Here is a 144,179-nt window from a genome sequence, read left to right as displayed (position 1 = left end):
GCAGGCGTAGGCAAAATTCAGGCGCTTCACTGCTGTGCTCTTATCTGTAAATGTCAGCCCAACCTGCTGGCTCTTCCGCTTCCTTGTCTGAAAGAGCGCTTGTTTTCTGGTTTTTGTTTTGTTCTGTCCTCTTCTTTTTTTTTTTTTTTTAAATCTGTGCAAAGTTACGGGTTATTTGAAAAAGAATGCATCTCTGGATTTGTTAGTTGGACAATTAACCAAACTAAGAAGTCCATAAATGGAAAGCATTGAATTTCATGTTTGAATAGAAGTGAGAAAGGCATGCTTAAAAAAGGAAACATGTATTTCATAAACGCTGAGAAATCCTCTGGTAGATTTAAATGTTCGCGCTCTGCTCACTGCAGTAACAAAGGAAAGGAAGGCACAATGGGGACTTAGCGCCCTTCTTGAGACTGCAGCACATGAGATGGCTGAAGGCTAAGAATCCATCCGGAATGCTGAACTTTAATCAGCGGCTCAGAAGTGTCTAGGAAGAATCGCTATGGTAATACAAACTTGATACGATGATATGTACGCTGGTAAACCTGTTTGAAGTGGTGAGCTGTGTGAATAAGTAACTGTGGTAGCGCTACAGGTAAGCTGCATGGGGCAGAGCTTCCGTCGGAGTACTGAGGAGGATTTGGATTCAAGTAGAGGGACTTTGTGTTGGAGGGAGGGATTTCTTGCTTAGGGGTTGTGTTTTTTGTTTTTATTTCTTCTTTTTGGGAAGATGATATTAGCAGTGATGATGGATATTTAATTAAAAAAAAAAAAAAGTGGATCAAATGCTTTGGTTAGACTGTCTCCCACATTATAGGTGGTAACTTCTGTAGCAGTAAGTGTAGTCCTGGTGCCTAACAGAAAGGTCTAAATCCCACTAGAGTTTAAGCTTTGTAAACAGCTAACTTTTAGGTATTTTTTAGAGGAACTTCCACGTCAGGAAGAACCACTTTAAAGGTATTGCTTTGTTTTCAGTGGCATATGCTGGCGAAAATCTCAACATTGTTTTCCCTGTGAGTTAAAGACAAATCACGCTTCATATACCTATGTATAAAAGCTACTTTAGCGGCATGTTCCCAAAGTAAGAGGAAGTACAGTGAAGTGTGAGCTATGCCATTTTACTCGTGTCACATCAGGAGAAAACTTCCTCAAACTAAAGGATGCTGACTTCAGAGTTGTTTATGCTTAATATGGGCTGTTATGTGCATATCGCAATTCTGTATGGAAAGGTACGGAAGTTGTAAAATGCAAGGCTGTGCTAAAAGCTGAGGGCCTCCGCTAAGTGGCTTGATCTAGATTGTGAACTGAGTGAGGTTTAGATGTTTCGATAATGCTCATGAAGACCTACTGAAAGCAGTTAAACAGTGTTAACCCTACGCTTGTTCCTGTCTTCGAATCACAAGTATCAGTCAGTGATTAACATGGCGTATGGCTTATTGATACTGCTCTGCGCTCTGTGTGCTTTTGTTGTGATGGCCCCGAGTGCTCCAGTGTGCTGCATGTGGTTAACTGTGAGGCTGGGATTCATATAGCAAAACTGGCCCCATCCTCATGAATCAATGGGACTCTCCTGGCATAAAAATCAGTAAACTTTCAGAACTGCTGACTAACAGGATGAGAAGTGGGTTTTGGGAAAATAGGAAAAACAAAAGGGCAAAATCACTAACGGCTGCAAAGAAAGTGATAAACCAGATGTGACATATGCACTTGTTTCAGAGTGAACTCCATTTAATTAAACAGGCCTTAGATAGTCTGATTGCACTTCACAATTAGTTTTGTGTGTTTATATATATATATGCACACACATTAGATTTATATATAAATCTCATATAAATTATTTTTTAAAAAAGACATCATATCTGATAGAACTGTTTCTTAAATGCCTCTGCTGGCAAATATCCACTTCTGTCCTACTATTGCTGCAAAGCACTTTTTCCATTCTTGTATATTACTTCAGCATTTCACAGACAGTGGGAACTATCTCTTGCTTCTAAGCAAGTTTTGATGTAAGTTTGATCCAGGCAAAAATGGTACCACTTATTCCTCAGTAGTCACCAAATGCCTAGTAGAGCATAAATTCGGTGGTAACCAAACATCCTTCTCATTTGTTTTGTTTAGTGCGTCACCAGCAAGATTTCCTGCTTGTCAAAGACTGACTGAGAGTTCACATAAAGCCAGCTTACCTTTTTACCTCCTTTTTATCTCCAGTACAGGTTCTTTTGTAGGAGGGGGCAGGAGCTTGGTTAAGAACCTGTATTGCTGATGTTGCCTTCCCTTCCAAAATTCTGCTGTCCTTCTCTGAGCTTGCATCCTTTTAGAACTTTGTCCAGCAGGTAAAGTGGCCTCTCAAGTGCTTGCTTTCAGGCTAATTGCAGAGCCTTTAACCATTTCCTTTTTGCTGGAAGCGGCAAGATAAAATGTTATCTTACAGTGCAGTCGGCTGTTAAAATAAAGCATCCATTAAATAAAAGTTTTTATATTCTATATGAAAAATGCTGTCTTTGCTTTTTCAAAATGACTATTAAAAACTTTTTGAGGTAGTGTGCATTTCTAAACATTTGTGCTTTCTTATAAGTGACGGTAGCTGTCAGCATACTAAATTGATATGGCCTGCCTAATAGAAGTTATTACTCAGGCCACTTAAATGAAGCCATTGTGTATGTAAAGTGACTGTACTTCTAGGTGTTCTCTACCACTTGTTTTCCAAAAATAATATAAATGTTTTCATTTTTAGACTTATACTGTTAATGGTACGGGATTTATTTTAAGGGAAAAAATTATTCATTCAAAATTGTGCTTCCAAAACAATTCCTCTTTAATTAAAAAAGTATATTATTTGTTTTCATTTGCTAAAATTAAATAGTTGATCAAGACAGAGCGCTTTCCATGTAGTAAATATGCATGTAGCAGGTTCACCTGCTTCAAACTGAAGTGTAAAAGGTTTTAGGTTGAAAGAGTTTTTCAAACTCCATCAAAATTATGTATTTCTAAAATTACAAAATGTTTGCAAAAATGTTTCTATGTATGGACTGGTCGGTGTAAAAGGATTTATTTTTTTTCCTCACTGATATCTTGCTTTAATGGACACCCTAGTCAGCTAATGCTCTAAGATGCTGTAGTCAGGAATCTTGGAACTGTGCATTTCATAGTAGAGTCATTTTTAAAAGGCTGTTGCTAACTTTATTTATTTAAAGGAGTGATGAACAATACCATGACTGAAATGCATGTAAAGTGAAGTTTACGCTTAGTTGATGGCATTTCCTGTATAGATTTTACTGTTTGCTTTATTTTTCCATTTTAAATCTGAGACAAGAATACTCAAAATGAATATGATTGAATAATGCTCAGTATTTTGTTAGCTGCGAGAAACAAACGGGACAACTTTGTTTTCTGTATTTCTGTACAGAAAATTTGTATTCTGTTTTTCTGTACATAAAGCGAGGTGCTTGTACTCGCCATGTTGGACCGAGCTACCAGATGCATCTCTGCAAACCTGCATTTCCTTCCTGGCTGCTCTGCTCGCTGCCGGGTGACATTAGGCAGACGCCTTTGCCTTTATTCATTTTGCTTTATTCATCTTTCAGTTTCCTCATCTCTAGAACAGAGGTAACGATGCTTGCTTTTTAAGAGATAAAGAGTACTGGGTATTTATTATTAGCTGTGGTCAAGTGCCTAAGGACACTTTTAAAAAGGTACAAGTAACCTAATTAATTTGTTTTGAACAGCCATTGTAATTAGGCTGGATATTCAGCCGTAAGACTACCTTCAGCTACTGTTCAGCTAGGACGGATTAGCCTCAAATAATTTTTGAATTACTCTTCTTTCTTCTGAACAAGAAATGTCACATTCAGTTGAAATTACCTTAAACCATTCTATTGCAGTTTAGACATGAACATGTTGTGCAGCTGCTTGGACTTCTCAGGTCCCTACAAACGCTTCCAGAACTGGTGAATTTAGGGAATGACTTCAGTTTTTTTCCATTTGTGGATATATATTACTCTTTAAACAGTACTCTGTTCAAAATTTGTACTAGTAAAATATACATCCTGTCCTCAATAGAACATAAACAGTCCTTAAAATACCTTTCGGTAGGTGCATGGGTAGAGCTTTTGGTTTTGTTTTGGTTCGTGGGTTTTTTTCCCCCATCTTCTGAATTCTATCAGTCTGCCTGCTAACATAAGTCCACATCATATATAAGTCCTTGTATACATTTAGCTTAATTTTCTTCATAGGAGCAGAGGTCTTTCTAGGGCCCCGATCTGTTATTTTAACTCAAAATAAATCATTAGTGACAGGTAGTAGAAAAGTATATTTAGCTACTAAGTATACTGTAACTATGCTGGAAGAGTTTTATACACAGTGGATGGTCATTCATCATAATGTAACCTAAAATCTATAGTACGATAACTAGGTAAACATCTTTTGCACTGGGGAGCAGTGGTTTAAGGGCTTAATAATGGGATTAGGACTCTCTTCCTTCAGTGTCTCAGTGCTTTGCTGAATTAGAGGCTCAGACATTACATGGCCTCTACTTAGATTCAGAGTAATGAAGCCTTATGGTGTGCTCTGTGCAGCACAAGGGTCTCTATCTGCTTTTTCTTTTTGCTCTTCACAGAGCTCATTTGTACAAGTGCTGCAAGTTGGTTGCTTGTAGGGTTGTTGTTTGTGTGTTTTTTTTTCTTTCAATTTTATAAATATATATTCAATTATATATTCAAAAATATAAAATATCTTATTTTCTTTGCATGGATCTAGTAAGCGAATGAGTTCAGGAACAGACTGAGCTGAGGTTTCACTCATAAGCTAGTACAAATGCTCTGTAACACAGGCATTTGTATGATATCTGAAGTTTTATTTATTTTGAAAACTAGGTCTGCACTTCCTACCATGAGGAAAACAGCTTCTTTGCCTTCAGTTTTATGTTTTTTCCTCCCCTAAAAGAAATGAAATTTATGTTGTAGGATCCAAAATTTCTGCTACCTTGAGCTTTGATTCAGAAGCACTACATCAACTCAGGGTGCTATTAGTTCCTGTTTGGAAGTGTGTTGGGCATGTCCTTACTATAACCTTACGTCTCATCAGGTTGTTTATTTTGAGTGCATCAGTGTAACTGTGTCACACTGCCATACGTCTATACCATTGCAGGTTACGGCAGTTTCACAGTTCCTGGTCACTTACTATGTTTGACGGCTCACCAGTGATTTGGATTATTTGCATGGCAGTCTGGGCATGCATCCTGTAAAGTAAAGTTCTGCTCTGTGGGTTTTCTCGTGGTACTTTTTGGGATGCTTTCCAGAACTTTCAGGAGTCCTGTGACTGTGTCAGACTAATGCAGTTTTGTGGCCTCCACTGACTGCCAGCACAGCTTCTGGCAGCTGCCATAGGGTGTATGGCTGAGCTCGGTGCTGAGCAGACACCAGTGTGAACAGGATAGCGGGCAGCTGCACAGTTACCTTCCGCCAAATGGATCGGCTCTGCTGGGAGTTGTTCTGCTGCTGTACTATCAGTAACAGAAGAGTCTGAAACCAGGATATTCAGGCCAAGGCATTTATTTGCCTTCGCAAATGGGATGAACTGTCCATTACTGTGGCACGGTAATGGTAATTTGATGATGTTGAAGAATGTGGCCGTAACTTCTATTTTTATTGATACTAGATACAGATGCAGGTATGCTGTTTATCAAAGATACGGCCACTTTGGCTGTAGTTCTGTTTGTTGTACAGTGGTGTACAGAGCAGAGCACTTCTGGAGTGAGCGGATGCACCGTGGTGGCAAAATACGCTCTTGGCGGTGGAGTTTTTTTACTTCTGCTGGGCAGCTGGGGCAGAAAACAGGAATATTAGCATACATAGCTCCACCAGGACAACGGTGTCTATGCTAAAGGCCTTTGTTATACCATTACAGACACTTGTGCTGCTCTAGTACCTAGGAATTCTGGCTCTGGGTTGGGATCGTTTTGCACTGGGCTTTGCTTAACACAGAACAAGTAAGGGTTGCCACAAGAAAGCATGTGATAAAAATAAGTGATGGAAAGGCAGAGAGGAAGAGAAAGCACTGGGATGGGCAGCTCAGCTGTTTGTCTGGGGACATGCTGTAGCAAGGGAATGCTCAAAGGAGGGTTGAAGAAGTGTAGCTTCATAGATGTTAGGCAGAAAATCTCTTCCAAGGACTGAGGGATGTTTGGATACGTGGTATGGGTGGTGGAGAATGGTGACCAGGCTGATCGTGAGTAGGAATAACCTAGAGGTACCAAACAAGCAGTGACTCTTGGGAAGGCCTGGGTTATGGAAGATCAGTGCATGCAGATTTTTTCCTGTTTGGGTGGGGTTTAGTTGTTTTTGTTTGGTTTGCTGTATAGAAAGGTTAACGTGTGGCAGACCCAGAGAGGACTTGCTCTGACCTGTTAAGCAAATCCAGAAAACTGGGTTATGTTGTTGGATTTCTTTGTTTTGCTTTGTTTTTAGGAGGGGGAAACAACAACAAACCTGAATGTGGACAAAGTGAATTAGTTAGCTTTTTCTGTCTCCAAATCTTGTGGGTTTCCATAAGCATTACTTTCCTCACTCTGAATGCGTTGGTTTTTAAATGTCAGAGAACTCCGCATTTGTTCTCCACGTAAATACAAATCAGAGAGCTTGAATTGAAAGCCTGTAGTGTCTGCTTCATGTCTGTAGTGTTACGCACGGTAGTCAGTGCCGAAGCAAACTGATGTTTCTGTTCAGGGTTTCCAAATGTTTGCAGTCCTTCAACATGGTAGAAGGGTTCTGACTTACAAATTGAGTCTGTTAAACAGAAGAACATAGTAACCTGATAATGAAATTAAAAGAACTGGTGGCTTTACTATTTATGTTGAGAAGAATCGGGGGACAGCTTTCTATCAAGTTCCAAGAAAAATCGCACGGATGATATGGGGCTCTGCTAACGTGACAGAAATACTTCAGAGCAGATCAGGTCAGAGAGGAGAACTTCTTATGTGGATTATAAGTCCAGTAAACAACAATAATGTTTTCTCAGTGCTGGGCACTGAATGTGGAGAATGTTGCTCTGCTCTCAGACTGTGATGGCTTTTTTGATATCTTGTTAAAATTAATACTTGGAGTATATAAAGTTCAGCATAGTGTATAATATCATTATGAAATTTGTGTATATATTACAAGGATTCCTTTTTTTTTTTTTGTAACTTTTGAGGGAAGTTGGTGGTTGAAAGCAGCAGAAAAAAGTTTGCTGTCTTTTTTTTTTTTTTTGTCTCATTTTTGTTTTTAAGTCCTAAACACAAATTGCTTAATTAAGCAAGAAAGGATTTTAGGGCTTAGTGTGTCACTGGTGCTATAGTTTGCCTTTAAACTTAGGAACTCTTTATATTTGAAAACTATAAAAAGGTATATTCAGTTTGTTCTGTTGTTGTAGATGACAAAGATACCAGGCAGATCTGTGACAAATTTAGGATGGAAAAGTTCTGCTTGTTCATTGTTCTCGCTGCACGCTGTAACTGGAAGTCTTGCCCATGCAGACTTAATCGTGTCAGACTTCCTCAGCTGGTGCTGCTGCTAAAAGCAGTTCCAAGCCATGTTGTGTTGCTTTACACTTGCACAAACAGCTATACTGTGAACAGATTTTGTTGATAGTTTTGTTTGAATGTTTGTGGGGAGTTTTTGTGGGTTTTTTTCCCTAAATTAGTTTCCAACCTGATCAGTTTCACAGTCCGACTCACTGTGTGGCCATATAAAGGTTTGTACTGGCATATGTCGGGGAATAGTCTGGGGTAGGAACAAGCTGTTAGGAGAGGCTAGCACTGCTGGTCCTTTAGGGTTGCTTTTGTGTGTGTGACGCTGGTTTGTGTAGTAAAACATTCATCAGATTACAGGCTGAGATTTACTGTGTATGTGATTTTTGCTAGAGACTGTGAAGAGAGTCCAATTGTGCTGCAGATGAATATACAGATAATAAACGATATGCTCTGTCTGTGGCATTTCTTTTCTAGCTTTGCATTCCTCAAGTAGAAGGTCTCGTGGTATCCTGCATGTGACTATAAGAACGTGCTTGTATGCGAAAGCCTTGAAAATGGAATTGGTTTGGACATTATGCATGGATGGAAGATGTAGTTACATTTACTTTGATGACAAAGATTGAGAATAGCATTAAGGTTTTGTAGCAGTGTGCAAGGTGTGTGTGGGGATATCACCACAACTTTATTTACTTGCCTTCAGAAGTTCATGTTAGAGCTTTTGCATGCTCACAGCAAAAGAGCAGCTCCAAAAAAATTGAGTCGTCTTGTTATTTCTGTAACTAAGTGGAAAAAAAAAAAAAAAGCAAGTATTCAATTGAAACAGACAGAATCAAATTTAGAGTGAAAAAAACTTACTGTGCAAATAATATAATGTTACTGTCCATAAAGAAAATGAAGTGTGTGAGGTATTGGTATATTTCAGTTATTGAATAGTTCAATGACAATGAGCCATTTGAATATTTAGTAGGGGAAAAAGATAAGATGAATGTTTGCAATAACAGAATAGCTCTTAATGATGATATCAGCATCAATTAAAGCTCTAATTAGAGGACTTTGATGCTGTACACTGGAGGTTTAGCCAAATTTAGGGAAGGAAAGGCCTGAAAATATGGTGCACAAATAACAAATTATAGGTAACAATGTAATTAATTTTTTTCAAAATTATCAATTCTTTTTCCTTTTCTTTGTATACATTGACAGAGTTTGGTGTGTTTTTTCATCATAACCCAGCTGTGCCATTAGGATTATGGACATAATTTTTTAATTTGTGCTGCAGGGATGAGTGTTATCTTCCAAATAAACAAAAGGAGGGGTTTGGGTGATTCTAGGTGCTCCAAAGTACTTCTGCTGCCAACTGGCTTATCTGTGTACTCTGGGCAAGAACCTTCCTGCCAGCTCACAGTTAAATGGAAAAAAAACGTTTCTGTTCTTCTGCCTACCTTTCTTATTTCTTTGTCACAGTAGGAGAACGATAGCCCCATTGTGGTAGATTTATGACTCAAACTGTTTGTCATATTATTGGAGGTGTGACTGAAATTACTCTTCCATCATTGTTATGCGTATTATCTTCTCACTTGGATTTTTAAGTAACATAAATCCAAAAACCTCCAAAACACGTCTTGAGAATTTAAGAGAAATCTGAGCTGTGTGGCCTGTCATTTTTTAAAAGCACAGTGTGTAAAACCGTCCATTGCTTTTCTGCTTCAAATGTTTATTTATATGGAAGACTTTACAAAACAATTAACTGGAACGCATTTTAGAAGAATGTTCTCCATGCAGATAGATCTGCATGTGACATGCCAGGATTATTTCTTCCCTACTTCTCAAACTGTGTAGGCTAACGTTTTAAGGGAGATAATGACAAAGAAGTGTCAGTTTTTCTTAAAAACAAAAGACAAAAGTACATCATCGTTTGTGACGATGGCTCCTGCTGACAGCCTCTTTGGAGAACATGAGTAACTATGTGGGCTTAATGGCATGGGGAGAAGGAATACAGTGAACGAGATTCTAGCGAAAGGTTATAGGAGATGGAGTCACGCTGAAGGCAAGGTTTCAAAGGCTTGTGTTGAAAGTACCAAAATAAATGTACTGCGGATCTACAGAACACTTGAAAATCAGCAAGGCCTTTTTGTAGGGCATGTTCTAAACTTAGTGGCAGCAGTAGAAAAGTAAAAGTACTGTAAATCGTACATGCCTGACTACTAGTGTAGCATTCTTGAACTGCTGCCCATTTAGGACTCTGCAATCTCCTTTAATGGAAGCGTGTTTTCTTCAATATTTGAGCTTGTTTATTGCTTATAAATAAGCTCATCTGAAGCTGGTGTTTGAGGCTGAGAATAACTGTGTTACAAATTATCGTTTGCAAATTACCATATCTGTATAATTAGAGATCCTCAGGAAGATAGTTTAAATTCTGTTCTTGAAACTTAACTCATTATATAATGACATATTTTTTAAGTTGCTAGCATTTTTTTCTTAAGTTTCTCCTCTCCTGAAGAGCTGGAAATATGAAACTTGGTTAAAGGGTGTCTGGTTTAAGTTTCAAAATACTTTACTTTAGCGTTGAGATTTTTTAATTCTCGTTCTCTACTTCCTTGCTCGTACCAGTTAGCCTGAGTCAAAGTCAATATTCGTCAGCTGTGAGAAAAATAATCAGTTCTAAGTTTCTTACATGCAGAAGGACAAGGAGTGCTGATCTGCTGTAGGGTATTGTTCAGTATCATCTTCTGTTTCTCAGGTTAGCAGCCGGCACTAATATTAAAATGTTCTTTGTGAAGTGTTTCTTCTTGATGGGAGTAGCTCAGTGACATGGTCAGGGCAGCAGCTGCAACACACGTGGGAATTGGTTTCTTTGACTCCCATTTGATTCTTGAACCAGATGACCTTGGGTATGAAAGGAAGACAAGGGAGAGACGAGTTCTGTAAGTGGTCTCACATTTTTGTAACTCTTTCTTTTCTGTAATAGAATCTTATGGACTTTTAAGTAATACAGTATTTGTCACAGCACTTGTCTGCCTTCCTGTTCATTGCACTTACCTGAATGAATTTAGTGACAGTTTCAAGTTTTTGCAGCTGTTCAAGTAAGCACACTTTAAACTGATCTACTGGCATCTACGTTCCGAATTTATTCACATGCATATTCTGAACTATTTTGTTTTGCATTTTCATCCAGCACAAAGTAGTATCTTCAGACTTCCATCACTATTTTTTGTCTTGCATTTTCCTAATGATATGTATTGAAAATGTCAGATGTTCTGATTATTTTTATGAAATTTTCCATTGTTAAAAATTAAGCTGTCTACTGTCCCAAAGTATTTAAGTGTTTCTTTACTGCAATGAGTATACTTGAATCTTCATACATAGTCAAGTACATCTACTAGAAGTTTCCACAAATTGGGCTTGCAGCAACAATAAGCATTTCAGTGGCATATCTGCAAACAATTCCTCTTCCTCCCTTATGGTTGGCAGAAAGGGAAGGGGGCTGCTGTGGTGCTGTTCAGAAAATGGAGAGGACCTGTGTCTGAGCAGAAGCACTGTCTGTATCCCGGGATATTTTTATAATGCCAGTTTCTTACATCCTCTCAAGGTTAAACAGTGGGAAAGATGGGTAAGAAACCAGTAATTCTCAGAGAGGTTAGGGAAGTGTACAGCTGAAAGGATGCTAGCCTGAGCTAAGCACAGTATCTTATTTTGGAAGATATAGACAAATTGAATCCAAAATTTATTCTTGTGTAGTTTTAATTTCGTTATTGGGGCTGATTTTTATTTTTCCCTTGTGACTTAGCATCTTGTCATCTTTATTAGAATGCTTGAGGGAGCCTCAGTGGCCACGCTCACCCTTCTCTTTCAAATACAGCTGGAAAATACAACCTCCTGAAACTGTGTATTGAGTCAGAACATGCTGCTCTTTGTGATCTAGTAGAAGTCATGCTCCTGCTGCTTTTTCAGTCAAAAGTTAGTTTGTATTTTTGTCTGCTAAAGACAATGTGGTTTAGATTAGATAGCTCATTATAGACAAACTCAAAGCAGATACTCATGGGAACGCAACAGGTTAAACTCCAACCCGAAATAGCTTCTGACTGTAGCAATTTCTTTCTTTAGCTTGAAGGACTTCTTCTTGAAGGTATTGCTGAATGTCATACCTTGAGTATATTTTTGTAGCTCTTGGTTATTAGTAAGCAGAATGTTCCACCACTGTTTAACAAATCTTACCGGCTACCATTTGGACTGCTAACTGAGTGTGTTCTCAGAAGCATTTTAGTGAGCAGTCTGAACTGGAATGGAGCAGAAAACTTTGAGACTTGAAGAAAAATGTCATCAAAAGTTATGAGCACGTCAAAATTTGTTGCATTGGAATATTGGCAAGAAATATTCTTAGGACATTTTTTTTTTCCCAATTTTAAAGATGCGTGAAAACTACTATGTAGATATGCCTTGTAAAATAGAGTGGGGCTTTAATATTAAAAAGTGGATGAATTTAGAGTGAAGAGATCTTAAATATCACGTGACTGGAGACTTGAACATGATTGATGCTGGAAATCACATAACACGTATGTATAATATCATACAGTCTGAAAAAGGAAAGGCATTCAAGTCACCAGCAAGAATGCCTTGTTGTGGGCTTTCTGAATATGTCACAGTGTAAAAAGCAACATGTATTTCCCATAATTCAGTGCATTTATAAGGTGAATTTTTTTTTTTGCCGTTATTCTGTAAACTTAGTTTTGTAGCATATCCAGTAAGATTTTTTTCTTTATAGGCACATGTATACATGATGAGTATAAAAGCTGTTGCTTTACACTGCCTTACTATTTGGTTAGAGGTGCATTAGTTATTTGGAAACTAATGCTTCCTGTTTTCATTTCAGCTGCTATTGAGAGTGTGCTGGTAACAGCTAGATGGAAGAGTCCTACACAAGGGTGTATGCAAAATGGAGAACAGCTTGCCTGGGAGATGATTTGGATTACTGTGCTGTAGGTCAGTAGGGGATCAGGGCTCCTAAAAACTACAGAAAATGCAGAAAGCTTAAAAAAACAAAAACCTTAAGCAGATTTGTATTTTGAAATGTGAACGTATTAAGACGTTCTGTAGTCCACGTAATCAGTAAGTGAAATCACCTGCCTCTTTCTCATTGCTTTTGCACATGAAGCAGCTGTCAGAAAATTTTCTTCTTGCTTTTGTTTGTAGGTTAAGACAGGCTTTGGGTTCTTTGTGACTTCTGTAATACCCAGGGAATTCTTAAATAGAAAATGGACATGAGGAGCTAGTGGGAACTTTGATACCGTATTTCAAAGGTCAGAGAAAGAAAGGATTACAGAAACTATTCAAATGTATCACAGCATACATGAGTGATGCTCTGTAGAAGTCTCAAACAAATGGGGATGTGAAGTAATGCTTCTATAAATAGCTGAGTGTTCATCCATAAACTTCTACTGGAAAGGCATGGAATGAGATGCCTGCATCTCTGCAGATGGAATTCTGGGTGTGGCAGTACTTACCCTGATACTGAGAAGTGATGAAAAGTGTTTGTTTTTTTTTTTTCTTTTTCCCACTGGCCACCTGTAAAGATAAGGAAGGGGGTTAAGGAGGTCTTCCTTTTACTGCTGGAGGTTAAAACAAGAACAACTTTTTCCACTGTTTGGAGTGGAGAGTGTGAACGTTTTCCTGACTAACTTCAGATATAGCAGCCCAAACTACTGTGAAAGAGTTCTCAATCCTAGAGTATAAAGGTGATTCCTTTGTATAAATACAAGCATGCATCCCTTTCCTGTTTTAAAATAAATAAATAAATAAAATCTTTAAATTCATCTCCCAACTAAGGAACTCACAAGCTATGGTGAGAGCACTGTTAAACAGTCCTAGAAAGCAACAAAAAAATCTGGTTCTTTTACCGGGATCGAGTATTTGGCCGCTTGGCCTTTTGCCTCATAAAACAGATGTTAGTATTATCTCTGATATGTATTGCTGCATTTATAATGTACAAAATAGTTGGCTGCTAAACATGATGGCTCAATTAGAGTGGAATGTAGACTCTCAGCTCTTCCATTAGTTTTGTAATGGCTAAAAATAGCTCCGCTAAAATATAATGAAGTTAAATGGACTAACGCAGTGGTTGTCTGTGCTCAGAGTTGGAATTGCCAGAAACAGAAGGATCTTTTTCCAGGCATAATTATCCACCCCAGAAACAAGGATTTTGATACATAGATTGTTTTGTTGTGCTCTTTGAGTGAAATAAAGTATTGGGTGGTTTGTTTGTTTCTGTTTTGTTGTTGGTTTTTACCATTGTCCTGACGTTTCTATATTACCGAGAAATTCCTGTTTACTGGCTGAGGATTCCTTGTACATCATTTCAATGACTTGCATTTTCGAACCTGCACAGTCAGTACTGAGAAGTCCCAAATTGCACTGACTTATTTTACAGTAAGGGTTTATAGCATTCTTCTCCTACAGTTTACTGGGAATATGTTAACATTTCAGGTACCGCAGCCTACCAATTGTGGTAATAGCTGATACTGTAATTTGTAGATGGGCAGAATGGTCAGTCTATGAATTATCTGAGGCAGATAATAATACATTCTAATTAAATAATAGTAGCTATTATCTAATTCACTTTTACCATAATGCAGGAAAACCACTTCACAAATGGGAGTGGACCTGCTTGTCATTAAGTGCTGATAACTTGGGTTTGTATTCTTTGGGTGTTAGACTGCACTGGTGCGATATTTCTGCTTAGCGATTAAAATGTCGCAAGTAGGAATTTAAGCATGTATGTTTATTTTAATGTTGACATTACAGCCATTGAAACTGGATAGTTGCAATGGTAACTGCATTATGGTAAGCATATTTTCTTGCATTCACGGCCAATAAACTATACAACCTCTGTACAGTATACATTGTATTTGAGGAGTTACCCAAGTCATAAGGCACAGCTGGGACTCAGGTCTATCTGCTGACCTTTTTACCTTTGAAAACATCTTCCACCAAGCAAAATATCATATCCTGTAGCTTGGATGGACTTGTAGCTTGGAAAAATATCATATCCTGGAGATTGGACTATTTTCTCCAGCATCTTGAGCAGTAAGTGTAACGTTATTCTGCTCTGAGGGTTAGACAAAATCAGATAAGTATTTCATATGAAAAATCAACAGAAATATTTATATTGGAGTGAAGTAAAACAGATTTATACTAACTTTCCTTAGCAGCAGGAGTGCTTCACCTTAGGTGTTTACTTCAACAGATACCTGCTTATTTGGGGAAGGGGGGAAGTGGTCATAGTTTCTGGACAGATTACTAGCTTCTGTATTCCATTTAGTTAGGGGTAAATTCTCCATACAGCATCCGCATGAACTTAGTTTTATCTCAAATAGTTCTGTATCATATTAATACGTATTTGTCTGCAAGCATTTCAGAGCAGTAAAACAACTGCTGGCACCAGACTTGAGCTTCATCTAACTACAGGGAAATCAATCAAGCCAAACTGAGACAAGCCTGGTGATAAGAATTTCTCTCAAATAATATTTTTTTCATCTCTAACAGTTATTCAGTATGTGTGTTAGTTTTTGAAAGAAATAAGATACCATAAATACCCTTACGTAGTGTTTGTTTGGCAAGAATATTGAAATACACTCTTTATTTTAGAAGTACATATTGTATATATTCCATAAATAATTTTAGGCTATTAAGATGAAGTTCTTATGTTTACATGATATAGAAAATTACAGATGTTCCATGATGAAAACAATAACTCCATGTTTATCTGAAAATGGTTTTAAAAAAACTCACTAAACTCCTTTCAATGCTTATTTTTACTAGCAGTTTAAAATGAAAAATAATTAACCATTCAGTAAATAATTTTTGCTTTATATTGAAAGAACTGGTTTGTGTTTTGGAATTTAATAGAGCTTCTACTGCTGTCTGTGGTCTGGTTGAAACCATATTTATTATTTTAAATGGCGTTTTCTTCTGAGTATGTGTTCTTCTTCTTTGTCTTGTTACACTGACTCAGTTACGGTAACACCACTGATCCCATCAATATTTCACATGCACATAAAATTGAGAATCTGAATTATAACTGGGACAGCAAGGTCTCATAAAAGAATGGAGAAACGATGTTACTGCAGGCTTAATTTCGTATCCTGGTCTTCTTCCTGGTCACATGTAATAAAAGTTAAGACAGCAGGCCGTGGTCATCGTATGGGAAGTTTGTACTGTCTCTTTGGAATGTACATAGGTGGGGTTTGTTTGTGTTGCGCTGGGCTCTGCTACAATTTGTTGGTTGGGAGTAGGAGCTGCATGTTACTTGTAGAAATTGGGGAACAGTTGAAGTGCCCATATCCAGTCGTGGTTCTTGGATAGCGCAGCCATCTGCTGACCTCAGATCCAGGTGCTCCTTGCTCGTGCTGTGCTGGAGCCTTCCTCAAGTCCTCACTGTCATAAGAGAGGCAATCGTGGGGATTTTCTTCTTGTGCCCTATTTCTTGCAAGCCTCTTTGAAGGTCCTTCTCCTAGCTTAACAATGTCAGGAGCTGCTACAGTGAGAAGCAGCTGAAGGCAACCTTTCTTAAAACATTTTCTTTCCCTTCCATGAGAAGCAAACTCTGTTCTCTATGTGACTTGCTATAGTTACTGCACAGTACTGCCACAGCTCTGGTTCTGTCCTGCAGCCTGGGTTGGTAATGAACTTCTTGGGTTAGTGACCTTCAGCCTAATCAGGGACTGTTTGTGGATGCAAGCCTAGGTGGGAGTGAGGAACCCGACACAGCCTGTCACTGAATGTTTAGTTTTGCTTTACTTGTGGAGGCTTCTTTTAACACAAAAGGGAAGGAAAAGATACCGCTTCAGAAGGTAGCTCTGGGGGCAACAGTAGTTGTTTTCAGTCTTCCCAGTGCAGTGTTCACAGCATGCATGTTGGCCATCCCTGTTTTAAGGAGCACTTCTTTGTACTTACTGCATCTCTTATTGGCACTGCCAGGCACTTGTTGCTTGCGCACAGGAATTGGACCCCATTTAATGAGGGTCCTACTTGAATTTATCCATGTATAATGCAGTGCACCACAGTTATTTGTACCTTAAGCAGCCTCTTGCTATAAAGAAGAGAGCTGTGACTTGGATTAAATTTAAATCCTTATTTGTAATGTGTTAGCACAGCAAACGAATGCCAAAATCTATTAAGCCTTCAAGGTTTTTTTGTTCTTGACGTTGGGTGAGTGCTGAGATCTTGACCACAATCACATTTGCTTCTGGGCAGGAGGAAATAGTCAGTGTAGTTCCAGTAATCCGGACAGACTGTCACATCTGGTTTTATGAATGACTTCGGGGATGGGGGGAAGGAAAGTTTGCAATTGATTAACATTGTTCTTAAAATCAAAGACTGCTGTAGTTTCAGGAGTTGCTATAGCGGGCTTCTGGGACCTCGGCAGTTACCTCAGAAGAACAAATTTATTTATTCTGTCCCTTAAAACATTATACAGAAGACTATAATAATGGACCTAGTAGTTCCAAATCTGTATTTCCAGCTCCTCAAAAGGAAATTAAAAATGGACACTTAGTCTTTCTGGATTATGGTAACTGTATTATATATGAGTAACAGGCAAACATTTTTGGCTGTATTTGTCAAACAGGTTTTCTTATGTTTCAGTGAACTGTACTAGATGTAAAATGGTTTCCACAATTAAAGAGCATATAAAAAATGAATAGTAATACATTTAGGAAAAATGTACATGGTTTTACAGTGAATTTTTTTTTCCGGAAGGCAGGTTAACTGCAAGACACTGGGAAACATACACGATATTGTGCCTAACTACTCAGCAGGTGCTAAGTGTGCTGTCGTTTAAGGCCCCACTTACATTTCTGTAAGAATTCCTAGCAGAATTCAGCAACCTGAATTCTTATCCAGTATTCTCGAAGATGAATCCAGTGGATGAACCAGTGCAGCTGTACTGTGCTGTTAGAAGCAAGTCTTCGGCAGTTATTAATGCCCAGGATTTTAAGGTTATCTTTTTCTTCTAAGAGGTGGCAATTTGAGGATCTCATTTTAAATTGGAGGTTGTTCCGTTTATACAACTGAAGCAGATTCTCTGATATATTCACCATCACAATAATCTCTTCTGTTCAGCATTATCAAGTTTCATCGTTCAGCAGTTTTGATGCTTCATTCTTAAACCGGAGCTTGGTTGGTAAATTCAGTGTGTTGAGGCACCTGCCTCATCAATTCTTTGGTTCAGAATTGACCTGAAAAAAAGTGCAGGGCCTTGATGGATTTTTATAAACAACATTGCTGGTGTCTTATACCATATCAGCCAGAACAGACTCTATTACTAAAAGACAGTCTCAGCCCACCACCCAGTATTTTCAGCATCTACTTAAAATGTTTCCCAGGAGTACAGAAATTGAAAGCTAGAATCTTGAATTCATCTGTGCAAATAGATAGCCTTTGAGCCCACAGTCAAAGTGAGGTTGAGTCACTAGGCAGTAGGACAGCTAAATATGTGGTTCTCTCTCTCTAAGCAGTATTATCTAATTTGTGGTCCTCGATGGTTTATTGCATTAAACATAGTTTGTTTCATTACATGCTGAAATGTTTCCAAAATCTCCAGTCTGGCTAACAAATGTGTATTTTCCCATTGCAAAGAAGTATTCATCACTGCCTGTAATTGCCTTCCTTACAGCCTTGCAGCAGGTTGTTGGGGCAGCAGAAGGTGCCTGCTGCCCCTTACTGTGTGCAGAGAGGTGGGTCCTGGGCACAATGGTGTGTTGGAGGGACAGACATCAAAACATAAGGAAAAAATGGGGAAGAGAATATCTTTTAAAGAATATTCAGCTCTAATAAGAGGCTTTTGTAATATCTTAAATCAGGTACCATCAAAAAAGCTGGAATCTCCTGTGTTTAAAATCATTTCTCAGTTTAAAAGGGTTTGGACTTGGGGAGATGCCTTTCTTAAAAAACCTTAATGCTCTTACTCAAGTATTAGAAGTTGTGTCCAGTGGTGTCTATCTTGGCATCGTCTCTGTTTTGAAGCAGAGCACCGCAGAGGCCGCTCATCTGTCTGACATGAGGTCCTGTCTCCAGCCGTCATTGCGTTTCAGCAGCAAAACGTGTCAGAGCACGAGCAGAGCAGCTTCCCTTGCAGAACACCCTCCTGCTCTGTTTTCACAGCAGTCTTCAGTGTCTCTGAGTGCATGCTTTCCTCCTTTGAAAACTGTTTCACAGTGACTTTTGTGCCACGCGAGGTGTAGATAGCCAGGTGACATGACGCTTTTTGTTCATACATAGCATTAACTCTGGACGACAAGAGACAGAGTAATGCCTGTGGGTTTGTTTGGGGTTTTCTTGTAGTAGCTCTTAAGAGTTTATGCTCACTTCTAGCATAGCAGGCTTTGTGAACTTTGCATGAAACACTGCACCTTTAGGCATTGGTAGCCATTTGGTGGTCTTGTCTGTATATAAGTATACTACATAAATAAGCAATATTATATTTATGGATGTATAAGTACTTAATTATTTATAAAATAGCTATTTGGTAACAACATAGAAATGCATAGGCAATGTAACCAGCTACCAGTGGTAGCATCCACACAGTTGATGTCTTAGAAGCAGCTTAAAGAAGGACTGTATCTTGAAACTCCAACTCTAGGGACAGAGGTTGTGCTGAGACTGCTCTGAGAACTTGACCTTAGTTACTGGAGTCTGAAATGCAAGTCACTAATCATCATGAGAGGGCTCCAAAAACCTGTTCATTGAAGAACATAACACCCTTGAGCAGGTGAGATGTTGGGTTAGTGGAGGGATGAAAAACCTGGGCTGTAACAAAATATCTTATTGCTAAATAGATAAACAACTAACTGAAGTCTCTTCAGGAAACCCTAGTCTAGAATATTTTTGAATTATTTATATTCTAATTACATTGTTCTGTTTGAGAAGTATACATTCTTGGCATATTCGTAGCATACTTTAGATGCTAGTATGGAAAAAAAAATTGTTTTCTTTTACATTTACCTTTCTTCCTGTGAACTTTAAAAAGTGGAATATCGTGCTTTGAAGGAGGTGAGATGACACATTTATTCCTAGAATTCTTGCAGAGTGAGTACAAGCTCTCATGACTTAAAAATACACTTTTTACACTTATTTACAAACAGTGTTTGGATCTTCGTTTTTAAAGGCTAAATCATAGTGTTCTAATCCCTAAAGTTTTATCTGTTAAGGCGAACAGGGAGATCAGAGATAGTAATCTAATTTGGGTATGCTCGTTACTTAAACACGAGCAAAATGGCTTACAGTTGCTATGAATTTTTATTCAGTTTCGGTTGTTTCTCAACATGGACTGCTCAGCACGTGATTGTTGGTTTCCTTTGTGCTGGCTGTGAACATTTGTACTAGTTGCTTGCTCATCACTATTGATTATTCTTAAGGAAAAAAATGTTGATTCTTTTTATATGCCTTTATATGGAAGCAATGTCGTGTATCTCCCAGTACAACTATTAATAGCCTCTCTACATATGCATAATAAATAATTTATTTTAATCTGCACTAACAGAAATGTACTTGCAGGAATTACAAGTGCTGTTTAAATATAAATTTGCATCATTTTTCCCCTTGCATGACTCACTCAGTTTGTCATTTCTAACTTGTTTGTTTGTTATCTCTTTCACAAACAGCCAAATCTTGTGGCAAAGTGATGATTCCAGCTACTTTTAATAGTTAAGAATCTTTCAATTACTACCTCTTCATATTAAAGGTGATAGCTATGAGTAGAAAAGTTTTAATAGCAGGAGTGTAAAGATGGATTAGTAAAGTTTTTAAACCGTTCTTTAGGAGGTTGGATCTTACTTCTACAAGGTATTGTCAGGCGAGTGTGTGCAGATTGAAATATTTTGACTGGCTTTATCTGTTGACACACATGGCCCAGGCAGAACCTGCTGGTACTCATCTCTCCAAAAGTACATAACACAGAACTGCAGAGGATTCCTTATTCTTGTTGGTCATAGAAGTAGAACCTTGGAGCTTTCCCCCTTGTTTTATTTTTTGTTAGTTAATTTATCATAACTTGAAGTGACTGAAGATGTTCATATGTTGATACAAATTCAGAATGGTAACTTTTATTTCACAGTCATTCATTCTGAAAAAGGGGTTTGTGTCTGAAGTCTGAGTCAGTAAAAGCCAAGTGGATGTAGAGTATAATCTAGAGATTGTGTGTTCTGGGACCTCACTGAGATTTATTAGCCTGATGCTGTTCTTTCTGAACTCCTTCCCAATTGTCGGTGTTTGCAGCAGCAAATAACAATGACAATGAATTCATACTCAAAATGTTAAATTTTTGATCATGCCTTCATATTACTCCCTGTCTACCCATATATCTAGATAATTTTGTTATCGTGGTTAGGAAAGCATCACAAAGGGGTTTTTTTGTACTTTTTTAATGAATGTATAGAAGTTAATGAGAGTTAATAATTGTTAGACTTTAGCCTTATTTCCTATTTTAATTTGGCCTATTAAAACACACAAATCTAGAAAATTATAAATGTGAGTCATTAGTTCTGAGGCATATAAATGCTAGGCAGGCAGCCATGACAAATCCAGAAGTATTTAAATCTCTTGCTGATAAAAATAGGCACAGTAAAAATGTCAATAAATTTAAAATTAACCTCCTGTAAAATGTAACCCCAGTTAACGTGCAATGTCTTGTAAGATTGTTGCTTTAGGGCAGCATGTAAGTTAGTACATGGTCTTAAAAAGTGAGTAAGTATTTAACATACAAAGGCCAAAAGCCTAGTCACTTCAATTTGCGGCATATGTTGTCAAGAAACCATGTCTTCTGGTAGTTACATTGATGTTTTTCTTTCTAGGGGGATGCCAAAAGTCTTCTGGTCTCTGAGAGCCTGAGCACTGGCCAAAAGTTGGACTTTTCAGATACTATGGTACAGCAGAAGCTGGATGAAAAAAAGGACCAAATCAAGCGGGAAATAAGGAAGGAACTTAAAATCAAGGAGGGAGCTGAGAACCTCAGGAAAGTCACAACAGATAAAAAGAACTTGGCATATGTGGACAACATTTTGAAAAAGTCAAATAAGAAGTTAGAAGATTTGCATCATAAGTTACAGGAGTTAAATGCACACATTGTTGTAACGGATCCAGAAGATGTTACAGGTACTGTATGTTATAGTGATAGCAGTTTACTTTTCTTAGTTTACATAAGCTGTTGCCCATTTCACTTAAAAAACTGCTCTAGAAATGAGCAAACCTGTAGGTGGAAAGTTGGTTACCTGTGTATGCGTGTTTGTTCTGACTCGGAAATAAATGTCCAGTCCCTCTGAGTTGAAACTTGTTTTCTGGGGAGGAGTACACGTACTATTTGTTGATGCTGTGAAGACTAATGTAACCTGTGTTGATTCTTCACTTTCAGTTATTACCATATTAATGTTTTCTCAATCACAGTAGTATCATCTAGTAGCTTTTCACTACAAAAGAGCAAATATCAGTGTGAAATATCCACAATGAGGTTGCCCTTTTTAAGATATTTTGAAATGGTTTTAATTAGTATTTTCTGTGGCTTGGTGGTGAGTTGATATTAATTTTGAATATATATTTTATGATAATATTCGGCTTGGTATTTTAAGATGGAACTTTGTGAAAGTAAGCAGTGCTTTTTCAGCTTTATGGAATAACTTAGGAGGTGTTGCCAGCCTACTGATTTCACATTACACAGACTCTTTCTGGCAAAAAGTTAAAATAAATGCACACATGGCATTGAAGGTGTTTGTAAAGTGAGTGCCGAGCCTTAAGAAGCTTGGGCAGTAGAATAAAAAGACTGCATCATCCTTCATTTTGAAGAAAGGTTGGTTAGGGTGAGAACTGAGGAAAATACTGGTAAGTGACATCAGGAATACACAGTATGAGGCCCTGTAACATGCTAGGAAAACGTTGCAGTGTCTATGGTAGAGTTGCACAATGTGTTCTGCGCTTGTTGCTTTTGAGGTTTGAGAGCAACAGTTACAGGGGGAAAAAAGGGAACTAGTGAAGCAAAGTAGTCACTGCAGCATGAAATGAGAATACATACAATAATGTATGCTTCAGAGATAGCTGTTGGCTTTTGTAGTAGGTATGAAGTGTTCTGCTTCATACTGGCTGAGGTTTATGAAATTCCTCCTCGGTGCTGAGAAGAGAGGGGCCTTTAATGGAACAGGAAGAAGGGAAGAGAAAGAAAATTAGATGCAAACTCTCTGGAGACCAAATATAAAAAGCTGTGTAGACACAGATGTGAGAAATTAATCTAGTAGTGGAACCTGAAAAGCAGATGGCACAAAATGTACAAAAGGAGTGCCCCCTTCCAGGGCAGCATTTTAAAACTGCCACAAGGAGCTCATCAGCAATATTGTCCTTGTGCCTGTGCACATCTCAGGAAATACAATAGACCCTTAGAAAGCACTTAATAGTTCTAAAGAGATTTAGATCTTTGGGTGCAAATAAATAATTAACTAATGCTGTTCAGATCCTTAGTACATTTCTGAAAATGCCAGCAGTGCCCATTGCTTTTGTGACTAATGGATAGCGGCCAGGTTCTTCCTGCGCTTTATTCTACACCAGAGACTTCGTGAAAGGCTTAAGGAGTAGAAGATCAAAGCTGATAATCTTATGTACTTCTAACTGCTTTGGATGCATGCTAAGCCCCTTAATACCTTAATACTACGTTTTTAACTTTCATTCTGTTCAAAATGTTATTGGCAGATAGCCTTTACAGTCTTAATAATTAAAATATGCCCTGAGAAAAGTGCATTGTTTCTTAACTACTTCGATTATTGCAGGCTACAAAACTTTTGAGATCTTTTTAAAATCAGAACAGGCATTCCACTATAAGACTCATTTTAATATTTTACAAACTTTAAAAAAAAAAAAAAAAAAGATTTAAACCATCATTTTTTTAGATCCACAATCTACAATCATCCACCTCTCCAAAGCTGAAATTACTGAACTTTTGTGCACCGTTTGCCTTGTCATTTAGTCCCCTGTCTCCTTCCTTGTTCATGGTCACTAAGTCATGGGGGGAAGGGCTGTCAGTTTGCAGACAGAATGCTCACTAGCAGGATCATGTCACCTAGGTGTTATTCTGATTTCAGTATTGAAGTTTTAGCTTAACTAATAGCTCAAGTCAAAACTGTAGGCCTTGGCAAAGTAAGGCTGGTAGCATAAGGCTTAGGACACTTAAGCCTACTCTGTATGTGTATAAAATGTTTGTATAATGTTCAACAAATACATAGAGATGTGGCCTCACATCCCTGCCATCTGGCAGCACGGCTCTGTGGAGAGCTCACAGTTATCTCAGCCTGGTAATTCTTGCTTCTGCTTCAGATTGACATCATGAATTTAATAACCATTTCCTGCAGAAAATAGGACTTCCCCAAGTATAAGTGCATTAATTCCAGACGTTAGCTTTATTCTTAAGTTACAGCTTTTTAGTGCGGCTTGTATTTGACCCTTTTCTGGTCTGTTAGTTACAAGTGATTTAAAAGAGTGAAGGATGTATATGGGAAATTTTTAGACTATGTTAAGTCCAAATACAGAAGATAAGGTTAAAAAACAAACAGAACAAAACTGTGGGAGTCAAGGCTTGTATTCTCTTCATATACTTACACTATTTTATATTTTTGGGGGGTGACCGTAGGTTTTCCCAATCTTCTGGGGAAAAAAAAAAACAACCTATGTTGTATAGGTTACTGGGAGTTGTAAGTAGCAAGGTCAGGACTGAGATCCATCAACAAGTAACACTAAGAATAGTCGGTTATGATCCTTTTGCCGTGTCAGGCTTAATCTCAAATCTGAGGATTTCTGGACTGTTTCTGTTTCTATTGCTTGGCTGAAAATGTATAGTGGTGGCTTTGAAAAGTCACTCTTCCTTTGTTGCAGTATGTGAGAAGTGGGTGTGAACATATGTTTGTAAAGTGTTCCACACTTAGAGCTGGGAAGTGTCACACCAGCTATTGTGACTCTTACTGCTGCTCATGGCGTCCAGCAGTGGCTTGCATTTTTTTTTCTTTTTTTAACGAACCACTAATTTGTAGTGCAACTACTTTGTAATCGGTGCAGTGTAGTTTGCATAGGTTGGTCACTCTGAAAGTACTGCCTCCTATTTATTTCCAGGGAAACGACAGCAGATACCAGGAGCACAGTAACACTATTTGACAGAGCAGATTCTCAGCTACAAAAATTTTGTACACTGTACTATTTTTCAACATAGTCACCACCATTAGCTGTGCATTTTCACTAGGCACGAACCAGAGCCTGCATGCCATACTTGTTTTTCAAAGAAATTTAAAAAAAAAATCTGCACGTCTGGAGGTGGCCCACTGTTGCTGTCCTTACAGCTGAAACACATCACCCAGCGCCCCACAGTGCTCACATCCACTGTTTGGTCTCCAAAATCGTTCAGCAAGTGTCAATGAATGTCAGTGGGTACTATTTTTCTGCATGGAGGCATTACTTTCAGAGCAGCCCCCATAAATTAAAACCATTGAATGTAATCTTAATAAATCTGGTGTAGAAAAATCTCATTAACATTCAATTTTAAGTGAGGTGGGATATTTTGATGGTATCTTGCCTTGAGCTGGAAGCTGTCCACATCCTGAACCCATAGGAAATTATCTTCCCAACTACTTGAATTGGTATTAAACCTTAACCAAGAAGTACACTTTGCTAAAAAAAACTGTATTATCGAGTGTGAGGATAGACACAGCAGCAGATGTGTGATTCAGAAACAACTACAACCATAGTGTATGTTTACTTTCCAGTATGAGGTTGCTGGTAAATCTAGGTCTGCTTTAGAAGTGAGACTTTGCACCCAGGTCTGTCCTTATCATGCAGTGGATTAGTCATACGAGGACACAGAGTTTTAAAATTTGTCCATCAGCACTTAAACATGAAGCAGAATGCAGCAATATAGATGGAGTAGGACAAGCGTAATAACCACTGCTGCTGAAAACCAGAGAGATTTATTCGAGTGTGACGTGAGGATGATTGCTTCACCGTTAGACATGAAAGCATTTTGTATCTTTAAAATATATTTCTGCATATTAGCACAGATGAAATTGAAATTCTTTTCATGTGTCTAAAAAGACACAGTAGAGATTGCACTTTTTAATATTATTCAGGGAGGTAAAATGTTGTACTGGCTTACCTGCAGCAAGGTAATGATTTAATTAGGCCTATAGTTGGTATATATAAGGAAAGTGAATTAAAGTAAAGGTGGATAGGGAGGTGAGGTGATAGGAAAAAATAAAAAAGCTTCGAGGGAATTGAGGATGAAGTATGAAAAACATGAAATCAAATATATTGAAGTTCACTCTTCCTTCATTCTCCTAACTTTTAAACTATTCACTTTATATTATACTTGGCTGTAGAGGTCATAAAGAAAATAAATTCTCAGGAGTAAGAATACGAGTAGCTGATGGGAGAGAGAGAGTTCCTTTGTGCTCCTGTTCCCACTGACCAGGCTAATCTGTCAGACAGTGTGTCCATAGAAAACAACGCATCAGATGATCAAGTACTGAAAATGGGTAGGGGTTGCAACAAAATTAGTTGAGGTATTGACTTGTTAGATGTCAGACTGTGCCTAGATACTGATATTTGTAGGAATTTAATGGTAACTTTAGGGAACCTTCATGTGGAATAATGTTTTTGAAACAGTGTTGAGACAATTTGCTGTTGGTTTTTTCAGTAATTCAAATTTGCCATTAAACAACTGAAATTCATTTCAAATTGAAGCTTTTTTTTTTTTCCAGGAGATCAGTGCTGGATGATCTCTCTGCATGCAGAGCATCCACTGCTGTTTTGGACTTGCGGACAGCTTAGTTCAGTGCTGTCACATCCGATTCCCTGTTTGTTTGATTTTATTTTTTTTTTTAACCCCAGCAATGCCTGAACATGCATCATAGGTGTTTCTGTTGGTTATGACACTACATTAAATGTCCTCAAATAAATTGTTTCCCAACTTGCCACTGAGTAGCTTAGCAGCATGTTGCACTGCTGTCAGAACCAAAATGTGGACAGTGACATGGGCTCTTGCATTTCATGCTGAGCTTGTTGAATAAATCACGTACTCACTATGTGGGGAAGTCACCAAAGAAAAGAGAAGCAGTATAGAAAAAGTAGAGTTGTCGCTACTCTAGTGGCGATAGCTTAGATGAGAGCATTAGTAAAAGGAAATTTAGAAGCAAGGAGTGTTTGCCTGTAAGCACTATGTAGACTCAGTCGAACTTAAGAGGTTTTCAGAAGAGCAAAGATAAAAGTGTTAAGATAAACACTTCAAACCAAAAAATGCCATTATCCTGGTGCAGTCCAGACACTTTAAAAAAAAAAAAAAATCCATTAAAGCATCACTTTTTACTTCAAGTCCTATATTTTTGTGAAAACAGGGTGTCACAGGTCTTGGGGAAGCAGCATCACAGCTCTTGCAGCCTGGCTGTGTGTTAACAGGCTGCACAAAACCCTTTAATGTTAGCAGCAAAAATAACAGGCTAGTTACATGAAGTGAAGTCTAGTTCACTTGAAATACTTCACTTGATACTCATCATGTCATGAGAAAAATGCCTAGGGGCACTAATAGATAGAAGATAATGCCTAGGGGCACTAATAGACCAGAAGATCTGTTACTGTCTTGTGCAAAGTTGGACTTAAATACATTGAAAATGACAAGTCTTGTGCTATCCTTATTGACCAACTAATATGGCAAACTAGAGAATCTGTCATTTTCCCTGGTCACCACTTAACTACTTCAGTGAAGTATCAATTTGGTATAAATACTTAACCCTTCAACTTTAACTATGTACATAAAATCCCATTGATTACACTTACCTGGATGAATTTATTACTTATTTGTATTACAGCGATGACAAAATGTCTCCAGGTGAGACTGAAGCCCCTCTGTACGATGCTTTACACAAATAGGTAATCACTTTAGCTTGGCTAGTTATGTCTTCTTAGGTTGTAAGGGATACAGAGAGAGGGAAACAGATGTAGCTGGTAGCGCCGCAGCTAAGATTGTCAGTGCTTTCCATAATAGGACCTGTTTGGCTGGCTGACTTAAACTTTAATCTGAATTCTTCTATAAGAAGCTGCCTCAGGCTGTTTATTGTAATGAGGCTGGGGGGGAAAGGAGTCACTTGGAAGCCATTTCTGAAAAACTTACAGTAAACAACCAAATTGTTCCTCGTTCAGGATTTTAGCAGGCAGCTACTGTGAGTGAAAGATTTAAAGAAAAAAAAGTCCTAATTATTTGTCTGTACTACAGAATTTTTCTTTGTTGTTGGTTGCTAACAAAACAGTAGTTCAGTTTCTACCAAATAGTAGAGGGCAATGTAAGTCCACAAGTGCAGACCGGCTCTTCAGATGACCCAGGTAGGTGATGTGGTTAGACCTTCACAGTGCAGACAGGCAGAGGGAGATAATAACAGCTGCATGGGCAGCCGGAATTGTGGTATCTCTAATTAGTGCTTGACTTGCAACTTGAGTGTTGTTTTAATGCAAAGGAAGAGTGCTTGTTTGCATCTTTAAAAGCTGTGAAAACAGACTTCAGGAGCACCACAGTCTTCACCGTGGATCATCAGAAGACTGGGATCTTTAAGTGGTAGAGGCCGGCATCATAAATCTGAAGTTGGTAAATATTCATTTACAGAATTATTCGACTTTCTAAGGAGACCCGATACTGTGACTTTCAAGTTCCATGTTTGTTTTAATTTTGAATAGATTAATAGGTGAGGATTAGTTAAATGTGAAGACATAAGTAAGAGAAAAGCATGTCGTTTATTTTATTAATACCAGATTTAAGCTAAAGCTGTGCAAGTGCAGTGTTTCACAAACAAAGCCAAAACACTGAGGAGAGGAAGAATGAGAAAACAGATGAGGGATAACAGACTTTTTTTTTTCTTTTTGAAACATCTGGTACTTTCTGTAGTGTGTTTAAGTAGTGAGTGTGTGGTAAGAGTCTTAGAGTGTCTTGAACCGAAGAGTGAATTAACAGCAGAGGAAATTAAAAGTTCTACTTAGATAAAAACTGCGTGCAGCCTCATCGAAGACCACAGTGTAAAAGAAGGAAATTAGATGGCAAACTTGAAAGTAAAATGTGTTAAATCTCAAACATTAGTTATTGGAAGCTTCTGCAGAATAAATATGAGATGGCAGATAAGACGCCCCTAGATAACTCACAGTTAATAATTTGTAAGTTACTAGTGCAATGCCTGGGTTTTCTAATAACCAAGGATTTGAGGAACTTGATTTCACCATCTTAGTTATAATTCAAGGGAAATTAATTAAAATTGGAAAAAAAGACCATACTGTTGATATCAGATGAATATAATCTTCAGGAGACCAACTAATGTCATTTTTCTGTAGAGAGTCTATTCCCTCAGTTGTTAAAGATAGCAGCAACAACAACAACGAGACATTATTATAATGGGCATAATTTACCCTGTTTTACAAAAAGTTTGAAAGATAAGTCATCGGGCCTGTTAGGAAGGACAGTCAGCCATAGCTACAAGGATGGTCTTGTTGGAAATTATGGGATAATTAACCATTAGGAAATAGTCCAGTGACCACTTGTTTTCAGTTCATTAACAGTTCATAGTGTACAAGCTGAAATAGGAGCCAGTGATTAATAGACTTTTCTGGAAAAGGAAGACCAAGTTAAGGAGTTTGAGTATGTAATTTGCTCGATTGAAAACTAACTTGCATTCTATTTAATTAATCCAACAAGATGGAGATCTAAACACACTAATATTCTCAAATAAAAAACTTCATTCTTCCCACGGATCACAGCTGTTCAGTATATCCAATTAACCCATTATTCACTTAGCATTGCAGAGCAGAAATCGTTCCATCTGATGTAGGAAAAGGCTCACGTTGTCCGTTCTTAATTTTGACATAAATTGTATCTACAGTAGTCGTAGCTGTAATCATATGCTAAAATCAATGAGGAAATAAATCTACTTAATATCTTCATTTAGAATATGCTTATTGGTACTGAATAGTACTGTCCAAGTTTGTTTGTTGTAGATTTTAAATCGAACTGTAAGAAAGCTTAATGGCAAAGAGCATTTTTAATTGACTCAAGACATGCCAGAAGAAATAAATCTCCTTTGAAACAAAAATAGCCCTAGCTGCAAACCTGCCTATATTACCACTCCCGGAAGTGATTCATGTGAATTAGGACGTGTGTGGGAGTCACTGTGCTTTCATGAGGCTTTGCACGTTAAGGAGCATTTGCAGAGCTGCTGCAAAGTAGCTCAGGACAGGACAGTCAGTCTGAAGTATCAAGTGTGATGTTCGTGCTTTGTTTATTTATTAAGTTATAGAACAGATAAGTTTTTGGGGTGTTTTGAGGATTTTTGTTTGGTTGTGTTTGTTTTGTTTGCTTTTTATTTTTTTTTCTTTGCTCCACACACTACATCTTGCGTTTAATTCACAGATTGTCCTAGGACTCCTGATACTCCAAATAGCGATCCTCGTTTTCCTACCAACAACAGATTGATGGCCTTAAAGAAGCAATTGGATATAGAACTGAAGGTGAAACAGGGAGCAGAAAATATGATACAGATGTACTCAAATGGTTCTTCAAAGGTAAGGCTTTGAAATGCTTAAAGAGTGTGAAAATGATTGTGGAATTTTGTATTGCTGTAGTATGAATGTACAATGTGTAAGCAGTGTGCAATTTTGGTGTTTTGAGGTTGATTTGTTGTTGTTATTAAGTAGCAGTGTAGAATCTGCTACAAACTGCTATGCTGTTTCTGTTGTGGTTTCATACCCACTCGGGATGCTTGCTAGACCTGGGCGTTTTATCAGTTTGTCCACATGCAATTCAACCTCCATAACAAATCTGGTTTACTAAATTTAGTATGTCTGGTAATCTTTGATCATGTGTGATTTACAAAGCAGCAAAGCTTGGTATGGCATCAAGTGGTGGCTGATGCTTTTTCTAGCTCCACTAAAAAACATACATCCATTAATTTAAAGTTAAGATGCACATGACAATTATACTGAAAGTGATATTGCCAGATACATTTCTGAAATGTTCATCTAATTTTAGTTGCCAGTAAAGACTTGTACCAAAAAATGTTTCAATAAGAGACGCATAATATTCAGATAGCATTGTTGTAATCAACATTAGTACACAGATACATGAAATACTTCCTCTCTTTCCCTCTCCCTCACGTTTATTTATTGATTTATTTAACAGAAGTGTGGTATTCTAGAGGTAGTTACCTGATAACATCAAACTGAAACTAAAAGTTCTCCAAGGGGTAGGGAAGGGGCTTGCTAACTCCTAGATGGGTTTGACTTATTACATAGTCTTAACTAGGTAATAAAATTCATCATACACGAAGGGAGTCCTTAACTCAACTGAAAGACTTTGCCTAACTTTTTAATGGGGGTAGAAGGGGAAGAGTTATTTTGAGTATAAGATAATCACACTTCTCAAATGAGTAAAACAATGTGTAGGAGGATCTTACTTGCAGCCCCTTCTGCATTCGTTAGTTACTAATTACTTTTGCTTTCCTTTTACTAGATCATTATGGAGATGAACTGAATCTCCAAACTAAGGTGAAAAACTGACATAGTTATAACAAATAATATGTAGTAGCTTGGTTGGACGATTCTATGTTCAGAGATGGTAAATACAATTGAAATGTTTTAAGTTCTTATCTGGCTGGCCCAACACATAGATGAGTCAGTGAACTTATTCAAAAGAAATGCTATTTGAAGAGTACACTTCTGTAAATTGCACTGCTGCCAGGTAGAATTTGTACTAACCAAAAAGTATTGGCGAGGAACTTTGTATTTCTGAATGACTTTCTTCCAGGACCCGGTGGAGAGGCAGATTACTTTTGTACCTGCCTACTCTGACTTCTTTGTACCTCTTGCTAAAACCACAGTGCTGCTCACTTTCTGAAAAACCATTTTAGACTAGATGGCCCATAAGTGCCATCAAGCCCATTCTGTCCTAGCAGCACCTGAGCCAGCTGGTGCTGGTAGCCTTAGCTGAAAGTGACCTGTCACCTACTAGCCTGGGGCAGGTGGAAGAGGTATCTGCAGCGCCTCATGACTAAAGGCCAGGGAATGCTGTCCTTGCACCACAATCCCCAGCTCCTGGAAACCCTGGAGTCTACGTCCTCTGGGGCCATGTACTTAATATCCGGCTCGCTCAAAAATAATAATCATCTGATCCAAATGGATCAAAAGATGTACATGATTTATATCCCTAATAAACCCTTAGCATGTAACCTTATAACAGCCTGAAAAGAACTTAACTAAATACTCAGGCTGTAACATCAGACATTGCTAGCAAGCTTTGATCAGACTAGGAAGAAGGGGTAAATTCTGGCTTGCTTTATGATTGAGGCATGTAATTAAAATTGTTGATTGAATCTTGTACTTCCAATTGGTAAACGTTTAAATGAGCTTACCAGTTTGGGTGTATGCGGTAACTGCGCTGGGGAGAACGAGCTGGAAACACAAGAGCATTGCCAGCTGCTTCAACAAGCTGGATGGAAATGATGTGTGTTCATTCTCATGGTCATAATACTATGTAGTGAGATAATTCAGTGGGGTTTATACTGTAGGCTTAAGTATAATGATTAGGTTGTAAAAAGCTAAACTTAAGTTTCTGGATGGGGTGGCCAAAAGGGGCAGAAAATTCTCGGTTTGAATCCAAAACATAATTGGGCACATTAAAAAGGAACCTCTTTAAAATATATTAAACTGTTTTGTGACTGTTACTCTGGCATACTATGATGGAATATTAAATTTGCTGTATTATTTTCAAACCTAACTTTAATGGAGGAAGGTTGTAGTTCGTTTCTTAAAGATTAAAAAAAAAAAAGTAGTCTGCTAATAAGAATAAGTGTGTTATCACAGGTGAAGATTTTCCATTTGAACTTAGTCTACTTTCTTCAGTAACATTCAGCTCAACCTATTCTGTGTTTCTGAGGCATTGAACATCTTTCCTTGGACTTGATGGATCTCTGAGATCCCATGACGGCTTTTGCAGATCAATTTAACAGGCACTGTCCGTTTCTATGTCCACGAGATGCTTTGAAATATTTTTGTTCAGACCCCAACACTAACAGAGCTGCTAAGTATAACACATCCATTCTGCTTTTGAGGATGGGATGTTCTTTCTCTTGAAAGCACAGGGTAATCTAGAATCCCTAGCTAATTCTGTAATCTTAAATTACCGCAATTTTACACACTGATGTTGCTCCTGAGCAAGTGCATGCATTGGAGTGATAGGATGTGGAAGACAATCAGGTGAGGTAAGATGAAAAATCAGATAAAAACAAAGACGGACAAAAAATGCTTTCAGAGTATGCCTACATCAGGATGATGCATGGATGAGGTTTAATACAGGATTCTGAAGATTTATGTAATCTGTTAGTTAGATCCCATGATCTGCTGTAGGCAGTAGTTATTTTAAATGGTGATATTAGCATTTGAGACTAATAATTTGAGTATTTTCTTAAATGAAAATTAGGTGTACTAATTAAATAGTTGGATAGCTAATGTGGAATCTTCAGCATAAGGACATTATAAGATAAGGCTCACGATACTGCTAGTCTTCATATTTGAAACACTGATTAATATTACAAATTGGTACTATGGAATGCAGTGGTACGCTATTTCTTCCCGTGTAGCCAAAGCTTTTTCCCATATATATTGTGTATGTACCAGCAGAACATAGAGTATTATAAAAATATCAGAGTGAGTAATATATTAGGCACAAGGTCATAGAGTGCATCTGTGAATGTATTTTTTTCTTCTCAGCATACTAATTTTTCTAACGTTCTCATTATAGTGTTCACATATACCATAGTGCCAATATTTCTATCTCTGAGAATGTGTACTATGTAGTAGTTGTCTTGACAGAGATAAGGGGAAGAATCAAATTTCTTTTAAGTCTTAAGTAGTTGATAACTTCATTAGAAAATTAAAAATATAAGTATAAACCATGTTCATGGTAAAATAGCTTCATAATGAGGTTATGGAGTGGTTGCAAAATGAGTTAACCAGAGTGGCCTTTGGCCTATAGCAAGTGCAGTATTCATCTACACTGATTACTGTTTGTTAATCTGGCACTGCACAGGCACGACAAATTGACTGCCTTAATATTTCCCATGCTCCTTTTCTGTTTTCATCTAAGTCAGATCATCTTTAAGTTTTCTTGTAATTCCACATCCAACAACCACTTGATAATCCATCATTAATCAAATCTCTAGGGACCAAAAAAATGATATACCTGAGAAACACATAGCGAGGATAGCTATCCACGCTCCTGAGAGTGAATTGGTATTATCAGTGAATCTGAAAGTTCATCTTCAGAAGTGTTCTCTTCTAATCTGCTTTTCTTGTTACGACTTTTGAAAACAGAAATTGGGTAGCTCTGTTTGTTCAGGAAAAAAAAATGTTGTGTCTAAGTTGCTGATGAAATAGCTGGTGAAGTAATCTGATATTATGTGTTTATTAATGGAAGAATAATGTTTGATTTGTTCAGACAAAAATATTTGCAGAATTATTTACAATTGAATATAGTACACTATGTGAGTTAACTTCATTTTTCTAATGTTAAGATTGAAATTAACTCAGGCGAATTGACACAATCATTTTTGTATGCATTTAGTCTAGCAGATTTGGCTGTTGGAAGAATTATTAGAAGAGTTCTTATATTCACAAGGGGGAATGGGTTTAAACTAAAAGAGGGGAGATCTAGGTTAGATGTTTGGAAGAAATTTTTTACTCAGAGGGTGGTGAGGCCCTGGACAGCTGCCCAGAGAAGCTGTGGGTGCCCCATCCCTGGAGCTGCTCAAGGCCAGGCTGGATGGGGCCCTGGGCAGCATGAGCTGGTAGGTGGCAACCCTGCCCGTGGCAGAGGTGTTGGAACTGGATGATCTTTAAGGTCCCCTCCAACCTAAGCCATTCTGTGATTCACTATAAACTTGTCATTCTCCATAGGATGGAGGTATTTTACACTTAGTATCTTCTTCTTTCTTTAGTATCAGCTTACAAAATATCCATCTACATGTGTGGTGTTTCTAGATCGTGCCTCCTTTATCCAGCTTTAAACAGAGTTGCCATGGGTGTGGTTTGTAGTCTATAAATCAATCTGAATACCCATTGGTCCCAACCTAATTTCCTCTAGTATCTTAATATGGTCAGTTGAATTGGTCTGCTCTACCTAATGAGCTATGTAGTTCTTGTTGCTAAGCAAGTGGTTTTTAAAGCTTTCAATGTATTTTGTACTGTGAAGAGTTTACACTGTTAACTTTTTTGTTTCAATAGGATCGAAAACTTCTTGCCACAGCTCAACAGATGCTCCAAGACAGCAAGACAAAAATAGAAGTTATAAGGATGCAGATTCTTCAGGCAGTTCAGACCAATGAATTGGCTTTTGATAATGGTGATGGACTACAGAATATTAATCTTACTAATGTCAGAATACCACATAGATATGTACCCATATGCACACCGAGCTATTTCTAAATAGCTGAATTTCTAAAACAAAAGTTAGACAAACTTCCATGAACTGTAAATAATGAGACTAGACATCACATTTCATGTGTTAGGATACCATATGCATCAGACTTGAAGCAAAGTACCTTGAAGCTTATCAAAGAGAAATACAGGCTTTCTTCATTATCTTATTCATTCCTTATCAAGTCCACTCTTGCTTTGTAGACTTCATTCTCCCTCTGTGTGTGTATGCTAGTATTCTTTGTTTTGACAAGAAGTAGTACTTTTCTTTACATAATCTTTTCACTATCCTAAAAAAAAAAAAAAATCTGATGTAGGTATAAAGCCTGCTTGTCATCCTTGAATAGATTGACCTAATTATTACTTGTGGGAACAGAGAGGTGGGGAAACTTTTACTGCCTTTATATTAGCCTTTAGGCTTGACTGGGAAGTAGTCCAAAAACCAGTGTTTTTAAAAAAAAAAAAAAAGATCCAATTTGAAACACTCAGATATACCACATTCAGAAGTAGTTTTAAAACTGCACAACCCGTGAACTTTGATAGCATGACTGTACTAAAAGTCATGGGCATATTGGTACATCTCTAAGTTTTGAGCTTCATTTGTATGCATCTCACTGAGTACTGAAGTGGTTTGATAATGCTCCTAATCAGGGCCTCAATATACTCCAGGTACTGTTTGTTTTGTTCTGTGGAGTTGGTTCAGTTTGTTTTTACAGTTATGACACTTCTGGCTTTTAACGCCCCATGCACGTGGATTGTGCACCTTATTTGTTCCAAAGAAAAACAAAAAAAATCCTCAAAATGTGTAGTCTGCTTTCTAGCCTAGACTTACAAGAAAGCACAAGCAGAAAAGGCTTTCAAATGCCTATTTATGTTCCTACTACTCCTAGAGCTTAAAACAGTAACTGTTTAGGAAATCTTAATGTTCTAAGAGGAGGATATTAAAAGCTGTTAACCTAAACTGTTTGGGGTAGGCATTATATGAGACCTCTTACATTCCCCATGCTTGCACAGCCAGAACATTTAGTATGGGATTTAGTATGAAGCAAGAGAATTCTCAGAAACTGATCAGGGATATATGCTGCTACAGAGCAGATGAAAGATAAACCCTCAGAACATGATTCAGAAATGTCAAAGTCCCAAAACTTCTTTCTGCCAGCTGAATGATGTTTGGGAGATTTGCCTTTCTATGAAGGTCATTTATCCCATAGCTTCCCTGATGACTTTTTTATTTCTTGCATCTTCTAGCAAGTACAGCCCCACAAGCAGTAGTGACTGTTTACTGGAGTGAGGCTGTGATTACTACTTTCTTTCTTCAAAAGAGAATTAATTTTTTTTAATTAAAATTCCAGTGTTACTTCTATGACACGCATAAAGCTTTTCTTTGGTCTACCACAGCTGAATTTTTTCCCCCTCTGTGTGCGTTGGGAGGGTTTAATATATAAGGAAACTAAGCAAGGGTGAGGTTTTCAATGACGTTTGTTTACATTTCTTTGCAGCAAAACCTGTGATAAGCCCTCTTGAACTCCGAATGGAAGAACTACGGCATCATTTTAGGATAGAATATGCTGTAGCAGAAGGTGCAAAAAATGTGATGAAATTACTTGGATCTGGGAAGGTTACTGACAGAAAGGCACTTTCAGAAGTAATTCCTCATTACAATTTCTGAAACTTTACTTTACTTTAAATGTTCTTTCAAGGGAAAAAAAAACACGTCAAATATTGTATTTTTTTTTATTTTAAAAAGGCACAAGCAAGATTTAATGAATCAAGCCAGAAGTTGGACCTGTTGAAGTATTCACTGGAGCAGAGATTGAGTGAACTTCCTAAAAACCATCCCAAAAGTGGTATTATTATAGAGGAGCTTTCATTGGTCTCTTCACCCACATTAAGTCCTCGTCAAAGTGTAATATCCACTCAAAACCAATACAGTACACTGTCCAAACCAGCAGCTTTAACAGGTATGCTTTCTGGAGTGTTTTTATTTTTGTTACATGGTATAAAACTAGTCTTTAGTGCTAACTTTGTTGCCGTTCTGAAAATATTTCATTGCTGGTTGTTTGGTTTGGTCTGTTTTTTTAGACAAAGGCGTTTAAAGTGAACCATGCAATGTCTAGGATTTATTTGTTCACCATTTTATAATCCTGCTGAAAAAAAAGTGAAGTTCTGGCCTTATGTTAGGTCACTAGGGAACAATATTACGAGCATTAACTGCTTTTCAGCTTTAGATTATCAAGCAGTTTTAAAGTTGGGCAAGTATCATTATCCCCATTTTACAGATGGGGAAACTGAGGTGGAGAAGGGTTAAGTGACTTCCTCTTGTCATATAACAAGTATGGTAGAGCTGGAAATAGGCGCCCAGATTTCCTCCCAGTCCGTTTTGCTCACTGGACCACAGTAGCTTCCTAAAAGGTGAGATTTATGTTACTGGAAACTTACTTATTTCTAAACCAAAGAGGGAGATCCTAACAAGAATGTGCAGAGCTATCAAAGCCCCTGTTAATGTATAGACTTAACCTGCTGTGAAGGAGCATACTTAGAAGTTTTATGCAGTTTCTCATAGTTGGGTTCACCTGAAATTGTTGTCCTTCATTAGAAGTAAGCTTCTCAAACAGATGGGCCATACTTTAACAAAAATTTTAAATATTTCCCTCCTGATGCTCTTAAAGTAAATACTTTTGACCGCTTGAAGATATGTTGCTTTACTAAATGTATTTATTAAGTGGCCACATAAGAATTGCTACTACAGAGTTTGGTTTGGTTGGTTTCCTAAACAGTCCTATATGTAACTATTAGACCAACTATCAACAGAGGAAACATTTTTACAGTCTCTAACTTGAAGGTTACTTTCTTTAAGTGCCTATAACTGACACCAGAATTTAGTTTTCAAGTAGTGTTCTATTGTAAAAGAAAAAGAGGAACTCTTCTGCCAGGCTGCACCAATAATGGACAAGACTACACATCCTACATTTTGTTACCAAAAGTAACCAAGGGTAAAAAGCATCAGAACCTCAGACAAGAGCCCTTCTGAAGATACTGAGTGGAGAGATTGTATTTGACAAAAAAAGTTCCCCCTTAAATGATCTGTGACCAGGGGCACAGCACATGATGCCTTTTTTAAAACAGCCTTTTTTAGTCTTTTTTTTTTTTTGTAAAAGATAATCATAGGTCATATGCCTTGCGGTGACTAACTCCTCTCTGAATACAATCGGCAGGTACATATTAGGGTATATACTGGTACTTTCTAATAGGAATTATCAAAACAGAGCTGCGTGCTTGTAAAGCTCTTAATAATTTGTCACTTCCATCTTAACCACACAGAACCTTTCTATTGAACAGGATTTAGCAGTCTGTATTTTGCCTCTAACATCTTGTGAAATATAGATGAGTGCTACTGTCATACTATTTTAAACACTCCAATGGGACCTTCTGATATATATCCCATATTCGATAAGATTATGACCTTTTTGCATATTAATTTATTGGGATTTTTTTCTAAACAGTTTTGGAACGAAGCATTGTTTTATCTTTTAAACTATTTGGGGAGCCAGTAGCATCTTTGCTGTCTTCCGTTACACTGTTCCCAGAAACAATATTTAGCTGTCACTTACGATTGTTAGTTCCTTACCATATGGAATTTGATCTCAGATTGGTCTGTCAGTGTCTGTTCTGTGGGCTGTAATGTTGCCATGCCATTTGTAGGTTCAATCTGATTTAGGTTTCTGTTACAAAAGAGTATTTTTAAGTTTTGCAGTTATGTACATTTACCATAGGAGCTATGCTACCCTAGGAGCTGTGTTTCTAGGTGACTACATGGTTATGAACTAATTTCACCACTTTTAATAGTCAGTTTCATCACTGTTAGTTGTGTCATAGCTGTACAGATGCTATCTTTACAGGATACAGAAAGCCATCTGTTACACTCAGATGCTGCTATGCTGCTGGAGGAAGCTCTTTCAAATTAAAACCGCAGCCTCTTCCTCAGTTGAAGATGCTGGCGAGTAGCTTCTCAGCTGTCTCAGCTTTAATAAATCCCAATTCTCTCAAGTTCTAACAATTGGATGACTGTAAATTATATACTAACTCAAATTGGACTTCAGCGTCCAGCAGGCAGATTTGTTATTTTAAGCATGTAGTCTCAATAGTCAGTGTGTTCATTTTAATTATCTAAGAATCTATCCAGTATTGGTTATTATCCACTATTACTTGGTTATATAAAACTCACAGAAAAACTGATACTGTCCCATGAGCAATATTTAATCGGTCACTTTAGAAAATGACACTTCTTAGAACTTGAACCCAAGTCAGTTAGATTCTTAACAGAAGAAAAGTTTTTCTGAGGCTAAATTATAGAACAAAAACTGGTTTTGTGGCATTGTGGTGAACTGTTGCTTCCTTCTAGAAGGTTGACTCTCACATATTTCACTTGTTTTTATGCTTATTTTCAGGTTTGTCTGTCTTAAGTCTATCTCTTGTTTTTTATCTGATTTCTATTATACCCAGCATGGGTTAGAATATGAGCTATTGCCATAAAATCAATCATTAGTCATTCACTTGGCACATTTGAGCACAGAAATTTTTGACAAATAGTTGTTTGTCTTGTTCTAGGTACCCTGGAAGTTAGGCTAATGGGCTGCCAAGACATCTTAGAAAATGTCCCTGGTCGATCAAAAGCCACGTCAGTTACTCTACCTGGTTGGAGTCCAAATGAAGTCAGAACAACTTTCATGGGCAGAACCACTAAAGCTAAAGCTGGGATTAGTAAAAACCTTCTGAAAACTGATGACTTGTCCAGTTGAGTATACTTTCTACTTTTATGCTTATCTTTTTTTACATTTTAATATGCATGCTGTGTTTTGTAATTAGAAATACTAAATTGACTTGAAGCTGTAAAATTAGCTGTTCCTTCAGCTGTCAAGTTGTTATGGATTTAAAAATAAAAATAAAAAAGCCTGCACTATTATGACCATAAGAACCAATTAAATATGAGAGCTCTTTTTAAGGGAAACTTACTGAAGACCTCTTTGTTTGTGGAAAATCCTCTTATAGATCTAAGCTGAGTTTGTGTACTTTACTTACAGATGAAGTCTGTGCTGTACTGAAGCTGGATAACACTGTGGTTGGTCAGACTAGCTGGAAGCCTATTTCCAATCAGTCATGGGATCAGAAATTTACACTGGAACTAGACAGGGTAAAGATGCAATCTTACTTCATTGACATATATAGTTAATTATGTAGATTAAAGTCATGTTGCTTTATATATGTATATATTTTTTTTTACTGTTGTGGTTATGTTCAAATTATACATACACAAATATTCTTTAACAGAAAGAGTTATGTGGAGATACGCTGATTTGCTGGGTTGCTGTTCTACAGTTTCTATCTTTTCACGCACACAAGAAGATGTAGTTTTTTTCCCAAGGCCTAACACTTACTATCCTTGTAGCCTGTAACAAAAGTGCTGGAATCAACTTTTCATTTACAAGGAAACTGTTATCAAATAAGGTTCAGATATTTTGGCAAACCTATTTCATAGAATTTTTACAGTGCCTATCCATAATTATTACATGTTCTCAGGTGAAGCAGGTTAGTTCTTATTTTTCAGGAGTAATAAATTTACTAACAGTTTATTTTCCTAGAACCTTAAGTGTTATTTTGATGGACTTCAGTATTTGGAATGATACTCGATACTTTCTTTCCATGTTCCTTTTGAAGAGAATTTCTGACATATAGGTTTAATCAAGTATTTATTTACAGGTACCTAATACTCATAGTATTTTAAGGGTGCAAGGATATCTTTTTTCCATCGGTGTAAAGTAGGCTGAAAATTAAGCTGCTTTGTTTTAGGAACAAATCTCAAGCATTTACATAATTAGAAAAAATGAATAAAAACAGGAAAAAAAAAAACACCCCTACCTTCCTGGTTTTACTGACCAGTATTTCACTTTCACCACCCCACCTGTCTAAGCCGAGCCAAATTCCTTCCATGTTGGAAGGAAGCAGATTGAGACCTGCAGCTAAAGAAATTCAGGTTACTAGCAGGAGTGCAGAACAAAACTAGCAGTTGTGGAGTCTGTAACTTTTTGTGTATTATTTTCAGATGGCTTTTTAAGTGGCTTTCTGGTGCCAGAAAAGAATCTTGCTTCTCTTGGGTGTGGCCACCTATCCCCCTGTATTTGAGACCCACATTCTCAACCCTAGTGTTTTTCTGTTGCTTCCTCTTAACTTTTGTTTCCTTGAAAACCCACACCTATCAGATAAAGAGGGTGAGTTGATGCATCATGATGGAATTAAGATATGCCATCTGAAAACAGTACCACACAATGCTGACGCTGTATGGTGCGCTGCAGGATTGTTCACTGTTTGTAGCAGATTTTGTACAGACTTTATAAGACACCCTAAGAATGTATAAATCCCACTGACAAGATAGAGGCAGTTCCCTTCATGACCATGTTACAAAAATTGCATGTGCTTCTAGGAATGGTGTATAAAGTGTGAGGTACACATCATGAGGTGTACCCAGACACAAAAGTGTCACTATACAGCCATGAAATGCAATTGACACTTACTTATAAATAATATCAAAAACTAGCAAAGCTGAGCTTTCTAAGAACAGTTAAAAACTTGTTCCCAGAGCTTCAGCTATGACGTATTGAACTAGCATTTTTGTTAGACTGACTGAAAACTGGTGAATTTTTTTTGATTCTCTCCTTCTATCCTTGGGAAATTTACACTTTTTATTTGGACGCTGGAGATCACATTTGAACTGATGCAAAATGATGTGTGGTCATTCTAGTGAGAGTTTGCTCACTGTGGCTAGACAGCCATAAAAGCTCTGCATCTTGATCATGAAGCGCTAGATCTTATGGTTGTGGAGAGGTAACTCTTGCAGAACAATTACTACTAAGTAATTTCCTGTGTGTGTTTGCTGTCATAGTCACGTGAATTGGAAATCTCAGTTTATTGGCGTGACTGGAGATCCCTTTGTGCAGTGAAGTTTCTGAGGCTGGAAGATTTCCTGGACAACCAGCGGCATGGCATGTGTCTCTATCTCGAACCCCAGGGCACTCTGTTTGCAGAGGTAAGAGTTGTTCCTTCAGACGCTTGGGCATACTCACAAGTATCATCTTGCACAGTAGCTTAACAATTTTTTTTTTCTTAAACTTTTAAGAATGCATTTTGTTCTGAAACTTGAATTATAACATATGTTATTTGAACTGCAGGTCACGTTTTTTAATCCAGTTATTGAAAGAAGACCAAAACTTCAGAGACAGAAGAAAATTTTTTCAAAACAGCAAGGTAATTGTTTAGTACAAATGTATATAAAGCTTCAAAATTGTCTGTATTTGTGATATTTTCATACTGAGGTTTAACGTTTGTCTCTGAATAAAGCTGTTGATAATGAAGTATTTGGCACTGCACTAGGAAAAGTTTCGTTCTGGAATTCTGTATTATGCATTAGCACTTAATAGTGAGCAATCATGGATTGGTAAGGAGTATTTCAAATTGAGTTTGTTCTTTGTAAACTAAAAAGTAATGAATATGATTATTTTTAAAAAGTTATAGATAGCGTATGCTGGTAAGGAAATTACTTGCACTTTCTTTTTTCACAATATCCTCAGGCAAAACATTTCTCAGAGCTCCTCAAATGAATATCAATATAGCCACTTGGGGAAGGCTGGTGAGAAGAGCTATTCCTACAGTAAACCACTCTGGCACCTTCAGCCCTCAAGCAGCAGTACCTGCCGCAGTGCCAGTGGTTGATGCACGCATTCCTGATCTGGCGCTGCCAGCCAGGTAGGCAATACCTACAGTTCTTCAGCACTCTTAAGAGAGAGTAAAGTAGTAAAATGTTTATGCAAAAAGGTATGTAAAACCAGTTTTAACCAGTTTTCTGCACGCCTTAAGACCTTTCAGCGTTCTATTGTAGAAATCTATTTTATAGACAAATGGTATATAACATGCAGTTTTAAGTTGGTTTTTATTAAACCTTTCTCTGCTGTACGCTGAGAAATTATTTTATTTTCTTGCCAGCGACTCTCCTGTAGCCAAATTGGACTTTGAACTGGAGCCTGAGCCTCCACCTGCTCCACCTCGTGCATCTTCCCTTGGGGAAATATGTGAACCTTCCTCTGAGATGAAGGCTCCTGATACGCCAGCTCAGGCAAGTCAAGTTAAGAATTTGGGGCTGTATTGTTTTTACAGGGCTGTAATGTTATCTTTACGATGGGCTTCGTCCTTTATACTTATGTATTATGCTCCCATAACTTACACATACAGAATTGTCTAAATAGGATGCCATGATTATTCGCAGTAGCAAAGCGTTTCTGTGATTTCTTTTTTTTTTTTTTTTTCACATGAGGGGAAGAAAAAAAACGCCTAAAAATCAAAGGAGTATTCAGGAAAATGCAGGTTTTGTTAAGAAAGACCAGAATAACTGGAGGAGTAGATTTCATCATTCTGTTAAAGGCTTGCTTATATGTATCATCTTAAGGTATAATGTTTTAGCTCAGATAATTCTTGTGTTAAGAATTCCATATGCTTAAGGTAAACATTTCTGCATCTCTTTGCCTTAGCAATCTGTTTTAAATTTTCAAACACTGTTTTCTTCACAGGATGATGTATCAACTTTTGATTTTGAGAATGGTAGAAATAGTATTGTTCCAAAACTCCAACCTGGAATAATCTGTGAGTCTGATGTTCCACATTCAGACATAAAATACACCAACATCCGAGAACCTGAAGATAGAAGGTAAAAATGCTATGGTTTTAGTGTTGAGTATGAATAACCTTTGTTAAAGTCAGCTAACTGGAAAGTGTGTGTTTATTTACATAGAACACAACAAAGATTTCAATTCAGTCTGAAGGACTTCAGATGTTGTGCAGTACTTGGCAGAGGACACTTTGGAAAGGTAAATGTGAAAAGGCTGTATCAGCTGTCAAGGCTATATGAAAAACCAGATTTAAGTCTTAAATCATTTATCCTGTTTCAGGTGCTGCTGGCAGAATACAAAAACACAAATGAGATGTTTGCTATTAAAGCCTTAAAGAAAGGAGATATTGTCGCTCGTGATGAAGTAGACAGGTCAGTTTGTAAATATCATGCATGGATTCATTCTCTAAATCAGTTCTGTTTTCTTCCTGCATGTGACACAACTATAAGCTCTACCAAACAGTAATTGCTTTCAGTAGCAAAACAAGTCGTCATCTCCCTGTTCAGTTGGCTGTTATAGACCTGTATCCTTTCTTCTGGGGCAAGGAAGAAGCAGGGATAGACCAAGAACAATGTTCATTTTACTGCTTCTCTTACAATGCCTGTATTACAGCTCTGGCTTTAAAGCCTATCCTGTTTTTGATTCAGATTCTGTTCTAATCATCACTTCTAATTGCTTGTTTTATAGAATTCCATCACATTCTAAGAGGACAGTAACTATGCTTTCTTTGCCTGCAGAAATACATAAGTTGGTATTTCTCAACTTGTAACATACTATCATACTATCATACTCCGTTCTTCGTATTTTCCCTTAAGTCTTGTGTATACTACACTTACATCTTTAATATTTGTCCAAGAAGTAAGTTTTTTCTCTGCGTGGAAGTCAAATGGCAAACTATCTAGGTTCAGCACAAGAAGGTGCTTCAACAGCTGTTCAATGACTGTTCATTTATCTTGCAGAAAAATAAATAATTACATTGAGAATAAGCTGCAAATTAATCAATTGCCTTAAGGAGAAATAATCAGGAATGATCATAAATATCTACAGTATTGTAACTTTTTGTGACTACGTATGTTGTACATGATAAAAATGGATGCAACATAATGATGCCACACGATATTGACATGTACTAATTTGGAAGGAAAATTGTCAGGATTCTGTCTTCAGGGACAACTACGTTGCCTTTTTTCACTTGCGGAAGACCAAATGCAACTTCTTGGATATCTTGGCATCAATTAATGTGTGTGGAAATATCAAAAGCTCTTTTCTAAAGAACAATATTCTTGTTATCTTGTTTCAAGGAATAGAAGGGGGGGAAAAAGCATAAGATCTAAGTTACCTTACCAACAGTCTTCTGAGAGTTGAACTGCGCTTCAGGATTCACCTTTAAGTGTTACTGATTTTTTTTTTTCTTTTTTAAACCATTTGCAGCTTGATGTGTGAAAAGCGAATATTTGAAACTGTGAATAGTGTAAGACATCCCTTCTTGGTGAACCTTTTCGCCTGTTTCCAAACCAAAGATCACGTTTGCTTTGTAATGGAATATGCTGCTGGTGGGGATCTGATGATGCATATTCATACTGATGTCTTCTCTGAACCAAGAGCAGTGTGAGTATCCACTCCTTCTTGTGGCATTAGCGAAAGCGCATTTTGTTGTGTCTGAGTGGGCAAGAACTACGGTATTTATTGCCTCGCGGCTCTACCTTATGTAATTTCAGAAAGTACTATTGAGTTTTTAAAAGGGTAGATATTGATTATTTTTTTAATAAGAAAAACACATATGCAGGTTAAATGTACCTGAATCTAAGTTGAATGCAAATAATGGCATACAGATATTTCACGTTTAGAATACTTTTTGGGGAAAAGATTACATTAAAAAGCTAAATCGGAAGTTAAAATAAGGTAGAAGGCCAAAAAAAGAAGGAATAAGACAAATGAGATATCCTTCAGTGCCATGATGGTGAACCCTACAGAAAACTTATCCTTCAGGCCAAGTAAACATATGTACAGCTTGCAAGTTTGAACATTTTTGACATTTGAGTTTTAAATTCTGTCTAAAACTAATCACTACCAGAAAACGCAAACCATAATTTTCAGAGGGCGGCTACTAAAACAGATCCATTATGATGAGCTTCACATTCTGAAAAGCAAGACTAAAATCCACTGAAACTTCAAATTTCTACTTTTTCAACAGATTCTATGCCGCGTGCGTTGTTCTTGGACTTCAGTATTTACACGAGCACAAAATAGTTTATAGGTAAGTTGTCACCGACTATTTCTGACAGATGTATTTCAGTAATTCCAAATATCACTAAAGAAACCTTATTCTCAAATGTTCATGTAGAGATTTGAAGTTGGATAACTTATTGCTGGACACAGAAGGCTTTGTGAAAATAGCAGACTTCGGTCTTTGCAAAGAAGGTAATGGTTCTTATTTATTTATTTTAAGGAAGTTCCATCAGTTTACTTGCTCTTGACTGTTCCTTAAGACTTGTGAAATGACAAATGTATACTATGTATATTGATCTGGTATCATTTGAAAGAAAAATACATCAGTACAATTAGGGGAGGAAGTTCTTTAGTGGGGAACTTTTTAAGTTGTGAGAAATAGCTCACAGCTGACTTTTACTTCATCGTGTGCTCTAAATTATTTTCCTCATTCTAAACCAAAGTTGGCACTGTACAATGAAATCAAGCTATACCTCATTTTTTTTTTTTACTTTTTTAAACTCTCAAATAGTTGCAACTCTTAGTCTGTCATGTCTATATACTTAGTAAAATAGCTAAAAAAAGAAAAATTTATCCCAAAAGGGAGGCCTAGAGGCTAGAAAAGTAACTTTCAAGCATCCAGCTTGAAGATGTAAAATAAGGGATTTGTCTGCATCGAGAGAAGTGTCTTTCTGAAACCCCAAGAGGAGGAAAGAACTGAAAAGGTCTGTCCTCAAAATATTTCACTTTTAGCTAGCACAAGAGGGAAATAAATTTTTTAAGTTTTATAGGTACTCGGGCATTATTGTTGTTTTTAATATCCTTGAGCAAGTTGTGTCACTTCAGCTAAAATTCTGTAAATGACAGAAGGAAACAAGGACTAGGAAAGCTCTGTGGCTTACTGACTACTGCAAGAAAGGCATTTCTGCAATAAATGCTCTATACAACACCTCCACTTTTAGTGTCACATCAGTGCTTATGGTGCTCTTTTTAACTGTGCCCCTCCTGCAAATGTACAGTTCTTATTTTGCTCAAAGTTGTTTCACTGCACTTCATGTTTAACTTTATTTATAGGTGGCTTTGCCACTGCAGAAGCATTTGCAATGGGCGTGTATGACTAAAGTAGGGTCCAACATTTTCCACATGCAAGCTAAGATTGATTGTATCTTTCCAAGCAAAGGTAACGGTGACATAAGTGTAACTGGAGGCTTAATTTGGCTCATTGTGTAGAGTTATAGAAAAGCTTACACTGAAGCACACTTGGAACAAGGGAGGGAAGAATATGGCTATGTTTACTTCACTCATTAGAGTGAATATTCAGGACAGACCCCAGGACTTCACGTAGCTGAAGCTGGTAGAGAGGTTTTACTTGCTACAGGAATAATTTGTGGACTTGCAGAAAACTTGCTTGCTTTTCATTAATTGTAAATTTTCAGGAATGGGATTTGGAGACAGAACAAGCACATTCTGTGGTACACCAGAATTCCTTGCTCCAGAGGTGCTGACAGAAACTTCCTATACAAGAGCTGTAGACTGGTGGGGTCTTGGTGTCCTTATCTATGAGATGCTTGTGGGTGAGGTACGTTCCAGTAAGATATAATGCAGTCATAATAATGTATGTTACAAAATTCAAAATACTGGCCTGTGAACGTTTAATATATCCTATACAGTTATATCGATATACAGGATGTACAGGCACACCTACTTTTAGACTGAGCATTGTCAAGGTTTGTTAAGAAAAAGCAGGAACTGCTTAACTGATACTAGCTGCTCTTAATACTACAAAAATTGATTAGTAATGTCATAGGCTTAAGTTACCAGCTGCTGTGGAAGCAAATAAGTCATAGTTGGTTCAAGACCTAACCCTTGAATTTGTTTGGTTTGCTTCTAATTACATCATTATGCCTTAAATCAAAGGGGTTGGAAAATCAACTCCTTAACTCCTATATCTTGAATGGAAGAAAACCTTAATTCAGAGAACTGGATAGTAGTGAAAGATTACACCAAAGTTGCATATTATTTGAATTACACATTAGAACAGAATGCCCCAGTTCTGTATAAATGAGATGGTACAAATAAATTATTATTGAGTAGTTACTTAGCATTGTGTACGTGGCCTTGCCTTCAGGTCGGTTTTGTTAGAGTTCTCTCCAGAGTAACGTGGTGATGGCTTACAGGCTGAAAACATGGGGGAAAACTATAGATTTGTTCATCATTTTATTCTTTTTGAAATAAAGATAACTCCGTTCAGGTTTTTTATGGAGGAAAAAAAAAAAAGGACAAGAAGCTTGCAAGGTGTGGTCTGTATCATTCAGGCCACTCTAAAATAGAAATATACTGAAGCTATAACATGCTAAAGATATTATAAAAACAAACCAGCCTTTCACGTGTTACTTCTGGGTGGCAGCTGTCCCAATGAAGAGCTAATAAATGCCTTCCACATTTTCTATCTTGCGGCAAGAGTTCAAAAAAGAGACTAGTTTTAGGTTTTTCTACTTTTAAATATGAACTTTTAAAGCATAGTCCTTTAGTAAAAAAAAAAAAATTGAGGGACAACAACCACCTTCTTTTCTCTCTTCCTTATGGAAAAGGATTGTGTATTTCTAGGGAAAGGAAAGTTTCAATTTAGGGAGACCAGCTCCTAGCTGTCAGTTGAAAATGCTGCGATTTTTTTTCTTTGAACTGCAAATGATTTTTAAGCCTGTTTAATAACTGTGGGGTTTATCACTTTGATTATAGTCTCCTTTCCCTGGAGATGATGAAGAAGAAGTGTTTGACAGTATTGTAAACGATGAAGTAAGATATCCACGATTTCTGTCTACAGAAGCCATCTCTATAATGAGACGGGTAAGAGATGAAATTTAAAAAAAATTAGTGTTTCCCTCTTGTCCTTTTTCCTCTTCTGTCTTACAGAATTTTATCATTCTCATGAAGAACAGAATACTTTTAAGAACCTACACTTTTTTTCTACAACTGAATTTCAGACTTGCTTCATTTATGCTGTGCCACGCTGTCTATCACCCAGTTTCATCTTAAAAGAAAACTCAGTGCCATTTCACTTTCTTATACAGGAGCAAGCTTTTCTTTTTGAAATGTAAAACACTGGAGCTCTATTTTCTCCTAGAACTAAGTTTCATAATCATATCTAACCGGAGAAGTTCAGGTTTCTTTTTCTTACAGAACACTGTTGCATTGACCAAGTTGGTAGCTTAATGTAGTCACATGAATATTTTAACTCAAAGACTTCTAGCTCTTTTTGGTTTCATTCCAACTGGGGCAGGGAACACCATACACGTGGCATCTACAGAGCCCCACTCTTCTCAGAGAAAGCTGATTTCATGATTTTTCTTCATGTTATTCCATATTGCAATGCCTCTACTTAACTTCAGACTTTCAACTTCTTCAGGTGTCTGAGTTAGAGGCTCATCTTAGTTGATGGAAGGGCAGTTCTTGGAGCTGGTTCGAAGTCTGACACTGAGCACTGCTAGTCAAGCACCCAATTTAGGAATAGGCAGTAACATGTATGTTAACAGTACTTACTGAGACATGCTTTAATAATTATATATGTTAAAGCAGAAATATTCTGTAGCTCAAAATGAGTGCTTCCTCTTCCTCCCACGGAGGAGATTGATTGATTATTCTTCTAGAGGAAGGAAAAACAAATGCTCTTAAGGCAGTACCAAAAGAAGGTATACCATCAAATAATGAGGAAAAACAAAGGAAGAAACCTACTGACCACTGAAGTACCCTCATCAGATTGTTCTCTTCTGAGCCAAGCAAGCAGAAATTTTAGCTTATGTACATTCTCTATCCTCTCCATCAGAAAGTATACTTTTTATTGTCTCTGTGCTGAACACTATCCCCACAAATTATTTCAGGTACTAAGATATTACACAGCAGCTTTGCAGAGTAAGAGAGGAGTCTGCTCAGTACACATTCAGAGCTAGGCTGCTTGTACAATCTAGCTGTGAGATTCCGCTGACTCTAGAAGGGAAATGCTGCCTCTTTCTACATAGATTTAAAGTTTCATCTTTACCTTTCTCTGACGACCATTAATTTTCTATGAGTTAGGCAGTATGAACTTCACCATCCATCCAGTCTCAGCGTTGAGTCTTGCACAGTAGCACTTGCCCCTCATTACTCTTACTACCCCTGAATTTTCACACTTAAATCTTTCTTGTTTTGTCAGCTGCTACGAAGAAATCCAGAGCGACGTCTTGGAGCTGGAGAGAAAGATGCTGAGGATGTGAAAAAGCATCACTTCTTCCGGGTGAGTAGAAGCCAGCATTTTTTATAGGGACATGAAGGAGTAGAGAGGGGAAACTGAACATCAGTTGGTTTATTTTACAGCTAATAGACTGGAATGCTTTACTGGCCAAGAAAGTGAAGCCTCCTTTTGTACCCACCATTAGAGGAAGAGAAGATGTTAGTAATTTTGATGATGAATTTACCTCTGAAGCACCTATCCTCACTCCACCTCGGGAACCAAGGATACTTTCAGAAGAAGAACAGGAGATGTTCAGAGATTTTGATTACATTGCTGATTGGTGTTAACTTCTAGACACTGTGAAATCCTAGCTGACTGGCTCACAACAATGCCTCTCTCAGAAGAATACCGCCCTCCAATTGCTCTCTGTGCCACCTGTAGCTTCTGTTTCGTTCTGGTTGGTTTTTTTTGTTTTTTTGTTTTTTAAATCACATGAAGATCCTTTTAAGTACTGTTTTAACACTCTTGTGAAGAGTGGCCTCTTTGTATATTGTTTTTTATCTGAGCACTGGAAAGCAGTTCTATGGAGTTCTTAAGCTGAGTGGGTGAATCCAGGCTGTACTGAGCTTCTCACACGTGGGCACACTTGGATCTGAACTGTTTCTCTCACTCTTCTGCAGCAGATAACATTTTTTAAGTATCTGCCTTAGGTGGGAAAAGCAGACTTTGAGCTAGGTAATCGTGTAATGCTACTAAGCCACATGAAATAGAAGTTTGGGATACTGATGACACTCACACAGAACATGGTTCTAGCTGGAGAAGGCAAGTGATTTCAGTTAAATATCTTGTGCGGTCTGTAAAACTACACATTTCTTTGTACACCTTCCTCTTGTGTTCTTAAAATAATGGTGATGAGAACAGATAATGCCTTGTTTTATAAAGTTTCTATGGTATTTATTAGGAAAATTGTTAAATGCCTTGCCTTTGAGATAACAACAGCATAAGTGCTTCCATGAAAAATAAAAATCCCGAAAAACCCAGGAAGTTTACCAAAGCCACTTGCCAAACAGTTTTGCCTTCAAGCTCTTTAAGCATGGCTTAAAACTCTGGTTGGAACAAAGAATGTAACGAGGATGTTGCTCAGTCTAACCACAAAGAGCAAAGTGTATGCATTTCCCAAGCCCATCCACTTCTATACTCAAACTCATGCCTTTTCCACTCACTGAGTGGACGGATAAGTTAACCATTCTGTATTTAACCACCTAGATCATCCTGTATCTACTGTACAATATCGTATCACCATTAGAAAACATAAGGATTTTCAATGCATACATGCTGTGAACATGTATATTTGGAAGTTGTAATGTATTCTTACGTCCAGGCAAGTAATTTAATTATACCACTTCATTAATTTTGCACAGTGGCCGTGTGAACAACATAGAACTTTGAGTGAAAAAAATATTCATCTGGGCCACTGAACTCCAGAACTTAGATTGGCAGTTAGCAAGAGTAAAAGCAATATGTTGTAACAGAATGTATAAATATTTTTGATAAAAAAAACTGTATATTTTATAAACCTCCTAACACTAAAAGCTGTACCTCAAAAGTTGAACAATAATTTAGACCTGACACTGTGTGTACTCATAAACCAAGACCTGTTGTGGTACCTGGTGTTCTGCAGGCAAACGTGAATTCTTAGAAAATAAACTTCCCATGTCACCCTTCGTTCTAGCACCATTCAGACCTTGTGTATTCACTCTCACAGGTGCATCGTGGCCAAGAGTTTGCTGTTGGTGGGCTAAGATAGGGAGAATCAGCACTGAAATGAATTAAAAACTTGTAATTTTGATCATTCAAAGATGAAGTGGAAACCACTAGGCACTGAGGTGGTTGTTTAAAATCATGATGCTGCACAGACCTGCAGGGTCAGGCAGAGGAAAGGCGATGGGGAGTAATGGTTAGTAGTCCTAAATTGGGCTTCCCCCACCCCAGGAAACGGGAAAGGCATCTTTACCAACTCCACAAATCATGTTAGGAGGAGACAATGAACTTTTCAGCTTTGTTTCCAGCTTAAGAAACAAATTATGTTCCTGTATCTAGCTGAAACTAAATACTTTTGAGGTACAGTCAGCTTACCCCCTTGGTTCCCAAATATATATATGAGCATCTAACACGGTGCTTAACAATTATGAAAGTATCCTGAAAAATACCTTTTGTAACTACATCTTGTACAGAAATCTCATTTTTAATCTAAGTACATCTCTTAAAAAAAAAAAAAAAATAGAGGGCAGGGTATGTTCACCCAGTTAAGCTGAAAGAAAGCACTAATTTTATCTCTGTAGTTTTTAAAATATTTTTAGGCAGATTAAGATTTTAAACCCTAGATTGTAAATATATTTTGCTATACTTTATCTGTATGTGGCTGCTCAAGCACTTTGTAAGGAAATTAGGATACTTTAGAATGGTACACTATGCATTAAAATGAAATGTGCCTTTAACAATGTCATTCTAAGTGTTTTGCAGTCATTAATATCACAAATTAAAGTTTTAAATAGAGTAATTTGTAAATTGTGTCCCAAACATGATTTTGCTGTTTCCTGAAGTGATGGCATGTTTCTCCCACGGGTTACTTCAGAAAAGAACTTGCAAACAGGAGGCGACTTACAGAAAACTAGTCTCTTAGTGGTAGTTCAGTGTACTCCCCTTTTTTCCCTCAACTCCAAATAAATAATCAACTGTGAACATACCTTCTTTCAAATTAAAGTAGTCTTGTCGCGTTGGGGTGAGCAGTCCTTCCGAAGGGAGGAGGAAAAGATCACATGCATTAGCTGGCCAGCTTGGCTCTGCATTCTCCCCTCACAAGTTTCCTTTGAGGACAGGGGCAGACAGCGCTCCCTCCCTCCTGGGTATTTCTTCATTACTGCCTTTTTCCCCCCCATTATGTAGGGCAGCTCTGTAAACAAACAAAAACCTGCACGTAACCAACAGTAAACCTGTTCTTTTAGCGAGAATGAAAAGCTTTCTTTTCTGAGTACACTTAGAAAATAAATCTTTACTCACCACTCTTAAGAACGAGTTGAAATTTCATGAGGCTATTGCCTAGAGCCACCTCACCTGAATGCTTAACTAAGCAGACATTCCAGAAAGGGCTAGATCGAAATGAAGATACACTTTTAAATATCTAGTCTAAATTGCAGTGAAATAGGAAGCACCTGAAGATAGTATGCCACATCCTTTGCTGTCTTGCCCCAGGCTCACTGCAGAGCCAGCTCCCAGTGACACCACAGGCTTCTCAGCAGGGACCCCAGCACCCACCAACATCCTGAACTGCAGCCCCCCTCCTCGCTGCGCCTGGGCTCTGCTCAGCATCCAGGGGGCAGCTACCAGGCTGGAAGCCAGGGCTCAGAGCACTCCCTCCCCCCCCATGAATGCTCCCAAACCCAGGCTGCTGAGGTATCATGCCTCTTCCTATTAGCAGCAGAACACCCAACTGCACACACAGACCTTTCTCTGGAAACCAGCAGTACTGCCATCATTATCTTCATGCCATGGTATCATGGCTCATCCTGCCATTCACCTCACTATCCTCTTCACTTGATACTTTTATTTAGTAAATAGAGAAAGCAGTCTCTTGTCATCTAACAAGTGAACTGCACTTAACTCAGTGCTCAGATTGCCCAAGAATAGGCTGTTAGCTGTTCTTAGAAAGCAGCTACTTGAACTTCAAGTTGCTGCTACCGCTTGCAATTTCTAGTGGAAGATCATATCACCTCGCCCTATTGTTAACAGCAATGGGAAAATGGTTGAGCAAACGTGCCCATTCCCTGTCAGGTCACTGCATGCAACCAGCAGGATCCCATGCTGCACCTCAGCCTGAGAAGACCACTGAACTACCAGGGCAGGTTCTTCTCCAAGTTACACCACAACCAGGCTCAAGACTCAGGAGAAAATTTCTTACAGAAAGCAACTCTGCCAGTATCATCTTCATGCCTGTACCGACACTTCAGTTTACAGCAACAGTCTGACCACACTTCCAAGGCAAGAAACTTCTGACTTAAATAAAACACAAGTATGGCAGCCACCTAGGAAGCACGGCAGCTTGCCAGGTGTGTACATACAAGTTTAAACTCAAACAGAAGAGATAAAGTTATTGCTTGTGGCTTTAAGTAGACTTAGAATGCCAGCAGACATTTAGACACTGCTTCTCCAAGGAGCCAAAGCGTCACTTACCTAGAGGACAGGGGCAATTACAAAGGCTACAAGAGTGTAGCAGAGCTCTGAGAGGCTCTGGAGCTTATTTACAGGACAAAAACCTTGTCTCCTTCAACTCACACCCATCACTGCACTGAGAACTGCTGCGGCACCATGCACACCACTGAGACATGCTCCAGCCAGGAACACAGAGAGTTCATTTCAGAAGGAAAAGCTTCTGTGAGAAAAGCAAAGTTCTTCATAAATCAGCACACTAAAGCATTAATAACTGCACAAAAATTAATTAAAAGTTGTAGGACTTTTTTTCCCTGAAATGCTTTACAAAAACCAGTCAACTTAAACCACAAGTAACCAGTTTTCAGAATGCACTGCCCCTTCATATTCCTTGTTGCACCATTTCAAGTTGCACAGTCCATATTCTACCATCTCTGCATCACAGGTGTACACAAACTAGCTGCAGAACTGCAGGGAGGGGCAGGGTCCAGCCAGGACAGCATACCCCTGCCTCTCTACGCTCCAGAGCTTTGTCATGTTCCTTTTAAATCTTACTCCACGCAGCTTTTGCTGCGTGTAAAAAATTCAAACTGCAAACACTCACCACTCACACGTCCAGTGCTTATTCACAATGCCTGACAGCATTTAAAATAAGAGCATTATCATAAATGTAACGTTCCAGTCCTTTCTAAACTGCACGTAGTAGCTTTAACATACTGATACATGCTGAAAAGTACCCTTGCTGTACACTTCCACCTTTGCATTTCCAAACTGTAACACTAAGGTACAACCTCATCCATTCTAAGCATTGTGCCTGCTCCCAAAGGAGGTAGCCCAAGTAGCTTGCTCAAATCAAGATGGGGAAAGCCCAGGTAACAGTTGTAACCACGTTTAAGGAAATATGCGACATGAGAACACAATCCTTCTGAACTATCAAGAACACCTCCTTTCACATCTGTAGCAGAATCAGTTTTCATGACTCCAGCTAACAGCTTCAGTGGTCTAAAAGAACTGTATGGCCTTTGTTCACAGTAGAAACATTAAGCTGCCACGTTTCAATAGTCTCGAGCGGCAGAATAGGATTAAAACAAAACCACCAAGAAAACAGCAAGGGCTATTAAAAATCAGTGCTGTTAGCACCAGACACAAAGCCCTCCTTCTGGATGGCTTAGGACCAGATGCATAGCAAGCTGACCTCTACAGCTGTTCATTTTAGTAATTAAAATGAATTTGCACCTGTGATGCAAAATTAACTCGGGAACCAGAAGACTCCCGGTTAAGCACATTTGTTGATTCACACACAAAGAAACACTGACAAAACACAGCTAGTTTTCAAAGCTATTATAGTTAGAGAAGGGCCGAACATCTTCTGCCCTTCACTTCTTAGCACCTGGTGCACCATTTCAGATGAGTTAAGTGCTCACACAGAACCCAGCAGTGGCAAAAGCTTAACCACTGGCCAGCCAGACTGCAGGGTGGAAAGAACATTTCACAGTAATGTCAGGATTATTATTTTTTTTAACCTTCCTTTGTACAGTATCAAGCATCACACAGTTGTCAGGAATTCAGTTCAAGTCTTTAGCTGCTTTGTCATGACATAAAATTCAGAGAAGCAAAACACAGAGACAGCAATGAAAATCAAGGAGAGGCTGTGCCAAGGGTGTGGCTGATCTTTTCAAAGCAAGCCTAGAGATCTTTAGCAACAGTTGTACAAATATTCAAACTGCTTTTCACCAAATGTTTGCATTCTGGCTTAAGTCTTCCCTCTCACAAATTGCAGCTAACTGCATATATTAAAGCCACACTAAAGATCCTTTTATCTTTTTTTTTTTTTAAGATTAAAAATTGTCATGAAGACAAGTACTGTGTCAAAGCCTAAGTATGAAGCTAACTCTACCATTCCATGGATTGCAATCCAGTTCTCTGTTTTGTGTGTGTGTCAAATTGTAGTGATATCCACAAGATCGTAAGTGTTTTTGGAAAACAGTTTATTTGGGAATTACATAGTATTTTCAATTTTCCAAAATACATTTTACTAGATCCCTACAAAAGAAATCTGAATAAGTACAATAATATGAAATTAAGTTTGTTGCAACAGTCATTAAATATTTACTTCCACTAATATATACATACAAAATGCCACACAATTAGCTTGTTTACCCTTGGAATGTGTGCTGCATTCCAGCAGTTATGCTCAAATATCCATATCCTCCAGTTCCACAACATGAAGACTCAATATTAACACTTTATACATTCTTTATTATAGGCAAAAATCTTTTTTTTTTGTTAATAGAAATTAAAGTAACCTTCAGCAACTTCACAGCTGTGGTAGCTTGTCTACTGGAGTATCAAACTTGAAATCTGCTGGGAAGAGATCAGGAGCTCGAGGGTAGATGAGCCTGTACGACTGTCTGATCGTAACATCAGCCACACCAGCAATATCACCAATTTCTAAGACAAAAAGCAGACAAATGAATAACGTTTTTATTTTTTGCCATTTTTCCTGAATAAAACAGCATATCCTCGTTTAGTCTCTGCTGCGTGCCATTGGAACAGCAGCTTCCAAGTCTACAGAAAACATGAATTCTCTTTTAAGCAGTAAGATGTTAAAGAAAGCTTTACCTTTTTGTGTCCTTTTCTCTGCAGATGCTTGTGATGCCATATAAATAGCTGCAGCTGCTACAGAAATAGGGCTTCTCCCAGGAACCAAATCTAATTCCACAGCCTTACGGGCAATGTGTGTTGCTGCCATTTGTACTTGTTTAGGAAGACCCAGATTTGAACAGAATCTTGACATGAAGTCTCCAGTTGTAATTAGATCGACACTGGTTTCGAGAGCTTTCAGAATAAGTTTAAAACACCGACCTATTTCCTTCTTTGAAATCCTGGACACCGCACATATTTCTAAACAAAGAGGAAAAAATAAGCTTCACATTTGACAGCACTTTCTGCCCGAAAATATCTGAGTTTGATTATGTGTAGGTTAACACCACAAAGCAGGCCAATGTGACGAAGGCCACTATACCACAAGCTTTGCACATTAATGAAACTTCAAAATCATTTAAGTCAGTTCAAACTTTTCACGAGGAGCTAAAAAAAAATACAGATTACTTAATAAGGAAGATTTGGAACTCTACATCAAAACTGTATCCTCATCAGGGAAAAGACACATGTGTTTATTGCAGAGCTGTTGGCTCAAATGCAGTTAGAAGAGTCCCCACTTTCATCAGATCAAGCAGTATCTTAAATCTCACCAACACTCAGAACGAATCTCAAATGTCAATTTTAAATGTATTATCACCAAGAATCCCAGGCCTGAGAGCCTACTCACATCGTGAATGGAGCACTTTTTTTCTAGACTCCACCTCTCCTCTCCAGGCCCAAGCAAGGTGGGCTTTAGCTGCAAACAACCAATTTGGCAAAGTCCAGAAATTAGAAAACTAACTTCCTGTAATAACAATAACTCGATGCTTTATAGCAAAATTGAATCTGTACCACTGAAAGCTTACCTTTAAACGTTCTTGGAACACCTTCTTGCCTACAGGCTATGTAGAGACAAGCAGAAGCAATAGCATCATTACTCCTTCCCTTCAGGCTCTTCTGCTCATACACTTGCTTGAATAAATTATTTGTTCGATCCTTCAAAGCAAGAAGACTAAATTTAATTAACTTTAGGCCATTTAATTAGCAGCAATATCAAAAATTCATGTGCCCATTATATTATGCTAACTGAGTCAATGCCAGAACAATTTAAGACAGAGACATGAACTTACAACTATATTTCTAGGGAGGTTGATTCTGTCTGCCATGTTTGTAATTTCTTTAAAGGCGTTCATCATTGCACGATCGGAGCTACTCATTGTTCTACGATTTTGGTACTTCGAATTCCCAAATTCATCAAAACTTGCTGCACCTGTGCCCTGAAAAAAAAAACTGTTGTCAATAAAACACGGTGAACTTTCCCTCATTTCAAGAACAAACATATTCCAGTTTTATAAATCCTAATTCAAGGCAACAGATTGGAACAATTGTGCAAGTATACGTGACTGAAGTTAATCATACAACTGAGCCTTGTCCCAAACATCATGCTCTATACTCTGTACAAGTCTCAAAACATTAACTGATTTCCAAGGATCACTGATTATGTGAGGATTTTTCTTTCCTAATGTAAGAGTTTAAAGAATAAAATATGAATAACACGTAGCCAACACATGTCTCTCAATATACCTAATACCAATGTTCACGTCCGAGGTTAAGTTATATGCAATTGGTATGTCAGTTAGGCTACATCTGCATCATGGCAGATATGGCCAATTCAAAACAACAACAACAAAAAAAACCAACCCACAGTTTTATGGCCTACTGGAAACCAGTTGTTACAGTGATAACTTAAAAATGGAAATAACGGCATAGGCAAAGAGAATATCCAAACCAATGACCAATTCAAAACTAATTTGATGCTTTGCCTGCTAGCAGCAGCAAGCGTTAGTTGTGGCAAGATGTAAAAATCCATATATTCTGCTTTTACAATAAATCCATGAGCCTCTTAAAGGAAAATCTTGAAGTCCTCCAGATGAGGTCATATCCACCTCACAATCTGATGGATACCTCTGTTGCTGAGACCCACATCTCTGGTGTACACACTTTGGTACTGCTGCGGAGACCTAAGACCCTGGCACAGAAACCCCTCTTACAAGTCTCCCTATAGGGTGGCCCTTCAAACAGGCCTTCTATGACAGACACTAGATCCCAGGACTGTTCTTGGCTTTTTTCCTACTCCTTCCAGCACTGGTAGCAAATAAGGAACCACCTAGAAATGACCCTGGCACCAACATAGCAGAGAGAGCCCCAAAGGCAATCCCAGGGACTTGACTGGATGAATATCTCTAACTACCCAAAGGTTGCCAGTGAGTCTTAAAGGGAAACAAAGAGCAAGAAGAAAGCACAGAAGACTTCAAGCCACAAAGAGCTTTACAAACACCTTCAGCAAGACTTCCCTTTTAGAACAACATCCCTCGCCTGAGATACGCATGTCTCAGGTCAAAAGGCTCCTTCCTGGTCACTGCTCATAGCCCTGCTGCCTGCAATGTTCCCTGCAGCATTCATGTGTATCGTGGTTTCCTGTACTAGTGCTATGCACAAATACTTAGAGGAGCGGTATTTCCTCAAAACCCTGTAGATACCAGAGAAATGACCACAAAGGCCCATCATTTCTGGCAACAAGTTCCCAGACCCTGTGTGCTCAGACCTCACAATAGGCATCCCTTCTTTTCCAGGAAACACTGCTCTGTTCTGAGGCCATCAAGCATTCCCCTTCACCGCAGGGATTTTATTTTCCCTGCTCCATTATACACAGCACCTGAAAGATTTATTTTACTGTTTCGTAATTTTCTCCTACATCTCCTCATTTTCCACTTTCTTGCTGGTTACTTTTTCCTTTGAATGTTTGCTTACATACATCAAACTACCAACACAGCTGTTACACAAATACTGTTAACCAGAGGATTTCACACTGTTGGCACCTTCCAAGAGCGACCCCAATATACAATAGCTCACAACTATAAAAGGGTTGGAAAATACTCTTCCATTTCAACTGCTTAAGTTAAACCACAGCAGTTCTCCTGCATTTGCTATTTAAATGCATCATCTACTTTCCTTCCAGATCATTCAATTGAGGGACAATGCTTTGTTGGCTTCAGTTCTTCACCACCATGTTAGGAAATACCTTTCCCTGCCTGGAAAAAAAAAAACAGAAGCCCTATGGCTTTAACGGAAATCTAATTGGTTTTAAGAACCACTTATCTTTTGACTGTAGCCTTCATGAGTTACCTACTCGTAATCTCTAGCACTTCAGCAAGAAACACGTCAAAGTCAGGAGTTTCACCTTTTTGCCTTTCAAAGAGAGGAAAAACCAAAATATATTCCTTCATATTCCTGTCCTGAATACTGATTCAAAGATAGCTAGAGTCAAAATACACAGGGCTGTAAAAAGTGGTGATCTCTGGAGGGACTTAATGGAGGGACTAATGGAGGGTAGGTGCTGGCATCCAACAGTTTTGCACCCTGGTATATCCTCTCCCTTAAGAGCAGAAGGGAGAAGTATCACCATCACCACTGACTTGAGGCTAACCACAGCACCAAGGAACGCACCCTTACCATGCAGGAGACTTGCCCAGTACAACCCGCTCATTATGTGGTCTGGAGGTAACCATGGATCCTTTCTTCTTTTACATTCATCAGCCTTTTACATTCTTCTCACCACTACTTATCAATACAGTACTTTCAGATCCAGGCCACACAGTCTGACAACACCCAGCTTCCTTCTAGAGCCATCTGATTAAAGGATAGAAATTCTATACCAAAAGAATACATTAGTTTCCTGTTCAACCAACCTACATTCTCTTGTAGTTGCAGTCACTACAAAAAGGAATAAATTAACAACAAAGCATAACAAAAGACAACTTTTCCAACAAGATCTGTAGCAGAACTGCAAGTATTCTTTTAGATTCCAAGAAAATACACAGGTCTATAAGCTACCAGCTCACCTCCTTCTCTTGAATTTCACGTGAAATAACCGTGATAGTTTGACAGTTGAGTCACAACTAATGCCAGACCTCATCATGTCTCCAATTGATCTGCACTGTCATCAAGGCAGTTGCAGCACGCTATCTACTTGCAGAGAGAGACAGTTCTGTGTCAATACCCTTAAAGTCCTCCTGAAGAATGCAAGCCACTTCCACCATAGCTAACTATGCCATTCAACTTCCTCTTCACAAATTAACCTTTCTTGCAACACAGGCTTTTGCTGCCTCAGACAGATGGGTCTCCTAAGTACTAAAACCAATTAGGAATTAATCTCTTTGCACGGGCAAAAGAACTTCTCTCTGGCTACTAGCAGGTAAAGAATGTATTTCTGCAGCAGAAAGGAGTCCCAGAGCAGTACCTCCCAGTTTCAAAGAGGAAACTATGAGAAGCCATTTTGCAAAGCAGAACTGACCTGACCCTTTCTTTCACTATTTAAAGTTCTGTTTTAACCAGCAAGTGGTTCAGACTCCATTTTCACCTACATCCAATTCTGTGAACATAGGTACCTTCTATTATATTCCATGAAAATAATTAATCTTCACTTTTGGATTTCCCACAACATACGTTTTATTTTTGTTGTTGCTGCTGGCATTTTTGTTTGTTTGTTTAAACAATCCTACTAACAGCAGCTCTACCTCAAACAGAAGGAAGCTTCCTGTCCAACAGGAAAGGGATCTCAGGCATACGGGTCTGGAGTCTCCTCCAGGCCATTCTGGCAATTGTTACTAACCAAGAAAATATAATCTTATCCTGCTTCACTGCCTGGAATTTATGAAGGCTGTTCTTTATTCTTTCAGATACTACTCATCCTCCTCATGAGTACACCAATCTCACCATTATTTAAACATCGGTTACTTTTAGGTCAATTCTCACACCCAACTACTGTTGGCACTGGCTTCAGAACACTGCTCGAGAAACTGGCTTATCTCTTGGTTCACTTGTTTTTGCTGCAAAACTCATGCCCTTTGCACATTGACAGAAAATTTCTTCAGAACCTTCTGATAAGCCATTCTCTTCCTTCCAAATAACTGAGGAAAAAGGCAGCTCCCAATATTCACAACATCCAGAGCTCCTGCTCAGTGGCAACACAAACACAGGAACTCTTGTCCAGAACACATCCTGGTTTGTCACAAACAACTTCCTGTAGAAAATAATGTCTGTTCTTTGGTTCACTCCCTTGCAAGTGCAATACCTACAGCTGGACAAATTGTCCCTCAAAATTCTCCCTGGTAGTTCTAGTATTTGGACATTTTCACTCACAGTTCTCATCAGTTATGCGTCACTAATGATCCTGCAGCCCGTATTCTCTAAATAGCACTCTGCTATAGCTAGTTTAGTCGTGTCTATTCAGGAATATTCTGGTTGACAGCAAAGCTGTTACATTCAGTGAATCTTTATCCCTGACAAGTTTTGTTTTTCTTTGAAAAACACACTTTTCATAGATGTTTTTTTAGGTCTTTCATTCTCTCCAGGGCTACTATCCCTCTTATTCTAAATAAGAAACTCAACTTCAAATGGGAAGAGGGTTAGCACGTCCTGTTAGAATTTGTAACCACCTGAATCGTATCTCTTGCTGAAATACCATTTTTCTTCTCCAACATGTAGGTTCTAGAAGAGCTGAAAAGGTCATCCTACTTACTGAATCAAACTGAGTTCCCAGAAACAAACCCTATATTTGCACAGTTCCAAAATGAGTCAACAGCATGAATCTGGATTAAGCTGTCCATTTCCTCCATTTATAAAGGTGCATTTCCGATCTTTATCATAGCTTACCAAATCTGTGACAGAAATCCAAGTCCTTCTGGACCTACTAAGGTATCCTTGGAACTCCAATGACTTCTAAAGCACCACTTCACAGAGCTGCTTAGCAATGCCTATTTGTTTAATGAAGCAGTGCAGAAACTTGTTTGAAGGGAAACCCAGCATAATGCATCCTAAAATCTGGTTGGAAAGCAACAATGCTCAGAGTTGTACAAAACACAAGCATCCAGACCGACAATTTTTTTTTTTTTTTTTTAAAACTACCACAGCTTCAAGACAAGCTGCTCCTATAAACGTTCACTAATGGTCTTCCTCTCTTTGAAGAATTCTGAGAAGTATGGTGGCACATGCTCCTATGCATATCCATACGTGTTTAGGTATGCCTATTTCTTTATCTTCTATGGAGGACCATTTCCTGTTAGGATTCATGGAAAAGAGGACTAGAATCATTCATCTAAAACACTAATGGCTCTCTAAGCATCCACGTGATTGCTGCCAATTAACTGCTGTGTGTTAACTGCAGATTTTTTTTTTCTAGGAATTTAGGAAATTCATTAAGTTACTGAAAGATAACCCAGACCTCAAACTGTTTTTAAAAACAAACTATTTCTTTGGTAATTATTAAAAATTACACATTTCTGATTTTAATGGCTGAAGACCATCTCCCTTTTAACATGAAAATGAAACTGACACTTTCTTAAAAATGAAGTGGAAATACTGCACTGAAAACAGGCTACTGATTTCATTCAGCTATTGTGAAAGACTTCAGATGACAATTGTAATTGTAAAATCAGACAGCATGAAACATTCAGGAAATACACAAATATGAATTTGAATCCTGCAGTAGAAAATACAACGAAGCACAACAAAAGCTTATCTGGGCCACTATTTCATTAAAGGAAGGGCATTTGTGTTATTAATCTTGCTTTCTCTTTCTCATAAACATCTGACATGGCTGGATCACAAAACTTCAAGCTAAACATACACTGAATACTTTCTTCTGCAATACTTATACCGTAGAAAAATTCTGCGTTTAGTGTTTTCACATAAAATTCACTGAGAGAGCAGGCACAACATGCATGCAGCTCTTCATGTCTCCAATATTAATCTGATTTAGACATTTTTTAAAAAAAGTTGGTTCGTGCTGTATATCAAGGAGTGGCAACTAACCCCACAGCACTGCAAACCTCTCTCTAGTGAAAAAGTTCAGTATTTTCTTGCTGTCAGCCAGGAACAGCCACATTTTACAGATTATTGAAATGCAGGAGTTCAGTTTTGACAAAATCTCTTTGTAAATGCATTCTCTGAATAGTTTCCCTATGGACACACAAATACGTAGTAGACATAAAAATGCTCAAGCTTAGTAGCATTTAATATTTTAAATTTTACCTTTCCAATCATTGTACTCAGGTCACCGTCGCTCAACAAAGGATTCTGGGTATCCCCAACTCGAGATGGGTCTTTTGTTGCTTTATCATTGCTGAAAGTTCTCCACTCAGACCCTACATCTATGACACGATCACCTGTGGTTACAGAAAGCAATAGTTTGTATCAATGTAACATTTTGAAACAGCTTCTGAAACATTAAGTTACACAGCTGAGCTCTCAGTTATGTAATTCAGGCTCTTACCATCTGCAAACAGAATGTAAATTGCAGGTCAACACACCAAAATGTTTAGGTTTTTCTAAGTAGAAAGCACTAACAGGAGCTGCAGAGAAAATTTAACTACCTAAATAAATGCATCCAGAAAACAGAGTTGCAGCCATCCTTAAAGAATATCACGGGTTATTCAATACACAAAGGAGCTCACAGTTGTCCATGAACATTCTCAGTGCTTAGACAAACGAGTAAGTTCCCTTACCTTTGACACTTGATGAAAGTGCTCATGAATTAGCTATCATGCGCCATCTCATCAAGCAGCACATCACTTTTGTGAATGAGCTCCAGGTCCTTGGTACTCAGAAATGAATATGCCACCTTCTAAACCACCACAACAACGTTTTGCAGCTCTGTTTTGTTCCTTATGGGATTCCTACCCTGCTCAACTCTATTTCACTTATTATGCTTAATAAAATCAACGCAAAGTACAAGCATACAACTCTTTCTTAAACTCAATCTGCCTCTGGAATTATACCCAGTAGAGTTTAAATACGAGTTCAGAGCAAACAAACGCCGAAGTCTCTGAATGAAGAAGACTTTTCTTGGGAGTCCTCTCAAATTCACCTAAATGTATCCAGCAGCATCTATTCAGACTGAGAAATATCTCTAACCAACACTAATACAGGCAAACAATCTGCAGTAATCACAATGATACAAATAGTGATTAAAAAAAAGTCTGTTGGTAGCACAGTTCATTCTATTCACAGGTCTGGTAAAACCTGCACCTCAAAGGTGTTGTCTCCAGAGCAATACTACGGTACTACAGAATTTTTAGGAACATGGGTAGAGAAAAGCATCAGGAAGAAAAGCACTACAGTTCTGCGCAGGACATCAGAAGTCAGTACAATTGTCACCTCGCTTCGCTGAACGTGAGGGAAAATTCATTACCGTCATCAACGTTTAAGTGTTGTGAAGGCAACGTTCACAAAAATAAATAGCACTGACAGCAAGAAAAATTTCTGGCATAGAAGTCCAAGTATGAAACAACAGAGGCTGGTTTAACCTAGTAAAAACATAAGCAGACAGGCAAAAGCACTCTCCAACAAACAATGATAACATGAAATATGAAGCCAGAAAAAAAAATACAGGAGCAATGCACAGAGTGGTGTAACTGCAAAATTACTTTTGGAAAAAAATCTGAACGAGGAACTTTATTCTTAACACATGATGATGCAAAGAATATGCTTGAAACTGAAAGGTGTAAATGAATCTAAGAAACCACCCCAACCTAAAAAAGAATAAATGTAGGAAAGAAGTGCTCCCACTAGTACTCATCTGACATGCTCATAGCTATGCTCCACCTTTATTTAATGCTCCAACGAAGGCTGAGGGAGCGGAGGTGGAAACATCAAAAGTTAGAAGACTAAGAATACAGCGAAGTAGAAGAGAGCACAGATCCATCCTTCCTGCTAGAGGCTCGTGCCTCGCAAGCTTAAATCAGCAGACAACGTGCTCCTCTGGCTCCTGGGCTCTCTGTAAATATTTGATTCAGTAATGCGCCTTCTATGGTCTAGCAGTGACTTTACTTTAAGACAACCCCCCAATACTGTTTACAGCATCTAAAAAAAGCAAAATGTACTTAAAATTCTGGCATGGTATAAATAGAACACTGAGCACAGGGCAATGATGTAATATTTTTTCCACACAAGTAGGAATGACCTCAATGACTCACTCAAGGATCTGCCTCTTGTGAGTTATGAACCAGTCCTGCTCTAACAAAAAAGTGTTATATCACTGCCTGCTTTGGCAAACATATTACAAACAGAGAATTGAGTCTACTATTTTAGAGTGAGAAAGATTAAGTAGAACAAATCTCTGAATACAAAGCAGAAGCAGAATTAAGATGCAGTATGTAAATACCTTTACGTTGCCAAGAAATCCGCTATTGCAAGAAAACAGTTTTACAGTATATTCTGTGTTTTACTTACAAGAGTCCGAGGAATCGCATTCCACTTTTCAAAAGCCTTGCACAGAAGTGCGACACAAGCCAGAAATAACAATAAAACTGGAACAAATAAGCCAAATGTTTCCATAAATGGAAAATATTCGACTACAGGCAGCTAATTATCCTATCCCGCACACAAAAGGAAGTGTGGCACAAAGTATTTTTTAACTTTTCAAAGTATAAAAACCACTTTGGAACTGCTGTGTTAGTAAGCACACAATAAAGCCCCACCTGTAAGTAACAGAAACAAAACCTTAAATACTACAGTCAGTTTTACAAACAGCAGTGCAACATAGTAGCACTCAGAGAATCCGCTTTGAACACTGGTTGCTACACTATCAATCATTTCAAGCTCTGAACTACATTTCCTGGCTCATACCCTACGGATCGGCTCCACCAAATCACCTGGGAAATGCACCTGAGCGGCAAACTGTGGAGTAACAAAAGCTCCCAAGAAATACTGTCTAAAATCCCTGCTTTTTCTCATTGTTACTGCATGGGTTTGGCAACTGTATCCAGCTGCGAAAAGCTCGGGAATGGTTGCATATTCCCTTCACTACTTCCTTTTGATGCCATCTTTTTGAACAGAAATAAACTTCACAAGATACGGTGATTTTAGACATATCTTTAATTTAAATCAAACAGATGAGTTCATCATCTGCTCTGAAATCGAGATGCAAAACACAGTCTAGAGGACCAAACCTTTATGGAAACTCATCTCCAGCATGAAGCATCTTCATGAACACAAAGTTTTTCTTCACTGCCCTATTTCATTCATAAACCCTTCTCCCAGTATATAAGCTGTCTTTAAAATACGGTCTAATTGACTAACACGTGAATTGTAGTGGAAATGCACACAACAAACTTCAGCAACTCAGGTTACACGCCATCTAAAAATGTAAAACTGCTGTTATTCAGAACAGAAGACTTCAGACCAAAGTTACTTCTCTTCAGAACTGACAGATGCAAAGAGCAAGTGCTACAGAAATGCAAGAGTAAACTCAGCTCAGTATCAAAAATTAAAATGCAATTTTCAACAGCTTTAGTAGTTAGCTTAGCATGTCTATAAAACACAAATTATGCATGCTTATTTCACACCAAAAATAGAAAGCAACTTATCAAAGGAAAGCACTCTTACTTTACAAGTTTTGCACTCACAATTACATATTTTCAGATAAATAGTACCAGCTACTTTAGTGGTGCACTCCACTTGAAATACTTGTGATACGTGTGTCCTTTATTCTCTATTTGCATTTTTATTATCTGTTATATAAAAATACATATATATACACATATATACCTATAGCTGCAAACCAAGGAGGTTTAATCAAAACAAACAGGACAGAATTCAAGCCTCAAAACATTATCTTCCAAATTCAGTCCTGAAGCACTTCCAAGAAGATATGGCTTAAGTCTTTGAAAGAGAAGCTACAGTGATTCAGCGTACATCTACCAAGTCCTGCATATGAACAACTAATATTTTAATCTCAAAATAAATAGAGAATTAATGTTTATTCGCAATTTAAAATACCAAATACCTACAGTTTCTAACAAAGCTTCATTTGTACCATTAGTTAAGGAATCTGCTGCCATCTAGTGAGCACATACGTGGAAACACTTTTCAGAACATCAAGATTAAAAATGTACATAGAACTACAATTAATTTCAGCCAACTCCTTATTACAGAGAGTACTGAGGTGCTGAGACAAATTGCAATGAAAAATCCACGTAGAAGACTACAAGCCAAGGAGAATTGTGAAGACATATCTGCGTAGAAATTGGCTGAGCTGAGCCTTCCTTCAAAACTAAACAGTCTCCATTCAATCATACTGAGAATACATCTGCCCATACATCACTTTTGTCACCCTCTGCTGCACTTGCTCCGAGAAGCCTGACTATTTCTTGTACTGAGGAGCCTGGAGTTGGATGCTCCAGATGTGTACACTCTTCCACATTCTGTTTATTTGCTTACTGTCAATGTTTTGGGGTCTATTTAGCCCAGTTTCATGACTAATGGGGTGAAGGGACCCACAGACCCACGCAACTGGAGAGGGGGAAGGAAAAAGGGGAAAGAGTGGGGAGATGGGCCTAAAAACAAAACAGTGGCAATGAGCTAAGGGAGAAAACTAATCTACTAAACACGATATTGGAATGTAAGATAACACAATATAATACAATATAATTGGAATTGAAGCTAGTAAATCAAATAAAATGAGAGAGAGAGAGTGTCAAAAACCAAAGGCCTTGCTCTAATGCTGAAAGCAAGATGGCTAGGGAGCACACGCTGCAGAGGAGTGCAGTACAAGAAGGGGCAGTCTCCTGACTTGTGAACAATTTTTATCTTTCCCTCTAAACGGAAAAGGGAAACTGAGCAGTGAAAGTCTTCTGGGAGATGTAGTTCTTCTTCCCTTCTGAGAACCAGGTACCCGGAAGTATCAACAATCCACAGAACTGGAGCATTAACTCTTTAACTCCCAGTGCACTACATGATGTTATGATGCGGAACACCGATAACAAAAATCATAAAACCATGACACTTATGTATTCCCCAATACAGTTATACTCAACTTCATTTCAGTTTTCAGCAAGCAAAATTACTTTCCTTGAGCTCAGAGGTATAACTTAAATATACTAGTTTTATTAAAATGTTACCAAAGAAGAATTGTTGAGAAGAAACAAAGCAAAACCAAACCCTAACTTTACAGTCACGACTTCCTCTACACGGTTCACACAGAACCTTTGATTAGGCACACAATCCTTAGACTAGTTTCAGGTAACACCACCATATCATCAGAAAACATCCTCCAAATAACTGATGATTCAGAATGTAGATAAATAAAATAATTAGTCTAATGGAAGTATTCTTCATATTGGCTCTGAACCATCTTTGGTTCCCAGTCTAGAACCTACCAATTGTAAAATCTTCCACATCCCTTAGGAAATATCATGCTAAGAACAGTGACTGCGAAGCCTTGCCAAAACTGCCAGGGCTTCTGCTCCTCATGTCTTAGCAAAAACTAAATGATGACAGTTGTGTCATGGCAGCATGACTCAGTACTCACACTACCACTCAGGCTAGTGGTGTTTCCGACAGCCTCATGAGATTCAGGAATCAGGCATCCTGAGCAAGTCACATCCAAAAAACAAATGCAGGCATTTGTGGAAACTTACGCTGTTTCCAGCAGATACAGAACTTGAATGGGTCAGATTTAAGACAGAGACTATTTGAAGTGCTGGCTGAACAAGGCTAATGGATGGCTCTTCTCAAACAACAAACTGCCAATGTAAATTCAGCACCCGTCAACACTCATGCATTCAACCACTCTAAGTTTCTGCAAGTGTAAGCGTATCTTATTAGCTTTTACATGAATGCAAAGAATTTTACCTGCAAGCACAAACTTTTGTCAAACAATTTTTAGTACTCTGGACACCAAGCATAAAAGCAGCAACTAGCTATAAGGTGCTAATATACATCCATATCTGAAGCTTTTTTCCATTTAATTAAAATCTAAAAATCTCCAATTGAAATCTTAAGTGTAAAATGTTAACATTACTTACAGAGAGAGGTAACCATCAACATGCATACAGATATGGAAAGGTTTTTCACCATTTGGAGGTTTAAAGATATTAAAATAGCCACAAAAGCCCTCTACTAGATCAGAAGTATTTAAGCACCTTCTTCACTTACAGGATACTACCAAAAAATAAGAAAAAAATGAAATAAATTACTTGGTTTATTTCAGAAAAGAAGCATCTACGTACAGATGCAATCATCAGTCTCATCCATGATGACAGACATTGTAATGGTCTGAGTAATGAAGCAGCCAACAGATACAATTAGGAAATCCACTCCTAGTTATTTGTTATATAATAACGAAAAAAAAATACCTGCGGTAAAGTTAAATCTTACCTATGCCCCATAGATCACACTTGAATTTAAGACTAGACATTTAGATCTCAAACTTTTCAGAAATATTAGCCAACTAAATAACGCAACAGAATTCTGAAACAGCCATACCTCTGAGCACAAACTATGGAATGTTCTCCTGAAAATGCTGAACAGGTATACACAGGAGATGGAACAAACATCTGCATGTTGTTCACAACCTTATCCTAGCCTCCTGCTGCGTCAACCTTTTCCTGTTGCCTTTCCCCTCCTTTTCAGCTACATAACCTCTAAATATAATGCCAGCCATAATACTAGTAACATTGATTTCATCACACACTCCCAGAAAAGATAACTGTCAAACTTTGGAATCAACGTACCAGCTACTTTAACCGCTAACACACTCTGGATTAAAAAAAAGAAAGCTTTTCCTCAAAATATGTGATATCTTAGTACTTTGCCACAGCAAGCAGGAAAAGAATCGTGTGGAAATACACTTAGCTTTGTCAAAAATTCTTAGATCTCATTTCAGCCATATTGAACAAAAATACCGGCCAAGTCACACCACTGCATGCTTTAGAGCAGTAGAACACACCCATGTTCAGCATTTACCATTCTGCCACTCAGGTATACCAGCAGTGCTCTGCAGACACCAAAACCACAGTATTTTTAAACAGAACAGTGACAATAATTTGGCTACAGAGCATACAGAGTCTTGCAGTTTCATCTACTGTTCTAATGGATCCCCTCAAGCAGTACAAATCTCATAGAATTTTAGCCCGTCCCAAAACACATTATGAGTAGGACTTGCACGTACCAACTACACCTGTGTAAGCTTAGAGACATCAGAACGCAAATCTGTGACTTACTTCACTGCGTAGAACGAAGTGAAATCACTGCTCTCTTAATGGGAACATATCATGCAACTTGCAACAAATGCATACAAGTTTGATCATTTGGACATTCTTTGCATTTCATGTATCCAACAGAATATCCCTTTCTCCTCACGTCTCTAGAAAAAGAGACATCAAGAGCAGGATCTGATTTTCTCCTCCTCTAGATTTCCTAACAAAAGAAGGACTATCAAATATTCACGCTGCTGCTTGCTCATTCACTCTTCAATTATTTACCTGCTAGTTTTCCAAACTAGCTGTTGGATACTCTAGCTAATGAGTTGGATATATGCAGGAAAACTCAATTACTGAAGGATGACAAAACAAAACAAGAACAACTGGCACAACAAGAGTAAATGTTGAAGCATTTTAGTGACAAATCCATACAACGGCATGCTTAAAAAAAATACTCCACACTTAAAGGAAAAAAACAAACACATTTTACCCTACCAGTAACACTGGCTCTAAAGATGACTAGGTTCAACGTAAACACATTTTGAAAATACAACTTGATTAAAGCCCGCATTAATATTCTAAAGATTTTGCTCAGAAAGACTGACGATTTCAACTAATGAAATCTGTAAAGCTACTGATTTGGAAGAGATCAGAGAGTAGATCTCTAAAGTGAGAACAGCTTGTGACTAAATAAGGAGATGCATGAAGGTGAGATTTCTGATAACTCCCAAGTTCCTAAAAACGAAAACAGGCAAGCAAAGCTTTCTCCTCTTCTGCTGAACTGTTAGAAGTTTTGAACTGATCAAGACAGATCTTTCTAAACTTCAGTTCAATTTCCAGAGCGCTTATGCAGAGTTGAACACTGACCAAGTTATTTTAAACAATGGCCATGAGCTTAATATCATATTTAAAGAGGAAATATTGCTGTAGGTATTTGCATTTTCAACCAGCAGATTTATCACAATTCATACGTGCAGAACATGCATAATTTAAATCAGCCGTTCTTTAACAAAGCAAGTAACGGTGGGGGCTTGTCAGCCCTTTATAGGTTTCATCCTTTTAAACACAATTGGTACCAGTTTTGTACCAATATTTTGGTTCCAATTGATACCAAAATTTCAAAAATATTTTAGAAAATAACTAATAAAGTATACTGAAGTTTGCTTTTTGCATCAAAAAAAATGTGTAGTCACCTGGATAAGTTAGTACTGTATCTTATGCAACTTATTAAACTTCTAGCTTCATGCTAAGAGCTGTACAAAACCGGAGTAAAGCCAACACAAAATCATTACTGCCTAAGAGAGAGGGAAATACTATCTGAAATATTTAGTATTATTGAATTAATCATCTGAATACACATCGTCAAAACGACGTATTTTCTTTTAATCACAACATGATAAATAACAATAGAAATAAATGAGGTTTCAAGAACGAACAAACTATCTCACAAAGAGATGCATGAAAAAGAACATACAGTGTGTTTTACAACAAAATGATTTTCTCTCCCATTCAAGTAAAGACAATGCCTTCATTTTAGATATTCCATTATATTTATCAATACGGTTTATCCTCTGGAAGCTGCTGCCACATTTACAACAGAGAAGAAATCAGCAAAATTCAGAAGAAAAACTGGTATTTACTTCAGGTAGTCTTAAAAGACTTAGGAGAAATAGTTAACAAAAGCAAGAATTGGCAAGGATATAGAGAATCATCCTTCAGGGCAAAAAATAACCTCTAACCAGTGGGAAACAAGGGTTGTTCTGGGTTTGTTTGTTTATAAGGAAGCTATTTGCCTAAGGGCTTTTACTGCATTTCTTTTACTTTACTAACTGAAATAACAGTCATGGTTAAAGACAGAACACCGCAGTAGGTGACATAATATTCTAATTCAATATTACAAAATATTTTAAGTTTTCAATCTTTAAAACAAGTTTGTTTGTTTTTTTCTGTAATACAAGAAGTTGCCAGAAGAGGGGCTATTTAAAATAGTAAGTGTTTAGCAAAGAGATCATCATACAATAAAACACATAGGCATCAAGACAAAAAGCTAAAGCCTCAAATTACATTCCCATTTTGTGAAAAAAAAGTACAAAAAAACCCCAAACAGATCTACGTGCATAATTTAAGTTATATAGTAATTCACAATGATACGAAACCCACTTACCTACTACCAGTCCACACTCTGAACAAATCATATCACCAGCTCTGTAATCCTCCACTAAAATGGAATCTGGATGGTTTGGGCAAGTCACTCTCGGAAGAGCATCCAAGCTACAAAAAGAGAAAAGAATAATTAAATCTTTATTATCTTAATCAAGGAGGGTGCATATCCCAAAGTGTGAGTTCACTGCTGAAAATAATTATTTACAGTGATCGGAAGGACTGATTATTAACCTAAAACACCTGAACATCTTAAATTCCTAAACTTTGGGAATTCATCTCATCTCAGAAACATATAAAGTTTCCAATGAGAACATGAAAATGCAGACAGGACTAAGTGCAGTCCACCTCGCAGACCAACACTAACAGAAGTTCCTGAAGAACTTAGTAGTGATTGCTTCACACTAATGGGCGTTTCCACTCATTCTTATCAAACCAATATAATTTATCAGGTCCTCAATTCAAGAAGTAGTGGGCACGCATCTATTTGAGAATATATCATTTTGTCATTGTTTTTCAAGGATTAGAAAAAAAATCCCACTTTAAATTAGGCTAAAACTAGATTATGTATATTAAGCAATTCATTAGGTGTGAGATTTTAAGGGAGAAACGATCAGCTCACGAGAAGGACTGGGCAACAACTGCTTCTGAGAACCGGAACCATCTCCTGTACACCATGTATCTTCAGCAGCTACGAAAAACTTCTAATATAGCGCTGTCATTATTTAACACGTGCATACACGCAACAGCACTAGACCAGAGCAATGACCAATTGCTTCTAACCAAACATTTCAGCAGTAAATATCTCATTTAAACCAACAGCGACCATCCAGTAACTCCAGTAAAAAAAATTTCGTTTCAAAGCTGGAATTATTTCTGTTTACAATTCGAGGTTTTATATTCAAAAGAGCCATTTTCTTTCAGCTAAAAAAGCAGCGGGTATGGCAGCTGATCACAATAAAATAAAACCCCGCAAGTACTTGTCAACCTAAATGTGACAGCACCAAAAACACCTACTAATCCTTCAAACAGGAAACCACCCTATTAAAAAGTTGAATTCATCCGAGATCCTCCCTTTCCCACCTGCCCATTACTTCAGCTTAATCTATACAGTCCCACCTCACTTTCCATGTTTTAGATACACCTGATGCATCAAAAGAAAATAAAAACAAACACAATATTCTAACCCGACGGCTGTTCAGAAGAACCTCTACGACTCAAACTCCAGATTAGAAATCACCAGCAGCGTTCATCTTCTCTCGAGACAACACGATCGCGCACGACCTTCGGGTGCTGGAAATCAGAGACAAGCGCTCCCTCCCGGCCCGTCCTTCCTCGCCGCCCCAGCGGCTTCACGTGGCAAACACAAGTGTTGACAAAGCGCGGAGTGCACCCGTCTGACATCTGGCATTACGCAAAACGCCAGCGACACGTTCAGTGAAAAAAGGGGAAAAATAAAAAATAAAACGAGAAGCTCAAAAAAAAAAAAAAAACACGCTTGCAGTACATTGTTGCAGACTTCGCCTTCACAAATGACCACACAACTGTTTTTTCTGCCCAAGTTTTAATCAACCGATGCAGACGGACGCGCGGTGCCCCCTGTAAGGAAGGCGCTCAGACAGGCCGGCGGCACGGGGCGCACGGAGCCTCTGGGCGAGCAGCACCGAGTGCTGAGGCCCGGAGCGCCGCGGAGGCGGCGGCGGCGGCGCGGCCCCGAGGTCGGGGCTCTACCTCACGGCAGCAGACCCCTTGCCGCACGGCGCGGCCCACACGGAGAAGCCCGGGGAGGCCCCTGCCGCCGTTCCCCCCGCCGCGGGCCGGCCTACAGACCTAAGAAGCCGGCGAGGGACGGCGAGCCGAGGCGGGGGGCCGCGCCGAGCCGGGCGGGAGCGGCGATGGCCGCCGGTTCCTCCCGGGGCGGCAGCGAGGGCCGACGGCCATTTTCTCTGCCGGGCCCCAGATGCGGACAAATGGCGGAAGCCGCACCGTCCGCTCCTCGGAGGACTCCTCCGCACGGGCTCCTGCGGAGCGCCGGGCCTCCCTTACCGGCTCGTGGACGCCATATCGCTCCCTCCGGCGGCGGCGGCAGTACGCGGTCGGGCGACAGCGCGGCGCACCTCCTTATGTAGCGCCCGCGGGGGGCGGGGCCGCCGGCAGTTCGCGACGGGTCGCGCTGAGGGACAGGCGGCGCCGCGCCGCGAGCGCGTGCGCTGGGTTCTGGCGGTGGGCGCAGAGCCGCGCGAGGCGGGGCTCGGAGCAGGCGCGCGCAGCGGCCCAGGGCACGCGCTCGCGGCGCGGCCCTGCGCCGGGGCGCGGGAACGGAGGCGGGGTCGGGCGGCTCGGGCTGCGCGCGCCCACACCTAGGGAGCTGCGTGAGGCGAGGGGGGAGATCGATGCCACGAAGGGGAAGGACGGACCTTTTTCTGTTTGCAGCGACGTTTTTCACAAACGCTCAATAAAACCAAAGGATGAAATAGACTTTAAAAAGAAAACCAAAGCACGATATTACTTTTCAGTGGGAATAGAGCTTGCTGTATTACGTTTCCCTATGACCTCTGCGCTGGGGCTGTAGCAGTGTCTGCAACAGCTGTGCCACATCAGCACTCAGTCCCAGCGGGTTTCCAGGTTGTACTGGCTTCCGCGTGCCCTGTGTTGCACGTGAAAGGGCTCCTACCGACAGTCGCTGCCAACAGCTGCAATCCCCGCCTCTCTTCTCCTTAACTGGAGTCCCGTTTGCAGTGCAGCAAGACAATCGTTTTCAGAAACGTTGCAAAAAAAAAAAATAAATACAATGAACCATACCTTGTTCCCCGTCTGCAGCCGTATTTCAAGTGCTTTCACCCCAAGCAGCCAAAAAAAGCGTTTGATGTGGGAGATGCAAATACCACTATGATCATTTAAATATCTTATGGAAAATTCACCTTGCAGTCCCCAGCTAGATCTGCTGCTTTCCCACTGCTGTAGTTACAATAATCCTATTTTTAAAATGTTACATAACCAGTCATTCTGGAGTTTCTTTAAAGGTAAACCAAATTTATCTCTTGCTGTCTACTGTCAATGGTAAAATACACCACAGTTCTCACATTAACATTACCAGCACCATTCCAACAATAATTCAGTGGGATATTCAACTGCCTTTGTGAACAGAGCAGTACATTAATGACAATAAGTCGTCAGATCTTACTCGTTTGTCTAAAGGCCCTTTGTGATTGTTTGTTGATTTAGCCAATGTTCGTTTTGTTAAATTATCTGAAGTCAGTCAAGTGCCTTATAGGAGCAAATGAAGGAAACGATCAACAGCCAGAGCAGCTGAACTGCGCTTGGTACCTTAGCACATTTCTGCAATGCACCTTACACGTCCAGACCTTTAACCAAACAAAAAAGATTAGCACATTGCAGCACTGGGACGAAATAGGAAAAAAATAAAAGCAACTGTGAATGGGTCCTATAACATCAGTGGGGCTCCGGAGCTATAGCAAACAGCAGCCACCTGTGCATCTCCACTCAGATGTGGCATTCAGCATTTGAGTTATTAGCACACTAATCGGGTGTTTGAAACACAGTGACAGTAGAAAAACAATTATTTTGCTATGGTTTTTTCGTTTCCTCTTCAGCTTTGCATATTTTTTTTCTTACATGCATATTCTAGACTGATTTTACACAGTGACCATTTGCCAGAGTAATAAAAGCAGTAATATTAAGTGCATTACATCAAGTGTTTTGGAAGCAGTCAGGCTTTTGTTCACAAGGCAATATAAATGCAGTAAAAGCAGAACCCCTAACACCTTTCTGCTTTTGTGAGGACACACAGCCTAATTATATGCATGCTCACATGCTACCAGCAAGCTACTTCAGGGAGATCTTAGATTGTAAGAACCCTTGTAGAAATACTTAGAAAACTCTGCTTTTTGCAATTATATTTCAGACTAGCAAGATGCAATGATTTTTTATATAAATCTCTTTTGATATTATTTTTATCATCATTGTATATGTATTACTTGTAATGACCTCTTGAAAACAGCAACTAACAATTTTTGTGGGGAGATCTGGAGAATGACAGCGCAAGGCAGCTGAAACGACCCAGCTAATGGGCTCCTGACAAAGCAGCCTAGCAGCTCATTTCACAGTCCAATTTCTATACAATTTTTTTCATTCTTGTCCATAGTCACAAACTGGTGGAATTCAGCTAGACTCCAGCTCTGTAACCACAGAATAACAGTTGCAAATCTAGCTATAGAATTTGTTCAAGCTTTCCAACGTAAGGTCTGTGGGACATATACAAAACGAATGTGAAGAATACAACATGTATTTAAAAGGTTACCCACCTGGATTGCTTTTGCTAGTGGGAAACCCATCCAGGGATTAAAAGATTGCACAGAGAGGAGGCAACAATGAAGGACTTCTCCACATTTATCTCATCTGAACCTGTCCTTTATGCACTGAGCTTGGAATAGTCAAAGTTGAGCTCCATAGTATCACAGAATCACAGCACGATATTAGGTCCATCTCCATGTTCCCACTAGATCTTAAGGGATTAAAATAAGTTTGTTGTGAAGTTACCAATGGCTTATGCGAACATAAAAAGAGCAAAAAAGAAGTTACAGGATTAATTCACCTGATGGAGGAGCCTCTACAGCAAGTCCTTTTATTTTGCTTTGTAGATTCATCCATGTAGTAAACAAGAGGGTAGACATAAAATCAAACCTACTCTAGATGCCACTTTTATAATTTTATTGAGCACTGAATACCTTCAGAACAGCCCATGACTATCGTGGGAAAATTAAATACAGATTATCCAACTTAGCCCTTTAGATCATGCCTACATATAAACACTTTATTGATTTAACTCAATCACTTTACTTAAACTGATGCAATCTGTGCATGGACAGAGTAGATAGGTATGTAGAAAGGCACTGTGGTTATCTTCTCTGAGACATATATTAAATTTCCGCCACCTCATACCAAAAAGCTTAAAATACCCACAACAATTATTTATTTCACAGTTCTAAAACTCTTTGTGTTTCAGACAAAGACGTGTGATTCCCGCAGATTATTTTTTAGAGGAAAAAAGTAAATGATTTTGAAAAGAATGAAAATAACCTCCAAGTCACATTATTGGTAAATCATTGTTTTAACTCCTCAGCAGGTGGCAGTACAAAGTTATTTATAATGTCATATTAATTCTGTACTGTATTAAGTAACTTGTTCTTAGGTTTGCAATAAAAGCCCTGGTGTAAGATAATTATACCAGACAAAAGAGTTAATTAAGAGGAAAAAAAAAAAAATCAAGCTCTCGGCTTCTTCCAGTTCTTCAGGATCACTTCAGCTGCATCCAGTGTGCTGTCTTTCTGCAAAACAAGAAATACCACTATTACTTCAAGTATGGATTCTTGAAAACAGTAGTAGTCATATTTGTATGATCCCAAATCAATATTTGGCAATGTCACTTGCAACCTGTTAATATCGCAGTTGGCCGCATTCTCATTAACAGTTACAGCTACAAATCTCCACTACACAAAGAAATCCTAATTCCTTGCAAATATTTATCAGATATATTTGTTAGAAAAATTACATTTTTCTCAATATGAATATTATCAAATTTAATTAAACTGGGTAATTCTTATATAAATATTTGGCATTTACACAGTGATGCACTTGGCTGCTCTATACTGGACACTTGTTGGCATAGTTTCCTAATCTTTATGTGTACAGGTGGGGTTTTTAAAATTTCATGCAACCAAGCTATGCTGTCAACTACTTAAACATAAACCCTCTGAATACAAGTAATCCACTGGCCAGCTGTGTGGCTTGGCTGCAACATGATGAATCATACAGGTGGTGTTTAACTGGTCATGATTAGAGCTGTTCATCACTGGCAAGCTACATTAACTATCAGCAAGTTCCATTCTGGTTGTTACTGGCTGCATTTATATCACTGTCATTATACCTCATAATGAGAGCTGTAATAACATAAGCAGAAACTCCCATTCATTACTGGTCCAAGCTAAGGTACAGATTCTTATATTAAAACAGAGTTGGCATGTTTCAGTATGTTGACTCTGTGACAGAGCAATAGGAGAAGCATCTTACAGCACTCAGATTACCAAAGATTATGTATGTACACGTCCCCACACCATTTCATTTCAAGAACAGATACAACAACTGGGTGAAACACCAGGAAAAATATGTGAAAATCAGGAGCTGACAAAATCACGAATGTTATCTAATTCATGATTTCTGTTTTCTTTAAAAAACAGGTGAGATTCCTTCCTGTGTCTTTGTTTTCATTTATAGTTTGCAGCTTGTGTAAAACTCTATTTTCAGGTGAGCTAAACTTTAAGCCAACTTACTACTTTTGTTGCTGGAAACTGAACAGACATGCAGTATTTCATGCATATCATTTTAGTACATCATTCTGCTACACATGGGAATTATTCCTTCCTCCAGTTATAGGATCCACCTTAATTGACAGCACACCCGTTTCATACATTTTCACTGTCATCACTGGTCAAGAATGCTTTTACGTATCAATAGTATCTTAAAAAAAAAAAAAAAAGACCTAACTACCCAGTTGTTAGCCATGCCATCCATATTTCTGGTTTCAAGTCCCTCAGCAAAAAAGATAGCTGAAGCTACTTCATGCTGCATTTTACACCAAACTGATTTTCTGTTTTTAAAACCATCCAACTCGGACTGTGGGCAAAAATGCAGCAGTTGGTCTGTTTCAGCTTTTGATGCTGCACTGATTTTTGAGCTTTGAGTCTTCATGGGACACAAATTTACCTTAATGAAGCAAAAACGTATATATTTTTCAAATTGCCTTTTTGTCTCAGGCCCACAGAACGCTGAAAGAGGGATTGCTGAGAGTTTCTGAAGAATTAAACAGAAGCATTATTATACATATATATTAAAAACAGTTTAAAGCATGATTTTCTAAAATTCTGCCAACATTCAAGGGAAATACAAGGCTGGATTTTGTTTTGGCTAACTAGGCTTAAATAAACTCACATTACTTTTCTTAGACAAAACATTTCAAAGGTATTTTTCTACAACTAGCATTTAAGCAGAGAAAGAACAAATGCTGGAACTTAACACAAACCTATAGGATACATCATCAGTATGCTTAGCAATATTTAAGCCACATCAGTTCCAAAAAGATAGCATAAATTCCAAAGAATGTTTTGAATGTAGTATCTCTACTACGTTATTTAATAAGCATGGTTGCACTGCTTTGGATTTCAGTAAAAAAGCATTAAATAAAAAAACCATTAAAAGTATAACTAGGCCATCTTACCTTAGATGATATCATCCATTTGACAAATTTATAATCATAAGGTTGATTGTCATCTACATCAGAGAGATCCACATCTAAGAAAAAGAAATTGTATGATTTTCCAGAGCGCAGTGGGAATGCATTCACCAACAGCATTACACTAACACTTCAGAATAAAGATGTATGCTTTTATAAAAAAAGTATAATTCAAATTATACTATAACAACTAACAAGTACAAACTCAGGAGATTAAGACAAATGCTTGGCTCTCAAACTTTTCCATAATCATAGACTTTTAAGAAATATACGTATTTTCTTATCCATAACCTTTGCCCTTTCTAAAACTTTGTCAAAGCTTTGCAAAACAAGGACAGCTGTTAGAATCGCAAACAAACATTTTTGCTCAAGCTTATAAAATCCACCTCCAGGCTGAAGTCAAATAGAAAATTTAATTCCCAATTAGTATTTCTAACAATGTTATGTGAATAAGAAATGAGAAGATGGTTCAAAATAAAAGTTGTATTCTCAGCTTAAAAATATTTGCTTTCCATACCCTTTCTAATAATTTTTTTACTTACTTAATGTAGAAACATCAACAATCATGAAGTATCCTCCTTCTGGAATGACAGGCTTCAGCCCAACTTCTTGAAGTAGCTGAGCCATTCGATCACGCTTGCTTTCCAGCTCTCGAGGCAGTGAGTAAAAATAGCAGTCTGGGTCATCCATGCGTTTATAGTCTATCGAAAGTGCTTGTGCCAAAGCCTCCTGGAAATACAATGCTCAAAATACTCACGGACACTCACACACTTCCTAATGAAATTATGTAGATTTTTCTCTGATTCTGTAGTAGGATTTGGCTCTTATTAAGCAAATCAGCAAATATAAATTACACAAACTACATGCAATAGTGTAATTTGCTTGTTAATTTGTATTGTAGAATAACCCAAAGCACCAATTGCTTGCTAGGAATTAATCACATGCGAAGTTCTGGACGTAAGAGTTTACAATATGAACTGAAGCTAAGTTTAGTTTTAATCATGTAATACTAAACTGTGATCTAGAGGGTAAAGATAACTGTCAATAAGACAAGATCCGATTGCAACAACTTTTACTTACATTTCGTAGGAAACCACATAGATTGTTAGGAGTGGTATTTTCTGCAAGAAGCAGCAGTTTGTACATGAAAGAAGAAAGAATCTGGAAGATTTCTTTGGTTTTGTTTTGGGTTTTTTGTTGTTGTTGTTTTAAATGTCTAGTCAGCTGATGAAGTTTATCATCTTTTTCTAGCACTCCAGAACATGTCTTTTGACAATTAAAAATTACTTGTTGCAATTATTGTTTTATCACGGTGAGGTCTACAAGTTTGCTATGTCAGAAAATAACTTCTTTGGCTCCATCTGTACCTACCTGTAGTGGAGTTGGGCAAGCATACAGTGTATTCTGATGAACTACTTGCAAATGCTTAATCAGATTCTGGGGGCCAATAGACCAACCAAGCTATGGGGAAAAAAAAAAAAGCGTATGTTATACTTAGAGCAACATCATTACTTCAGATTAACAAAGAATTCAAGTTAGAAAATGTCTCAAGTTTTTCTTTAGAAATTGGTAGTTTGTTTTGATAAAGAACTTAGAAGAGAGCTAGTTTATACTAATTTTGCTGTATAATGCATTTTTAAAAATCTAGATGTGAGACAAAAATAGCAGCTTCACTTAGCCACGTGTCTCAAAGAATATCAAGCGAACTTTTAATTCTTCATATAATGAGTTAGAAATTAAACAGAGCCTTTATTAGGAATGTCATTGCCAATTGTTTTAAGTCCATCTCATAAGAACCCACATCAAGGGTGGCTGAGTTTAAAAAAAAGTGGTCATTACTGAATCAAATGTACTGTTAGCCAGATGCAACTCAATTGTCATGGTTCAGTCTGACCACTGGTGATGAAGAAGAAAGCACTTAGCTGCCAAATGGTTACATATTTTGTTTATTTTCTGATGTGTATTCTGAAGTCAAGGATAATATTATTATTTAATATTTTAATAGTATTGAAAGAGAAAACATTCCAAAAGGTATTATTTCAATCTGAAAACAACATCACCATCACAATACTGGAAAGTTAAAATATGATAGTATCCAACTCTTCTCCAGTTTTGAATGATTTTGAACAAATCATACTGTACTTATTTATATATTTTTTTCTTCACAAGAACTCATTACTCAAAAGACAAGAACAGACTTAAAACACAAGAGTTCAAGTCGATAGTTGTTCTAACTGAATGGTATCTTCACTTTTTAGAGACACAAATATTTGCCAGAAGCTTTCGAAGACAGGTCACAAAAACAGAGTGTGATAAATGCATTCTGTTACTTACATAACTAAACTCTTACACTGATTTTCCTTACCTTCCAACCTGTTACACTGTACGTTTTTCCAGCACTTCCTATAGTTACTGTTCTTTCCCACATACCTGGCAATGTAGCTGTATATAAAATAAAATTAATTCGGTACAGGTGAACTCACATATTCCATGTAATTTGAAGAACAGTACTGCTCCTAGATAAGAACTACAATACATTGGTACATAATTGCAGTGAGAGCATTTGAAAAATACAGCAACTGTAACAAGTGAGAAAGAATATATGGACCAAAGACGTTTATTAATCCAAATCTTATTTTTGTGCCAAAGATAGAAAATAAGGAGAGACATAGTTGGTGAAAATGATGTTAGTTTTCCCCAGCTAAGATGCAAAATTATTCATAAGAAAGATAAAATCTAAGAGGCTACTTATTCACCTCAATACAGTATTATTTCTGATGCCTGGTAAGAGCACTATATACAACATCAAACCAAGCACTCCCAGCCATTTTAATGGAATTGTCCAGAAAACAGTTCAGTGTCATTCAATATCTCTAACCAAAAAAAGAAAATAATTTCTAAGGTTCTGGTTTAGAAGTCAAATACCACATGAGTGAGAAACCCAGTACAGAGTGAGTAAATAAATTACATTTTATTATATAATTTGAACAGGCCTGAGATTGACATGCAGCAAGAACTACATACGGGTGTCTGCAAGTATTAAGGGATACAAAGAAACCCATCTTCTTCTTTGTATTCGTATCTTGTAGGAGACCAAAATCTTTCCTTTCTTTTCAAAGGTGATGACAGAGCAAAGGTCTCTTCTGTCAGCTTGCAATTTTCTTCTGTACACTGCTTTACCATTTTGCCTCTAACTTACCTCATTTGCAGTAGAAACAGGTAAATCAAGACCCAAGTCTGGGACACAAAATTAGACAAGGTCATAACTGCAGTTGCAGTGCTAAGAAACACCTGGCTCTAGCACGTTTGTACATTATAACTGCTACCAATGAACGGATCAGTTGTTAAATTCCCTCTCTAGAGAGGTCAACGAACACAGTTTTTCCAAACAAAAACACTGACTTTCATAAGGAAGGTTTTGCAGCAGTTACATTCATTAGGCTTGGTATAGGCCTTAGCAATTCCTCAAAAAAAAAAATGCATTGTATTCTTCTGAGCACGCTTGCCAAGAAAAGAAACCAAACAACTAGCAGGAAAGAGACTCACATTCTTATTAGTTCACCCATATTCACTCAACTGCTCTGTGACCTTGAAAACAAAGACAGTTTGTACAGATGCATCTTCTAGCTAGCTAGGTCAAGAGTGTACATCACTTCCTAAAGACAACTGAACTAGCTCTCACAGTCTGCAAAAATAATTGAATTTCAAAGTGAATGCCCTTTATCGAGACTGTTTTGCCACGTAGTCATAGGAATTCGACCTTGGAGACAGAATGCAACAGCATTTCAAACAATAGCAGCAGCAAAAGAGAACAGGGGAAGAATCAGCTCCATTGCCTTTATAAGCAGGTTTTAAATAAGCAAATTAATCTGTGCCATGTGGCAGCATCATTACATGACACCATAATTGGACTACAATTTACTATTAAAGTGCAAGCTAACATGTATAAGTCTGTTACGTGGGCTGGCACTCAGCTTGTTGAGATGTTTGTTCTTAATCCTCAGTTACAATATGAGACCTCTAAATCCCAATCATTACTTAGAGGAGGTTCACTGTTTTTACAAAGTGATGAGAAACATGATGAAGTGCATCATGCTACAGAAAACTGCCTTAGTGACAGCACGAAGTCTGTACTAATTTTATGATCTGTGACTAGCAACTCTTGTTAAATTATATTAAGGAACCACCACCAGACACTGTATATTGATGCAATATCCATTTTGTATCTCTCAGAAAGGAAGTGTCACTGCATTTGACGGAACATGGAAAGTTTAATATGAAAACACAGGAGCTATTAAACAGAGAAATAGCACGTGCCATTTTTTCTTACATTTTCTTTTTGTAGATTTAAAGAAGTCTAGAAACTGAAGTTAAAACAAACAGATCTTGTTTCTTTTACTGAAGTAATGTTATTTCTCACAGTTTTATGAAAGCTTTATGATCATCTTAACAATAAAGTTACAGATGACGCCATGAGATCAATCATGGAGTACATTCTGAAATGAATGAAGCTGAGTAACTTCCCAGGCTTTACCTTTTATCATAATCACAAGGGATTTTTATTTTGTATGCTGAACTACAGAAAGTTTTCTGTTCAACTGTAAATGTTTTGGTTTGAAGCATTAACATGACAAGGCTGATACTAATAAACAATAAAGTTACTGTGTTTTAAGAATTCAGCACCTGTCCACTAAGACAAAGTACAACTGACAACATGAGTATTCAAACCTGTTGTTACAGCAAAGGAACATAAATGGATTATCTTACACCACCCACAGTGACTTTGGTTCTAAAGATGGCTGTTTGCATGCACCACCTGCTAGGTCTACGAAGAAAGCTTTTAACTAAACTCATTTTACTTTGTAATTGGAGCAGGATAAAGCACCAGTTACTGTGGTAACTTGGTATGATGCACTGACTCAGATTACAATCAAATGATCCCAAAACATTCCACTTCCTCCCTGTCTGAAGGTCTTCTAGAAGGTATCACTATCAAGTGAAGTATCTAGAAGGTATTACCACAACAGCCACAAGATTAGGCCACTTTCAAAACAGACTCACAGCCTACGCATGGCCAATACAATTAACATACTACAGCTGTACGATCGGGAGCTGTGTAGCTGAGCTAATAAGCATTGCAAGGTCATTTAGACATAACTTCCTTTTCATTATTCATAAGAATCAATTTCTACAGTGATGCTTCCACTAGAGCCCTCACTAATAGCCTTTCTTTTATTGCTACTCTTGAGATTTTAAGATAGTAAAAGCCTTAAGCTTGAACTTCTTCCAGCAAACGTTATTTTAGAGGTAAGTTTACAGTATCATTCCACAGCTGCTTCAAATATATCACAAAAAAAAGGTACCTATTTTAATGTGCTTATTTCCCTTGTACACCAGCCATTCATACACCTCGTCACTGATGCACAGGGTATCATGTTTAATACAGAGATCAGCTATTACCTGGAGCTCTTCTCTGGTAAATACCTGGCATGCAAGAAAGTAAAGGCAATGCATTAATCACAGCATTTAAGGCATACTACGAAATTACAGCAGTGTTAAAGCTGGACTCTTACCTTGCCTATAGGGTTGTGTGGGGTATTCAGAATAATCGCTTTTGTTTTGGAATTAAATTTACTTGCAAGTTCAGCTGGATCTAAGACCCAATCAGCACTAGATGCAGAGTTTCCACCATTTTTCTTGGAAAAATAAATAAAAACAAAACATGCATTACTGGAATGCAACACTTGCTACTGCCTAAACAGAGATGCCCAAGTTACCATCCTCAGACACTTTACTAACCACATGTGACAACTTATCCAACCTGTTCTGCTGCCCTGGGAGGAGGTGCTTCCCAAACAGGCAGGGAGGCTAAGATCAAGACAAATTACTGTAACAATGACAGTCTTGTCCTGCCCAATGTCTGTCTCACTGCTTCCCCAAGAACCAGTTTCCAGGATCTGGTTACACACACGCTGACCATACAGTATGTAATGTAGGAAGTCCAATCACATGACAGTAGAGTTTATGGCCTTCCCATACACTAGAACAAGTATGTGCATGCTTGGCTGGAAAGATAAATCACTACTAGACTAGGACTTCAGCTCCTTCCCTCCTTATCTATATGAAAACAGTCAAAGAGTTAAATATATCTGCCACTGAGGCTCTGGAGTTACATCCTCAGTGTACATGAGGATGACAGAAGTTTGGGTCAGTTTCTGCTAAGATAAAAGAGCATGGTCATATTAATTTTCTGACATATCCCTAGAAGGAAAGAAAAGCAGTCCCTCAACACCTTGCATCCATAAAAATCCTTGCTACCTGCCAACATGATGACAGAAGTACCAATATTTAAGTTAACTACATGATAATTATTCCTTTTTATCAGCAAAGTTATTATCTACCAAACAATCACTTCTTATTTAGTAAGCAGATTTTAGAAAATAAATTCTACTCTTATCACTATATGAGTTGCTGAAGGGATCAGAAACCGAATATTCTGAAATGCAACAGCTACAGAATTTGCACTGGCATAATCATCCTTCCTACATTTCCACTGAAAGCATTTTCTGATCACATCCAAACAGAGGAATGTTGATCAGCTTTCAGACTGCACAAATTAAAGTAAATGAGAAAATGAGAAACACTGTCCTACCTTTTCCAGCACCAATAAAATATTTTATTTGCTTTGGATTATCATCATCTCAGACTTACACTATAGCAATCAATCTCATTTTTGTATAATTGCATATTATGAAACACTGTACAGAAAAGCATCTCCCATAAGGCTTTCATCAGACTGTATTAGGTATGGAAGAGAAGTTTTATATAATAAATAGTTTTTAAAAAGCTACTCACATGTCTCAATGGAATAAAAACAGGCTTTGCACCCGCCATCTTTACCATTGGTTCATAACAGTCATAAAATGGCTCTATTATTATTACCTGAAATTACAATCACCAATATCAGAAACAGAAAATCTTCAGTGTATAATACCATCATATTTCCAGATTTACTCTGGTAATCTAACTTGATAATGTTTCTGCCACTCCATCCTGATTTAAAAAAAAAAAAAAAAAAAATCACAGAATGGTCTTCCTTACCCAGAAGGCCAACAGCATACTGGATTGCATCAAAAGGGTGGCCAGCAGGGCAAGGGAGGTCATTGTCCCTCTCTACTCTTCTCTGCCTTCCTGAGGCCCCATGTGGAGTACTGTCTGGGGCCCCCAGCTCAGGAAAGATGTGTATCTTTCAGAACAGGTCCAGAGGAGGGCCATGAAGATGATCAGAGGACTGGAGCACCTCTCCTACAAAGACAGGCTGAGGGAGCTGGGCTTGTTCAGCCTGGAAAAGAGAAGGCTCTGGGGAGACCTGATCGTGGCCTTCCAATACTTAAAGGTAGCTTACAAGCAGGAGGGAAATCAACTTTTTACATGCGTAGATAGTGATAGGACATGGGGAAATGGTTTTAAACTAAAAGAGAGAAGATTTAGATTAGATGTCAGGGGAAAATTTTCACAGAGAGGGTGATGAGATACTGGAACAGGCTGCCCAGAGAAGCTGCAGATGTCCCATCCTTGCAAGTGTTCAAGGTCAGGTTGGATGGGGCCCTGGGCAGCCTATCTAGCTTCTGATTTAGTGGCTGGTAATTCTGCTTGTACAAGGGGGTTGGAACTAGATGAACTTTGAGGTCTCTAGAAAAATAAGTATTTAAAAAAGCATATAATTTCATATAACAATGCCCTTAGACTAAGCATAGTAAGCACTACTCTTCTTTTTGACAACACACACAGGCTGTTCTTGTGTAGTTACATGTTACCATCATTAACGTATAATATCGGGGACGTTTGGTGTCTTGTTGCACAGATGTAAATATGCAGGACAAAGATGGGAGACAACCATAGCAAACTGCTGAACAGCAGAGCTGCCCTAATTTCTGACATTCCAGATGGAAGTAAGTATGCACTTGCCACATCAGATGGAATGTATTCCTTTCAAACACATTGATTCTACCAAGCAGCATCCAACATAGCATCTCTAAGTATCAAGGAAACCCCAAAGAATGGCCTAAGTCTAAATTTCATCAGAAGAAAGTTTTCAGACAGGAAAAAAAGGACAAATTCAAGGAAAATTGCTAGGGAGAGGCTAGGTAATATGAAAAGAAAAACCAAAACAAACAAACACACACAACCAACATCCCAAAGAAAGGTTAAGAGCAGAGAACTAAGAGAACTGTCAAAAAGAGAGAAGTGAATATCAGAGCAACAAAAAAGGGAATAAAAGATAGAAGTGTGAATATATTATATAAGCGAAAATAGCAAAATGCTGAAAGCAAAATGTGCAACAACAAAAGAAGCTTTTGTTCACTGGAGACCCAAGGAAACATTCCCCCAGAATGATACTAAATATCATTACCAAAAAGTCTGAGATCAGTAGTGAAGAGATGAATCACCACAGATAGTACAGTAAATTAATGATCTTTTCTATAAAGGACTTTCCTGCCTTTACTACTATAATTCAATGATTCATAATAGAAACTGACATACAATAGCTTTTCACGGGTAATATTTTGTACCACGTTTTCTGTTGCAGACAACACCCCAGACATTTTCTTAAATAAACATACAATACTGTGTCATCTAACTATAAGAGTAAAGAAACTGCTGGAGGTACTGCCAAGCATGAAAGAAAAGGGTCTGTAAGCTGGTGAATTGATAGGGAAGACATCCAAAGGATGCTTCTAGAACTGCAAGTCAAATATGCAGAGGTCTGAATTACTTCCTGTAACCAAATTACGAGAGATCAAAAAGAAGCCCAAACATTAATTTATAAGTGGACAAACAAACAACAACAAAAAAGCAGTCAAATTCTCTTTTCAATGTGTATAAGTGAATATTTCAAAAAAAAACTTACTTCATCCCCCTCTTCAATTAAAGCCTGTATTGTACTAAAGAGAGATCCATAAGCTCCTACTGTCACCAGGATATCTGTCAGAGGGTCAATCTTTCTTCCACAAACTCTCTCATATACTTGAGACAAGGTTCTCACCAGTGATGGATGCCCCTGTTCAAAACAAAGAAATGCAACTGAAAGAGTTTATATGTTGTCAGCAACACACCAGTGTTTCGGGGCTTTTTTTTGTGGTTTTTTTTTGCGCTCCCATGGATCAAAATAACACATTATGAAATAGAAAAATATGAGACGGACCCTCTGTTAATGTGTTTTAACAGGTGGTGTAGCTTAAAGTATTTGTACATTGGGTAAGTGAAGTTAATTTATTTGAATCCATTGGAAATTTCTTTTTCAAAAGCTGATACTTTTGAATTTCTATCTTATCGTCATATCTCAGGATAGCTTTAGGTAGCCTGTAGGAGAGCTAGGACAAGAGATAGGAGAAGGGAATAAACTGATACCAGTTCATCTTCATTACGTTTAGAGTTTCTTTCCTACCTACTCATATCTTCATCTGAAGTGCCTTCTCGTTTTCATTAACTTTGAACTAAAAATGTTTTGGTGCAAGGAAAATCTTTTTATCTTGTTTATATACTATGATAATACGATAATTCATATATTGCAAACCTCAGATGACCTTTCACCAGTTGACGCAGAGGTTAGTGTACTCTTCTCAAAATGTGCAATGAACAAGAAAACAAACATAAAGACCGTCTACAATATAGGAATAAAAAGGCACAACTCTGTTTACTCAGGAAGACCAGAGGTTTCCTGCTGTGAAAAACCTTTTCTTCTTCCTTTTGGATACTTGGTAAAAAGAGAGAAAGCAGTTCTGGGAGAAAATTCAGCTATATAACAAAAAATCCTCCTCTAAATACTGAACATTGTAGCTACACAAGTAGGGCATAAAATTACAAATCTCTCTGTAAACAAAAGCATGATCATAATTTAAGGCTTGCAAGTCATTTTTCATTGAAATTGCAGCCATTTCTTCCCATGAGCGTGTCAGCTATACAGGAATGCTGCACCACCCAAGTTACTCCACATCCAACTCAAGACCTAAGTGCTACATGGCAAATCACACAATGTGTAGTGACTATCCTCCAGAGGGGAAACTTACTCTAATACTTCCTAATCTCCACTCAGATATACTAACTTTATGGGTGCATCTTTTCTTGAGGCATTGTGTCAACTGATAGTGTACTTCTTTCTCATTCTGGTATTATCTTATCCAATTCATGTCTACACAGACCAAATAAAAGGAAAATGTGTAATTTACAATCTTTTAGTCTGTAAATCGATTTATATCATCTTTAAAGGTTCAAACAATCCCATATGCACTCTACCATTTTGCTCTTGCTGAAGTATTCTGCCTTAAGGAAGACTACACAGTCTGTTGTTTGGTAACAGGTAAAACTGCTCAGGAAACTTACTTTGGGACAGAAGAGTATGAACTACCAGTACAACCATCTTCAGACAAAGTTTTTTTTTCCCCCCTGTGGCAAGATCTCCACTGACCTCGACTCCTCAAGTTCCACAGTACTTACAAAGCCTCGTGTGTACTGGTTCAGTCTGTCAACTGCTGCTGCTTTTGCCAGCTCTTCTTTAACATAGCCGGGAGGGCATATATCAGGAAGGCCTTGACCAAGATTAATGATTGAGGGATCTGCTGCCACCTTTGTAAATTCAACCCTAACAGAAAAAAAATACATCTTCAATTTAACATACCAGATGGAATTACCTTTTCCTTCACCATCATTAGAAGACAAAAGAAGTATTTTGCTTTGCCAAGTTCACAGTAGTGGAAACAGTTTTAAGTAAAGTGTGCTCATGCTGAGGGATAGGGTCTGGGACAATGTTAAGTAACCACAGGAGTCTGAGAGAACCCAATGAACAGTTAACTTTCTGCTCCACAGAATAACTATCTTACCAGCACAATGGTGCTCATATGTGCACACACAAGCATACAGGTTTTCTGCATATAGGCAGAAAACCCTCTTCGCAAAATGAAGTAGAACTAAATGAGAACAGGTATATTACATGATTTAAAGCCTAGATTCTGTCCAGTAAAGGTGTCACTTAAACTACCCAGTCATCTCTGAAGATTGTAACTTTTTTTTTTTGGTGATTTTAGACAATGGATTGCTATAAGCTCTTTGTTAACTATTCCTAGTACCCTGTCAGAAACTAAGGTTAAAACACTTGAACAACTTTGTTTGTATGGTTTTTTTTTTTTTTGTCTGTTGTTTTTCACTCTTGTTAACATTTAGGTAATCAGGAAATGGTAAAATGCAAAATTTACCCATGAAAAGAGGAAGAAAATAAAACACAGCATCACAGTTCAATCAAAATAAAAACAAATTGCTAACAAAGAAAAAAATGATCTGAGGCTGGATGAGCAAAACAACCTTGTGTTTGCATATGCGCATACTTAATGTGTATGTATATATATGTGTAATGTAAGCCCCAAGCTGTTTTCATTAACTAAAAAAATACCATATTTACCAGTGATGGTAATAGTGTTTTGTGACCAATTTAATAGCTAGTAAAAAGCATACTAAGAGTAAGAATATAAATTACAAAGACAAGTATAATGGTTTAAAAATTAAGTCAGATTCATTTGTTAAACAAAAAGTGAGTATTAGTGAGATAATTATTCAACTCAGCATTTAAATTTGAAAGCCAGCTACACTACCACATCCAAGAGCTATACTTGTCTTATGTGGTTTACTAGATACACAGAAACCTAGGCCTAATGCCTAATGTTCAAAAATGTTTAACAGGATTTGGTTCGTTGCTTCTTTTAAGCAGGTAACAAATATATTTCAGCAGAGACAGCAAGAGCTGTGCACTTTCTTGTTGGCAATAATTATCAGTTTGGGAAGAAAACATATCAGCCAAAGATTTTCTGAAATTTGCTGCTATTTTCCTTCTACTTACCATATATTGCTATCAAGGCCTTCAATTCGTCTTGTGTTTTTGTGTCTAAAGGCCATTGTCTGCAAGATCAAAATATACAGACAGAAGGGTTTTGTTTAGAAAGACAAAGTACTGTATTGTTGCATCCTGCCTGACAAACCCTCCTTCGTGCTTTCTCAAATATACCACTGCCAACTGAATTCAGTTGTTACTCATTAAATGTCTTTCATTAAAGCTTCTGTAATAGCTTGAAAACAGACTAACAAGAAAACACATTATAAGTGTCATAAACCCTCATTCATCACTGTCTAAAATGAATTTGCAGCAAGGATGAAAGAGGAGCATAATTTAGCTCGGTAGCTTTAAAAAAAGACTTAAAAATTAGAATACATATGTTCTTTGTTTTTTATAGGATACACTAATATCTTAAAGGTAACTTCTTTTTTTTTTCCTAGCCCAACTCAGTTTGGAAATCATGTGTTTTCTAAGCAATTTTACTTGCCAAAACAATGGCTAGCAAGAAAACAGGAAAGACATTTCATATTTTCATTCAGGCTTTCAAAACTTGTAAATGTTTAATTATAACACATTAAAAACACATTAGAATATGTCTTTTTGCTGTATATTCAGACCTTTAATGAAGGTCTTAGAAAACTGCTTTAGAATAGACCTCTTAGTCCTCCCTGTAAAGGTAGAGAAAAACTTTTTAATAGATCTGACATAAAAAAAAAAAAGAAAAATTGGGAAAAGAAAACCACCAGATCTATTTGTATGTGCAAGCAACAAAGAAAATAATCATAAAGCAGTACATGTCCATTTCTATCTGGAAATCAGCTGGGCACTAGAAAAATGATTCACATAGGAAATAAGACTCTTAGAGCTCCAAACACTCCAGGTTCTTCGAGTTAGACTACTAATTTTGTGACTTTTACCACTGCTTGGTATTATTATTTTGTGAAGGATTCAAAAAACATACTCCAGCTACCACACTTTGAGAAGGACTAAACACCTGAGTTGCCATTACACTTCAAGTTTCTACTTTGAAACAATGGGATTGGCTCACAGTTGTAATTTTATGCAGGCACATGTTTGTACTCAAGCTTTTTACAGTCATTAAGCTACTTTATATATAACAATTTGAAACATGTGAAAGCAATAAATAAACTAACAGATATTTCACTGCTCATTTGTCTTCTGTACAGATCTAAATCTGACTTCAACTGTAAGAGACAAACATCCAAAGAACAAAACATAGGACATCTTTCATGGTTTGCTGCCTGAGGATAAATAACTAGATGGGTGAAGTTGTACTTCCTAACAATGGACATATACCACAGCTAAGAGTGAGTTCTGACTGGGTGAACAGTACTGCATCTATTTAAAAAACACATATGGCTTAGAAGACGAATCCAATTTTACAATGTTTGCCTTGGTAAATATGATCAGTGTCTGCCTATACCATACAAATACCAATAACATAGGTTAGACTGAGCCCCTCTCAACAAACACACGCTTCCATTTTTTTCTCCTCATGCTAGACTACTACTCATACTATAAGGAATAAGAAACCTTGTTTTGAAACTTCTCAGCTAAAAATGAGAATTCTGCATAGTGCCATGGGAAATTTCTTTCACTGATCCACTCTTCCTAAAATTGTTTCAATTTGCTAAAAGCTTTTCCACTGTAGGATTTTATCCTCAACTGTAACAAAGATCTTAACTTCGGTAAGTAATTTTCCATAGCTAAAAATACATAGGCAAGTAAAGAAAGCCCATTACAGCCCTCACACTACATTAAGTTTAAATACTTAATATTTCAGGTCTATTTATTTTTTTCTTGTATCTTGAAAATAGCTTCAAAACAGAACAACTAAAGTTACATTAGTTTTCAGATGTTCAGCTTACAGTGGAGTTGAGGTTCACCTCGTTACTTTCAGCAAGTAAACAAATTACATTTATAAATGATACCCAAAGGAGCATTCTTTCTTCTAGAAGGTCATGACAACTCTTAACATTCCTTTCTAGTCTAGTCCAATTATGTCATGGCTTGATAATCTTCAAGCCCTTTTTAGGTGCAGAGCTAGGATGGCCATGAGTGTTAAATAAGAGCCACGTCCTCACCAAGCTCTAACTCTAACTTCCTGCTTTCCTTAACACTGATTGCTTTAGATGGAAAGTCAGGAGCTGCTTCTATTTACCTTTTTTCATAATACAAAGAAATTCGTGATCAAATTGAATGGCAATATGTTTAATGACAGAAGCACATACTTTTACATAATTAAATTGCGGAATACAACGTCAAAAGCTGCAAATGAAGCCAAAATCTTAAGTAAATTGAAAAATAAAGACAGGATGAAATTTCAGCTCGGTCAGTAAGAACATCCAGGTGCTTTAAACAGAATATAAATACAGCACGTGAAAAACTGACTTAGGCCAAATCTGACTTCCCAAATGACTTGTATGTTAAAAGAAGCCTCTCATATGAGCAAACTATGCTACAGTTGTCTGTATAACAGTTTCAACAGCTGTTGTAGGTGATCTGACATGTGCCTTGGTTGATCCAGCTTGCTAACTAGATGAACTCCTGCTCTGTGACCTGGGAGCACAAACTGCATTCCAGAGTTCTATATACAACACCAAGCATAACCTCCAGCCACACACCACGTTGCAATGCTCTTGCTTTCTCTCAGCAAAAGATAAATACTTAAGCTGAAGCTAAACAATCTCATATGCATTTAAGCTGGGAAATTAAGGACGTACTGTATAAACATAAGTTTGCAGTGCTTTTATATCCCTTGTTATTGCAGCATTAAAAAATCACAACTACCCCTATTGAATTAATAGAAAGCCAAGATACAAAGGAATTGACATACCACAATTCTGTGATAAAGCTGGCACGAATCTGTCTCCTATATCTCAGGCTAATGCTCTAACAGTTAGGCAATCCTTTCAGCTCGTACCTGTAGCACTGACTTTAAAAACTGAAAAGGATACACAAAGTAAGAACTGACAAATTCTGTTGTGCTAGTGTGGTTAAATATTTAACTTGTTAGAAAAACTTACTTTAGTCTTAATATTAAATGTTTGGGTCAAGGTAACTAGAAGTAAAGAAAATACAGCTAATATGTATTTATTGGCAACATTATGAAATAAGTGTATCTCTAAAATATTGCATGAAATACTTTTATCAGTGAAGTACATTGAATACTTACATCAGAGGCTGAAAGCTTGAGGGACCTAGAAAGTAAATTTGTTTGTAGTTGGTACGTTCCAATGCCACGGCAACAGAGGCTTCGGGAAACAACAAGCATGCCTGTATAATAAATAAGTAATCTGAAAAAAACCTTAGATTCCAGGAACAAGTTTCCTAAACATCGCTAAGCATTTTTAATAGATAAAAGCTTCTCTTCCCTTCAGTGATTTTCTTTCATTGAAATCAATTTTAGTAAATTATTACCTTATCACATTTTGTACACATCAAGGATGAAACTTTAACTGACAAAGTTTAAAAACTTTTCTGAATGTCATATAAAATGAAGGTTTCCTCTTTTTGAGGGCAATAATCTTTTCTTTTCCTTAGGATGAAAATTAAGAGTTAAATGTAATTCAAAGTCTCTGTTAGAATTGTGAAAATGCATTTGTCTACTACAAATTACTATCAGAGTTGCCAATTTATACACAATATAAAAAGGACCCAGCATTAAAACTGGTCTCAATTTTTCAGCTGTTTCAAATTAAGCATTCAGAAACAGAGATAATGAAAATGACCAGTCACACTGGAGTAGGAGGTCTCTGCACTTTATATAACTAAAAGAAGTTCTGCCTCAATGACTTGGGCAAACATTAAATATTTAGCATGGCTGAAAATAGACAGCCAGGAATGATGTTCTGTGTGAAGTAACAGACTGCTCGTTGGCTGCAAAAAATGAGCCCTATTAATCAATGACTGCAAAAAGACACATGAGCTGATACCTAAGGTAGCTACTTCCAAGAAGTTTGTTGAAACATATGTATTGGATTACAATGTCAAAGTGAATTGAATTTGTAAGAGAAAAACATCGGAGTTTATCATTAGGAAGAATGGATTTATTCCCATGAGGCAGTATTCCTTACACTGAAAATGTAAATAAATCTAAAGACCACTAATACTCCTTTTAAGCATGCCTCATTTTGTAAGTTTTAGAAGAATGTTATTTTGCCTTTCTCTTTTTCCAGTGCTCCAAACTCAGTCTTAGTTCTGAAATTAAGGTCCTTCTGACACAATACTGAGTGGTACCTAACTCAATTAGAACCTCAAGAATATCCATACAAGCCCATTGGGTTTAGTGATGTGCAAGTATGTAATTCACTAATGTTTCCTTTAAAAGCAGAAACAGTAGCAATGTCCTCAACTCAGGTGGCCAGAGGACTACCAAAAATAAACAGCAATTAAAATTTTTGCACCAGTCAGCAGATACTCTGAGAGACATAGAAGAAATATATATGTTTAATAAGACCTGTAAATACCATTTAAAAATAACATTTAAAGTTATTTTTAATAATAGCACGTAGCATTGATAACTACAAAGACAAAAAAGATTGTGAAGCTCTCCTGGTTGTGTATAACATACGGATTCTGTCTTACATGACTACAACAACAGCACTACTCTCCCAGGGTTAGATGAGTGACAGAGACAACCTTACTTTTACAGCACACAATTGCAGTAGTTATTGCAGTGTGACAAACACGCACGTCTTTACCTGGTCATTTTGCACTTAGAAGTAGCAAGATGACATAAAAATTTTCCAAACTTGACATGCAAAGTTAACTGGCTACCTTAACAGGAAAAAAAATAGAGTCTGTAAATATTGATAGCATTAGTGCCACGCTGCACTAAAAGGCAGTGTGGTATTTGACAAGGCATTACTTGCTGTGAGGCAATCATGCAAACCCATGGCATAGCATGAGGAGCAGCAGACCTGTATCACTGCAGCGTGGTCAATCTCTGAAGGTACATGAAACATCTGAAGTAAAAATTGATATCCACCTTTAATGCCAGAGAAGTGTAGAAATTGTGAAAACTGTATGAGGAACAGAACGGAAAAAAATATTTCTGGAATATACAGAAATACTGGAAAAAACGGGGAAAAAAAAACAGCCTCAACAAGGAAAGTCAAGGTTTCTGTATGTAGTTCTGCTACATTTAAATATTTGTGATGCTTTTCTAGAGAATGCTCTTCCCTCTTCTGCCACATGGAATGCTTGCTTTTAAGCAAAATTTTAAGGAAATAAAGGCAAAGTCCTGCTAGAGTCCCCACCCCCAGACCTCATAAAGAAAACATGACCTACTCTTTTTCCTCCACACACGTACACTCCCACAAATATTGTACATAACATGTTAACACATAACACAGGCTCAAAAGAATTACTTACTGTTACTTTTAGGATGAGCGCACACTTAATAATTAGCTCCGCATACGTTTTATCAATTAGGCATTTTATAATGTCCTGTGGTTATTTTTTCTCATCCCAATAAAGCTTCTTCCAGTAAAATTACAAAATGCTTCTAATGAACTCATTTCCTCCCTCCCTCCCTCCCCTTCTTTGAAACTACAGGCCAAATGCTGCCGCCCCTTCATATTTAACTTCAGCTATACCACCTCTTTAAGGACGCCTTTGGGCTTGACAAGCACACAGTCAGAGCGCTCCAGCCAGTGCATTTTCTCCATGCAGAGAGCAGTCTCACTCTGCAGTTCCAGTGACAATCACGTTACTTGAAACAGCGCAAGCCCTTCAGCTCCCACAACAATGTAAATACAACCACTGTTATAGTTTAATATTTGTTGGATACATAAACTTAGATGAAGATCGTATCTCAGATAAACTTTATGAATTATTTGAAAGACTGCATCATTGTACACAGCCAGGGAAGGATGGCATCTGAGGAAGAGTGGATGCCACCTTACAGACTCCTCTCCACAACATTTTTTCTGCCACGTAAAAGCAGTTCATGATGGACCAAGCCAAGAAAATCATTGCTGAAATTGCTGAACTCAGGGAAACTAAGTATTTTAACAAATGCCACTAGAACTTAAGAACTGCTGCACACGACAACATTTTGTCCTTTCTCGTTCCATAGTCCACGAAATAGAGACAACCAAACATGGAGAAACAAACTTCACAGTGCAGAACGAGAAGAAGGATCAGATGGTGCTTGGTTTTACTTATCCACCGCATATTGCAACTGCGGCACTTACCCATTTTACGCTGCACTTATTGTTACACTGACACTCACCTACCAAAGCATATTTCCAACATGAAGCACCCCGAGCTCGCAGCTGGAAAGGCACCAGCCCCCGCCTCACCAACGGGCCCGCTCCCACCCGGCCTGCCGCCTCAGCCCCCGGCTGCGCAGACGCCCGACAAACCTCTCAGGGAGGAGCCTTCAGAGGCGCTCTCAGGCCTGACGCGCAGGCGCCGTGAGGAAGCGGCCTGCCGAGGCTCCGGCGGCCTGGGACCCCGCCCCCGCTGAGGGACAGCCAGCCAGCGCGGCCGCGCCTCCGGCCCCGCCGCCGCGCTCCCGCCCACGGGGAGGAGCCGCCAGGGTGGAGCCCAGCAGCCTGAGCGGATGGGAAAAGACCCGCCGTAGCTCCGCTGACGCCTCTGAGTGAGATGGCGGCTGCGCGTTGCCGAGATCCGACAGGCAGGCCGAGGCAGGGCTCAAAGCGGCCCGTGAGCGGCCGAAGAGAGCGCAGATCCGCGCGGGCCGAGCTAGGGGCGGCCCAGCGCCGCGCGAGAGCGGGAGGACGGCGGCAGCGCCTCCACCAGGCGCCCCGCGGCCGCCGCGGAGCGGGGCGAGGCCTGATGCGGTGCGCAGGCTGCGGCGTTGGCGTCGCCTCCTGTAGGGAAGGGGGGCACCGGAGCGCCACACGAAGCGTTACGCCGAGGCGGGCAGCTGAGGTGGAACTGCACGCAGGTCTTAATGATGCGTAGTGAAATCCAGGGGAGAGGCTGGTGCTCACAGAGTAAGGCACAGGACCGTGGCTGAATGTTTTAGGAAAGCTGCTGCTTTCCAAGTGCTGGTGGATTTGTGCCAGAGCTTGAATTATGATTGTCCTGGTAATTCATAACTCAAGTTCTTCTCGATACGGAACCACGTACAAACGTAATCTCCTGAAAAACATAATTAAGAACTAGCACTAGGCTGATGCAAACTGTGGTAACCGGTTACCCTCTTGGACTTTATTTTGGGAGGGAATGAAATGTCCAGATTGTTAACATAGATCCTATACATAAGTTCACCTCTTCAAAGAATAGGGTTTTGCAGATTTCTCAAAGTATCGCATAAATTCACAGGATTTACATTGCAAAGCTTCCATACGCACACATGAAAGCTACCCTGCTTCTAAATGAGAGCGGAGGTCACTGGAAAGTGAAACTTCAGACAGCTGTGGGTACCATTGCTTGGGTACACCCTGACTGCTTTAAGTCTTGCTACCGTTAGGCATATGTGGTCACAAAAAGTTCCCTTTAATCATCACTGAATTTGATTATTTACTTAGGGAAACAAATTTAAAATGCCTCCTTCCCAACCTTTTTCTGTTTTTACAAATCTTTACAAAACCAGTTTCCTTTCTATCACTGTCACCACATAGTTTTGGGAAGGGATGAGCACAATTTGTAACACTGTGATCTTATCAGACCACTGCAGACATGTAAGAACCTCGCCTCCCAGATTTTTACAGGGGCCTGTAGAAGGGACAGGACATTACACGTCAAATTCGCCTCTTGTTCTAAAATTTCCAATAATAGAGAGAAATATTTTTTAAAGAACTGTGCATAATGAGATACTTTTCCTAGGAAGTCTTCCTTGTTTTATTTTTAAACATTAATGCTAGAAAGAGGGCTAGTGTATCAATAACAGTCATGAAGAGATGGGTTAGCAGGCAGAACGTTAGCAGTGATTATCAGGTGTAGCAGAAACATCTATTACTTGGATATCATTACTACATGCATTATGTACATAATCATTATAGGCATTCATAGAAAATAGTGAGAGCTGATTGAAAAAAATAATGTCATAGGATGGACTAGAACACATCTACTTGGATGTAAAAAGTAACCTGAAAAAAAAGTAATATTAAGGAGACCTAGCTGTGATTTTGATGCTAAATATAGTATGCAAAGAACTTGCACTTTATTATTTTATTTTCTGTAGTGCTTTTTAAGAAGTTTAGTGGTTTCAAGCACGGTGCTCCTGCTGCCTATAGTCTTGTGCTTTTAGACGTAGTCTCTGTAAGTATCCATCGGAGGGCAGCAGATCACAAACTTTGTCGTGTCACAGGACAGTCAAAAAAAAAAAAAAAAGTTTAGCTTCTGTTGGCCATTCACAACATCGGTGCCCGGATTTTTCACTTAATTTCTTGTACAAGTCAGGCATAACTGGGAAATCCATACAATGGTATATTCTCTAGCTCTGACTTACACATCAGTCAAAATTCACTGTAATGATAGAGCGCTATGAAAATCTTAGTTGCATACTCAGTAGCACTCCTCTCAAAATACTTTTGCTGGCACTCACATTAAATTGTTCTTTTTTTTTTCCAGACATCCCAACTAACTCATATTGACTTCCAGTTTAGAAGCATCTCATTCATTCTGTGACTGCAGTGTAAGGCCTTGTAGTTTTTTTGTTTTTTGTTTTTTTTTAAATGAAATTCATGCATGGCTGACCTAACTGCATAACACATCTTCATTTACTGGAAGTGAGATTTAGTGCATTTTTAAATTTATTTTAATATAATCCTGCTACATCTTATTTGTAAAGAAGAAACACAAGTCAGGAATCTCTACACTTCCAAACAGGTTAGCGAGAGGTAGTTCATGTGAAGAAGAGAATATTACTTCAGTAGATGCCAAGTTACTTGGCATCTGTGGACACTATTAACAGTCCATAGAAAATCAGCTGACTTCAGCTAATTTTTGTCTGCTGGAGTCCTCTAGCCTAGTTACAGCATGTAGGGCTCCAATTAAATTTGATATTGGTGAAATCAAGGTAGAGACAAAAAACAAAATTTAGGTCAGCTTTCTCTTGGGATATAGCCAGTGCAGTGTTATGCAAGTCATAAAAACAAAACTTCACACATGACAGTTCAAAAACACATAATTTCCTTTTTATATAAACTGAGGGTGCCAGCTTTTTTCATCAAGAGGAAGAAGTACTCCATTACTGATTGGACATACATGTCTTTGATAGTCTTGTTTGCAAACAAGAAATTGATTAAATCCTGTTTTTCTGATCATTAAAGCAACTGAACAACACATGAGAGAATTTATTTGCTCACGATTCCTTTACTTGCTGTCATCTTCTTTTCTTCTTCAAGACTGCACAACTATCTTGTGCTGGCAGTCCTCTTTTTCAATCAAAAGCACAGGAAGGCATGCCAATGTCTGCAGCAGTTTAGTACCAGTCCTACATCCATGCTTCTGCAGCAGGTTAGGTAGGCTACCTACACACCTCTAGACCATGGCTAACGTGGAGTCTCTCAGCTGGGAGAAATCTACTTTATTCCCAGCCCATTGCCAAGCTGACACTTCACAGTCTCCCTTGTTGTGCCTGTAAGCCCTGTTTAAGAAAAAAATGCAAATCTTTTCTTTAGGAAATGTTTACTAAAGTAATGTTCTGGGAAACTAGTATACTACAATGAGTAAAATGTGCAGTAAATGCAGGTTATGGAATACTGACCAAATATCTGGGAGGCCCACTTTTATTCCTACTGAATCCAGTCAGCATCTGGACTGGGGATACCTGGCTGCTTCCACACATGGTGACTAACACTGGATTGCATCATGGGAGTCTACTAAGCTGGAAATATTTCAGTGAGTGTTTCCTATATTACTCACAGTCTGTAGCATTAAACAAATGCACGAGACTTTTCAGTCATTTGGAGTGAGCTGTTTGACTTACGTCTAGATTTTTTTGTGCTTAAATGTCCCAAATACATGCCAAGGAACTCCTCATATCACACTGTGCTATGGGCATTACTTATTTTGACTCATTCAAAATAGATGTTTGGGTTTGGTCACTGGAGGTTTGTTTCTTTGTTTTACCTGGTAGGCTACACTGTAATAATTTACTTACCAGATAGTAGCTTAGCACTATTTAAAAGAGGCATCATAGCCAATTACGTTGATCCCAGAGTTCAGATTATACTGGCTTTATTGCCTCTAAGGATCTAATCTAAGCAGGTAATGAGAACACTTCAGTTCTAAATGACCTCATACATTGTGTCTAAGAGAAAACTGAATGCAACAGGAGAGTGAAGAAGATGGTGGATAACTCTGGCATTTCTTATTGTCCATAAACAGATCAACGGTCATTTATGTATATGCTGTTCACACTGCTAAAGCTGATTTTGTGCTAACAGATTCCAGAGGTGCCTTATTCTGAAGATAAATTTAGGAAGAGATACTTCAGTGTAAGAGACCTCTTAATCTTATCTTTCCAATATTCTCCAGGAAAAGAAAAAGGCAAATTTCTGCTTGAGTTGTAGGATCTAGTTATCTACCAGAAAGGAATTCTCTGGCAATTTTACTGATAGGAGCTTCAAATAGCACAGAACTGGTGTTTTAACCTTCTATAGGGGTATTCAGAATAAATTTTTCTGATAAATCATTTACCAGGCCACACTTTAGGAAAGAAGACTGAAGTGAGTGAGAAAGGTCTAGAATGAAAGTGTGCTGAAAGACAAATAAATGGGTTTTGATCTTTTGATCTAAAAAGATTACTCTGAGGCTTCGTGATGCCAAGCAAATCCTTCTGTATTTTAAGGGCAAGTTAAATGGAAAAGATCTTATATTGGTTGATCCCAAGTTGGTTCTTTCATTGATTTAATCAATTTTGGTTAAACCAAGTTAGAGAGTAATATCTCACATAAACTAAACTGCAGTTCTGACACAAACTCCTGGAGAAAAAAAAATAGTTGGGGACTATCATCAGCAACAAAAGGTTAGTTGAAGGGGGTGACTCTCTTGAGCTGAGTCAGTTGAAATCAGGGCTGCATATCTGCAGCCTAACAAGTAAAGCAACAGTGATCATGTAGAACAGCACGACAAATAGCTTCTTACTGGAGGGCTTCCAATTTCTAGTTTGCTAACCTCCACAGTAAGCATAAAGCTGTCTCCAGGCAAGTTCTGGAATGACTAGAAATACAAGGCTTTGCGAGAGTGCTGAGCAAACAGAAACAGACATTAATGAAGTATTTTCTTTATATAGAATTCTTTTCTCTGTTAAGAGAAGTGAAATACAGAAATTAACATAGAATAAATGAAAGAAAGATCTAAGATGCTTGTGACTAATCTTGATCTACATAAGAATACACTGAAATGCATTTTCCCTCTTTTCTGTAGAAATATACATGATAGAGGGTTTCAAGAGCAAGAGTCTTAAGTACATTCTTATTTAATTGCAGTTATAGTGTATAGTGAAGTCAAAGTGTCTGTAACAAAGAGTGAATAGCAGTATGTAATACTATAATGTGAGAAGAAAATATAGCAATAATAGCAAAATGGCACCATCCAAGGCTGTAGCAAATGAGAACGAGCCCAAATACAGCAGCCGTAGATACAAAAACAAAGAAAGACTATTTACCCTTAGAAGGCTTCTAGTACCCAGGAATCTCCAGTGATATACCCTTCCACTGCCAACCCTTAAGTGAGGTCTGGGAAGGGGTGGATCCTGGCTCCACTCTTTCCAGTCACTCAGGGGCATTGCATGCACCTGAGCTCCCCTGGGTTGGTCCTGCCTTCCCACCAGGTGCTCCATCACTGGCTCAGGCCGTGACTTAGCATTTCTACTACACAGTAGTATCCTAAAGCTTTTTAAAAAAAATCATTTTTGTTAGTAGAATTTAAGCATGCACTGATCAGTGATAAGTAATGTAGTGTTAAGTGTCACATGTGAACTGTTCGTGCTTATAGAGTTTGTAGAACTAGTAAACACTTACTTTGCGTTGAAAGCAATTAGGGGAATAAATACTTATTGTTAGCTGCTCTGTTTACTTGGAGTCCACCTCCAGCTTTCTTGAAGAGTCTCAGACAAGACTTCACAATTACTCGGTAAGAGTAAGATACTAGGATCACCAGGACAAAAGAATGGAATGCCATCTAAAAGAAGCAGAGAATAACCCTTCTTTTTTGGCATTTAAAACACAGATGATGACTGGAAAACATCCTGCTTAGAAAACCATTGTTTATCCTACATTATGCTGTATATTTTTTAATTTTCTTTCCCTCTTACTGTTACTCAGGATGTCTCCTTGATCCCAACATACTAGTTTCTTCTTTATTCAAGCCTTTTGTTTCCTCCCAGACTCTTTGAAAACATTTATTTCATAAGAAATATTTCTTGTACAATATTTTCTAACTAGACCTTCACTGTGCTTAGTACAGGCTTTGTTCTGAACCTAAGAATTACCTACTGTGTAATCATCTGTTTCCTGTCTTCTAATGAAGGTTTATTCCATATCACCTCGGTATAGCCTTCAGCATTGTTACCTGTTCTACCTTTTAACATTGCATACCACTTTGATCCAATCTTTTGACAGGTTTTTTTTTTTTTTTTTTTTTCTGTGGAACTTCTCTGCCTCCTGTTTCAAAGTACATTTATCTGACTAGGAATATTGTTTTAGGATTATATCTTTATTATCTGCTCCCCTGCCACCATCTTTCATTTATTCATCATCACCCTGTGTTTTGAAGCCCATCAAAAGCCTTCATTCAGCAGAGTATGTGAACAGAATCTTTGTTCAGCAAAATGCTTAGTTATGACTTTATGTTGTGTTTGTACAACTGAGTTAAGAGCACATGTACTCTTGCACTGGGACCAGTTCCCAGAGATGATGAATGAAGCACAACCATACTCATTTGTCTCTGCAATCCTCTCTCTCCTCTCCCTTTAAATCTTCCTCCTCCCTCACTTGTGAGCACTATTCCAGCTATAATATGATTTGAACTCAAGACAGCTAGATTTGAAAATGGTAGTTTCCATCAAAAACTATTCTGAAAAGTGATATGCTGGTTATTACCAGTAGTTTGGAACTGGTGGCCAGATAAGAAGCTGTATGGAAACTACTGAGTCATGGCCTGAACCACTGATTGAGCACCTGGAGGAAAGACCCACGCAGCCCTGGAAGCACAGGTGAAGGCAATTCACAACTCTTAGGCCTCATTTAAGGGCTGACTGCCACTGAGGAAGGATCTCTTTCTAGACATCCTTTCTTAGTAGAAGCTTTTTCCTGTGAACCCAGAATCTGATATGGGTGAGCAATATACCTCCCTTCCTTTGTAGCACCTTGCTATCCTGCTAGTCCTTCCACCTCTTTTGTAACGCCTTTTTCATCGTGTTGATCTTTCTAATTGCTACAGAAGCATAGCACTCAATTAAAATTCACTGTACCACTTTTTTTCAGTTTCCATTAGAGTGTTTTAAGGTGTGGCCAGTATTTCTCTGTGAAGAAAAGTTAACCTTTTCCTGTAGTGCTGTACATGTACACACTCTATAAAGAAACACCTGTTTGTTTGAGTACGAGGTATTCTTAAATAATCAATAAATTCTATCTGGCATGAGACTCCACTTGTCACTTAAAAGTGCATTAGCTGCATAGAGAACAAAAAAAAATTTATGTTTACAGGCTACTGTTACACATATTCCTGGTCAGCTGATGCTGGCTCAAATTTTTGTGGTCATCCTATTAATTTGATAAATGAAGAAAGCCCTTGCTAGTTTCTTACTATCCAAAGCTGTCTAGAGGGAGCAGAGAGTCTTGCCTGGTCTCGTGGCACGGGGTTTAGGCAGGTCTCTCCAGTGCGGGGACAGCTGCCACTATCCACGGATCCAGCAGAGGGAAGTGTTGTTCTAAAATACCCACCCCCACTATAAGAGTCTTATAAACTGCAAGTCACAGTATTGCACCAGCAGATCAATGATCTGGAAATCTCATGCCTATGAAATATGTGATTTATAAATTCTCAGAAGAAGACAAAGAAGCTTTAGCAAATGCCAGAAAGAGCAAGCATGATAATAATCAGGATTTTCCAGGGACTGAAATGAAATTATCTATAGATCTTCGGAGCTTAAATGTTTTTTATTCTCTTTTGGAGAGCAAATGTTTGTGTGGCATTTTAGAGATTAAAGGGTTATGATCTGATAGTTTGTGCTTCAGCTAACCATGAAGCTGTAGCCTTTCATATCAAAAGATGGGATCTTGAGAAACAGATGGTCAGAAATGCACTTGGTGATCACAAGGCATGTTGTCATAGAAAGCTTTATTCAAAAAGGTCTGGCTTTGTTTCAGGTAACTGCTTCCAGAGCAGTTGTCATTCATGATGCTGTTGCTCCCACAACTCCAAGCAGTACTGGAGGGGTAAAAGTCAAGTATAATGTCATCTTTGTGAAAGAATGTTCAATTAGAAATATTTTAAAGTGAAATTTCAATGACAAATGTTACCCTTCTAAGTATATGATGCTCTGCTATGTAGCTTTGTCTTTCTTATTCCATCAGATTTCCCAGAATTGTGTGAGTGCAGGGACTGAACTGCATAGTCAAGACACCCATTAGTCATGCCAAGCATAGCATTTGAAACTGTTACTTTTGAAGTTCAAAGCTGGTTTTGTAACATCGTCAAGTTAAGAAAGATCAGGGGATGGCATGATACGTGAAATGAAACTCTACTTTCCTTAGATGCCAAGGTGTTGTTTTTTTCTGTATCTTATAAATGTCTGTGACAATGGGAAAGAGCATTAGAGCTTGAAGGACATTTTCCTGATAATGCTGCTTGAAAAATATCAGAAGGAACATATCCTAATATAAGAGCATTAGGGTAACCCCCAAAGATGAACTTGATCCACTGGGTTTACAGTCAGGAGCTGCACAGCTGAAAACAGCATTGGTTTTGAGTGGGCGGATAACAGAGTATTCCCATTGCTCAGGTATCATTGCTCAGAGACCTTTGGGGTGTGATGGATGGGTTGAGTGCTCCCTCTGTGGGTCCTCAGGAGCCATTCCGCAGCAGGATAAATAAAACCAAACCTAGAAAGTTAGGTTGTAATGTGTTACTCAAGCAATTAGAACTTCATAACCATTAGGTGAAGTGTTCTGACTTAATATTTTTCCTGTTATTTTTAGCACAACAAAGTGTCCCTGGTTTAATAATTTAATGAAATATGAATTTGTCTTCCTAGCCTATTTGTCAGCCTATTGCTGACAAAAAAAAAAAAAAAAAAAAGTGTGGCAGATCCTTGAGACAGACTTTTCATTTTTAGTAAGGAGAAATAAAGATTATAGAATAAGAATAAGATTAGAGAATAAGATATATTTATTTTGCTCACAGAAAGGGTAAATAGTTCCAATATGGTAAAACAGACTAAATCATTAATCAGGGAAACGCTAGCAGAGCGGGTGATTCATAATGATGATGCAGTCGGCTAAGAAAGATGCAAGTCAGGAGACAAACAGGACTGCTGGCCTAGCTAATGTTTACCAAACTGCAAGAATGATTTTCAGAGAAATGGCAGAAAATGTCTTATGTTACCATCATTGTGATGACAGTAGCGTCTTCTCTGAGGTTAAATTGCCATTAATCAAAGTCTGTCTCCATAAGTAAAAGTTATCAGCCTAAACCAAATACAAAGCGAGTACATTCTGCACCATGCTAACAATATGGCTGCAAACCAGGAAAATAAGCATGCAATTTTTTACGACATACATGTTTGCATTAGCGTACGTTTGGATTAAAGTGCAAGCTTCAGTTTCTTTGTAAGTAGTTTCACTTTAGGCTCAACTGCAATGTTTGAGTTCCAAAATGTTTTTGCACAAGAGTATATTATATTTTAATAGTCCTTTTAAAAGCTGAAACTAATAGTAATATCTACACATGTACTCAATATGATTTGGAAATTATTTTCACAAAGATTTGTGCCAATGCTGTTTAAATGAAGGGAGTTTTGTACAGGTATGAGGAAAAGGATTGTTTTGGATATAGATCTTTTGATGTGAAGCTTATGACAAGACAAGTGGCAAACATTTTATAGCAGAATGTAAGGAATATAATTATACTGTAACTCGAATTTTGACTAGATATTTGCAGTGGAGTTGCTAAGAATGAAAATACTGTGGGAAAATTACTTGAGTAGATTCAGCTGTTTGCGTGCATGACTAAGAGGAGGTAGAAACAACACATTTGTCCCAGGTATTTGTAGAAATCAAGGTAGAACTCCAATTTTTCTTCTGGGCTTCATGCATTTACCCCAGCAGAAGCAGCCTTCGCAGACTTGCTTGAGAGAGGGAATCAGCTGACAGCTGGAGAAAGAGGAAGCAGGAAAGTCAAATGAACTTCTGGTGGTTTTTAAGGTGTTGTGTGTACTAGTGACTTTTCTTTTAATGTTATCTGTTTTTCACTGGAGCTAAAAAGCCAAAGAAGGGCCTTGCCATGCAGTGTGATGGCTTTTGGTCCTCCCTTTCATATAGGAGGATGCTCACTGGGTGTGTCTGACCACAACAACAGCGCTGGAGCGCTGCAGCGTATGCAGCAGTGGGAGAACTCAAGCTCGCTTTGTGCACGCTATTCATTTTTTTGGTTTAATTATCGCGGCAGGCGAAGGTTGTTTTCTCACCTCTTTCACCTCCCGCTTTTACCCCCCTCCGTTGGTGTGAACAGCGGGGATCCCGCCGCCGCTAAGCCGTCTCCCCAGCCCTAGCCAGGCCTCGGAATGAGGCTCTCATCGCCCCCGGCCGCTTCTGCCCCGTGTGGCCATCCCAACCCCGACCAGCCCTACAGGGCAGCGGGCGCAACTCGAGGCGGTGCGGGGAAGGGGGCAGCCTGGGCGGAGCCTCGAGGTGCCGCGGCTGCCGTGCCGGGTGGGCCGCAGGTGCGCGACGAGGGGCGGGCCGGGCGCGGCGGCGCTTTTGTCCGCCGGAGCCGCCTCCCCGCCCCGCGGCCAGTCAGCGGTTCCGCCGCACGCGCCCCATTGGCCGGCGCTGGCGGTAACGTGACGGCGGGGCGGGGCCGGAGCCGAGAAGTGCCGGTTGGAGCCGGTGCCTCGCGCCGCGTTGCGGGCTGCTGCGTGGACGGGGCGCGCTGCCGCGCGGCGCTGCGCACCGCGCCGGGCGGGAGGCAGGAGGAGGGGGGGTGAGGCGCTGCGGACAGGTAAGCGGGGGGCGGCCGTCTCCGGTAGCGCGATGTCTTCGCTGGCCGGGAAGAGCGGGACGGAGCGGAGCCGCCTAGGGCGTCGTGCAGCTCCCTCGGCGAGCGCGCGGCTCGCCTACCGCCCGCCTGCGGGGTTGGGCCCCACGAGACGCCCGGCGCCGCCCGCCCGCGGGGCTGCCGCCCTTCCTCGGCCGCGCGCTGCAGCAGCGCTCACCTGCCCGCCCCGCGGGCCGCCGGGATGGGTGCGGACCGGCCCTAGGGGTCGGGGCGCCGGTCCGTGCCTGCCGCGGGGTGGGGCCGGGAGAAGAGCGCTACTCCGCTTTGCGTAACGGCGGCTGCACGTGTCCTCGGGTGACCGCGAACGCGGGTTGCCCTCTGCTTCCTTCCCCTTCTTCGTGCCGGCACGGCCCAGGTGCGGCGTCACCTGCACCCGCGGGGCCGCTGCCTGCCCTCGGGCAGCTCGGAGCTGCGGCCTGCCCGTGCGGGGCCCCCCGCGCCCTGTTTCGGGCTGCTTGGTTCCTTCTTCCACACCCGGTGCTTCCGTTCCCTATCCCCAGCAGCGCGCTGCTCCCGTGTTCTTACACCGTGGTACTTGCTTATCCTCGGACCGGGTAGGTTTGGTGGTGCAAGGCTGACTTTATGCTGGTCTGCTCTGTGGTGGAACTGAGGCAGCTCTCTGGCTCCAATTAGGACTTTGTGGCGAGCACTGCAGTCGGCCGTTTCAGTAGGAGCAAGGAAAGCATTGAAGCTGTTTTCCCTGAAGCTTAACTTTTATACAGAGGTTGTCCTCAGTGATGCCGGTCAGGTAACTAACTGTGTTTGAACTAATGCCTAGTGTGGGCATTTGAAGTACTTTTGAGGTAATGGTAGAACAAGGTGGGAGCTGTGTGGTCATTTGTGATTTCAAGCATTGATGCTCTGAGTTCTGTTGGCTCTTTGCTTTCCTCACCAGTTTGCTGGAGCGATAAGAAGAGGTACCGGCCACTTCCTAGTGTCTCAGTGTTCTTCCTTCTGTACCTTCTCGGCAGTGAGGGTATTTGGTCACAGCGTTATTGGTGTGAGTCCTTAAACTCTTAAGGAGATGCTCCAAAGGCTTAAGGATTGCAGTCCTATAGGTTATTGCTCATAAAATTTGCTGTGTGGTGTTTATGTATGTGGTGTGTTCTTCTTTCACCCTGTGACACTGAGCTGGTAGGAGGATGGTGGAGTTTCCCACTATGCAGTGCTTTCCCTCTGTAGGTGCAGTGCTAACCAGTGCAAGGGATGTGGCAGGTGGGCGGGAAGGGAGGCTGTGGCGTTGAGCCAGCAGCCAGGATTGGGTACTCCTTCTCTGAAGTGTTTTCCCCTGTGTACTAAAATGTTTTGTTGTAACTAGAGAACAAAACCTGAGTTTAGCATATATTTTACGCAGTAAAAGTATTTTACACAGTAACCTAGTTTCAATTTCAGTAGGATTTGTGTAATTCATAGAAACTTGCATGTTTGTTCCCTCGCACTCCTGAGAAACAAGAGTTGCTAGTCTGATATCGCTATTCTTACTCGTTTTTAGGAAGATGGGATTCTCATCGAGAAGAAAAAGAAAATTGCCTTTTGTCTCTCTCCAGTTACTAATACGACTGCTCTCTGAAGTTGTGAAAACATGTTGAGTAGATTTTAGACAGGGAGCAGTAGTGCTGAAGAGACATCGATCAGTAATTCAGCATTATGAAATGAACCTCATAGAGCAGTATATCACTGCCAAAGAAGTGTTTTTGTAGTGGATTTCATGAATGGAGGGGAGAGGGAGGAAGGAAGCCTCATGTTCCCTTAGAGGTAGTGAAGGAGGCTGTGGCTCCAGTAATACTACTACAGCGTACAATACCTACTGCTAAAGCCATAAAGCTTTACTCAGCTAGGATTAGAAATGGGTATTTAATGTGCCTAAGGGGATACAGCGTGCTTTATGCTGGTCTCCATTGTCTGTTTCACGCTGTTATCTGTATCCTCTGCACCAACCTGTTGGGCTCTATTTGTTGTTCCTGTAGGCATCCTCATAGCAGCTGTTCAGCTCGTCTTGCAAATAGTGTTACTTTGCCAGTTGCTCTTGCAGTTCTTTTTTAAGAAGTTAGAGATAATTTGTCTGTATAACCAGAGCAGCAATGTAGAAGGGCAGAGAGTGTAAAGTGGAATTAATATCTGAATGTTTAAAATTGCTGTAGTGTTAATGTTTAAGTGGGATAGATTATATGTTACTTTAGGAACAGATGCATTTCTCTTGATTTGCTAATTAACAAATGATTCGCTTGATTCTTCTTAACTGGTGACAAGTTATGGTATGGCCTGTCTAGTATAAGCTTGTGTTCTGTGTGGGGTGAGTGCAGAGCAACATATCACAAGCTTGTAACTGTGCTCTGTGGTAGCTGCTAGAAGCAGCTGAGAGGCTGTGGCCTTCATTTTGTTCTCCCTGCCATCACCATGTGGGCGGTCAGTCTCATTAATGTCAGAAAGCTTGTTATGAGTCACGTGATCTGAAGTTACTGATAACTAAATGGCATACTTGTATGCACTGTATTGTGTATGTGTTCCAGTAGCAGTCTTGCTATGCAGACTTCGTTTTATTATAGTTATACTTGGATTTTTTTATTCTTTTTCCCAAAAGTTGTTAGTATGCTATAAGCTGGATTCAGATTCTAACTAGTTGAAATCAGATTGTAATTCAATACTGAACTAAAGTTTCAGAATACATATTGATGGTTTTCTACATTAGTTAAAACTTACTAGTATGAGAAGATGGATTTCTGGTGGGGTAGTACACTGAAAAGAAGGTAGACAACACAGCTCTCAACAAAGCTATTGCAAATGTGTCTGGTGTGTAATACGGGCATGCTCTCCTGCAGTGTACACCAGAGAGGGTTCTGGGGCCTTTCAACAGTCGGAAGGGGATTGTGGAAAGAACTCATAATGGAGTGTCTTCCATTTAACTCTTACTAGTGGCATTTGGTTTCAAAATATCATGTTCACACACCCTGAATTCAGTTATGTGAGTGCACTCTTATGAGCAGTACTCAACTGCTCTGTATGTTCTATTATTGTAAACTGGAATGCAGTTTTTCCATACATAAATTGAGGATTTAGCTCACTGGGAGAAACTGGAGAAAATGCCAGTAAGGAATCTAGCGGTACCAATAAAGAATACAGTAATAAAGCAATCTGGTTTTATTGGTTCTGTTAGTAGGCTTAGGACGTTGTTTTGGATTGTTGTGTTACAAACACTATTTACTTGTTTGGGAGATGCTTACCTGAATTGTGGTTTTAGTTTCATATGGAAGCTAAGCTTCAGTTTTGTGGCATAACAGCCACAAAGCTGTGGCCCTGTAGTTCATTCAGGCTTAATGAGCGACATCGATTTTAAAGCTCTTATTCAAAAACCCAGGAAATGTAACCCTTGATTTCCCAGACCTTACTGCCTTAGTTTTCTGGGGAAAATACTGTTATTCTGTGAGTAGTTCAGGTTTTTGGATACTTATGCAGATGTGTTATGGTAGATGAAATTCTCCATGCAAAAGTAGACATCTACTGAGCTGGAATTTGAGAACTACAAACTTGGACTCTAATGCTAACGTATTTTTCCTTTAACCTAATTCATTCCAGTGAATGTTGTAGTGCAGTCTGGCATATTTAAAGAGGGGGGGCACTTGAAAAACTAACAAATGGTGTGTTTCCACACCATATTTAAATTATTAACAATAGTGATGATCTATCACTCATATCATTTTCCATAACAAATGGAAATGTGAAAGTGATTATTGCTTTGTCAGTGCCTTTGCAATGCAGAAAAACTGTTTTCTGAGTAAATGTCTTTTATTAAACATTAACATTACTTAAATACTAACTTCGCAGTGACACTGACTCAAAGTCAGGAAAGCACCAAAACTTTGCTTATTTGCTTATTGACATATCCTGTCTCACTTTGAGTGCTTTACTGAACTGGAGTTGTTGAGCAGTGCCTGCTTTGCTTGCAGCTGTTGCCCGGTTTCTTATAGACAGTGGGCTGGAGTTTTTTTACTTCAGAGCACTTATTGACTGAAGTGATGGTAAATCTTGACTTGATGTTATTGCATTTTGCTTCCTACTGAGAAGTGGTTTTTGTTCTTGTAGTAAAGCTGTCTGGAAGAAAAGTACTTGCCACTTTCTAGGTCTTTTTAGACAGTCTGCTCATAAAGAGGTTTTGGAGCATGGAGGACTACATAGTTGAGTTGGATGGGAAGTATAAAGAGTACATTTAATTACTGAGCTAACTTTGTGTTTGTTCAGTTATCAAAGCAGGATTACTGCTGTTTTACTGTAGCATTCAATCCTGATCACTTGTACTTTGTTCTGAAACAGCATTGTTCTAGAAGATGCTTCTGGTAGGTAAGGTTAGTGCTGCATTTAACTCTCACGATTGTGTGTGGATGTGTTCTCAAACTGTACTTCTGCATAGTACATGCAATGTGGCAGTGAGTCCTTCAATCTTTTTATTAAAAGAAAAAAAATAGCTGGTTGCTTTGTCCAATTTATAAGTACGTAACACAAAGTAATAGAAACAGATGATAGGAGGTAGGGATTACTGTGCACAGCATGCTTCCTGCTGGAGGGTTAGTAAAACATATTCCGCTTCCATTTCAGGGGAATCAAAATTATACTGTATTATGACTAGAATCAATACAAAACTATTTTTGAGATCAGGCAAGGATGATAACAAAGATATCTGTTTGACCCTACTGGGAGTAATAATAGCATGTGTGATTCCAGCTCTGTCAGAACTTAACAGAACCTAGTGTACCGTCCAGAATCACCAGATTATCTAGTAGTATGCCACATTTAAATATTTCATAAAGAATGTGAGAAATAGCACTATGATTTTACAGTTGAAAAACTTGAGATAGAGAAATAAAATGCTGAGTAGCTCTATGCAGGTCAAATCAGAGGTAAACATGCCTATTAAATGGGCTGTGTGTGGTTACTGTGTGAGAAAGCAGCTTGTGATCTAGGCAAATAATGTAGAATGGAGATTCTGAATATCTAAATACAATGAATTTCAATACTCTGCTTTTAGCAAAACTGGCAAGATTTCCTACCATATACAGGATGTTGTCCACCTCCATCTTGATCTCAGCTCAGGGCTGCTTAAGTCCTTATAGGCCCTTTAGCTGAAAGTATCAAATCAGAATATGAACATGCTTTAGTTAATGCATCAGTACCTGTGGTGTTACATTACAGTTTTGCCTCACTATAGCAGCGCGACATCCTTGAGGACTGCAAAACTGACCCTGTACTTACCTGACTTCTTGAGTGGGATTTGTAGTGTGCTTTGTTCTGCTGGAACAGTGGTGCTGCTCCTGCTAGTTGGATGACTAATTCAGAGCTGGTGCAGGTGTGTACACATACTCCATTGTTGTCCCTTCTGGAACCAGTGAAACACTAGTTGCCCAGACAGTGGTGGATGTCCTGTCCTTGTAGACGTTCAGGGTCAGGCTGGACTGTGCACTGGTCTCTGTGCAGCCTGATCAAACTGTAGGTGTCCCTCTTCATGGCAAGAGAGGTGAACTATAGATGATCTTTAAAGGTCCCTTCCAACTCAAATGATTCTGTGATAATGTTTCCTTATTCTAGACTGTTTCCAGTGAGGTTACAGGAATCATCTTGGATACTTCTAGGATCACTGGCCATTTATGATTTTACAAAGAATCAGTTTATTGGGAAGTACACTGAAAATGGAAGAGCATCTATGTGCAATTCCCTGCCTTTTCCCTGAGGGAAGATGGTCTTTAGTTAAATGGTCCTAACTGTTTTTTGCAGCTGGCTCCTCTTTTACTGCTCACGAAGACTGAAGATGATAACCTATACAATAATTAAAAATCTCCCGGTAGAGAAACCTTGTAGCATTTAAGTAATGAATATTCTCTAGCACTTTCTTAGCATACTTTGCTTTCTGACACCCTGAATGTAGCAGCACAGTGAATAGACATCATGACTATCTGTCTGACTTCTGGAAACCATGAGGATAAAAAATAATTTTCTATTGTAGCACTTATCTTGGTATGCAGAGTTAAGTAGATACTCTTGACTTCCTTTAGAATGCTGGAGGGATAGTGCTGATACCATTGTTTTATGGTTATGTATTCATATTTCTCAGCATGAAGAAGACCCAAGAATGTGGTTATGAGAATAAAAAGGCACTAAAAGTGAACTTGGAAGTCTAATTTAATGTAGCTGGAAGATATCTGACTCAGTACTAGTCATGTTGGTACTGAGATGAAAGACTTAGTGTGCTGAGTAAGGTGCTTTCTGAGAAAGTTATAAAATGTACAGCATGCCATAGATATCAATCTCAGTCTAGGCATGTTGGGATTGCTTTTGGTATAATCTTGCTTAGAATTAAGAGCCAAGGAGACTTTTTATACTTACCGCTTCAAACTTGCCCAAAGATTTCTTTGGAAGCCAGAATTAAGAACTATTTGTAGTTCTGGCACAATTTCTGTTTTCAACATTGCTGTACTGATTTCAAAACTTGTGAGACATGGGGAATCAGCGAAGGAGGGCTATTCTTTTTAGGTATAATTTGAGAGTGTAGTCAGTGCTACTTGCCTTACACCTTCCATGGCATGTATAGGCAACTATGTTTGACAGTGTGACACACCTGCAGTCATCTCTGGAGAGAGTTATCTCCTCCTGCACTGGTTTGGGTAAACATTAGCTGAGCACAGGTGGATTGTGTCTGTCCTGAGAAGGCAGATGTATTTCCCACCCCTGGTATTCTCACTCATCTTTCTTCTATACTAGAAAGCCAGATTCCCTTAGTTTATTTGCTTGGACTCTGTGAAATATCATTTATAATGCCTTTTTATCAGAGCTAGCACTAGAAAGAACAGTATAGATAACCTCACATCCCACTGGAGGCTGGAAACTCCACGTTATGTAGCACCAAATGATATTACCTAATTTCAGTCATTCCAACTGTTATAGAATTTTCTTCCAAGAAAATAACTGTGCAGAATTTCTATGGTCAGGCAGGAAGGATGTTCACAGGAGAACTTTTTGCTGCTGCTCTTGATAAAGACAAGGACGTGCAGGTGGTGTAATTGCCAGTACCAAGTGGGAGCTGCCTGTGGACTCTGTTACCATGAGCTAAGATTATCCTGTGGCCAAAAGATTGGCACAGTGCTGGCTGAAGGGTGCTCTGGGTGTACAGCATACCAGGTCTGGGCCTGCTAATGAGCTTGAGTGGATCCAGAGCTCCCTGGTGTGCAATGGTCTGCCAGTCTGCAGAGCTACAGCTTCTTATATTCCCTTTAAAAAAAAAAAAAGCCTTATGGAAATCTTTCCAGTTATTTTTCATGCTTGAAAGGGTTTTGCTGTGTTTCTTTAGGAATCACCAAGCAGACTCTTGATGGTAGAGCTTTAAGTGCCTGATTGTTTTAAGATTGTAATATCTATGTGAAGTTTTGGCACATTACTTTAAATTCCTTTTTAATGGAGAGCACATGAAGCATTACAAGTGCTTGAAGAAATGGAAATTAATGGAATTAAAAAAAAAAAAAAAAAACACTTAATGGAGAACAGTGCTAGATTTTTCCCTGAGAAAAACATTAAGTAAGTTGGTAAAATTGTTACTTAAATGTTAGGGAGAAACAAAATGTGAGTTTATCTTTTGAGTTCTTTGTACAGCCAACACAACAAAGCTCTGTTTCTTTCATGTTTATGGCAATCAATATTTCAGATGCTAGTAAGCTTAATAAAAGATGCAAATTAATATATTTGAAGTTTAAAAGAATTAAAATGCTGTGAACACAAGCAGAAAATAAATCCAGTCTAGCAAAGTGACTGCATACCATTTGGCTGAAAATTTACGTTAATGTGTCCTTAAGGAAAAAGGAGGCCCCAATACTATAATATTTATCTGTGTAGTGGAAACCCTTCCTCTGTCATGTTTGTATCCTTGCCTGATATAAAATTAATGTATTTTTTTAAATATACATATCTGAGTTTGTAAGTAGTGCTGATCCACTAAAGCTGTACAAACTGTTGCTCACGACTAGAAAACTATATTAGAGTTGGTTCACTTGAGATTCTGCTTGGTTTGGTAGGGACTTTGGGAAGCACCATGACTGGTGGGAAAATATCACTATGAAGCGATACCTGCCCAGAGTGCAGAAAGTTTGCTTTCAAAAAGGTCAGTCACTTTGATGCAATGACTTGCCAAACAGGCAAAGCTGGTGTACTTCTTTCTCATTTCACTTTAGTTTTCTTACTATCGGGTGGCTTGTCCATTCAGCTTTAACATACTATCCAGAAACCTAGCTCTTTACTTACTTGCCGGTTTTTTCTTAGTTTTGTTTTGCAGTGATTTTTGTGTAGGCTGCTTCTCATCGACTATTTGGTGTTGAGCTTGGACTGAAGCTGGGTAGTTGCATTTTTATTTTTAGGTTGTATGCCTAGATGTTCCTCAGTAGTTCATGCCTTCCTAGGAGCATAGGTTGTGACCTCTTTTAGCTAGAAGGCAGTCCACAGCATCTTGAACTTGTCTTGATGGCTGGGAAAGTGCTACTATTAAAGGTGGAGTGTGCACATCTGAATCTGAGTTTGTGTTTTAAATTGCTGTCCAACCTAGACTACTATGAAATTAAAAGTACTGACTTTTTCTAAATGTACATATACTTTAGCTTTGCAATACTTTTATAATCAAGTTTAACCCTCAGAATATTTAACTTGGTTTCCTCCTACCATGCATCCCTGAGAATTAAACTCAATTAACTTGAAGCTCTTTGGCAGTGTTCAGAGATGTGGCTCATTGTCATGTGGCCTACAGGTCTGTAATTTGAACTACGTGTGTAACCAGAATGCTTGAAGATGAACCAGCCCCCTGGCAGGTTTTTGACCAGTAACATAATTTACTACCACAGACTAATTCTTTACTGGCCTTGTTTAAGGAAAGCTGATTTTATCTTTGCATATTGGTGGCATTTAAGGAGAAGTTAACAACATATGGCTTGAGGAAGATAGTGGTCTTTCCTAGAGTGCTGCAGTGTTGCTTGGAAATGCACAATGTGATGTAACTAGTCCTACTTACATTTCAATAATAAGTCTTCTGCTTGTAAAGCAAATCAAATTAGAATGAAGCTTACTTCCCATTTAGATTAGACTGCAAGATAAAGTATCTTGCTTGTGTTAACTGTACCAGAGGAAGGAAGTAGTAAAAATCAAGAATGATTCTGAGTTTAGGTGAAGCTGTCTACAGGATATTTTTTCCAGGTGCTCAAAGGCCTTCTATGTTGAACCTAGGAATGTTCAGTCTTCTGGATAGTTGGGAGAACTATTCACAGTATCCTTGCCAAGTTGCATGCTAATCTAGTTTCCCAGCTTGCTACAAGAATGGTAGCGGTAGTGCTGGATAGTAGTTGCTGAATTCTGCAAAGCTTTTATATCAGCTCATGCGCTGTGCAGTTAACTGAAGCAGTAGCAGAGGAGGAGGGTAACCCATGAAATAAAAATGGAAGCTTAGCGTAATTTACTAAATTTTAATTTACTAAAAACATGGTTGCATTTTCTTTGAGAAATGAATGGGCCAAATAGCCTTATGTAAGCACCCTTCTCTAGGGAGAAAGGATTGCTTCCCAAGCAGCATAAGATGTTCCACATGTAATGTTCAGCAGTACTGTCCTGATCACGGGAGTGTTTAGGAACTGGTTAATCCATACACAGATGGTTGGGATTGCCTTTGGTTGTGGTTAAGATCTTGGACTGAAAGATCTTTAGGTTTTTAACAGTTTGAAAAGTTGATGTGGAAAACATAACTCCATTGTTATAGTGAACCAGTAGACTTGAACACCCTGTGCTTCTAGGATGGTTTTTGAGGAGTTTGGGAATGTCTTCAGGCTTATTTTGAATACAAAAGGATAATCACTTGTACAAGTTTAATCATTGTGATCTCTTCAGAAAGAACTGGAAAGAAGCTTTCTCTAATCTTGTTTGCATGTTGTTTTGTGTTCAGAGGAATACATTTGCAAAGCTACAATCCCCATTTAACAGATCCGAAAACTAAGTTTTCATGTGCACACAGGTGGTCAAAGTACATGTTCTAGAAGGCCATATATCAAATATAATGCTTGAGTTGAGATCACTTGTCAATAGGAGGCTGAAACTGAAAGAAGCTGCAGATGTCAGATTCTCTAAAGATTATGTGTAGCAGTCTCATTCTTCGTGAAGTCAGAGCTGCTCCGGAACTTTCCCAGTACCTGGGCTTTTTGTTGGTTAGGGACACTTGAAGAAGGAAATGGTGGCATACCAACAGAAGGGGACGTTTTAACCAAATAACATGTTCTAGGTGATGGGTATGGATGGGTATGGTTTTCCTTTGAGAATATTCATGAGGATTTATTTATTCTAGGGTCACCGGGATACCTGTTGAAGTATACTTTAGTTGTATAAATCTATTAACTCAGTGTCAGAAACAACAGTCAAATACTTAATGCTACACTGGTTTTGTAAATTGTTTATAGATAAAGCCTCCTGTAAGATAATAGCTTTTGTAGCCCATTTTTGTTTGGGGAGGAGAAAAGTTGTCCCTAACTGATTGTGTCTAAAATCATGTAAGCAGTAACCCAATGACAGAGTAATACATTAAGAAACCTTTTTAGGAGGAGAGGTTTCTGGTGGTAATAGACATTTTTCAAAATGGTAGCCTCATATTTCTATTCTAGATTTGTTTCTCTTTATTGAATTTGTAACTATGAAGTAAATAAAAATTGCCTAGATATTAGTGAATGTGATTGCTTTGTTTTTATGGCCTCAGGCATGGTTCTAGTCTGGGGTAACTCCTGAAGTCATCACTTAGCCTGGGGCTATTTTTCTATGTCTCATCTTCTGAGAAAGAGTGCCAATTGAATTTGGCCACTTTGAAAAGCTTTTATAGCTTTGATATGGGTTGAAAGCTGCTGGAGATGAGAATCATCAAACCCATTACACTTCAGCGTTATTCCATTTGTTTAGTCACTCTTGGTATACAGATGGGATCAGAAAGAAAACTGTCTTGAGCAAAATTATCATTAATAATTCACATTTGTGTTACGCTTGTATATAGACTGTATTTCTTCTATAGGAAAGCTTTTGTATACCTGTAATTGTACATGTGCTTCATCAGGAAGTTCTAAAAAGCAGTCATTAAGAAGACCAGAGTTCAAGTATCTAAACACTTAATATGGAGATGCTCACTTTGTGCTAGGAAATGTTTCAAAACTACAGTGAGAACACAGCCTTCTTTCTAGGATATGCCATAGGGACTAGCAAGTTGAACTTGGAGGCAGGGAGGTGACAAAGCACTTTACAGAAACAGACCTTAAAAAATTACAAGGGTCAGTCTCAAATTGAGTTCTTGGTCTGCTTACACACAAACTACTTCAGAACATTATGGCATTTACTGAAGAAATCCGGGGTTATGCTTATACTCAAGTACATATTTAATAAGTTAAATTCTGTATTTTTCTTAATGTAACTTGAAAAGAATAACAAACCAAAAACATTAACCAGTGTTAAAGACAGTAGTATAACTTAACTGTTTTATCATACCCTGAATTCTGTAACTAATATTAAACAAGAGTCGTACTTATTCCCTAAAATGGGCTTGTTATCAAGAGAGTTTTCTTTGTATGAAAATAACACGTGTGCCTTAAAGTGTATTACTTGTAACTTTCACCAATAAGTGCTTAATTGTAAAAGCAGTTTCTTAAAATGTTATCTGCTCAGCCCCCTGATAAGGTGCGTATGTTCTCCAGGAAATTGAGTACTCCCATTCTCATGGTAATTTGACTTTTCACACTGCTTTAAAGTCTCACCTAATTCTGTGATCTTGGCTTTTCCAGACGTTTTCTTTGTTATGTGTATTTAAAAAAAAAAAAAACTAATTTACAGGTGTGTTTTTGCAAGTTGAGCTGCAGTGAATGAAGAAATTTCTTTCCAGCTGTGGTTAGAGGATCTCAGCATTAGGATTAGTAACTGTGTAAATACAAAAACATTTTAGCTGAAATGGCTTTTAACACTTACACAGCAGTGACAAGGAGTGTTACTTCATCTCTGCTTCAGGAGAAGTAGCTCTCAGATGGTGACTATTTGACAGAGATGGTATTTGAAATTGTTATAGCTAGAGCTTTTGCTTATTGAAAGTTAGCTGTCTAAAACAGTGCTATAGACAGTTCTGAACTGTTGTTGTAATACTCAGTTACTGGGATCCAAATGTTTCATAATCTGATGATACCTTATTTCTCTCCAGGGGCATATTATTACCATCCTGTCCTTCTTCAGCTGCTTTCCCTTGAGTGGGCCTGGTAAGTTTCTGCATTTTCTTAAGTAGCCTTGTCAAAACAAGAAGGATTAATTTGGTTTTGGCCATTCGTCTCCCTTTGAATGTGAATGTAGGATAAGAATGTGGTTTTGCCTTAGACCTGCTGTTTGTATTATTATAGCTGCTAGTCAGCTCTGTTTACTGGAATTGAAAATTGCATAAGAATACATTAAGAAAAATACAGTACATTACCATTCCTTGTTATCTGTACTGCTTAACAAATTTTTAGTAAGTTTGCCTCAAAACTGGTAGTGTCTGTGGTATTGTGATTGGCAGTGGACAATTGTTTGTTTGATTAGTTTGTTTCAGAAAGTAAAGGGCTCTGGTTCTGAGAAACTTACCTTTCTGCCAAACCTTGGCATATCAAAAATGACTGAATTCTATTTCTGAAGTCTTGCATGGCTTTTTAAAATTTTCTTGTAGTTATTTGGTCAAAAAATGACTTCCCAGTGAAATAGCGCTAGCTGTAGGCTTTTCTCATTTTTGGTGTGATGGGGCAAGACTTTGACTTTACATTCTAGATTATCTTGTCTGAGTGTGCTCAATTCCATAGCACACTCTACAGTTCTGTAGCAATGCAGAGCTTAACAGATCCTGATGTGTGCAGTAAGGCAGAAGTTGTGATGAAAGCTGAAATGTTTGCTCTGTATTTTAATGACTTCACCTAAATAAAGTATACTCAATGCTTTTCCAACCAGAATGAAGACAAATGTGAAGATGGCATGTCCAAGGAATTTTAAAAGGTGTAGACCTCCTGACTGAGAGGTGCTGTGTATTTTATTCTTTTTAATAAAGTAAGTATGAATCAGGCCTATGCTGCTAGGGGTTAAATGTGCCTGTTTTATGTATATAACGTACACACTTATACATGGATATATGACAATAACGGACAATTTGTGTTAGAAAGCTACACTTTCATCAGTATACTTAACTGTTCTGATGGGAGAAGTCTGGGAGTTTTATATAAGACATGTAAAGCAAAACTGCTGTTTTGAGGGTTATTTATTCCTTATTTTTTACTAATTGGATGGAGTGATTTAATCCAGTATAAAATCCTAAATTACAAGAGTAGTTACGTTGCCTTTTTTAATTTTTATGAAAGAAATAACTTAAACAGAAGGATTGCTAGTAGTATCTCAGGTACTACTTCAACTCCTACCTGCTTATTTATTTTACCCAAATGTTTGATCAAAACACTTGCCCTGATTTCTTTTGGTAGTTTCATTCTTTAAGTTTTTTGCATTTCAAGTAACTCTCCCTGGAAAATAAAAATGAGATCATGGCGAGGGTTAAGTGCCAGGAGTTCTTAGATCCTTTTGCTATTACTGTGGGTGCTAAACAAATGTTGTGTTACATGCACAAATCATGAAAACAGTCATAAGTTTCAAGAGTTTAATGGTGAGATAAATGGTATTTAACAATTCTCTAAGGATGTCTTTTCTTTTTTCCTCTACCAGCTGCTGTTCTCTCACAGGTGAAAGTCATGATCACGCTAACAGAACTCAAATACTTAGCAGATGCCCAGTCATCCTACCACATACTAAAACCATGGTGGGATGTCTTCTGGTATTACCTCACCATGATAATGCTGCTAGTTGCTGTGCTTGCTGGGGCTCTCCAGCTTACTCAAACCAGAGTGCTGTGTTGTCTTCCTTGCAAGCTAGAATTTGACAATCATTGTGCCGTGCCTTGGGATTTAATTAAAACCAACCTTAACATGTCTGCTAGTTCTACAGCACAGATAATCATCCCACTTAAAATACAGAATGATCTCCATCGGCAGCAGTATTCCTATATTGATGCAGTATGTTATGAGAGACAGCTTCATTGGTTTGCCAAATTTTTTCCATACCTAGTGCTTCTGCATACCTTTATTTTTGCAGCTTGCAGTAATTTCTGGCTTTACTATCCTAGTACAAGTTCCAGGCTTGAGCACTTTGTAGCTATTCTTCAGAAGTGTTTTGATTCTCCATGGACAACACGTGCCCTCTCAGAAACAGTTGCTGAGCAGTCTGTGAGGAAGTTGCCGATAGCCAAATCAAAAGCAGTGATTTCATCACCTGGGAGTTCAGTAGATGTAGGTGCCAGCAGACAGTCTCTGCCATATACACAACCTGGCCTGGAAACAACTGGAAGAGAAAATTCCTCAAGTGTTCTTGACAAAAAAGAAGGAGAACAAGCTAAAGCTATATTTGAAAAAGTGAAGAAATTCAGAGTGCATGTTGAAGAGAAGGATGTCATATATAGAGTGTACATGAAACAGATCATAGTCAAAGTCATTGTGTTTGTAGTAATAATAATTTATGTTCCCTATTATTTATCCTTTATTAAACTTGAACTTGATTGCATAGTTAATGTACAAGCCTTTACAGGCTATAAAAGGTACCAGTGTGTTTATTCACTAGCAGAAATTTTTAAAGTTTTGGCTTCATTTTATGTTGTTTTGGTGATCTTCTATGGCTTAACTTGTACATATAGTTTGTGGTGGATGTTAAGAAGCTCACTTAAGCAATATTCTTTTGAGAAGTTGAGAGAGAAAAGTAACTACAGTGATATACCTGATGTAAAGAATGACTTCGCATTTATTCTCCACTTGGCAGATCAGTATGATCCTCTTTATTCCCAGCGATTCTCAATATTCTTGTCTGATTTGAGTGAAAACAAACTGAAACAGATAAATCTGAACAATGAATGGTCAGTGGAAAAACTGAAAAATAAGCTAGTAAGAAATTCGCAGGACAAGGTTGAACTTCACCTTTTCATGTTAAGTGGTCTTCCAGACAGTGTCTTCGAATTGACAGAAATAGAAGTCCTAAGCTTGGAACTTATTCCTGAAGCAAAACTTCCTTCAGCTGTGACCCAGCTAGTCAGTCTCAAAGAACTCAACGTTTATCATTCATCAGTAACTATGGATTATCCAGCAATGAGCTTTTTAGAAGAAAATCTGAAAACATTGCGTCTGAAATCTAGTGAGATGGGAAGAATCCCATTTTGGGTCTTTCATCTGAAAAACCTAAAAGAATTGTGCTTAACAGGATATTTCATGCTAGACCATCACAACTCCATTTACAACGAAAGCTTTCAGGGGCTGAAAAATCTGAGATCAATTCACTTAAAAAACAACCTTTCTCGCATACCTCAAGTGGTTACAGATCTGCCTTCTTTGCAACACTTATCTATCAACAATGAGGGGAATAAACTCATAGTGCTGAATAATTTGAAGAAGCTTGTGCACTTGAGAACCTTGGAATTAATCTGCTGTGATCTAGAGCGCATTCCCCATTCCATTTTTACCCTAAACAACTTGCATGAAATTGACTTAAGAGAAAATAATCTCAGAACAGTGGAAGAAATCATTAGTTTTCAACATCTTAAGAACTTGTCTTGCTTAAAATTGTGGCACAACAGCATTTCGTATGTCCCAGTGCAAATTGGTGCATTATCAAACCTGGAACAATTGTATCTAAATTACAATAATATTAAAAATGTTCCATTGCAGCTGTTTCTTTGCAAAAAGTTACAATATTTGGATCTTAGCTATAATAAGCTAACCTCCATCCCTGAAGAAATCGGTTATCTGACCAATCTACAGTACTTGGCTCTGACTAAAAACCATGTAAGTAGAACTTTGAATTACTACTTAATAATTTAAAAAATATATTGACTTCACATTCCTTCTGTAGCAGTTTCTGGTTCAAAGTGCTTTTTTGGTGCTCATGGTTAAAATAAACTCGGTAAAGCTGAAAGAAGGTGGTACTTGTTTAATCACTAGAACCTTGGTGTCATCAAAGCTTGTTTAATACTGAGTAAGTACCACCTTGGTCTTGTAGTGGTTTAAGGGCTCTGATCCATAAGCCAGGGTAGTACAGGCTGGGTGGATGCTGAAATGTACCTTCTGCTCCTTACAGTTGACTCTCCTGTGTACCATTTTAATGGAAATTAGCAGTGTTACCTTTTTACGTTGATGTGTCAAAGTGAAAGCTTGGCAAATCAGCACCTGGTTTGTGAGCAACATGGCTGTCTGGTTGGGAGGAGGGAAATAACTATGCCTGGTAAACTCATCAGCAGTGCTAAGCTGACTGGCTCATTATTGTAGGGTCCAGGTTTGACTTAAGACCTCTCTTCAAGTTTAGAACTGTTTTCACTGGTGAGATTGGTTTTAGATGTTAATGTCAATAACATGGATTGGGACTAATTACCACTGTGCTGTGTGGATAACCGCTTCCACGGGTTTCGCAACACTGGAGCTGCTAATGTCTCTCCACAGAATCTGCTTCATCTTCATTAAATGATCCTTAGGAGATGGTAGCCTGTTTATCCTCCCCTGCCACCTGCATGCATCTGTACACACTTGTGAGTGTGCGTGCATGTATATGCTCTCCCTGCCGTGCTTCTGCTTTGACTTCTGCCAGTAGCTAAACATCTTCATAACAAAGCAGCTATATGAAAACACTGAAGTGTTCTCAGGCACTTTCTCACATAACAATAAAACATTTAGTTATCCCTTTCTGTATCCTTCCATAAACTAAGAGCTTTCTTACCCTAAAATAAAATGGGGAAATGTGAGAATGTGCAACTCTGTGGGTGTTAATAAATTTTAATGTACGTTATTTTTCTTTCCTCTTTCTAGATTGAAATGCTGCCTGATAGACTGTTTCAGTGCAAAAAGCTGCAGTTTCTTCTTCTGGGAAATAACAGTCTGATGAATTTGTCCCCTTGTGTGGGCCAGCTACTGAATCTTGTTCACTTAGAGCTCATTGGAAACTATCTTGAATCACTTCCTGCTGAACTGGAAGAATGTCAGTTCCTAAAACGTAGTAGTCTAATTGTGGAAGAAAGGTTGTTAAAAACACTCCCACCTCGTGTAAGAGATCGCTTGCAGACCAGCTCAGATAAGTGCTAAGCTTGAACTGAAGCTCTGCATCAGTGCATCCTGTAAGCCTTCTTGCTTAATACTCTCTAAAGAGTTGTATAGATGGAGAGAGTAGCAGTTTACAGATTAGTCTTAAATGCATTGAACAGAGTTGATTGTATTGAAAGAAAAACATATTTAAACTCAAACAAAAAATATAGCCTTTGACAGGTAATCATTTGTTTAGAAAATCTGAAATATGAATTGCTGGTTGGGTTCTACTGGTTGAAATAATGTGGTTAAATGCTTATGTATTGGAATGGAAGAGTTGATTGCCTGGCTATCATGAGTTTGTATATACTTTCTTTCCTATAAGGAATTTTTTTCTGTTGGTAGTGATAATTTTAAACAGTTTCAACTCCTGCCATATGAGGCCTAAGAACTGTCTGAAATTAGTTTCTAAATGTGAACTCTTCACTAATTTAGAATGTTAAATAAAAAATCTGAACTTTTTGAGCAATTCAATTGCATGGGATATACTGAAAATCTTTTTCACACTACCTTAATTTTTGAAGGTTTTTGACGAGTACTGAGTGTTAGTTCTATAGTTGTGGAAGATGCCATTTAAATCCTGCTATTAAAGCCAGTTGGACAATAATACCTGAAACCAGTTTCAGTATTTTGTCTTAAAGATAGTAAGTACAAAATAAAATATTGCCTAGAAATTGGAAAGAATCAGAACAATCTGGAATAAGTGTTGTGCATGTGTACTAGTCAAATTTTACATACCGATCATAGCTAAAGTTGGCAAACAGCACAAGATTATAAAGTTGTCTGCTGTATGTTGTGAGCATCCCAAATGTTAGTGTAATGTATGTTGCTATTCAATATTTTTCAGTAGTCTCTCATTTACTGACTGCCTCAATGCCACTTCTCTGTGCCCAGTTATGATATTTTGGTGGCTGGGGAGAGAATGAAAGAGGTTTGCATTAGGGACTGAAAGACACAGTTAGCACAAACCAAATAATCACATAGTTCATAAGTACTTGAGAAGAAAAAATAAGAGTTATGAGCTTTGTATCTTCTAGGCATGGAATAATTTCATAAATTACAGTGATGAAATGAGTTCATATGCCATCCTTAATGCTTCCAACACTGGATGGAAATAAAATGGTTCCTGACTTTATTCATTCTTCTACTGTGCGCTGTTTTATTGTATTTGAAGACTTAACTCTGCAGACATTTATCATGTTAACTTAAAATGTTCTTCAGTTCTTCCTCTGGTGAGGGGGGAAGGGAGGGAGGAGCATGCTTTCCAAAACCGCAGACTTGAAAACTTCTTGTAGTATATTGAAGTTTTCAAAAGCAGAATCTCAGTTATGGTAAAATTGATGAGGTAAACTGTGTTCTTAATTTCATTTTCATTAAGTGTGCTAGCTATGCATTCTAGTTTGTAAATACAAATAATCACGGATAAGCCAGTTGTAGTACTAGAGTGCTTCTAGTATCTCTTCTTCCCATTTCAGTGTCACTTACATGGAGAGTAAGGTTATTTTAAAAATATCAAAAGCAAATCTGATCAACGTGAAAGTAGGAGATGTCCCTACAGTAGCAGTGCAAGAGGTACGTCTTTATTCACTGTACTGATGGTATTCCAAAGACTTCTGTAGTTAGAACACTTTTCTTCTCAGGGAGCCAACACATTGTAACTTACATTTTATGTAGTTCTAGAAACGTTTAGTGTAAGCTGATTAGTTGTATTTGTGTGCAGATCAATACGGCTGGAGTAGTCTTTCGTAGCATCCACATGCAGCTTTCTCAAACTCTATTTACATCTCATTTTGAGTTGCATAATAGTTCATAGGAATTGATGTGGTTCACAAACAGAGCCAGTTGTGCCAGTCAGAGTACGCTGATATGCACTCCCTGTGGCTGGAGTTTTGTTAATAATTGCAATGGATCCATGTCAGGACTTTGTAACTTAACACTGGAGAATGCTTCATGCCAGAATTTGACACACAGCGCTTACAGCCTAATAATTTTTTTTAAAAAAGATTAACCAAGTGTTTTCTTCAAAGCTTTTTTTGAAATTAGAAAGCTGTGTTGGAAGTTAAATAGGTAAGTGTGTGTATGGCTTTGTCCAATAACTTCAACTTTCTAGTAGTGAATCTGCCCCCTTTGTCAACATGACTGACAGGTGAACAACAATATCAGTGTGCATTTCTGCTATTTCACTATGACAGAACTAGCATAAGCTTTGAAAAGTACTTCACTTCTAAAATGCGTAACCCCCAATCCTTTGAGTAACCAGTAAGAAATGCATGGGTATGCAAGTGTTTTACAGCTTAAGTTGCATTTTTTGTTCAGGCTTATTTTTTTTTTAATCTACACCACCTCAAGAGGATTGGATTTTTTTTACTGTATGCTTGAGTGTTTGCAAGACACCGAGAGAAGCCAGAGAGTTTAATGGCTAGAATCTCCAGCCTTGCTTTTAATCCACAGTGTGCCTTTATTACCCACCATTAAGCGCAATTCTAGTGCTTAGAAGTGAGGATGGAGACAAAAACAACTCTACACTTCATACATTTATTTCAATCATGACCTTAATATTCAATATTTCTTCAAACTGAGGAGGTTTTCAGGGAATTGGTATAAATATACTGTCATAAGCTTTATACAATAAGCAGTGCTGGCATTTAGTCTTTGTATTAACTGATGGCTTCCAATCAAAAAAAGTTTTTCAAGTTGTTTCAGTATTGTGCTGACCCCTGTATTGTGACCTTCCATATTTTGAATGCTTTTTTAAAAAATAAATTTCTTTTTGCATTACAATTCTATGAACTGTTCTTTATTTCCCATATGAGATGGGGTATTTAATGTAAAGCTCAGAAGTCTGCTTCTGGCTATGTATATATTAGCAGGTGTGTCTTCAGGAAAGCATGAAGGAAAAAAAAACAGCAGTGGAAAACTAACACTATGCTCCATTTCCAAGAAGTTCTCGTGTTCTGGGCTAGGACAGAAGCTCCTAGAACCAAGTTTGCATCTTAATAGTTGTTCTGCAAACTACAGGTCATCCATTTCAGTTTTAGGAGCAGAGTAAACATGGAATGCAGCCTGGAATTATACTGGTAGAAGTGGGAAAGCAATGATTCTCTTCCCAGCTTGTCCTATTCAGCTGTCACGCAGCTAAACTGCTAAAAATAATGCTGCTTGTATTAAGTCATGCGTGTGTTTCAAGTACTGCATATGCAGTGAGCTTGAGAATCTCATTTCTCTTGAAATAAAAGGTGCAGCACCTGATGGTTCTCCTTGTGGAAAATTGTAGATTCTTTCTCTGTTCTGAAGAGAAGGAAAAAAAAAAAAGTAATGTGCAAATATTACATGTTCAAGTGCTGGTTTGGGATCTTTTGAAACAAGAACCTTCCTTGCCAGTTTAATGGAACTGTCTCTCTTCCTGGTGATGAAATTAAATATCTGGATCTGTAGAAGCCTGAAACAACAGCAGAAATGAGAATTAATTGCCTCATTTTACTAACATTACCAGAAGTGTTTGTTTTTTGTTTTGTTTCAATAGCTCATAGAAAATTCATTTTAATTAATAAAATAAGGCAATTCCCATTTCTGCTGTTGTTCCAGGCTTCTACAGATCCAGATAATCTGACTTCATGAGAATTTATTGTATTTCTAATGACTTCTTTTGCCAGTATATTTATATCACGCTGACAGACTTCACTGGTGTTTCTGCACTGACTTTCCATCTTTTGAATGTGAACTGAAGTTCTCTATCTGATCCTTTCAAAGTGAATCTTTCCCCCTTCTCTATCTCAGTAGATGCTGGGATTATAGAAAACAATATAGGAGCAGCTGAAATATATTCTAATAGTAAACACATGGCCCCAAATCCTGAAGGCAGTGGGTGCAATCCTATGCATTGATTACATCAGGGATTTTACAGAACTCCGAATATTTCTGTAGATCAGTAATTGACTAAGTTGTCACCTTATTTAGCCTTGTTGGGTGAGTCCTTCTAATGGCACAGTATGTTTTTACCTGGTGTTGAGCTCTGTACTATGTTGATACCCTTCACACCCTGTGGGAAAACAGATATATCTTAGTTGAGAACTAAGGTACAAAAATGATCCCATTCACTCACAGCAGTAAACTAAGGCAATTCCAGCTCTGCAAATCAGTTGCTCTGTGTATGTGTATTGTATCTGGGGGGATGGGGTGAAAAGATTTGCAAGTTTTTGAGCTAGCATCAAGCTAGTTACAACCTGGCTGTTATTGCCAACTAAAAACAAGCTGTCACTGCAGCATACTGTTTAATTCTTAGTGGAGACAATTGGCAGTAGCTTGTGCATCTCAGAAGGTGACTTTCAGTTGAGATGCAGAAACTGCAGCTTACTTGCTGTCATGATGGAGCTGATAGCTAATGCAGACTGGCAGCAGAGGAGGAATTATAATTAACAGATAGGAAAAATTAAGCAGTAATACTACAGTGCTGTCTGCTTGTAGGATACAATAATGTTACTAGAATTCCTGTCTGAAGAAGTCATCATCCTGGCATTACATGAAGAGCTCATCTCTGTTCTCTGCTGCCAGGACACATGGGTGATGGAGGGGTAGTAGCAGTTCACTTGGGGGCTGGATTGACCTCTGAAGGGGTTTAGGCATTAACTCAATTTAGCGTGTTTAGTAAATGATCTGTTACGTTTGTCTTCTTGCTTCCTTATGTTCATCCATTTATGTGAATGTATCTGTTCCTTGTCCAACCTCTAATAACTCAAAATCGATTTTTATTATACTTGTACAATAGTGTTCTCTTTGCTAAGCAGGAGCTGGCTAAAAGGCTTTTAAGTGGATGACTTGTACATGCAAACCCCAAGAAATCTAGTGAAGCTGGAAGAAAAAACTACATTTAACTCTTTGGAGTCACGGCAAGGAAGGTAAAAATTGATCAGTCTTCCCTTATGAGAGGAGGAAGGATTAATTTCTCAAAGTAACAGGGAGATGTCTGGGAGATTGTAGTCAGTATTTAGTGCCCAGCAAAGCTATTGGGATCTGTCTGGGAGGTATTACCTGCTGGTAGGCAGTTATGATGTGTATGGTGCTTAACACAGTGAGGCATTAGTATATAGTGCTTGTGGGCATGCTATTAAAAAGTCACGTGAATTTATTGATATTGCTTTTTAAAATGCTATTATATATCATATAACTGCTATTTATAAAACTATTTCTGCCATTTATAGAACTTACATATAAATCTTCCTTAATGAATTAATCTTCCCTTTCCCATTAATTCTTGCATATCTCTATGTTGCAGAACAAGTGCTATTGTCAAAACGCTTTGCAAAGCAGCTAACATAATTTGTATTTGAAAAGTGTGCAAGGATGAAAACTGACTGTAATGGAGGTTTGTGGGAATGCCTGTCACTGCAGTCTCAGTAATGACAACATGCTGCTTAATTTGCTAATTTTCTGCTGCTTTAACAAGTTGAATTATCTTGGTGTAGTCTGACAAGTACCGAAGTTTGTAGGAAAAAGGAGTAACTAACAAGAGCCTCACCTTATGATGGTTACTTAGGGTGCAACTTTGCACTTCCCTATGAAGAAATTACCCTTTGCTGCTGTTTTTTATAGTACTTTCTTGCAATCAAATGGCAATAATTTCTGTGGGTGAGCTACAATATACAATATGGATACATATACACGCTTAAGCATTGAATCCAGATCTAAGGTTAAACATGTCTAGGGCACAGTTGTTATTAGTAAATATGTTCTTTTATCTTAGTATACCTCAAAATAGTAATGAAGTGGAAAATGAAAGCATAAAAGATGTTTAAAACTTGTCAATAATTTATAAATAGCATGCCTTGAAATAATCTTATTGGATGACAGACATGCTCAGTTACCTTGGCTGTAAGGTTCACAGAAAATTTAGAAGTAGGAGGAAAACTAATCAAACCATCAAGGTACACAACCTGCAATAGCTGGTTGTAAGGCAAGACATTTGTATTCCTGAATCAGTTCCTTTTTCCGACTGGTGAGGGACACTGATAGTTTTTATTCAAAGCAATCTGTCTTTTTATAGGAAACTCATGAAGGAACTTAGGGCTATTCAAGGATTGATTCTGTGTAGTGCTGAGTTTCTCAGTAACTGTTTATGCAAACATGCTCGACTCCCACCTGAACCCTGGGGGAGTTAAAACTGAGGCTTTTAAGTTAAACTCACAAATAAACATTAATAGTCAATAAGTGGTACTTAAGATATTTTGATGAAAAGCTCTGCATGTTTTATGTTGCCCTGCACTTAGTTCTTAATATTTCAAAGATGTTTGTGTTGGAAATACAGAACTGTCAGTGGGAAGCTGGAGCAGTGGGCAGATGGGAAAATGGAAAAAGCACTGGAGCTGAGTCTTCAGTCAGCAATGAAATGGCAAATCGTTCGTGACAAGCTGTCTTTTAAGGCTTCAGGCTTAATCAGTTAAGATGTTATTTACTTTCCTCAGAGTATTGCTCTAGTACATGGCAGGCTCAGGAAAACAGATCTAGAGCAGAGGACAAGTCAGGGTTCAGGGATTTTCCTTCCCTGGAAGAGAATGTGTTATCTCTGAAGCAAAGTAACAAAGTCATGCTGCAGAAGTCTAGTATGCTTAATAAGGCTTTGAACTCCAAGCCACAATCTCTCTCTTGAATTTTTCAGAATTCTCTACTTAGGGAAAACCTGCATACAAGTTGATTTTGGCCCTGCCTTTTCTCAGTGATAGCTTTTTCTTAAGTGAGTTTTAAGTTTAGTGATAAGTGCCATAGGACAAAGGAATCCCCTACAACATCTAGGTGACGCTGAAAGTAATCTCTGTCGTGTTTAGGTAAACATTGCATCGGTTTCTGTGCTGAGGGCATGGAAATGCTGATTGCTGTGGCTCCTGCCTCCTCCATGTGTCCAGCTGGTTATTACAGCCTGGCATGTCAGACAACTCCTCCTTGCATTGCAGGAGAGAAAGAGCTGGGAAGGGCACAATAGGGCTGATTCTTTTGGTGGCAGTACTAGTTCATGTGAGTTTTGATTGTTTGTAGATAGAATTATGGGCATATCCAAGTGTAGAATATTGAGTAAAAAGTGAGAAGACTGGAATGTAAAATTAGTAACTTTCTAGAAAATGTCCTTGTTTCATGTTGAAGCTGGCAAAGATGATGATGAGGTGGTGGGGGAATACTGTTCGGAGGGGAAAGCTTTGGTTGTAGGACTGAGTCCCTCCCTATATGAGCATTCTCAGTTTACATCCTTAGTGTTTGTTTAGCTGAGGGCTATATTTTTGCCCTCTTCATAGAGTTAAGCCAGTGGCTTTTTTAACAACTACCTACATTCATAGGTCAACAGGGAGGGGAGTAACATTTGTCTTAATTCTTCTTTTTCAGATGAAATAATATGCTAAAGAATCAGAGAGCTTTACTGTGATCTGTACATACTGATATTGAATCAGATTGCCAGTCCAGCATGGGGCATGCATCCTGTGCAGCTGGCAACCTGATGCATTTGGAAAAGCCAAGTAATGCCTTTGTCTTTCCCTCCCAAAATGCTGCATACGCTGAGAACATAACAAGCTGAGAAACAATATGTGTTGAGGAACCCTAATAAAAGGATTGCAGTCAAGTGCTTGCACAAATGTATAAGGTGTGTGTATGATCATTTATTAAAAAGTAAAAATTAAACTACTAAGAGCTCAGGAGTAATCTGCTATACCCAGAAAGTTGAAACAAATGTTTGCAAATAATATTTACCATGTGCTCTTTCTTGTTAGTATTTTTTTCTACTTGTTTTATTTTAAAATCTCTTACTTAAGTGGCTGATTATTTTTGTTTTTAAATGTTACTTAAATGCTGCATAGGGCATTTTACTGTAACATTTCTCTCCTGCTTTATGCAGCTTATGGCATACTTTGCTCTGTCTCCCTCTACTGGCGCTATCACATGACTGAAGGGGATTTCAGGCATGGGCAATCTCTTTAAAAAGAGAGTTTAAAATAATTTAATAAATTCAGTACAAATAATCTAAGAAGTTAGAATGTAAGAAGAATGTAAGAAGAAATAATCTAAGAAGTTAGAATGTAAGCAAACCCCACGTTTCCAGTTGCTGCAGTATGGGGAAAAGCCATGAAAGCTCAGGGTGGAACACATATGAGGCACAGCAACACCAGTTTCTTCATGCAGGCAGTTAACCAGCGTGTGCAAAACAAATGTACTGTCCAAATAGTAAAAAGAGAAAAAAATGCCTTTATATATTTGAGTGGCAAAATACGCCTTTTCTTTGTGTGGGTGTCTGAGAATTATTAGTGTAAACTGAGCAGTAAACAGTGATACTAAGGTGGGTCAGAGATATTAAGCTCTATTGGAAAAGTTGTATTAAATGTGTACGTTTTTAAAAAAAAAGGGGGGGTGGAATCCTTTTTTTCCATTAGACAAGAGGTATCTTTAGTTCAGGAGGAACTGAAAATAGTTAATTTTATTCCCACTTCACATCTGTGTCAGAACTTTTACTTGTAAGCATGTTCTACTCACCTTTTTCCTTTCTCTGGTATCTGCATGGAGCAGTAGTCAGTATGCAACTTGGCCATTACATTGGAGTATCTCCTTCCTGGTCCTTAGGTCTCTAACTTTTTCCTGAAAATCTGCTATTTTCTTTGTATGCCTTTAGTGGCTCTCCTCAGAAGTACTTCATTTAATTTGGAGAAGTGGGAAAATAAAACTTGGTATTTTTAAGCTGTGGCTAAGATCTGAGTAATTTCCAAATGAATTGTAGTATCTACTGTAGTGTTTTTATTATTTGTTATGAATGTACAGCATAACATACTCTACATGATTTTCAAACAATTGAATAAGTAGTTCCATTAAGGAGAATAGATGAGATTGAATAATCAAATATGTAAGTTGCTGATGTCCAGTGTCTGTTTTCCATTACTAGTAATCTGGAAAAATATTGCATATAATGGATTATGTTAGGTAAGAAACAGAAGATGGATTGGAGTGTTTCCTCTTGCTGCCTTTCTTATTTATGTCTCTTTCTGTTTCATTTCTGTGTTTAGGAAAACTGATTTAATCCACTGATTTCAGGTAAGATGTCTTCCTTAACTGACTCCTCTCCCTTTGTCTAGTTCTTTCCAATCTATGCAACATTGTCCTATATTTAAATATCTTGGTGTAAGTATAATACAGACTTTATAGAAGCCTTGCTGGGATCATTCTTTTAGCTGGGGTTTCTGTTCCATTACAGGTATGTACAATTACTCATGTGCATGAGGAGGGTGACTATTCTTATGTGCCAGCTGCAGTGAGATTTTTGGCTAGATGTTCACAGAAACGTTTCACTGTAATTGTGCCACCAGGTATCCCCAGACTAGTCACTAGAGGTCAACATTATCATCTTCTAATAGAGCACTAAGTCTTGCATAATTGAAGGACAATCTCTTGCCTGTAACAGACCATGCTTCTAAATGTGTTTGATGTTCATGATGAGATGTTGCTGATACTGCCACTGGAGAAGAAAAGACAGGAGTCAGTAGTTTCTCTCAGAGTAGGCTTTTAGAAGATACTAGGAGCAAGGGATAAAGAAACAGCTGAAGGTTTTTGCTTGTTGAGCCTGAGGTTACTTTTGGCAAGTGCTTTGGAACAGTGACAAAACCTACACGGTAGAACAGTGAAGAAAACCTTTATTCTGGGGCCATTAATATGTCAATTGTGTGATCTTCCAGCTAGTATGTTTAGCTAGGGATTCCCATCAGTGCACTGCACACTTCATTAGCATCGTAAGAACTCCTGGAAATCCCAAGGATTTTCCAGATTTAGACGGTGTTATCTTTACATTCCTTCTTTGGGATGCTTTTTACCGTTTCTGAATTGGACAGGCATACAGTCTCCTTCTTAACTCTCCAGAAAAAACTGTTCCATAACCAGACGAAATTAAGAAAACTGAAATGGTGAAGAGCCCAGCACTGCATCACTTAACAGGCAGTTGAAGGAAAAAAGCTGAGGCTACAGATCAGTGTCCCTGAAGATTTCCTCATTGCTGGAGTATTTAAAAGTGACCTCCCTCTTACAGATCTTGATGCTGTGTTCTCATCTTGAAGGCTTTCTCTTGGATAAAGCACTTGCAGGATCTTTGTCCCTGACACAGCCAGTTGCCTATTTTTTTGCAACTCAAATCAGTTTATCCAAGATTTGTTTTGTTAAATTTGTTTGAAATTCAGCAGAGCATTAAGTATTTAAGTTACTCATCACATTCTTTTAATACTCGTTCTTTATCTGATTTCATGTGGGAATATGATATAAATAGAATCATAGAATCATAGAATGGCCTGGGTTGAAAAGGACCTCAAGGATCATCGAGTCTCAACCCCCTGCTAAGTGCAGGGTCGCCAACCACTAGACCAGGCTGCCCAGAGCCATGTCCAGCCTGGCCTGACTTGAATGCAATTTTCTGCACCACGCTCACCCACTCTATATCTGTATGCTCAGATATTCAAATTCCTCCAATGTAAGTCAGTGCTTGTCCAAGCCATCCTGTCTAACACTAGAATCTAGATGGGGAAGGGTTTGCGAAGTGCCTGAAGAAACTGTTAGATTCCAATAATTTCTGCAGCTGCAGAAATTGCGTAATACTTTCAGTAGTTCAGAAGTGTACAAACCTAAAGCATGCTTTGGGTGGCAGTAAAGACAGAATGGAAACCTGCCTCTACATACTGCCTACAACTTCAGCCTTTGTTTGTCCTTTCTGACACTACATCCTTTAACTGTTCTCTGTGCCTCTCCTCAATTTGCATTATATAATTGCACTATAAAGAGTGTCATAGAATCACAGAATCACAGAATGGCCTGGGTTGAAAAGGATCTCAAAGATCATCCAGTTTCAACCCCCCTGCTAAGTGCAGGGTCGCCAACCACTAGACCAGGCTGCCCAGAGCCACGTCCAGCCTGGCCTTGAATGCCTACAGGGATGGGGCATCCACAACCCCCCTGGGCAACCTGTTCCAGTGCGTCACCACCCTCTGCGTGAAAAACTTCCTCCTAATATCTAACCTAAATCTCCCCTGTCTCAGCTTAAAACCATTCCCCCTTGTCCTATCGCTATCTACCCTCACAAACAGTCAATCCCCCTCCTGTTTATACGCTCCCTTCAAGTATTGGAAGGCCACAATGAGGTCTACCCGGAGCCTTCTCTTCTCCAGACTAAACAAGACCAGCTCCCTCAACCTTTCCTCATAGGAGAGGTGCTCCAGCCCTCTGATCATCTTAGTCTTCATCCAGATTAATAGTCTTCATCCAAAGAAATGTGCAGAAACTGTGTATGTTCTGAATGCAGTATCGTCTGGACTAAATCATCCACATCACGTTTAATGAATTCTGCAAAAGAGCATGAATCAGTGTTTCAAGTGTGCATCTACTTATATAAAATCTATTTTCAGCTTATAACTTTACCTGGTAGGTCTTAAGAGGAACACTGAAAGTGAAAAAGAAGGGCATGGTGCCACCTTGATTTGATACCTGATACCTTATTAGAAGTTGCAATCTTTACTTAATAGTCACTTTCAAGACCTGAGCTGTACTTGATAAAGCTGAGAAGCAAATATTTCCAGGGCTGGAAACATACTGTATTTGGTACCTTTCAGAATGACCTCATTTAAATGTCACTTTTCCTCCTCCACTATGCTGGAGTAGAGGTTACCTAAAGGAAGAAGGAAAAAGGCTCTGCTGGGATGTTTGCATTCATTATATCCAGAGACCATTCTGTGTGGTACTTCATTTTGAAAGCAGCCTGTTTGTCTCCTGCCTCAGAGTAGGTTCTAGTCAACGTGAATCAAGGCAGCAGAATGAATTTCTTGATTAGCCTGAATGGAGATATTTCCTATTGCTTTTGAATTCCCAGATACACTGTTCTTTCCCCTCAGAACTGCAGAGTCCACCTGTTTAGATGGAATATTTGCCTCTGTCCTTATACCTAATGGCAATCAATCATTCCTTTATTACTATTAGATGGAAGCATGAGCGAAGAGCTCTTAATACCTTCATCAGCACTGAGATCAAGCTAAAAATGAATTTGGTTTCACAAGATAAAATCATGGGCAGATTACATCTTATCCAGAGAGAATTTGTACTGATTTGTTACAGAGTTTGCTTTAGATATATAGGCTTCCTGTTAGCCTGATATGCTTTCTTCATTCTTCTTTTCACAAACTAAAATAGCCTAGTAGTGCAGAGACCATCAGCATTACCTTTGTGCCCTTGTTCTGCTTGTATTTTACACAATCTCCGGGAAACAATCCTATTCCTGGAAATTCATCACATTCCACACAGTTGTGTGGCCTCACTGATGGTGTTCTTCAACTGTTTAAAATAATTCAGTGGAGCTTCCATTTGTGTTTGAGATTCCTGGAAGGTTTGTCACATACTGTGCTCTAAAAATGCCATGCAGCAGATGAAGTCAGGCATAGAAAAATGCATGGTTTGAACTCTAAAACTGTTCCTAGCCAGTCTAAAGGGGAAGTTGTCTACTGCATATTCTGCTGGCTATTAAAGGTCTCCAGGTGAAAACACATCTTCAGCCTTTTGCTGATCAAAGAGTCATCTTACTACATACCACACAACCAAGCGGCTTTGATTTAGCTTGGATTTCCATCTCCTTAGATTTGTGGTATAAGGCACAATTCTCTCTCTCATCACAGCTGCAGGCAGGCTCCTTTTTGTAAGCATATATGTATAAGGCATACATATGTATATGACATATGCATATAGTCTTTAAATACCTCAGTGTGATAGTTGTTCATATAGATTCAAACTTGTGGCAAGGGAGCCTGGACTGCTTGCACAGGTCTGCAAATCACATTCACCAGAAACACCAACAGCAGTGAGAAGGAAGAAAGAATGAAGCCTTAGGGCTGTAATCAGTCTATGATTGGCTCATGGCCAGAGCCCAGAGGGATGGGACTTTTAAAAGTTGAAACAAAAACCTGTATGTGAAGCTGCTAATGTAGTTGAATCAGATGTAGCTCCAGTGGAGAGCCAACCTTTGCAACTTGGGAGAGGAGAAAGTGTAAATGAACAAGACAGGTGCATGCCTTGTGTACGATACCTGATAGTTGGAGTGACAATTACTGTAGTTCACAGGTTACTGTAATTTGATGGGTAGATGAGGAGAGAGCAGTGGATGGTGTCTACCTTGACTTCAGCAAGGCCTTTGACATTGTCTCCTGTAACATCTTCATAGGTGAGCTTTAGGAAGTGAAGTGAGTGAGATGAGTGAATAAGTGAGGTGGATGGAGAATTGGCTGACTGGCAGAGCTTAGAAGCCAAAAACTTACATTTTTTGCATTTTTCTTCTAAGAGTTGGAATCAAATTGATTTGTAATAAAGTGCAAGGCTCATACATGTGACTGAAAAAATCTTTTAACCATGGGCAAGTCTGAACATAAGTAATGGCAGTGGGCTCAGATGCATTCCACGTAAGCAACTGTCAGATGATGAACCTTCATTGGAAGCACAGCACAGGATGTATGCTGACTTCTCCTGCTGGAAGTAGTGTTGGCCTGGGCCTGTGTCATATAAGCATAAAACGTGTCAGTTCATCCAGTGTGAGAGCTTAGTCTAATGATGCTACGGAGAATGCTGGGACCTGTTTTCTGCCATTACACTACCAATTTAAAGAATGATAATGGCATTGAGCTAGGATGATGTGAAGGTTTTTCTTCTGCTGCACTCCCTTTGGCAGCAGGGTGGCCTGCAAGCTGTAGTTCCGCACTGGGTGTGGAAATTACACTAGATCATAATTCTAGTGTCTAATATCTCAGTGATGCTTAGCACTACAAATTCAAAAAGCACGATTACTTTTATCTGATGAAACACTTCTGCATTAAGAATCGTGTGGCTCTTAGAGCTTCTGAGATCCCAAAGGAGCCACCAAACAACACTCTGCTTTTTGTTCCATATCAGCTATGTTTGTATCAGGTAATTACCTTTGCAGGTAAATTGGTAGCTCATCCCCTGTCCACTGAGCCTTCCTCTCTCCTGCCAGGCACCATGTTTCAGAGTTTGAGTCATATAGTGGTGCGGTATTTCTCAGTGTTGATCTGTTCCAACAATTAAAACATTTTTTTTTATTTTAAGTTTAGGCAGCCAAGATCACTGCTGTATTTTAGTACTTTCTAATTTTGAGAACCTATTCTAATCCTGAACCTTTCTTGGCTAATAAGCATAACATGTGTCCGATTGCTTAGGTTCCTATGCAGAATAGGAAATTAAAAATTCCAGATGATTAAAAAACAATTTTTTTTGTTTATTTTGAGATTACTTTTAAAATACAACAAAAGTTAGGGGCCTGTTTCACAAACATTTACTTGATGTGGAAAAGGATGTTTTCACTGAGAGTGAGCTGTTTGTTTTTAATTTGATTTATTGACACCGTTTTGCTAGCAGTAAATGATTGCAAATAACTGTTGAAAGATATTGGACAAAAGAAGAGTAATTTCCCAGTGGAATTTCATGGTGGAGGAGTAGAGAGAAATTCCAAGCACAAAGCATGATGCAAAGTGAACCACAAACAAGTCTGTTATCTCTTACCATGACGTAACCTGGGGGAACAGGCCATGTAAGCAGTGATTCAGTATCATACAGCTTCATAACCAGGTTACCAGTCTGGATACCTCACTGCTCTGACAAATAGGCACTGCCCTCTGAGTAGAGCTGCTTTGTGTTAATGTATGAATTCTGTGCATTAGTTCGGCTGGCTCTGTGACCATCGTGGCCCAGCCTGTGTGAGGGGCAGAGGAGTGCTGGGAAAACTAGGTGTAAGAAAAAACCCATCACTTGGATTAAGCCATCTAAGTGCTGGAGCAAGGGTGAGAGGTAATGCCCATACAGGAAAAAAGGCCTCTGTGTGCAGGACCAAGCGTGGCTGTTCAGCAGAGAACCTCAGAGGGGGCAGAGCTGGGGACGGTGGGAGGCAGGAGCATGAGCAGCTGAAAGGATGGGGCTGCCTCTTCTCCTGAAATCCAGATGTCCATGCTGTTGCTTGTTTATTCAGTCACACCAATGAAGATGCACTGGTAGTAATAAAAACTGTTATTTGGAAAGCAATGGTTAGCAATTATAAAGTGCTTGTTGTAAGCTCTGGTTGCTGGGCTCCATCCCTCCTGCCTTGTATGAGCCACCCCCACGGAGGGCATTGCATCTAGAATTGGATGATGAGATGTCACGTTCTGTGAAGTGCACGGCTCAGAGCTGCAGTTGGGTCTGGGTGTAGTTGTGCAGCTCACTGGTCAGGTCTGCAGGCGCACTGCCGAAGGAAACCCATCAGAAGTGATACAGAGGGAAAGCGTCACTCACATCCAGGAGCTCCAGTTCAGCCAAAGGTCAGGAAGTGGGAGTTAGCCCTATGTCTTTTGGCACGACTTTAGCTCTCTGTTTTCTCAACAATACAAGGTACGTGGGGAGTGCTGTCAAGAGCTACTCCACAGAGAACTAGTCAGGCCAAATTCTTCCCTGGTGTAATGGTACTGCTTTCATTGTAATGAGAAGTACTGAGCACGGCTCCTCCTTACTTAGGAGCAACAAAAGAGCTCAAGAGATGAAAAATCCTCATTTGCCTTCTGATTAAAGCAGTTTTTAATACATAAAAAATGTTGCAGGATTAGGAAATGACAGCTTAATCTTCACCTTGCTCTGAAGCTTTGCTTCTCCTGTCTTGATTCAACCCATAGTGTCCATGCAATTCATTTTAAAAGTATTCCCGGCACTCTGCTATTCTTTAAACATCTGCTGTATCCAAAGTCGTGTTTCAAAAACACTGCTGTGGCAAGGGGTTAAAATGTAAATCTGGAGAAATGCAAACTGGGGAGAAGATGTACTGTCACAGAAACTTCAAGCAGCTGAGAAGCGCTGGAGCTGTCAGAGCATGCAGCTCGGATGTGAGTTGAATCAAGTCACAGAAGTAGTTTTTCAGTACTTCGTCTGAAAGCAATTTAGCTTTTCTGTGTTAACAGATTATGCTGTTTTCAACAGTTGCTGGGAGGAGATGACTGATGGAAAGCATTTCCATTGTGGGTCTGTTTCCAAGAACAGTCCGAGCTCTTGCATTCAAGCTGTGGTTTTCTTACCCCGCTCAGCTTCAGGAATGGGTCTGCCAGGCTCCAAGCAGCCACTTGCCCCCAGTTTCAGGGCTGCTCTTGGGACCCAAGGCTCTTGAGCACAGGGCGAGTCTTTGAGTAGGAACCGAAGGTTTGGGGCTGTACTCTGGCAGATGCTGTGTTGGTGCTGAGCAATGGCTTCAGGGCTGTGCATTTCAACCCTACGTCCCAGCAAGGAGTCAGCCTGTGGGTGGGTGAGCGCTGGCTGCCCAATGTCCCCTGCTGCTAACAAGGCAGTGCTGCAGCCGTCTTGTTGTAGTGTAAATACTGCAAGGCAGCACACAGTAGCAAGCAATAACACCTCTGTAATTTCTAAATTGTGAATATAGAACAGGCCAATTGATAGTAGATGCAAACGCACTAAGTTGGCAGCAGTGGCGTGTCTTAGGTGGCCTGTCTCACATTCCTCAGGAGTCAGTGGGAAACAGGTTACCTTCAATCAAAGCATGCAAAAACTTGCCATCATGCAACTGGTTGAATCCTGTTTCTATTTTGGTAGAAACAATGGTCTTAGTAAAATAAAGACCCCAAAAGGACTTCAGGCTTCAGCTGCCTTAAAGAAAATAAGGTGGCAATTTTTCAAATAAATTATATTTTTTCTTTCCTCCTTCACTCCCTCCCTCCCTGCCTCCCTCTCTCCTTCTTTCTTTCTTTCGCATGTTTCTTTCGCACGTTTCTTTCGCATGTTCCTTTCTTTCTTTCTTTCGCGTGTTTCTTATGAAGTGCCTGTGTGTTTAATTTCAGGTGTGAGTTTTGGGTTTCCTCCCACCAGGAGCCCACAGAGCAGCACTGCCTCCCTCCTCCAGGTATTGTTTCCTGGGCACCGCCTTTCCTATGGGATGTCAGGGGCTTTGCCCGTTATTATTCCTCATGGGGAAGCGTAGCTCAGCCCTCAACGCACAGTAGTTTCTCCAAACAAAAATAACCCAGAAGTCCACAACAGGAAATGTTAACAATGGCAGGATTACTGGCTACCATGTCACCGTCACATATGTGAGCAACTGAGAGGGAGCTGGGGGAAAAGCAGCAGTGTGATTAAGGGAACGGGAGGGACTGACTGATGTGGAAAGATTAAATGAGCTCAGCGATGACGGCGGGGTGAGCCGAGAGAAGGAACCATCCAGGCCAGGGAGGGATTCTCTAAGCTGCTGCCAGGAGTTAGGAGTAATGGAAAGAAACCAATAAAACGAACGCGGCAGTCATGGTAATGGCTTCTTTAGCCCAGAAACGAAACCCAGATGGAA

The 144,179-nt window shown here is 38.7% G+C and overlaps 4 protein-coding genes and 2 long non-coding RNA genes across 16 annotated transcripts in view; 2 read left to right on the top strand and 4 right to left on the bottom strand.

Annotated features, from left to right (window-relative positions):
- Nucleotides 1-52,708, top strand: part of PKN2 (protein kinase N2) — a 53,769-nt gene extending 1,061 nt beyond the window's left edge. Inside the window, exons 2-22 of one of the 2 annotated variants that reach the window (XM_021404103.1) lie at nucleotides 21,349-21,649; nucleotides 29,955-30,106; nucleotides 34,820-34,937; nucleotides 36,511-36,656; nucleotides 36,759-36,972; nucleotides 39,620-39,805; nucleotides 40,093-40,202; nucleotides 41,949-42,092; nucleotides 42,235-42,310; nucleotides 42,634-42,808; nucleotides 43,046-43,175; nucleotides 43,627-43,763; nucleotides 43,848-43,923; nucleotides 44,005-44,096; nucleotides 45,157-45,333; nucleotides 45,920-45,982; nucleotides 46,070-46,146; nucleotides 47,370-47,512; nucleotides 48,673-48,780; nucleotides 50,123-50,203; nucleotides 50,284-52,708. In XM_021404103.1, coding sequence (XP_021259778.1) covers nucleotides 21,349-21,649; nucleotides 29,955-30,106; nucleotides 34,820-34,937; nucleotides 36,511-36,656; nucleotides 36,759-36,972; nucleotides 39,620-39,805; nucleotides 40,093-40,202; nucleotides 41,949-42,092; nucleotides 42,235-42,310; nucleotides 42,634-42,808; nucleotides 43,046-43,175; nucleotides 43,627-43,763; nucleotides 43,848-43,923; nucleotides 44,005-44,096; nucleotides 45,157-45,333; nucleotides 45,920-45,982; nucleotides 46,070-46,146; nucleotides 47,370-47,512; nucleotides 48,673-48,780; nucleotides 50,123-50,203; nucleotides 50,284-50,487 — 2,910 coding nt within the window. In that variant the 3' untranslated portion in view covers nucleotides 50,488-52,708. Of the gene's footprint in view, nucleotides 1-21,348; nucleotides 21,650-28,212; nucleotides 29,811-29,954; nucleotides 30,107-34,819; nucleotides 34,938-36,510; nucleotides 36,657-36,758; nucleotides 36,973-39,619; nucleotides 39,806-40,092; nucleotides 40,203-41,948; nucleotides 42,093-42,234; nucleotides 42,311-42,633; nucleotides 42,809-43,045; nucleotides 43,176-43,626; nucleotides 43,764-43,847; nucleotides 43,924-44,004; nucleotides 44,097-45,156; nucleotides 45,334-45,919; nucleotides 45,983-46,069; nucleotides 46,147-47,369; nucleotides 47,513-48,672; nucleotides 48,781-50,122; nucleotides 50,204-50,283 lie in introns of those variants that run through there. The other variant, XM_021404104.1, reaches the window with a different exon arrangement.
- On the bottom strand, nucleotides 7,262-21,342 carry LOC110402257. Of its 2 annotated transcripts, none has more exons than XR_002441007.1 (3): nucleotides 13,006-21,342; nucleotides 10,179-10,390; nucleotides 7,262-8,286 (listed from the first exon to the last, which is right to left on the bottom strand). It is a non-coding gene; the product is annotated as an uncharacterized LOC110402257 (long non-coding RNA). The 2 variants fall into 2 exon arrangements; XR_002441006.1 differs by lacking the exon at nucleotides 7,262-8,286 and having other exon boundaries at nucleotides 8,293-10,390; nucleotides 13,006-17,736; nucleotides 18,466-21,342.
- GTF2B (general transcription factor IIB) lies at nucleotides 56,318-75,394 on the bottom strand. 2 transcript variants are annotated; one of them, XM_021404105.1, is made up of 7 exons: nucleotides 75,238-75,394; nucleotides 73,196-73,302; nucleotides 64,082-64,215; nucleotides 58,120-58,266; nucleotides 57,856-57,985; nucleotides 56,969-57,250; nucleotides 56,318-56,797 (listed from the first exon to the last, which is right to left on the bottom strand). In XM_021404105.1, the coding sequence occupies exons 1-7, from the start codon at nucleotides 75,252-75,254 to the stop codon at nucleotides 56,664-56,666; spliced, it is 951 nt and encodes a 316-aa protein (XP_021259780.1). In that variant the 5' UTR covers nucleotides 75,255-75,394; the 3' UTR covers nucleotides 56,318-56,663. The 2 variants fall into 2 exon arrangements, with proteins under 2 accessions (XP_021259780.1, XP_021259781.1); XM_021404106.1 differs by lacking the exon at nucleotides 75,238-75,394 and adding an exon at nucleotides 74,379-74,583.
- KYAT3 (kynurenine aminotransferase 3) lies at nucleotides 77,811-98,923 on the bottom strand. 7 transcript variants are annotated; one of them, XM_021404458.1, is made up of 15 exons: nucleotides 98,777-98,843; nucleotides 97,328-97,429; nucleotides 95,581-95,681; nucleotides 92,391-92,449; nucleotides 90,998-91,142; nucleotides 89,412-89,561; nucleotides 87,356-87,442; nucleotides 86,074-86,196; nucleotides 85,864-85,984; nucleotides 82,866-82,942; nucleotides 81,872-81,961; nucleotides 81,043-81,229; nucleotides 80,486-80,559; nucleotides 79,975-80,061; nucleotides 77,811-78,539 (listed from the first exon to the last, which is right to left on the bottom strand). In XM_021404458.1, exons 3-15 carry the CDS (start codon nucleotides 95,677-95,679, stop codon nucleotides 78,477-78,479), a joined length of 1,362 nt encoding a protein of 453 aa, XP_021260133.1. In that variant the 5' UTR covers nucleotides 95,680-95,681; nucleotides 97,328-97,429; nucleotides 98,777-98,843; the 3' UTR covers nucleotides 77,811-78,476. The 7 variants fall into 7 exon arrangements, with proteins under 7 accessions (XP_021260133.1, XP_021260135.1, XP_021260131.1 ...); XM_021404460.1 differs by lacking the exon at nucleotides 97,328-97,429 and adding an exon at nucleotides 95,242-95,349 and having other exon boundaries at nucleotides 98,777-98,807; XM_021404456.1 differs by having other exon boundaries at nucleotides 98,644-98,782.
- LOC110402408 lies at nucleotides 107,701-109,338 on the bottom strand. Its single transcript, XR_002441070.1, has 2 exons — nucleotides 109,021-109,338; nucleotides 107,701-108,706 (listed from the first exon to the last, which is right to left on the bottom strand). It is a non-coding gene; the product is annotated as an uncharacterized LOC110402408 (long non-coding RNA).
- Nucleotides 109,420-127,953, top strand: LRRC8B (leucine rich repeat containing 8 family member B). 2 transcript variants are annotated; one of them, XM_021404451.1, is made up of 5 exons: nucleotides 109,420-109,553; nucleotides 121,840-121,894; nucleotides 122,610-122,705; nucleotides 123,369-125,527; nucleotides 126,542-127,953. In XM_021404451.1, the coding sequence occupies exons 4-5, from the start codon at nucleotides 123,395-123,397 to the stop codon at nucleotides 126,812-126,814; spliced, it is 2,406 nt and encodes an 801-aa protein (XP_021260126.1). In that variant the 5' UTR covers nucleotides 109,420-109,553; nucleotides 121,840-121,894; nucleotides 122,610-122,705; nucleotides 123,369-123,394; the 3' UTR covers nucleotides 126,815-127,953. The 2 variants fall into 2 exon arrangements, with proteins under 2 accessions (XP_021260126.1, XP_021260127.1); XM_021404452.1 differs by lacking the exon at nucleotides 109,420-109,553 and adding an exon at nucleotides 109,907-110,164.

The sequence above is a fragment of the Numida meleagris genome, chromosome 7, assembly GCF_002078875.1.
Source record: "Numida meleagris isolate 19003 breed g44 Domestic line chromosome 7, NumMel1.0, whole genome shotgun sequence".
Classification (NCBI taxonomy): Eukaryota; Metazoa; Chordata; class Aves; order Galliformes; family Numididae; genus Numida; species Numida meleagris.
This window is presented reverse-complemented; position numbering and strand designations above follow the sequence as displayed.

What these genes read in the sequence shown, in the direction of transcription:
- LRRC8B (XM_021404451.1), top strand. Translation starts at nt 123,395, where the DNA reads ATGATCACGCTAACAGAACTCAAATACTTAGCAGATGCCCAGTCATCC. An exon ending in TGGCTCTGACTAAAAACCAT is followed by an intron (nt 125,528 to 126,541) that starts GTAAGTAGAACT and finishes TCCTCTTTCTAG; the next exon opens with ATTGAAATGCTGCCTGATAG.
- KYAT3 (XM_021404453.1), bottom strand. An exon ending in ACAGTGTAACAGGTTGGAAG is followed by an intron (nt 81,962 to 82,865) that starts GTAAGGAAAATC and finishes TTTTCCCCATAG; the next exon opens with CTTGGTTGGTCTATTGGCCC. An exon ending in CTTGCCCAACTCCACTACAG is followed by an intron (nt 81,230 to 81,871) that starts GTAGGTACAGAT and finishes TTGTATTTCCAG; the next exon opens with GAGGCTTTGGCACAAGCACT.
- GTF2B (XM_021404105.1), bottom strand. An exon ending in AGAGTGTGGACTGGTAGTAG is followed by an intron (nt 64,216 to 73,195) that starts GTAAGTGGGTTT and finishes CTGTAACCACAG; the next exon opens with GTGATCGTGTCATAGATGTA. An exon ending in TGTTCCAAGAACGTTTAAAG is followed by an intron (nt 57,251 to 57,855) that starts GTAAGCTTTCAG and finishes CTCTTTGTTTAG; the next exon opens with AAATATGTGCGGTGTCCAGG.